Source organism: Cornus florida, unplaced genomic scaffold (genome assembly GCF_030987335.1).
Source record: "Cornus florida cultivar Cherokee Brave unplaced genomic scaffold, ASM3098733v1 CherokeeBrave_3.0.0_Hap2_Chr04, whole genome shotgun sequence".
NCBI lineage: Eukaryota > Viridiplantae > Streptophyta > Magnoliopsida > Cornales > Cornaceae > Cornus > Cornus florida.
The window spans coordinates 2,539,350-2,648,340 of NW_026775574.1; the positions used below are offsets into that span (position 1 = coordinate 2,539,350).

General features: G+C 34.7%; 8 protein-coding genes across 11 annotated transcripts; 6 read left to right on the top strand and 2 right to left on the bottom strand.

The window, feature by feature from the left end:
* Nucleotides 1-9,577: 9,577 nt before the first annotated feature.
* On the top strand, nt 9,578-13,486 carry LOC132302475 (receptor-like protein EIX2). Of its 2 annotated transcripts, XM_059799357.1 has the most exons (3): nt 9,579-10,050; nt 10,123-12,653; nt 13,244-13,486. In XM_059799357.1, exon 2 carries the CDS (start codon nt 10,988-10,990, stop codon nt 12,611-12,613), a length of 1,626 nt encoding a protein of 541 aa, XP_059655340.1. In that variant the 5' UTR covers nt 9,579-10,050; nt 10,123-10,987; the 3' UTR covers nt 12,614-12,653; nt 13,244-13,486. The 2 variants fall into 2 exon arrangements, with proteins under 2 accessions (XP_059655339.1, XP_059655340.1); XM_059799356.1 differs by having other exon boundaries at nt 9,578-12,653; nt 13,200-13,486.
* LOC132304611 (receptor-like protein 43) lies at nt 9,750-10,859 on the top strand. Its single transcript, XM_059802362.1, has one exon. It carries the CDS (start codon nt 9,750-9,752, stop codon nt 10,857-10,859), a length of 1,110 nt encoding a protein of 369 aa, XP_059658345.1.
* Nucleotides 13,487-14,196: 710 nt separating the features above from the next.
* Nucleotides 14,197-21,458, bottom strand: LOC132302474 (microtubule-associated protein 70-1-like). Of its 2 annotated transcripts, XM_059799355.1 has the most exons (12): nt 20,821-21,458; nt 20,650-20,735; nt 18,955-19,020; nt 18,678-18,848; nt 18,391-18,561; nt 18,118-18,273; nt 17,841-17,987; nt 17,640-17,711; nt 17,024-17,554; nt 16,704-16,891; nt 14,629-14,696; nt 14,197-14,521 (listed from the first exon to the last, which is right to left on the bottom strand). In XM_059799355.1, exons 1-11 carry the CDS (start codon nt 21,101-21,103, stop codon nt 14,657-14,659), a joined length of 1,911 nt encoding a protein of 636 aa, XP_059655338.1. In that variant the 5' UTR covers nt 21,104-21,458; the 3' UTR covers nt 14,197-14,521; nt 14,629-14,656. The 2 variants fall into 2 exon arrangements, with proteins under 2 accessions (XP_059655338.1, XP_059655337.1); XM_059799354.1 differs by having other exon boundaries at nt 14,197-14,696; nt 20,821-21,457.
* Nucleotides 21,459-26,013: 4,555 nt separating this feature from the next.
* LOC132304612 (E3 ubiquitin protein ligase RIE1-like) lies at nt 26,014-40,940 on the top strand. The gene is made up of 7 exons (XM_059802363.1): nt 26,014-26,040; nt 26,698-26,754; nt 30,935-31,440; nt 35,653-35,772; nt 38,316-38,448; nt 38,595-38,753; nt 40,194-40,940. Exons 1-7 carry the CDS (start codon nt 26,014-26,016, stop codon nt 40,353-40,355), a joined length of 1,164 nt encoding a protein of 387 aa, XP_059658346.1. The 3' UTR covers nt 40,356-40,940.
* A 3,953-nt stretch (nt 40,941-44,893) lies between these two features.
* Nucleotides 44,894-62,487, top strand: LOC132302476 (protein VAC14 homolog). Of its 2 annotated transcripts, XM_059799358.1 has the most exons (20): nt 44,894-45,373; nt 45,521-45,634; nt 45,787-45,852; nt 47,864-47,953; nt 48,040-48,159; nt 48,250-48,278; nt 48,401-48,543; nt 48,644-48,738; nt 49,014-49,100; nt 49,309-49,416; nt 49,530-49,621; nt 49,819-49,900; nt 51,721-51,786; nt 52,352-52,467; nt 52,605-52,725; nt 52,854-53,015; nt 53,159-53,287; nt 55,345-55,413; nt 61,128-61,421; nt 62,040-62,487. In XM_059799358.1, the coding sequence occupies exons 1-20, from the start codon at nt 45,284-45,286 to the stop codon at nt 62,142-62,144; spliced, it is 2,178 nt and encodes a 725-aa protein (XP_059655341.1). In that variant the 5' UTR covers nt 44,894-45,283; the 3' UTR covers nt 62,145-62,487. The 2 variants fall into 2 exon arrangements, with proteins under 2 accessions (XP_059655341.1, XP_059655342.1); XM_059799359.1 differs by lacking the exons at nt 44,894-45,373; nt 45,521-45,634 and adding an exon at nt 46,303-47,724.
* A 279-nt stretch (nt 62,488-62,766) lies between these two features.
* On the bottom strand, nt 62,767-67,802 carry LOC132302477 (ankyrin repeat-containing protein At2g01680). Its single transcript, XM_059799360.1, has 3 exons — nt 67,275-67,802; nt 65,976-66,385; nt 62,767-63,862 (listed from the first exon to the last, which is right to left on the bottom strand). Exons 1-3 carry the CDS (start codon nt 67,573-67,575, stop codon nt 62,987-62,989), a joined length of 1,587 nt encoding a protein of 528 aa, XP_059655343.1. The 5' UTR covers nt 67,576-67,802; the 3' UTR covers nt 62,767-62,986.
* A 10,772-nt stretch (nt 67,803-78,574) lies between these two features.
* Nucleotides 78,575-96,571, top strand: LOC132304614 (uncharacterized). Its single transcript, XM_059802364.1, has 6 exons — nt 78,575-79,018; nt 94,672-95,378; nt 95,504-95,781; nt 95,893-96,011; nt 96,099-96,294; nt 96,459-96,571. Exons 1-6 carry the CDS (start codon nt 78,575-78,577, stop codon nt 96,569-96,571), a joined length of 1,857 nt encoding a protein of 618 aa, XP_059658347.1.
* A 3,350-nt stretch (nt 96,572-99,921) lies between these two features.
* Nucleotides 99,922-107,206, top strand: LOC132302478 (uncharacterized). The gene is made up of 5 exons (XM_059799362.1): nt 99,922-100,495; nt 103,721-103,887; nt 104,271-104,570; nt 104,657-104,920; nt 106,513-107,206. Exons 1-5 carry the CDS (start codon nt 100,096-100,098, stop codon nt 106,888-106,890), a joined length of 1,509 nt encoding a protein of 502 aa, XP_059655345.1. The 5' UTR covers nt 99,922-100,095; the 3' UTR covers nt 106,891-107,206.
* The last annotated feature ends 1,785 nt before the right edge of the window (nt 107,207-108,991 follow it).

Genomic DNA, 108,991 nt, shown 5'->3' on the forward strand with positions numbered 1-108,991 from the left:
TAGAAATAGAAAAGAAATGCGGTTCATATATGCGTGGTCCACAACATTTGGTTGCCAAGAAGGGAGTATCAGTGGAGGCAGGTCTCTAAAGTCAACACTTGGAAAACTTCACAGCCACTGTTACTCGCTTTCTTAGCCTTCTATCATTTTTGAGTCCTCGGCCTCATGATAAGTGGTTTGAGGAAAAATATAAAACAAACCTCCCCTCAGGCTCAGCGCCGGGGGGTAATTCATTCGCCTCGGACATTAAGTGCCCGGTTCGGCACAACCTCCCCTCAGGCTCAGCGCCGGGGAGTAATTCATTCGCCTCGGACCTTAAGTGTCCGGTTCGGCACAACCTCCCCTCAGGCTCAGCGCCGGGGAGTAATTCATTCGCCTCGGACCTTAAGTGTCCGGTTCGGCACGACCTCCCCTCAGGCTCAGCGCCGGGGAATAATTCATTCGCCTCGGACCTTAAGTGTCCGGCTCGGCAAAACCTCCCCTCAGGCTCAGCGCCGGGGAGTAATTCATTCGCCTCGGACCTTAAGTGTCCGGTTCGGCACGACCTCCCCTCAGGCTCAGCGCCGGGGAGTAATTCATTCGCCTCAGACCTTAAGTGTCCGGCTCGGCAAAACCTCCCCTCAGGCTCAGCGCCGGGGAGTAATTCATTCGCCTCGGACCTTAAGTGTCCGGTTCGACACAACCTCCCCTCAGGCTCAGCGCCGGGGAGTAATTCATTCGCCTCGGACCTTAAGTGTCCGGTTCGGCACAACCTCCCCTCAGGCTCAGCGCCGGGGAGTAGTTCTCTCGCCTCGGACCCTAAGTGTCCGGCTCGGCAAAACCTCCCCTCTGGCTCAGCGCCGGGGAGTGATTCATTTAAACCTCCCCTCAGGCTCAGCGCCGGAGAGTAGGTCATTCGCTTCAGACCCTGTGTATTTGGCTCAGCAAAAATCTCGCCTCGGACCCGAAGTGTTCGACTCGGCGAAAATTTCACATCAGACCCTAAGTGTTCGGCTCGGCGAAACCCCCCCTCCGGCTCCACGCTAGGGAATGGATAATTCGCCTCGAATCTTAAGTATCCGAGACAGCTTCGGACCCTAAGTGTCCTATTCAGTACTAGTCCTCCGCACTCAGTGCCGAGGAGTAATTCGCTTTAGACCTCTGGTACCCGGATCAGAACTCTTTCCACCAGACTCCAAGTGTTTAAAACCCTGTGGATGCGGATATATCATAAGTTCATCATACTCCACCTCACATCAGGAACACATGAGAAGGAAAGAGTATGTATACGTCTACCACAGGCAAGTAAAAGGCAAGGAGGGTTCATTTAACAGTTAAATCATTGTCCATATGAATCATCCTGCGATATCAACTAAACTATTTAAAGGATCTCCTTCTTCCCACAATCCTTGCGTTTTCACGGATAGCATAAATCCGAAGCATAAGGACAATGTTTAGTGTTTAAACACATTACCAGACAGAGAAATATGAACAGTATCAAGAGCATACAGCAAAAACAAGTCAGGCAAAGCCTAAAACGAAAAATTATATTCATTATCCCAAAACAGGTTGTTCATAAAAACAAAATACATGGCTCTACTTCCTCTTCGGATCGAAGGGAGTAGATTCAAAAGCATCCACTACATTAGGGCTTGAGGTAGGAGGAGTTGAAGCCGCAGGAGCAGGGGAGCTAGGAGTACCCTTCAGGTGCGCCTTCACCATCTCGGCAAAGCGGATTTCAGCTTCCAAAGCCTCTGGCCCTTCATCGTATGGGAAGTGCACCCCCACTTTCTTGTCAAAAGCGTCCGGATCCATCGTCTTAGGGCCTGAGCCCTGATTGTAGCCAGACCGGAACGCTTTAGCACTAGCCAGGTGCGCCAGACAAGAGTAGCGCCCCTGCATTTGCTTCCCCGCCTTGAAGCAAGTAGTAAGAGCCTCGGTCAGGCGTTGAACCTCGGCCTAAAGAGAATCCACCTTAGCCTCAGAGGCCGACAACTGCCTCTTGTACGCATCCTTGGCTTCAGAAGCTATCTTCGGATTGGTAGAGGCAATAGTGGCTCTCTTCTCTGCATTGTCAAGATCCTTCTCCAACTTCTTGATGGAGAGGGATTGAGCTTCAGTAGTGGCGCAGAGGGCCATGGTGTGGTATAGACTCTGTTTAACAGGGAAGCAAATATAAGCATAAAGAGAAACATAAGCAAGCAAGAGTAACTTAATGCCGAAGGAGCAATGCGACCCTCTATGGCCCGGACTGGGGCAGAGGGGAGTAGTTGCTCCAACCCCATTTGGCTGATGGCTTCCTCGTCCTTTGGGAGCCACATTCCTCGAGCCACCGCCAGTGCAGCTGAAGGTTTTGTAATTACAGAATCCCCTGAGTGCAGGACTGACCTGTCAGCCCTGGTGAAGGAATGAGTCTAAGGAGCCCCAGTCTCAGCCAAGACAAAGGCCCTGACTTCATCTTCAGGTTCGGCCTCTCCAGCCTTTTTCCCTCTGCTTTTAGAAGGGACCTTGCCCTTGCCAGAGGATGAGGGGTTGAGGCGAGATTTCTTCAATGGTGGTTCCTCAATCTCCACTTCATCCTCAGTTGATCCAATGACGACCAAGGGTTGGGCATCTTCGGCTTTCTTTTTTAAAGCCTCAGCCCTCTGTATCTCCTCCTCAGTCATGGGGAAACTGTCAAATGATGGTAGAGACAGATCCATGAGGTCTGCAGCAACGGCACTGGAGGCAATGTCCTTGAGGTTTGAAGAAGTTAGCAGGTCCTCGATAGGCGAGGGGTCACTCCAGACTCGTTCCTCAAAAAAAGAAAGTCTGTTCCTTGCTGCGGAGGATGGGAATGTAGCTGAAAAAACACCAAGAAACTCATAAATACGACGAAATATTAAAACTTGGCAAGGAAAACAGCCAGAACACTTGGTATGAAGGGAGGTTAAATATTCTATACCTAATTTCCCGAATTTGCGCGGGATAGGGAGCGCAATTGATTGGGACACGAACCATTTTCCTTTAACTACAACCATCATTTCTTTCCATTTCTTTTCGGATGAAGGGAGGTTCGTGCATATCCTCTGATGAAGGGGAGAAGTAAAAAAGAAGCGACCAGGCTCGGTCCCATGCTTAGATATATTGTAAGTAAGCAGAAGGTCGGCCATGGTTAAATCTAGAGCCTCTAATTTTCGGCGCACCAACAGTGCCGAAAGGATGCGAAAGAAATTAGGATTTACCTGAAGAGGGACGAGACCTAACTTATTGAAAACTAAATGATAGAAGGGATGAAGAGGGAATCGGAGGGCGTTAAGGTGCCCTACAGAAAGAAGCAACTCATCCTCCTCAATTCCCTCGCCGGAGGTGAAATCGGCACCCTCGGGATATTCTGCAATTTCTACTCCCTCAGGAATATCAAATTCTTTCATTACCGAAGCAATAGAGAACTTGATGCGGCGAATAGAGATGATTGCTTTCTTCTCTTCATGGGTAAGAACATAATCAGAGCCTGAGGTAGATATTTCGGTTGGGAGAGGGGAAGTACCTAATGGATTCAACGAAGGGCGATCTGTAGAAACCCTAGGAGGGGGAGCCCTAATGCGAACGGGGGAAGATGAAGGTGTGGATTCAGAATCCCCAAGGTTTGCACGTTCGGGAGTAGATGAAGTACTCATAATGAAAGATTGAAGAGAAAGATGCGAGACTAACCTGACAAAGCGAAGGAAGCGATGGAATGAAGGACGCAGAAGTGCAGCAAGGGCAAATGTAACTCTTGCAAAATCTTGTGTGACGGAGTAATAACGAAAGACCACGAACCGTTTCTGAAGCGAAGTAAAAACCGGTTTCAATTCCCTCTTTAATAGGAGCCGTCACTCAATTAAAAATGGAATTTGGGGCAAAGTGTGGAGGGGAAAAAACTCCCTCCAATAAAAAGCGCACACGTCACCCATATCTACATTCCAAGGACATATAAGGCCCATCATGCTCAAGCCCAAATTGAGGGTATTTACAGCCCAAGACCATTGTTATTTATCCTCCAACTTCCATCAAGGCCGAATCAAGAAGTCATCAGCCTAGCTTGTCGTCAGCCCAGCATATGAGTATTTAACATCCGGCCTGTTACCCAAGCCCAGCCGGATCAAAATATATTCAGCCCAAGAATGCACAAATCCTACCATTTGAAGGATTTACTGTAGAAGGAAAATTCGGATAGGAAGTTCTGTACAAGGCAATTTCTATGTATGGAAGATTCGACAATGGAAAGAACTCTATTAGAAAAGAATGGTTATATAGAAAGAATTGGAGGGCAAGCAACGCGAGTCCTACCATAATTTTGCAATCTTTTGTATATAAATAGAGGCTAAGACCTCCAATAAAGGATCAAGCAATTCTACGTTTCTCTACACACTGTTCTTATTTATTTTTATTGTTTTTGAGTGAGTTGTTTTATTTTTCTCAATCATTATTGGTTGGGCGAAATTTTGCACCTACAGTCACCAAAAGAGTTTGTTGTGAATATGAATCGTATAAAGGCTTGTTTGGGTTTAGAACTAATTTTCCTCCTTATTCTTGAGCTCAAGTTTGGGCACTAACTTAGCTAAACGTGACCAATGATAAGTGGTACATATTTGAGCACCTGTTTGATTGGATTGTTCAAATTCATATTCGTTTTGACTTCGGGATGAATCTTTTCACAAAGATTTGTCTTCGATCCTATTTATATATAGATAAATAATTTGGATTCGAAATTAAAAATCAAACTCGTTAAGACGGACATCAGATTGGATCGGATACTCAACATAACCAATTCCCAAAATAAACCTAAATTGCTCCTCAGTACTATTATCAGTCTTAAGAAGACACTAGATTTATCAAAGTTCACCAATTGCCTAAACAAAGCTTCATATCTCACCAGAATTTACTTCAGTTGGGCAGCTTGGTTGATTGTTACTTCATAGAATAAAAGGCTCCGTTTGGTTTAGATGGAACTAGCGAAAAAAAAAAAAAAAAAAAAAAAAAAAAAAAAGAAGAAGAAGAAGAAGAGAAGTAAAATTAATGAAAACAAAATTAATTTTCTTAGATACATTTGATTTGTTTGAAAATTTATTCAAGAAAATTATAGAAAAATATCATATTATAATTTGAATAGTATGAAAGTTACTAAAAATATTTGTACTCATCTAAACCGTCCTTATTTTATTAAAAAATTAATAATAAAATAAATAGTAGGATAATAATATATATACATATAATATGATGGAGTTTTCAATTAATTCAGACCTTGAAAACTATTACTATTCATTTGATTACCATATAGAATGGAAAACAACAATTAGGAGTAGAAGTCAAGTTAATTCAATCTCTACCACTAATCAAGTTATTGTTGCAAACGACAAGTTATTGTTGGTTTGAAAGTATGAATGGAATTGTTGGATAAGGATAAAATAGGAATGTAAAATAAAAAGAAGTGAAAATTTTATTTTCTCATGTTTTGTGAATAAAAAGATTTGGAGAAAATAACGAGTTGCGAGAATCTTAATTTTTGAGAATTTTTTCTTTTCATTCTATCCCACTCCAATTTTTTTTTTTAAAGTTCTCTTACTTTTATTTTCCCATTAATTCTACCGAACAAAACGGAGCCAAAGGGAATCATCAGCATAGAATAAGTGCATTATTGGACTGCAACCCCTTCCCAAAGAGAGACTATAGTTAAGTTAGTCCAATGACTTTGATGAGATGAGTGTTTATTTAATTTTTAGGCCCATTTTATTATAGATATGATCATGAATCAGCTTTGTAAATCTATATAATTAAGTAGAGATGTACACACATTATATATGATTTTTAGGCCCAATTTATCTTAACTTTAAGTTTTTAACGTATCAACGCTTAAATATAGCAACCCAACCCAAATAGCTTCATTCACTTTAAAAGCCCAATAGTTCAAGCCCATCCTTCATATCATCTAACATTTTCATCCCTTGCAACAAAAATTAGCCGTATCCAAGCGATCAAGCTTCCATCCGACGGTCGGAGAACTACCCGGGGACTACACTCCGTCAATGCTGAAGCCTGAAAATTAGCTCTCTGTCTCTCACTCGGCTGATTTCAAATATCTGAACTCATCCTCTCTCATTTCTCTCATATTGTGTTGATGGTTGACCAAAAACTCTGCAAGTGCCTTATAATGGAAACAAATAAGGGAAATCGGAAATCGATAGTGATGATCGAGATCACAACTCAGTGAAACGATTAGGTACGAGCATGTATATAAATATGCTTAGATATTTAATTTGTTTCTAAATTTATATATGTAAATGTGCGATTCTAAAGAGTTTCGAGCGAAGTTGGAAATGCTAGTGGACGGTACCAAATCGAGTTCGTAGGATCTCAGGTCGAGTTCGACCACTTGCTATACTACTGAGGCAAGCTCGAACAGGCCTTTACTTTACTCGGCTCAACTAGTTTCGTTTGTACTTTATAACCTATTTGATGCGTATAAGGGACGAAAGAGTTCATCATGCATCCACGGTAGATTATGAAGCATGTTAATAAATCCCAAACCACAATTGTCCGTGGAAAAATAAATAAATCATTTAAGACTAGAAAAATCAAGTCCCTAACAAGGCACCTTCCTAGAAAGGTAGTGGCACGCTCCCAAAGTCTACAGCATTTTGGAGCAAAGAAGACATGATGACCCTTCATGACTTGACTAATACTTCATAAAGCCAATGCTGACAAATATGTCAGTCATATTTACTATTGAAAAAGCGAAAGCGATGTTGGTGCGAACCTTGGCTTCGAATGTTACAATCTGATTAGTTGATACCAGGGGCTTTAGAAATCAATGAGTCTTTGCCCTATAGGTTTATAAATTCTAGTTTGGAGTACACTTACATTTCAATCTTCAAATAATCAACTATTTTTATCTATAAATAAATAAAAATTTATTTATTTCCCCATCTTTTCTTGATAACTTATAAATGCATAAGTATAATTTATTAAAATTAAAATTTTAAATTAAATTAGTCTAAAATATCACATAATGCATTTATAGACATAGTTAAATCCCAAAAGTGTTCTCGACTCGTTTTATCACTAAATGGTGTATAAACTCTCTCTTTTTTTTCCGTTAAATCAAATGTCTATAAACTTCAAAATAAAATAAATATCTATAAATATTCATCATTACAAACAAAATTTAAAAGATCTTAAAAAAAAAAAACATCCACAAAAATCTATAAGAATCTATATCTCACAAATTGTGTGTATATATATATTTCATTACTTAATTAGGATGACTTCATTCAGAAGAGAAAGACGAATCTATTCTTTCACCGAAGAGAAAAGAAGAATCTTCCAAATAGAAAGATATTGAATTTAGTAAAAAAAAATTATATTTAAAAAAAATATAGAATTAAAATTGTATTAGAAAACCAAAACGGTTGAGTTGGTGACGACACATGTCAAAACATTTAAAATCAATTCATTTGTGTTGATAGGTTGATGACCCACAACGTATTAACATATCATAATATTTAAAATCGTTTAATTTGTGTGGTGGTAAAATTGACATATTTTATTGTATTATTAAAATTTGAACAACAAACAAAAATATTTCACAAAAATAAAAATTTCTACGTACGCATATCATTAGCGGAGTTACTATCTAGATACGGATAATACGTAGGCATGTAGGCTTTCATGAAATTGACAAGCTACATGACTTTGTGGCACTAAAAGCCTCATGTCATAATCCAGTAATTTCTTGGTATGTCTGAAATAAATGTAAAGCCATAACTTCAAAAATAAATAAATGGTTGCTTCAATAATCTTATAAGACAACATATCCAATTCCATTCAAAACATATTGGTCATGTTTGGCTAATAGTTTTGTTTCATGTTTTTGTGTTTTGTTAATATATTGTAGCAAAATAAAACATAAAAATATTTTGTTGTCATTTGAATAGTATCAAGTGCTTGCAAATTTGAGGTCAAAATTGAAAACATAAAAATAATATTTTTGTTTGTTTCTGCACGGTAGCAAAGCACTGTTAATTTTTTCTTTTCTTTTCTAGAATAACATTCTTAACTAGTCATTTAATTTTTTCAAACGTGCGACACTTTTTATCAAACATATTTTCATATTTTTACTTTTCAAAATTTTATAACAAATTTACATTATCAAATAAACTTTAAAATAGTATTAAACACACTAATATTATTTCAGTTTTGGATCAAAACACTTTCGTAGTTGCAGACCCATTAACACGAAACGGTCATCGACCTCAGAGCACGCAACGAAACTAATGTGGCTCTTAATTAAGAAGGAAAAAATGGCTACGTAGCTAGAGAGAAGAATCAGAGTTGACAAGTCATCATGACTTGACTCAGTTGACAATGCCGTGTCACAGTGGGTTGAAGAATCTTTAAGACAAATTGATGTGTACTGCATATGCAGTAGCGACTCTCAATCGATAATTGCAGATGTGATTTGTTAAAAATATAATTATAATTAATATTTTATTTTTAATTTTATGAAGTATTAAATTTTTTATTTTATAAAATAATAATATTCTCTTTTATTTATTGACTAATATTCTCTATTCTCTTTTGTGTTTATATATAAAATATATATTGTATATAGCTAAATTTTTTTCTTTTTCTTTTTTTGGTTTGAATTGTCTTTAAACAGGCGGATTCATTCTTTTGTTTTTCGTTTATTTCGTAGTTTTTTTATTGATGATAAATTTTGCATATATTAAATATTATTTATTTATACTTTAGATGTGAATTTTTATAACTGTAAATTTTAATTGAAGTAAATTATAAAATTAAATTTTTTTTAACGTAAAATTGTATAATTGAGTTTTAGTTTATAAGTGAATGATTTAATAAAGAGAGAAAGGAAGAGAGAAGTAGAGTGGTTGAATTTTAGTTGAAGTAAAATTGTATAATTGAGTTTTTGTTATTTTTAAATTATTGAAATGAATGATTTAATAAAAAATAAAAATAAAAAGAAATAATACATTGACATAATATTAACTATATACATATATATGTTATATATATAGACACATGATTGAAGGAGAAGAGAAAATAATAATTAATAAACTAAAGAGGATAATATTGTCTTATAAAATTAAGATTTTAATATTTAATAAAAGTAATAGAATGTATTAATTATACCTACTTTTTCAACCAATCACATCTGCAACTGAATTGCATTCTTCAAAAAGAATATTAAAAGTTAATAATAATAACTTACTCATTGATGGACTCCACCTGAATAACTTAAACCTTTACCAAACACTATAAAAAAAAAAAATCGACCAAACGGATTATTAATATAAGATAATTCCTTAAAAATGAATGAGTTAGTTATTTTTATTATATTTTTTTAAAAAAAATTATAAATATTTTACGACAATTAAATATTAAAAAATAAAAAAATATCATTTGGATTGGTTACTCTGATATGATGCTGAATCCCACAAATGAAAGTTTTAAAAGACTCTTCCAAACAGGGCCAACATAATTAAGCTATATACTAGCTAGCTAGCAATAGAGTAGAATAGTTGCACGCAATGGAATTAATGTTGCTCTTAATTAAGCAGAAGAAATGGGCATTTCATGACTTGACTCAAAAGACCTCACAAGTCAATGCCGTGTGTACAGGTGAAGAATCACAAAGACGAATTGATGCGAACCTCTCTCTATCCGCTTTTAATTAAGTTGACAATCATTGTGTGAAACTGCATTTCTATGCTTGCTTGCAAGAAGCAATGGAAACACAAGTTAGAAGTGTTGTTGTGATATTGTTCGTATTTGCTCTTATTTTCATAGAATTGGGAGTTGGTGTTGGGTTGCAAATCAGTAGAGATGATCATCAATCAAATGTAAGCTGCACAGAGGTTGAGCTTAAAGCTCTTCTCGAGTTGAGGGAATCTCTCATTGATCATTCAAATCGTTTGTCGTCATGGGTTGGAGAATACTGTTGTACGTGGACGGGAGTGGGCTGCAGCAAGAGGACACGCAGAGTCGTCAAGCTTGATCTACCCAATTATGATGGAGCCATGTTGCAAGGTGAGATAAGTCCTTCTATTCTCAATCTGAGGCATTTGCATTACATCAACTTGAGCTTTAATAATTTTTCAGGAACCCAAATTCCAGAATTCCTAGGCTCCCTTAAGAACCTAAGATATCTTGACCTCTCTGATTCACATTTTGAGGGGCAAATTCCCCCCCAATTTGGAAACCTCTCCAACTTGCAACATCTCAATCTTGGCTTCAACAATTTACGAGGTCCAATTCCTGATACTCTTGGAAGCCTGTTATCTCTCACTTTTCTTGATCTCTCGTTGAATAGTTTTGACTCCCAAATTATGCCTAGTTGGTTGTGTAAAATGAGCAGCCTTGTTCATTTGGGACTCTCTGATGTAAGTTACGGAGGTCCAATTCTTCCTTGCCTTTGCAACTTGACTTCTCTCACAGTCCTTGATCTCTCTTGGAATAGTTTTCAAGGTTCAGTCCCAAGTGAGATAGGCAATCTTACACAACTTACTGTCCTTGACCTCTCTCACAACAAGTTAGAAGGTGAAATACCAAACACCATAAGGAATCTCTGCAGCTTGCACAGTTTCAATTTGTCTTCTAACGAGTTCACCGGAGAGGTACCATTTTTTCAGGGAAATAAATCTACTTGCCTCCAAAAAAGTTTAAAGGAGTTATATCTTTATTCAAACAAGTTTAGTGGTTTTCTGCCAAATCAGTTGGGAGAGTTTAAGATGCTAGAGGAGTTAGATGTCTCTAATAATTTATTTAGTGGTCCAATCCCAGCATCAATTGGAAGACTGTCATCATTAAGGTTTTATATGCATCTGGTAATCAGTTGAATGGGAGCATTCCTTCGAGTCTTGGACAACTTTCAAGGCTAGAGTCGTTAGATGTCTCTAACAATTCTTTGGATGGTATCATTTCAGAACTTCACTTTGCCAAACTCACAAGGTTAGTATGGTTGGACATGTCCTCAAACTTGTTAATTATGAATGTGAGCATCCAATGGGTTCCTCCTTTTCAACTCCAATCTATTCAATTGTCTTCCTGCATATTGGGACCCCAATTTCCTCCATGGCTTCAAACCCAGAAACATGTTGAATGGTTGCGAATTTCCAATGCATATATCTCAGATACCATCCCCGACTGGTTTGAGAATGTGTATTCTCGTATCAACTACTTAGATATATCTCACAACCAGATTTGTGGAAAGTTGCCCAAGTTTCAAGAATCTAATGCTACTACCCATAGCCGGTATCTATATTTGAATTCCAACAAGTTTGAGGGCCCCTTAACACCATTTCTGTCAGGTGTCGAGGAATTAGATTTGTCCGACAACTTACTTTCAGGAAATTTTCCTCTCGTTGATGATAATATTGATATCACTTTTGTAGTTCTTCGTCTCTCAAATAACAATTTGACTGGTGATATTCCAAAGTACATATGCAAGATGATGGCTCTGCGAGTACTTGATCTCTCGAAAAATAAAATATCAGGAACACTCCCTTGGTGCATGGGGGACTTGGATCGACTGATAGTGCTTGATATGACGAATAACAATCTCAATGGTCATATTCCAAGTTCTTTGGGTTCTTTACAATATCTCTATTCTTTACATTTGCGGAACAACATGTTTCACGGGAAGATCCCTTCAACTTTGCAGAATTTGGCATCTCTTAATATTCTCGATCTAAGTGATAATGAATTAACTGATATTATCCCTTCATGGATTGGAGAAATGTCTTCTCTACAATTTCTCACTCTTCGATCGAATAAGTTCCATGGTTATATTTCTCCACAACTCTGCCACCTCTCTACTCTTCAAGTGTTAGACCTGTCACATAACTATATAAGTGGAAGTATTCCTCGCTGCTTTGCCAACTTCACTGCCATGGTCGCGAATCTCAATGCGGAACTTACAGAGATTCGGTATCCACAATACACAGAGAAAATGTTAAATATCATTAAAGGAGTTGAACTTGAATACACTAGCACACTCCGATTTCTCACATCTATAGATGTTTCAAACAATCACATAGTTGGAGAGATTCCTGAAGAGTTGATGGATCTTATTGGGTTGCTGAGTTTCAATGCATCCAAAAATCATCTAAATGGAAGCATCCCAGAGAAGATTGGAAATATGAAAGCTTTGGAATCACTTGATTTGTCAAGAAACAAACTTTCTGGTTCAATCCCTCCAAGCTTGTCCGATATGAACTTTTTAAGCTACTTGAACTTGTCGTTCAACAACTTGTCAGGACGAATACCAACAGGAAATCAACTTCAAACACTCAATGATCCATCCGTCTATATGGGCAACAATCAACTTTGTGGACCACAAATCTCCAAGAGTTGCCCTAGTGATACTTCGTCTGATGGTCATCATCATGATCAACATGTTCTTGAGTCGGAAGAACGTCTAGCATTCTATACTGCCCTTGGACCGGGTTTCTTGGTTGGCTTCTTGGGAATTTGTGGCATTCTGCATTTCAAAAAGTCTTGGAGGTATGCATGGTTTCAGTTTGTGGAGAATACTTGCAACAACCTACTGGTGGCAGTTGCACTGAAGGCAGCTTGGGTGCAGAGAAAGTAACACAAAGATGAAATGGGAGGATAATTTCCTCTCTAAAATGGTTAGTCTCTCTCTCTATATCTCTCCAAACACATATAGAGACACGCACCCACACGCATATATGTCTATATATATATTTATATATTTATCACACGAATACACCCACGCACATATCTAGTTTAAACAATGAACTATGTATTTTCTTTGGTTTTTGTCTATATGAAACTTTTGAGATATTCTCTTATTTCAAATTGGAAATGGAAATTTATTATACCAATATTCTTAAGCGTAGTGCTTGACCTATGCATCGTTTTCTCAATTATAATCAGATCATCGAGAATATATAACCAATTACCATTCATTCTTAGCATAATTTGATAATAACAAATAATTTAATTATTTCTTCTTTATGTCAGTTTTAATGTTTTTTTTTTATTTTTAAATGAAGCTACCCAAGGAAGTAACATATATGAACTAAAAGATATCAAATGTGTATAGATGACCTTAATTAAGTAACTTTATTGCATTTTAATGTACGTAAAAAAACCAATATTGCATCTACTAGCATTTTCTGCCATATAATTGTTTGTAGTTCTCTTCATCACAGGGGCTCAAATTCATTTTTTTTCTCCTTTTCCTTTTCGCCACAAGGTTTTAAATTCAGTTGAAGTAGATGAGATTCAGATGGAAGCAGACAAGTGAGCAGTGGGGTTTTCGTAAGATGGAAAAGGATCGCTACTACAATAAAGTTCAGAAAAATAAAGTTAGACAATGATATATTTTTGGTAATTTGTTATAATGTTAGTGTGATAATTGTGTACTCTCCTAAAACATATATTGTCTTGATTCAATATCTATATTCTGCCATTATTAGACTCCTTGGAGGCTTATACACATGTATATGTATGTATATGTACAAGATAGCTATGGTATATGATACATCATGTCAGTTTCCAAGTCCGTCCAGGATTATAATATTGTTGAAAGTCTAAGAATTTAGCAAGTCTCAAACCATGCATGGTGGATATATTTTATATTTGCTTAAATCAAGGCTTGAACTCAAAACCTCAACAATGAATTATGATTGGTTTTCTTTTATTATATATGCTACCAAATATAAACTATTTTGTCTCTCTTTATAAATCTAGTTTAATCATTCTCATGTGACCATTTAGAAGAATTAATCTTATTATTTTCTATTTACCCTATATCATTAGAAAATTTCCTCCCGTTATCTTTAAAAACGGAAGAGACGCACCATGTCAAAGTGGATTGTGTTGTTTGCTTCATATAATAGATTTAAAGGAGCGCCTCTATAACGCTCGTCTCAAATTCTTCATTTGAGTCGAAAAAGAAAGGCAACAACAATAAAAAGGCCGAGATTTAAAGGACAGATGCCCAAATTACTTGTAAGAGACGACATTGATGCAGTCACAGTACCACAGGCACAAGCTATGAGAATGATGGGGAGTGAAGCTTCACCAAGGTTAAACATGTTGGCCAACTGCGAGCACAAGCTCCTTTTTCGAATCACTTCATTTTCAAGCATGGTGATGCATACGAATTCCACTACAAAGCATTGATGTGTAGAGAATAGGGCACAATCATGAGAACTATGATCTTTATATGATTACAAGAATATTGACAAACCTGAACAAATGACAATCAAACTAGCTGCAGATTACAAATATAGACTGTAAAATGACCAACACAAGGGAATGCCAACAAGCTACCTATACAACACAACCACTGCCACTCCAATAAATTCTGCCAAAAAAAGGTTAGCTCAACTTCATTTATCCTCCATTTTCTTTCTTGCTGATTCGAAGCAGAGGGCTAAAGGACAGTCTAAGTCAGAAGCATGACAATTCATCCACAAGCTTTCTTCCTCACTTTTTTACTTTCTTGACAAACTCAGTGAAGAATATTCTGTCATCAGCATGCGAGTTACAATCTTATACTCAACCACAAAAGTGTAAAAGAAGGAATAGATGGGAGGAAGAAAAAGAACTGAAGTCCAGGCCAAGGCAGATTACTCATTACTGCTGTAACTGAGGCATCTTGTTACTGGGTGCTGCGCGTCATCCCACTTCGTGCTACATTCCTGCACAAAGAATTCACGTTTTAAATTTAAGGAGTTTGAATGCAAGCAGTAAAAATAATAATAAAAGCAGTAATCCATGTAATGGAGTTATATGGATCAGTAATTTAGTACATGAGCTTTGAGAATGAATAGAGTCATTCTAAATGAATACATTAATTCAGAGAGTGTTTCTACAAGTAATAACCAACTTAAACAACATCCTGAACTTTGGCACTCAAAATTGTTTCAGCAACATATTACTATTCCAAGACAAATGGTACACATACCTCAATAATAATAATAATAATAATAAAACAGAAACTCAGAAGAACAAAATGCAAATGACCCTGATTCACCAGCTCAGCCTCAGCCTGAGGGTTGCTGTTTGGTGTGCCTCCTATCCAATAAAAACAAACAGCAAATGGATAACCCATCAAGCTGTGTAATGAAAATTGCAAACAAAAGCCTGGCAAAGGCACTTGTGTAAGGGCATGATCTCATTTTCCTTGGAAAATATTTTTTGACCATGGCTCTGGATTTAAAGTTTTTGCTTGCAGTTATCGCTCAACAGTCGAGTAAGAAAATAAAAATTCTAAAATGGATTTCTCAGCTAATATTATAGATTTTCAACAAACCACACCCAATTAAATACTATTATTCACTACTGGTCCCACCTACACAAGGTTGCTAGAGAGCTGAACTGGACACAGATCTAATCTTTAGGTCTATTTTGCACGAAGCGTCAGCTCTCAAAGTCAAACCAGTGTGAGGACGCGCAGACACGAAAATTTATTATAAAAATAAAAATAACAACAACAAAGACTTGTCAACATATCCACAAATTAGCCTGCTCCTTTGGGAGTACCCCCTTTCAAGTCTCACCGAAGGTAAGGACCATGCACGTGGTTTACGGGAGATTGCGTGCATCTGGAGTTTGCAAACCATCCAAAAGTCCAAAGTGGCTACCAGATGGGTTGATTCTTTGTTATCCAAAATATATGTGTGTGTATATATATATATTTATATCCACAAATTCATGTACCTAAAGTCATCTTAGAAATTGCACAACTTAGAAAATGAAGTTCACAAACTTCTTCTAGACTTCTACATAATTATACAATGAATGCTGTACCATTAACTTATTATGATCTTAACATGTGAAGAGCATGTGACGCATAATACTCTAATAAGTATGTTGCCATATTGCATCTAGTTTGTCGTAAACATGCATTTTAGTCTTTATATAGTGTATTTAAAAATGATAGCAGCAATATGTCCTCAACATACAAGGATAATTCTCCATAAATTAATTGTTTGCATAAACTTGATGGCTGCATTTGGACTTGCATGAACAAGGTGGCATACATTTTCCTTGTATATATACACACTTACATTTTCCATAGAGAAACTTGTTTTATAAAAAGCCAAAGACATGCACAAGAGATCATCAAAGTACAGCAAGCATATGTTTTTAAAACCAAAAGTGGAAGAAATTTTCAACATATGGCGATGAAAATAAAAAGGAGCATATTTGATGCAAGTATTAAGGGTCAAGGAAACATAGATATCATGTCAGCAAATTGGAAACCAAAGAGAACCCCGATGCATAGACTAAAATTGGAAAAAAAAAAAAAAAGAGAGAGAGGAGGTAAAAAGGGAGGCATATTTGATGCAAGTATTAAGGGTCAAGGAAACATAGATATCATGTCAGCAAATTGGAAACCAAAGAGAACCCCGATGCATAGACTAAAATTGAAAAAAAAAATTAAAATTAAAAAAAAAAAAATAAAAGAGAGAGAGGAGGTAAAAAGGGAGGGGTGGGGGGGGGAGGACTTAAAACAATAAACAAAATGCATCATTCAAGATGAAAAATTAAATAATAATACTAATAAAGCAAATTTGCAACAAAATTGATATCCTGAAGGGTCAATATAAGACAAATCATTGCAGTACAAGTGATACAGGTACAAGTATGCATGTATGCACTACTGCTTCTATATAATATATACAGGATAAAAGAAGACAAACCTTCCTATGAGTAGCTGAGAACTGTTTGTGGGACCCTTGGTATTCCCAAATCGCTTGGCCCTGTTTTCATGTTCTTTCTCCACGCGCATCGCAGCTACCTCCTTCTCCATGGCAGCTACTTCCCTTCTCATCTTCTTGGCCTCAACCTCCATTGCCTTTGTCAAAGTATCTACTTTCTTCGCTAACATCTTAAAAACAAGATTCATAATCAAACATTTAATTTTTTTTTTTTTTTTTGATAAGTCAAAACATTTAATATTTATAATCAAACATTTAAGATTCACAATCAAACATTTAACCAAATAAGCCAAGAAATCAACCTCAATAGCATCATCCTTGTCTTTGAGGCTTTGATCCTTCTCATGACCAGCTTTCCTCAGCAAGATCACCTCTTTTTGTAGCAAGTCATATATTAACACTGGAACAGTATCTTCTGCATCCACTGTTGAAAATTCATTGGGTTTTTCATCTGGACTACCTTTCCAGGTAGTATTTACCTCACTGTCCTTCATTCCCTCACATGACAGGCTGTCATTGAAATTAGAAGCCACCCCATTTAAGAGAACTTTACCCGTGTCTAATGAGCGTGTGCCGCCATCAAATGACTTTGACGTCCCTTTCGCATGCTTCAATACTGAATTAGTGCCAGAAGACGGAGAAGATCTCAACTGGAAGGATGGTGATCTCTTAGGTAAAAAGCCATTGGAGGTCAATTTGGAGATGTTATCAGCTCCACCCAGGGATTGGCGACGACCATTGCTTACACTTCTTCCTTCTAACATACTCCGGCCGTTATTGCTCGATGATCTCAAAGTCTCTTCTAGTACTTTGAGCCGCAGTTGGTATTTTTCCTGGAAGGTGAAACAGAAAAATTATTACATTAAACCAGGCTAGAAGATATCATTATACAGCTCAGCTATAGAACCAAATAATTACTTTCAATTGTGCTTCGGATTTCGCAGTTCGCTCAGCTACAGAGAGCTTGTCCCGGAGTTGCTGCATCTCTCCCTGCAACAGCAGGTATTGGTTACATTTAATAACTTCTGAAGTAAGAGAACCCAAACCTAAACAGTTTTGCCGAAAAACAAAACAAATTCAAAAGTTTCAAATGAGAATTGATTAGAAACTAGCATATACCTGCAAGAACCTTCTTTCTTCAAGCCATTGTTTTACAGGCATCACTTTATCATTAGCATCTTTCCATTCATTAGCTACCACTACCGCTACCCTGTTTGCTGTTACTTTTGCACGAGCCAGCTCCCTGTCAAGAGTTTTTCTTTCCTCCTAAAAATATAAAGAAACAAATGCTTCCAACTTTGAGGATTGTCTTATATCTACAAACCATATCAAGTAAAGGACGATACAGGTAAGAAGAAAACAACTCTCAAGGCTTCAAATGTGTAGGGCACATTACATTCATCTCTTGAACTTTCCGCTGGTAATCCCTCACAGCATTTGCAGCTGCACCACCAGCAAGTACAGCCTCTTCAAGCTCACGTACAGTTTGGGTAAGCTTCTCAACCTCGGCAACCTTTTGGCGATGCATTTTATCCAAAATTTTATTTTCTTCCTGATACATGCATATGTTAGATGTACAAGTCCAGGCTAATAAGACAATAACCAGAAACGTATACAGCTAAAGCTTTAATGGTGTTGAAAAGAGAAATTGCAACCATTATCATAGTACCTGGCAAATTTCTATCTGCTTCATCAACTCTTGGTTCTTATTCTGGAGATCATCAACCATAGAAGCCTTAGCCAGGGCAACCTGAACTGTCCTCTCAGCTTCAATTAAAGCAGCCTCTTTTGATTTTGTGAGGCGATCTAATGCTTTGTTGTCATCTTGCAGCTTTGCAATCTGGAGGCAACCAAGACATTAGAGCAATGATAGAATAAATGGTCCTGATCAATTATAAGGAATTTTGTTTAGCTACAGGATCATCATTATGTCCAAAGACGGGAAAGAAAGAATACCTCTTGCCGAGCAAGCTTGAGCTCAGCCTCCAGTGGTGCAAGGATGGCTTCAATTGGTGGCATATCATCATCTTTTTGAGCAGCATGAACCCTTCGAAGAGTGGCTTCCGCTGCAAACTGAGCTGCCATTGAGGCCTTCTTCTCATCATTGATTTTCTTAATCTCAAGATTCTGCAAAAAGAAAAAAGAATAAAAAAATAATTTTACCACATTAAATAAAGCTCTGTTACAGCATGAGAAAAAATAAATTGAGGTAGAAAAGAGTTTTGTGCAATACTTTGCTTTCTAGAAGAGATTCTGTTAGCTTGAGCTTCTCGTCCATCTTTGTCAACTCTTCAGTGAGCTATAGATAATACGACAGGGAAAAAATAAATAAATAAATAAAAATTTGTCAGGTTTGTTAAAAAGTTCTATCCACATGAATCCAGAAACGTGGTCTTAGAAATACATAAATAAACATAAATGAAGAAAACAAAAGGTGCTCCAGACCCGCCAACAAAGCTATTGCTCAGCTTAAAAATCAAACAGTAATATATTTAGGCAATCCCAAATACCCAGATTAATTAACCTAGATTTCCCAATTGCTTTTAAGGTATCTTCTAAGAAGTCACCAATGGAATCCCAAAATCTTCTTTACAGAAGATTGGGGATCAATATAGTTATCAAAATTTGAAAAATAAAAAATATAAATTGCACAAAAAAAAAGTCACAACATCTTTAAACAGCATTGTAAAATTGCCCAAATCATAACATTAGTATCCAAAGCAGCAAAGTATGACAAGATAAATTTTAGAATTCCCTGCAACCAAGAAGATTTCATAGGCATTTTAAATTATAACAGTGACTTTTATTAAAGAAAATACCAAAAATCATATCATTGCATGAACATTTAGTCTTAACAAGTAAAATAATGCAACCTCAGAACCCCCTAAGGAAATTCCAGAAAAAAATGAATGTCATAAACTTAAAGGGAAAATCCCCAGCTGCTTCAGAGGAATTTAAACAAGCATCAAGAAGCAATATAAATTTCATATTGAAATAATGTGATATTAATTGTGAAAAGTAATACAAAATCAAAAAGATGAAGAAAGTTGACTATCTATGTAGGTAACCTAAATCATACATAAAAAATATTATGCTGCCTCTGTTATAAATCCACCATCGGCAAGAAATTCTGGTGATCTACATAAAAATTAGATACATTCCATCGTGACAGGGTTGCCAAACAAGCTCCATCCTTCTAATTCCGCAACAAACCCATTTTATTGCCTGATATAGTGGTAAAAGCTCAAACTTCCAAAAGAGTTTTGAGTTAAGAGGACATGGACTAGTACAGATAACGCAAATGCTAGGTTTGCAACTAGCCCAGCCATTCCCACAGTCTCGATCAACAATGACAACAAAGTTGATGAGATTCATTGCTTTGATAGTGACACCACATAACATCAACTAATGGGATTCACAATGGTGAATGGAATAAATCTGACACTAGAAGTGACTGCAATGATAAAACAGACGAAACAGAACCAAGTGAAGTAGAAATGGAAGTTCAAGAGAAAAATCTTTGATAAAATAAATCGCTATTAAACATGGACCAAACAAAACTTAAATTCATTCAAAATTTCATAAGATAGCACCAAATTAGGGGAAAGATGAAGACAAATCATCACCATCAAATCCAAACAGATCATATCTAATATCTCACAAGTATCTGGTGTTTGGCAATTTCATATAATAAAATAAAATAAAATAAAATAAAGAATACCCAACCAAAATGCATAGAGTTTGGAAATGCAACAATTAACTGTTTTGTATGTAGGAGAGAACTCTGAAAACTGAATTAATTTTTTAAAAAAATTATACAAATCAGTTCAATTACAAACATTAAGCTATAACACAAACACATAAAATTCCACCAAAAAATATAAACATAGATATATATATTCTCAACATAGATAGATAAAGAAAGAACCTCTTCGACGGCCTTTTCTCTGAGGCGTTCTGACAACTTCAATGCCTTGATCTCAGCTTGCGCCTCTCCTAATTCTCGATCCTTATCTGCAAAAAACGACACCAGCAACCAAATCAACCCAAAATTATATCCAAACAGTATCTGAATCCGCGGATCGAATCGCATTCTCACCTCTGACTTCATTCTCCAACCGATTGAGCTCCACCTTCACCGGATCCGAACCGTGCAGCAAATTTAAGAACTCATCGGCGTCCAAACTCGGCCGAACCGAAGCTCGCCTCCGCGAACTCTTACTCTCCTTAAACGATCCTGACACCATCAATGGCGTCGCCGTCGCAAACATCGCCTCATTAGCCAACGTCTGCCGGACATTTCCCCCGTTCTCTCTGGTACTCAGCTCCGTCGTCCAACTAGCCGGAGACAAACACTCTCCGTCGCCGGAAATATCGGCCATGTCGGATCTGACACACTATCTCACATCAAATAACTATAACTTCCTCGTAGACAATCACAGTTGCTAGGGTTTCGATTTAGAGATATATAGATAAAATAGATACTTTCTAGGGAAAGAAAGTGATAAAGAGTTTTGGGAGAAATGTGGAAACGTATTCGTCTCTCCTCACTTCAAATAAACGGAGGACAATGCTTTTGTTTCTCTCTCTAGACAATGGTTTTAAATCTGCATCATCTCGCTAGGATAATGAGTTTCTCTTTCTAGAAATGTGTTAGAGAAAGAATGCGCGTGTCAGCTACTTGGCTGTTTTTTATTATGAATATAAAAATCTCTGTTATCAGAGACGCTTTGCTGTTAAGCAGAGACACTACTGCAGTACTACTGCGTGTGAGGCGAGTGTATTAGTAAACTACACTCTTTTGTTTGACAGGAAAGCTCTCTATAATGAGCTGTGTGCGTAATGCACATACTGCCTGTGAAAGCTAAAGCTTAGGGTGCGTAATGCGCATACAGCCCCCGAAAGGAAATATTGGGCGTGCACAGTACGCACACTTGCGCGTTTTTAACCCATCCGATGTTTCATGTCGTGTCGCGTTGGAAGCTAATTTTAATTACCCCTTTTCCTCAAAAATAAAAATTGTAAATTTGTTTTTAATACGGAAAGCCGAATTGTGCAACTGTAATTACCCTTTTTCTCAAAAAGTAATATTGTAAATTTGTTTTTGAATACTTTAACTGTAATGATGTTTCCGAAAAATAAAAAATAAAAAGCTGTAATGATGTGAATATTTTATGTGTATGTATAAATTTTCAAGAGATGCACATAAGCGTCTTCAAATTCCATTTAAACCGAACATTTAGACTTGTCGGGACTTATTGGGCGATGTTGTTTTCGTAAAAATATTTTTAAGAAAATTTTTTTGGGTTGATTTGATGTCGAAATCTCCTTTGACCCATTAATCTCTCTTTATGGATAGAACTATTTTTTGAAGATATAAAGGAGAAGAATATTTAGATTTTCAGGGCAAAAGATTCACAACATAGTCATATGGACCAATAATAAATGAACATGTCATAGTTTAATAATCAAATCATAAATGATAATCAAATCACCATCTCTAATTTGCTAAATAAATACATATCCTATCATCTTTTATTTGGTAATTAAATATCACATGTCTATTTATTATTGATTCACAGTGAGTATATTGTAAATTCTCGCTAAAGAGGACCTAAGTATTATCCTATTTGAATTATGTTAACGAGGTCTTCATCAAAGCAACAGAACTAGTTAAGAAAATAGGTTTGAGACTTAGATACAAATGGAACTAGTTAAGCAAATGCTTCACATACACACACTAGTAAAAGAAATTATCAAACTCTTTATATTTTTTTTCAAAATTATTTAAAAAAAACCTTTTACAAATAATTAATTAGTAACTTGTTTTGAGTAATTGAAATTTTATATATTTATGAAGTCAGGTGTATTGTCTTTTTACACATTTATTAATTACAAACAAAATTTTAAGAGTTAAGATTAAAGTTTAAGGAGTTTTTCTAATTTATATAATTCTTACCAATAAGAAATAAATATTACTTTTAAATAAATATTAAAATTCATATTTTAAGCAATTAGACATAATTGTAAATTACAACAAGTCAACAACGTAAGATTTTAAAAGAAAAAAACGTAAAATCTAAATTAATTGAGTTTCTTACGGAATTGAGAAAGATAAATTATTCAAATATATAAAAAGTGACTAAATACAATAAATTAAGGACCACTGTGCCCAAATACAACCCTTTTTCGGACCAGTGATTACTAATTGAATTAGACAAAAAATTCACTCATAACTGTATTTGGGCAACTTGAATTTGGTGTTTAAAGCAAAAATGTTACATATTACTCGAGGAGCTTAAATAGGTAGTACTGCAACACATAGAAGTAATAAGATGTCTAGAAAGAATGTTTTTGAAATTTGGAGACATAAAACTGTAATTTTTTTTTGTTACGCGAGTGATTGAAAAAGGACAGTGCTATAAAACTTTTGGGTTTGGGTTCAATCATGATCATGAATATACTGTTGGAAACAGGGGCATTAAAAACATAAATTTTGAATGAGATTTGAAATAGATTCCGCTAATAATTTTTTACGAATCTCTAGACAAGCGCGTTTCTCTCCGCAAGGAGATGAACGTGGTATATTTACTTTCTGAAATCCATTTCCGGATGAATGAGAAATTAGCTCCAAAGTGTGGTGTTTTGATAAGCCTAAATGGGTATGTAAAATGTGGGAAGTGTTTGTCCCACATGGAAAAAATGTTGAAACAAATTGAAATTTAAATAAGCTGAGTTTAGGATTTGGGCTTGGGCTTGGGCCTAATTGTAAAGTCCAGATTATTCTTTTTTTTGGAATTTTGGATTGGGCCTAATTTTGGGCTGGACTTATTTAAATGGGTTTCACAAATGAGTAGGGTTTTTGGGTGGGTGGTTTTTTGAATTAAAAAAACTACTTTTTAGTTTTTCTAAAAGGTTACACCTTTTAAATTAAAAAAACCATATTTTAGTTTTTTCTAAAGGGTTACACCTTTTAAATTAAAAAACCACTTTTAGTTTTTTCAAAGGGTTACACCTTTTTCCGAACCATCATAACCCATAGTTGCACCCACTCGAAAAGGCACATTGTAACCTATTGGAATGAATGTGTCTATTGGTGAACAGACACCATGTGAACCATTGCAACCTATTGGAATGGATGTGTCTATTGGTGAACAAACACCATGTGAACCATTGCAACCTATTGCAATGGTTGTGTCCAATGATGAAAAGACGCACCCCATCCGAAAAGGCATTTCTATTTCTATAAATACCCCCCTTTGGATCATTTGCAAGTCATTCATTTTCATTTTCTTCTATCTCCCTCTCTAGACTGGAACCCAACCCAAGAAGGTTCAAACCATAGGTTAAGTGGTTCGAGCCACTTCGACCCTAATCCAATTTCATCGAGCCATATTAAGATTGGTCCGAACCATTTGGTTCGGATTACACCCAATTCAGCATTTATATAGTATATAGATGCATTTTTGAGTCAGAGAGAGTATTACACGGAGGAGGTTCGCCGTATCCACGAGTTTGTAGTGCTGCTACTGGTGGATGTAGACCGTTGTATCCTGGGAGATAGACGCCACTGAGTCCGTTAGCACCATAGCGGGGCGAATCTGTCTTAAGGACATAGTATTCAATACTAGCCTCGGTCCAGGTTCTTTATTGATTATTATGATTTTATTAATTTATTTTGCATATTTAATTAAATATAGAGTTGAATATTTAATTAATGATTTCTTAACATATTGTTAATTATCTAATGACATATTAGTATAAGATTTGTTATATCTTAAATATCACATGAAGCATATATTTTTCCAACATATACCTATAAGAAAAAGAACAAAAATAATAATAATAATAACAATGAATTCTTGAATACTAATTATATTAATCTCTGAGTTGCTTAAAAACCTTTATCAAATTCCAAAATAAAAAAATAAATATAATCATAGTCAAATAGAATATAAGAAAGAACTAAAATTCTTTTTAAATTGAAACCTCAAGAAATAACGGCAAAAGTAAAATCAATAAATCATAATCAAATAGGATAGGAAAAAAAAAAGAGACAACTTAATCAAAAACCCCAAACTGGACGAACCTAATTCATTGAATTCTACAAGGAAAAAAAAAAGAAAAGAATTAAGAACAAAGGTAAAATCATATAATATACATAATAATGACAATTTCCATTAAGAATTTTCAAACATGCAAAAAAAAAAAAACTATAACTATCTGACAATAAGGTTTAGTAAACAAGACTAAACAACTTAATAAATTTATATTCATACTCAAATAGAATAGAACAAATAATTTAAAAAATAAAAAAAAAAATTGAAATCTCAAAAAATAATAGTAAATGTAACATCAATAGAACCGCAATCAAATAGAATAAAGAAAAAAGAATGGAAAAAAATTAAAAAAAGAACTTAATAAAAAATCCTAAATTGGACAAACCTAATCCATCAAATTCTACAAGAAAAAAAAAATCAAGAAATAAGGATGAAGGTAAAATCAATAAAATCTTACATATACATAATAGTTGTAATTCCCATTAAGAATTTTCAAACATGCAAAAAAAAACTATAAATAACTAACTATAAGATTTACTAAGTAAAACCAAACAACTCAGAGAAATTGTAAAAAAAATTGAATGCACGAGGATTACTCTAAACTGGACGAATCTAATCCTATCAAATTTTGCAAGGAAAAAAAATCAAAAAATAAGGACAAATGTAAAATCAATAATAATAAAATAATAATTTTAATTAATTATAAAACATAAAGCATTTCAAAAGTTAATTTTTTAAAAAAGTTTTAAATAGAGTTAAAAAAAAAAAATTCTAATTTTATAAAAATGTACAGTAATCACCATTCTTCTATATGCAAATTTGCAATAATTTACATTTTATACAGAATTATTGATGTTATGTCGAGTAACATAGAATTTTTTTTTTTTTCTAGGAGTTTACTTTAAACTAATTTTTACCCACAAAATTTTCTTTTGTTTTCTTTCTCCTTATGTTAATAGAGGCAACTAACGATAGGTAAATAGACTACAACTTTTTTACCTCAATAAATATTAAAGTTATTTTCGTCATTAAAATCTCAGTCATTCCTGCCCCATACATGTTCAAGAAGATTTGAAATTGATAAAAACTTTGAATAAAAGTTACCATCTATTGTCAAAGTCATCCTAATATACATAATAATTGAAATTCCCATTAAGAATTTCAAACCTGCGAAGAAAATTGTAAATAACTAACGAAAAGATTTATTAAATAAAATGAAATAACTTAGAGAAATGGTAAAAATTATTGACATGTACAAGGTTACATTATACATGATAACTGTAATTCCCATTAAGAATTTTCAAACACAATAAAAAAACTTAAAATAACTAATGATAAGATTTATTAAATAAAATGGAACAAATTAGAGAAATTGTAAAAAAATTGACATGCACAAGGATTCAAATAGGGAAAAAAAAACATTGATATTTAGGAAGATTAAAAAAATAAACCTTTTTTGTGGAGATCCACTCTCTCTTCTGCCACCAAACAGTGCTCCTGCTTGGCTACGCTCTTAGTTTCGCCTTCTCTTCTCTCTTCTAGTTTCAATCAATAAAAATTGTAAACCATATATGTACGTTTCTACTTGGAAAAGAATTTTAATTCAAAAAGGAAATCTAAAGGGTGAAAAAGGAGTAGAAACTTATTTATAATATATATTTAAAAATAATAAAGTATTTTTTTTTTTTGTTCCCCAACAACCTCAATTATGCTTTTGTTTTCTTCAAATCTAAACAGATTCCCGTGATAAATGCAAACACATATAGACAGCATACCTAATTCCAGAACCATTTGTTAAATCAAATTGGGACTATTTCACTCACATTTTCTTCCCCCTCCTCGTTTTTGGGCTCAACTGGGTCAAGGAAAGAGGCATTCTGGCTGTTTTCTTGTGATTTTTGGCTCTGTTTTTACAGGTTGATTGTCGGATTAATGTTATTAGACAGGCGGAAAATTCTAATCGGAGTGGTTTTGTATTAATTACCAAATAAATACAACTGATTTTATATTGGTCCAAATGGTAGAAGAGGCTCATACAAGTAATCTCATTATATTAATTACATATTTCTTTTATTAATGTATTGATTATTCTTTGTTTATCGTATTAATTACCAAATAAATACAAGATCAATACAAGTTTCTAAACAGTTTTATCTTATCATTATTTCTTTTCTTTTTTTTTCTCTCAACAATTTCACATCTACCGGATTTCTTCTAATTTTTAAATTCTCTTACATATCAATAGTTCAATACTTATTCTAACATTATATTTCTTTTGGATTTTGTAATTTGTTTACTTAGACTTCGTAAATTATTGACTTTCCTACCCATCAATTACCTGCACAATTAATTCACAAAAAAATTTTGATAAATTAAACAAGTAAATACACTGCTAGGTACACTTAACAGCTACACTAATAGCCACTAGACATGATTGGGCCGCTTTTTTTATTATTTTTTATTTTATATATTTTAAGAGTTGGTCGAATATAAATTTTTCCCACCTAAATTGGATTTTAGTAGCAAATTCAAAAGACAAATGATAAAATTCATTTGTCCTTGATATTGTTTTGAAGTTAATCTTGACTTTTTCTCCTTAGAAATTTCTTAGAAATTTCTAATATTTCTTGAATATGAAGATTAGAATTTAGAACTTGAACCTAGAAAAATATTAATATCATGAAATCATTCAAACTGTGACAAAGTGACTAGAGTCATTGAAGCTTTCGAACTAGTACAATATCTAAAAACATTTTTATTTTATAGAATCTCAATTAAATTAACTAAATGGCAAACGGATTAAATAAGTAATAATCCTTCAAATTATATATATATATATATATATATATATATATATATATATATTTGTTCACAATAGTGGTGTTGGACCTCTTAAAGTACCTCATAAATTATCACCGTCCCACATCTATCGAGCAATTATCGAAAAAATTTCCTACAAGTGACCTCAAGGTGATTCTAATAATGTTTAGTGGCTTAAGTGGCAGAATTGAAGCATTAAGTAAGGTAGAATTTGGAATAGCTCAAAAAAATATATAAAAAAAAGAAAAAAAAATCTAAAACTTTGGAATTAATTTATACTATACAGGAAGATAAAGTGTTGAACACATCTTTCCATTTAGGACTAATTTTGGTTTTTGAATTTGTTTTGCAGCCTGCCGCCAAAACACTAATTACCTACCAGACCTATTGATTGAGACTTAAATCTAAATTGATATGATTATTGATTTTGATATTAGATTAGCAAAAAAATTGTTCAATTTTCAAATGATTGAAATTCAAACTGGTGCAATATGCTCTTCTCTCTTGAGCCGACGTGACAATGGCACTGTTCATTTATGAAAAATACATGATATCAGCATATGACTTTTATAATCTAATTGGATAAGGATAAAAATAATCAATTTAATTTATTGAGGCAAAATAATCAAGTCCTCACTAGTATGAGCAGTATTCTGGTCCCATGACGAGTTTCAATTCACTGTAACTTTAATCGCTTGACTAAAAACATTTTGTTTAAAAAGTGATTTTAGGGTGTGTTCGGCCGCATGAAATTTGAGAAAAATTAATTAAGAAAATTAAATTATTATTATTTTTTTTAAATTTCACCAATTTTAATTTTAAGATTTCAATTTTATGCAGCCAAACACACCTTGGTGCTATTGTTTTGTGCTCTATTCTCTTCCACGCCTTGTGGACATATTTTACTGCATGTCTTTTTAGAGGTTTTGTGAGGCATTGTAAATGATCTTATTATAAATTGAAAATTTAGGGACACATTCCTGTTTTGATGTTTCGTGGAGGAATTTTTTTTGGCACTTCTTAACCATGTAGACGTGTTTTGAGGATAATCGTAAGTATCAAAAGAAGAGTGTGCAAAACGGATAATATCTACACGATGTAATTAGTATATATGGGTTAATCATTTGTTCAATTTATGAGCAGTAAGAATAGTTTCCACAATGTGAGATAGATATACATACATACATATATACATAATGGTGCATCCCCATTGTGTGTATTTAACTAATCAACTTTTCTGTGGCCTCCCCTGTCTGCTGTTTAGGAGCAGTAAGGCATGAAGGTTGAAGCCATGTGATAAACATGAGATTGGCTGGGTTTCTTTTATTGATTGTGACATAGTAATGGACTAGAAGCCAACAAATTATCAATCCACTGATATTATGTAAAGATTGCTGGTAAATCTGATATATATTTTTGACTGAAAGGTTGGATTTTATCAATTAAGAAAGCATATATATATATATATATATAGGTGGGGACACTTAGTTTATGCTCCATCCAATTATTTGAGTTAGGGTTTGAAGTTTGGACTGATGGGAGCTAAGCACTTTTGTTTTCCCTGTTTGTCTCATTACTTTTTAAAAATCAGTTTTGGGATATATGCAGCTTTACACCATTGAGATCTTGTTAAAGAACATGACTTGAACAAAAATATAGAGAGAGGTTCTGTAGCTGAGGCATGTGTAGAGAGCAATAATGTGTAGTGGCTTCATGGCATACATATTACTTGGACTGGCCTGCATTTGTCAAAATCTATGGACCTGTTTATGGGCTTATTCTTGTACCTTATTTTGTTGTTCTAATGGTTTCTGGTTCAATACAGTTTTGCAATGCAGTGTCTACTATAAAGGTACATACTGGTCATGAAAGCTTTCACGCAGTTGTACAGAAATGTATAGCGTATTTAGTTGTGAGAAAAACTCTCCCTCAAATAAGAGATTGAGTGTTCGGCCCCACGTTTTTTTTTTCCAGGTTCGAAAACTCTTCCCCTCCTCTTTGAAGATTAAAAGGTTATACAAATAGGCAAAGACCCATTTCCATTTAAAAAAATGATATCGATTTTCATAATTTATCACTAATGAGACGTGGCATAATAAGCTTTCTTTTGCCGAAGAAAGAAACCCTCACTCAGATTTCCTTTTGGAAGCTAATTTTTTTTTTTCTTATATTATTCTTGGATTTCGTTTTGGAAGTTGCCAGCCGACAATCACACGACTTAGTTCTAAATTTTTACTTGAACACAATGCGTGTATATATATATTGAAGTTATGAAAAATTAACTAAGGAGAGAAGGATATGTAAATAATTTTTATGTGTTGGTCTAAAACTATGACTTCAAAATTTATGATTATGTTTATATCTCTTCTGCACAGTTAGAGTTTGGAATTATGAATGATTATTCAAAAAAAAAATTAAGTTATTATTTTGTGCTTGTAATTACCAAAAAGGAAAATTGCACGGAACAGAAGTGCTAAAAATTGCTTGTTCTAGTAGTACTCCAATATTTTCATCATCTATCACCACAATTTTGTTGACTCATATACTTAAAACATAAATATTTTTATTATTTATTTTTTCTTCTTCTTGGTGTTTTATTTATTTATTTATTTTATTTTATTTTTTATTTTTAAGTTTTTACCAAAGAGAAATCTAATGGAAGAGGACACATTTCTTATATGCGACAAACGACGAATTGATAAAACAACAGAGTATTCTTTAATCTAAATTTGATTATTTTAAGAGAATTTTATAATATATATCAAATGCATTTAAATTAAATTTCATTTTAAAATGCCATATTCCAAATAATATTTTTATTTTTATTTATTTATTTTTTGTCATTCATTTCGTTACAAACAAAAAGAAGTTGGATAAAATTTTAAAGTAACATTTAACTCCATTTGTTTGGAAGTAAAATATTTTTTAAAAATATTTTTTTATTTTTTAATATTTAATTATAGTAAAATATTTACAAAAAAAAAATATATTAATAAATTATTTTGTATGTATCGCACAGTGAATTTGACTTTAATCTCTCACGTAAACTTTTACCAAACAAAAGTAAAAAAGTATATATATATATTTTACGAAAAAAAAAAAAAAAAAAAAAGAAGCTGAGCCTAAAAATAAAAAAATCTGTAGAGAGTTTCTCAACCTAATTGGTATAATATCGTCCAACGACAATCTACCATTCAACGCACCAAAACGTGAGTAGCCGAGGGTGAGTGTGGACTCTTGGAAGCTCGATAATTCAGATAGTGTAACTGCCAACTTTCTTTCTCTACTCACCATTTCCAATTGCCTTATCATCTCTTCAGTTTCTCTCTCTAGAGCTCACTGGAGGAGACATCTACCACGGAGGCGGCGGCGGGGACCAGCGCGCCGTTGCTCCAACCGCGGCAGGCCACTACCGGAGTGGCGGTGACGCAGCCAACGACGCTGGCGCTGCTGCTCGGGCGGGCCACCGGCCGTCGGGGTTCGTCGATGCTGGTCCGCGAGACGGCGGCGCGTGAGCTTGAGGAGCGACGCGTCGACTGGGGTTACTCGAGGCCGGTGGTGGCTTTGGACATGATGTGGAATTTGGCGTTTGTGATTATATCTGTGGTGATGTTGATTTGCACTACGAATGAACGGCCAAATGTGCCGATTAGGGTTTGGATCTGCGGCTACGCGCTCCAGTGTTCGATGCATGTGGTTTTGGTTTGGTTAGAGCACAAGAGGAGGAACCCAAGACGAGTTCGGGGTGTTGAGACAGCCCGGTCCGAATTGAATTCGGATGAAAATGTTAGCGAGGATGAAGATGGGGCTTCAAGAAATTTGGGAATTGCAAGGTCGAGGTGAGCTGAATTGAACTTGAATTTAGCTTTAGTTTTAAGTACTTACATTTGATTTCGTTTAATTTGTTGTGCTTCGGTTGCAATTTAAGTTTGTTTTTTTAAAATGTGGATACTTTGCAGTGGTTTTTGGGCGATTCTGTTCATTTTGTTCAAATTGGTATATTCAATTGGATATCATTAAAAACGAGGACACTAGGCTTGTTATGTGAATTTAAATCAACCTAATTAGTAGATCAATTTAAATCAAATTAAACTCAGCAAGTATACGAATCATATGTAGACATTGTTTGTATTACGAGATAGTTCCCACGGGGTTGCTTAGGACAACCTAATTCTAAAATTATTAGGTAACTAATTTAACCAAAAATTGAGTGATTCAAGCTAAAAGAACAATAAAATTAATAAAAAAGACCATGGAAATAAGTACCCAGGCTTGGATTCCACCACTAATCATATTAATTCTAATTTTAATTGCAAATTTACCAAATGTTCTTTTAAATTCATAGATTGTCCATCCTTGGTTAGGCATAGATTCAATTAAATATTTAATATCTTGGTCATGAATCATAAGTAATTAATTGTACGAAAACACATTTATTTATTATATTGGTGATGAATCAAGTAATTAATTGAAGGAAAACACATAAATTATAACTATTCATCAATGGGTAGGCATAAATTGTCATAATCAGTGTTATTAAAGGCTCAAGGCGTACCAAGACGCTAGAGGTCCTTTGGAGCCTAGGCGTGAGCCGCACGCCTTAGTGAAGTGAGGCGCACAATTGAAATTTGAATTATCATAATAGCATTCATATCTCACAAGTCATATCAATATTCTAAAAATTAATATCAAATATAAAAAAGTAAATCCATAAACTATATAAGCATTCAAGAACAATAAAACAGAGCACAAATTTATTTTCTTGAAAGACAAAACAGAGTACAAAAACAAATATATCTATTAAAAAAATATTAATAAGAAAAGAAAAAAAAACAGAGACAAAAAAAAAAAAAAAAACGCAGAGACAAAAGAAGTAGATGAAGAGAGGAGTAGATGAGAAAAAAGAGAAAATGTTAAAGAAGGAAAATGAGAAAAAAAATAGAGCCCAAATAAAAAGATAGAGAGAAGAGAATTAGACGGAGAGAAAGAAATGAACAACGATGAGAAAAGAGGATTAGAGGAGAAAAGAGGATAGAGAAGTAGAAAGAATTGACATGGCTTCGTGGTTTGTCTCTGGCATCTCTGCCACTAGGGCTTCGTGGTTCGTCTCACAATTTCACTCTCTCTATGTTCGGTCTTGGACTTTCTTATTTGTTTTTGAACAAAAGATCCTTCTCTCATATGCTTAGGCTTTCTAATTTGTTTATTAAGTTGCCAAAAGTACATTTTTTGGCTTAATAGATAGAATAATCATTTAAAAAAAGAAAGCAAGGCGCGCCTGACAAATTGGCCGAGGCGATATCGAGGTGCATGCCTAGTAAACATCAGTGAGCCTGGGATGACAACAGGCGCTAGACCTACGCCTTGAGCCTAGGCGCACCTTTAACAACACTGGTCATAATTTATTATCTTTTTCTCAAATAGCCTTATGAAGATTACAAGTTCATGGTCAGACACAAGTAACCTTTATGCTAGACTCCACATACAATGAATTTTAGTCTATGGTGAAGCACATAAAATTAATTGTATTGAAACACGCATTTAAAGATAGAGTGAGATTTTATTTATCAAATATAAACATCAAACAAATTCAACAATTGAAAACAAAGAGTTACAAGACTAGGGCCTCCTTTCAGCGTTGGCTACTAGATTAGAAACCTATGAATAATAAAATAACAACTACCAAACCTGTTTCGTATTTTCTCTGCCAGTTGCACAAGCCTCCCAGCTTTGTTCCTTAGCCACAGATCAATTTCTCTTTATTTATTCTCTGTATTTTTCTCTCTGCTGCTCATCTATCTCTTATATAGAGATCCCTTGGGGTTTTCATCTAGAAGAAGTAACTAGAAAATCGTAGAAATGGAAATCTGCCAAAATCTTCTTTCCATATTTGTGTTGACTTGTAACCCAATTTTGACCTACTATACATGCTTTTCGCAAAATTATTGTGAAATACAAAAATGACGGGCTTTAAGTCTTGTTTTCACAGCCGCTGGGTTTGCGACATTCGATATCCTAGTCAAAATTATGACCAATTTCCTGAGACAGTTTCAAAACTTTGCTTCTAGGTTTCTTTCCAAGATAGAATATGGAAATTGCCTTGCTTCAATATAAATTCCTAAATGACTTTACTAGCCAAAAAATCTTCTAGAAAACTTTTAGAATTCTCTACAAATCCCTGGATTCTCTTGGACGCTTGATTTCCACACGATAAGCTAACTGATTGTGCAAATAGAGACAATTTTCGCAAAATTCACCAATAACCTAAAAAGACACAAAAGCACATTTATTAAATAAAATAATCTAAAATAAGCTACTAACAAATATAATTTCGGAGATCAGTTGTGTACAAATTATGCACTTATCAGCTTGAAATTTATGGTTTTACAGTCTTGGATTTATTCAGAGATTTCTATGTAGATGTGAAATTTAAAGGCATAACTACATAATCAGACTGAGGGGAGAGAGTATCATTAGGACTTTATCACCTATCTTTTGGCGGCAGCATGGCAGCAGGATCATTGGTAGTAAATGAGTTAGATCATAATGAAGATGTTGAAGCCTAAGGAAATCTATCAAAATGTATAGAAGATTGATTGACTAGGTTGGGCCTAGGAGGATGAGGTTTTAAGACTGGGGGGGAGTGAGGTACTTTGCAATTTCTCATTTCATATATTCTTTCTTTCTAGTGACGTGAAGACCTTTTAATGTACAAATTTCTTTGATGTAATAAATGTTTTGATATAGTTTAAATACGCAATGTTATCAGGGAGATTCCTTGCGAAATGGAAAGTTCTGAAACCCGAGAGATTATTTGGAAAATAATCCACTGCCTTCAGTGATGTGATCAATGCTTACCTGGATTAGAAACCTCATGGGAGGGGGGTGGGGGGGTTCCTGCTTGAGTGGGGGAGGATATAACAGGTTGCTTGCCAAGCACGCTATCGCCTCATCGCAGTGCTGCCTGCAACAAAAATGCAGTGCCCAAGCTTGGTGCACATTGGCATTTTTCTAGGTAGTCAATTGCATTCTTGTAAGCAGTTTTCTTATGTTATGACTACTTGGATAGTATTGATGTTGATGTTCCTCGTAAACTTCAATGGGCTCTAGTTTTGCATATACAAGGGACATTCGGTCAGGTAGTGAGGAGACTTTAATAGTACCTTTGACGTTGTTACTTTAATTTGGTTTGGTTTAGTGCCAATAGCCTTGTTCCATCATCATATGTTTGCTATTGATAAAATGAATATTGTGCCACTTTTGTGTAGTTTGTTGGTTGGTAATTTGCATGAATGTGCTTTTGAGGTAAACCAGCATAAATGGACTTGCTTGCTAAGTTCTTGTCAAGTGCCACACATGTCCTTTTGGTGCCTGTGAGTGAAGATTGTGACACATAGCTCGGACTTGTTAGTCTAGCTGAGATTTTTGGAACAAATTTTAAAACATTACCCTTCCTTGAGTAACCAAAGACTTGGAAGATGCCAATCTCTGGTCTCTTTCACTTCAAAGTTTGAGTTTGAGTTTGGGACCCAAGGGATAAAAACTTCGTTATATTTTGTTGGTGAACCATAACCTCAATTAGTAGCAGCGGCACCTCACTCGGCTCCTCAGCCTCTAGACTGGTGGAAAAGATGATTGTTGGGCTTTAAATCATCTCTAATGGAATACCGAGCTTTTTCAATGTTCAGGTGCTACTGTTACCTGATTAGGCACTCTCTTCTTATAATGTGCCCTCAACACAGTTGTTACTATTGCCATCATGGAGTTAAATTCCTTCTTAAGGTGCAAAATCATTGGTACAATGATCACACACATGATTATTGGAAAAAGACACTCCTTAACACAACCTTTTTGTATACTGTGACAACTGACGAGTGACCACTCTCTAAATCCAATTTAAAACCTTCTGTAAATGTCTATTGTTAACCAAGTTTGATGTTAGTTTTGCTTTTACTTTATTTCCTGTGTTACTTGCAGTTTCCTGAGTGACAATATATGTTGTTGTGTTCTTTAGTATCCTTGACCACTTCCTTATTTAATGGATGGTTCAGAGCCCCTAAACGTTGTGACTATTTGAATACGGTGGCATCATTTATCTGGTGGATGGTTGGTTTCTACTGGATAGTCTCTGGTGGTAAAATTCTTCTGCAAGGTGCCCCACATCTATACTGGTATGTCTTAAACGCCTGATTTCGTTATCCTTTTATTTATGTATACGTGTGACCAAGCAGACTGCTTATGGTTGTTCAAGTAATTTAGTGTGGGAATATGTTTCTGTCAAAAATCTGTCAACTGTTTACTAGTTTGTGCAATGAAAAAATATACTTGGGCAAAATGCATCAGATCTCTTAGAAAGATGAAAAATTCCCTAATCCTGCATGACAGATTCATCATCCAGCCTTTATACCAAAAAAAGAAAAGAAAAGCTGATACTAATATGGCCTTTGCAAACTGGTTACGTTTTGAAATTATTTGCCAATTTAGCTTGCTATTTATAATAATAATAATAAAAACAATTACTTCACCATTACAAAAATAAGAATTTAATATATTAAAAATGAAAGAATTTCCTAACAAATAGATTTCTCTCTCCAAATATGTACCTCATGGTCCCATCTTCAATCTTCCTTTCACTTGCAAACACTCACCTGTTCTCTCTATTCCTCCCATTCTCTGGGAGCTTCCAGCCACTAAGGGGCAAGGAAGCATAAAATGTTAGCTTCTCCCCAAGAGCAAGTTTAGAACTAAAATAAATCAGTTGAAGTCGATAGAGAAAGCTTACGAGTCGCATATGGAAGACATCAAGGGACAAAATCTTGTGTTGTGTTGCAAAGAAATCCGCCTAAGGTTTCTACCAGTTTGATTCTATTGGATCACTGGATCTAGCAATCTGATGGTTTTGGTGATGTGATTTCTTGAGGGAAAAAAAAAAAAAAAAATTCACCTGATATGTTAAAGGTAAACGATTATATGGGAAAATTATGGCATATCTAAAGCTCAATGGACTTCATTAAGTTTTTCCTTATTTATACTTAACGGTTAACACATAATTCCAAAGGTAATAACAGTTGATCAATTGCTCATATTGTAAGTGTTAAGTAGGTCTGGATCGAGACCTGGATGCTTACCTTATTATTAGTAATAACAGTTGATCAATTGCTCCTGTTGTAACTTTCCACCTGGAATGAACAAAGCATAAGGCTGAAACCACAGGAATATGTTGAAATTTGAAGCAAAAAACATACACTTGATGTGCTATGTTTTCCTTCTCCAGTGGTACATTCTGGTTGGTTCTAGTCTGTTCAGAATGGATTTTGTATTCAATCAAATAAATACAGTAGTCAGTAGAAGAGTTCTTCAACCAGAATTCAATTGAAAATTCACACATTAGATATTAAAAGCCACCAATTGGAACTATAAAAATAATGAACTCTACAGTTAATTATTACTGTTTATGTTATAATTTCAAATTATTACTGTTTATGTTATCATTTCTTCCTTACAGGGAAGTAGGCTTTCTTTTCTTCTTATTGCACCTCCCCCCACTCTGCACCACATTACTCAAAAAAAACGATGTAGAGAAGGAGATAAAATTAAAGGAAATAAGCATCTATGATTTTATTCATTAATTGCTATGAGCTTTAAAGTCTGAGTAATTTTTTTTTCCCCTGAATAAAGTATGAGTAATTTTTTTTTTCATAGTTGGTACTCACACACGCATGCCTCCACTGAGACTTGAACCCTTGACCTCCCTTTGGGAAGTAAGGGCCTGATACCGCTAGGCCACCGACCTGTTGGTAGTAATTTCATTATATTAACATGAGGATCAAGATAATAGAGAGAATAATGGCCATAAAATTACAGTATGATAGGTTAAAAGGAGGAGTGCTTTTGGTATATTGTGTGATCAATGTAAACAACTACAATTGAAAGTTTATAAAATAGTTGTTAGACCAGGCTTACTTAATGGAAAGTGATTAAAAAAAAGCATATTCATAAAATAAACATGATTGACATGTGAATGTTAAGATGGATGTATGGTAAGACAGGAAAGGATAAAATTAGAAATAATTACATTTGTAAAATGGTTAAAGTAACACCCTTGGAGATTAATTGAGAGAAAATCACTAAAGAAAATTTTGCCTTGTTCAATGAAAAACAATAACTGTAACAGTGTGGAAGAGTGTTGTGGTTCACGTTAATGGTAACTTATTTTTGAAGGAGAAAATAAAAAAACATAGAATGGCGTAATAAAGGAAGATATGATCACGTGTGGTTTGATTGCAATTATACGTTAGATAGTGTAAAGTGGTTGAAATGTGATCTATGTAACCGATTTCATATAATTGGCCAATGTTCTGTAAAGTTGAGTTTCAACCTAATATTTGATTAGGCTGAGCATGTGACTGCATTGACTGTTAATTAGCAAGCTTTCTCTATGATTTTATTTTATTTTATTTTATTTATATATATATTTTTTCTCTCTCTCTCTACGATTTCAATGATAACATTGTTGTTCCAATTGTCCAAGGCTTCATAAGTGAGAACAAATTTTTAGAAGCTGAGGACATCTTTGCTTCATACTAATCATTAGCTCAGTTGACCCATGAATTCTTGTATGGTTGGTGATAAATGTATATGTTTTTCGAATCAAAGCATGAAATATTGGTTGCAGAGGGAGTCTCCAAGGTTCTCTGATTATGAAGTGTTACAGGTTGGCTGTGATATTCCTGGCATTCGATGTGTTCTTTGCCATTTTCTGCGTTGTTTTGGCATGCTTGATAGGAATTGCTCTGTGTTGCTGCTTGCCTTGCATTATTGCAATTCTTTATGCAGTTATTGGCCAGGTATGACAAAGAACAATTAACTGTGATAATCACAAGGATCTTGAATGATGGCAGACTGTTTAATAGCTTATATTTTGTCATTTCTGGTGTGAATAAACAGGAAGGTGAATAGTTTATATTTTGTCATTTCTGGTGTGAATAAACAGGAAGGTGCATCAGAGGCAGATCTCTGTATGCTTCCAAAATACAGATTTCAAATTTCTAACAATGAGGAAAAGCCTAGTGTTGGAGCAGGTAGAATGGTTCCTATCGAACTGAGCAGTGCATACCTGGCTTATGAACGGATTCTTTTACCGGAGGATGCAGTAAGTTATTGACTTACCATAGAAATCCTTTGTTTTAACTTCACGAGGGACAGGACTTATTTTTGTGGAATTTCAATATATTTTCATTTTTTATTTTATTAGATACTCTTACCTTTTTACCAAGTCAAAATATTTCACCAAAAAGGGGCAATCTTTGAATATACAAATATATAGCTATACACCAGAACAAAGAACCTAACATATTGTCTAGAAATTGAAAGAAGTATCAAAAGAGGAATTGCATCTCCAATTACCCATCCTTTCAAGAGACTGAAATAATTATACTTTAACTTGAAAAAAGGTTCTTCCTAACCTTCAAATGACCCGATAGCTTGAAGTGAACATGACCAGCACGTACTACAGGAGATGGGGAAAAGACAAATAGAATTATGGATTTTTGCAGTTAGGGTTTACTTATTTTTTTAATTATTATTTTGGTAATGTTTTTAGGGATATTTTTGTAATTTAATATTTTTGGGTTTTATTTTTGATAGTAATAGTCTGATTAGGGTTCTATTTTGATGCTTTTAGATATGTTGGTTGTGACATTGAGAAAACATTTTTGATGAGTATTGATTACACTTCCCCTCAATTTCATCTTCTTCTCCCTTCTCTTCTCTCTCCCATCCTGCATCAATTTTGGTTTCAGAGCATACTCGTCCTGCCTCACATATATACCACATTAGGCAGAGGGGAGCCATATCCTCCTGTAGCTCCTCTATATAGAAAATACTGCAGTCACGATCTAGGGAAGATCCAATCCACTTCAAAAAGCATCAATAGCAGGGCCCTAATTTGCCTGGTCACCCAACAATGCACCAATAGATGGTCTGTTGAATATGCCGCCTCCTTATGCATATAATACTCATTAGAGATGATTCATTGACTGTTGGCTGTGAGATCTTTATTTAGTAGTATGTTCATTTTAGAGATTCAGTCAGTCATTGTCTCTTGGGATTGGAGAAAACAGAAGTTTTCTAGCATCTGGAGCAAGTGCATAAGCTCTCTCTCACACACACACAGTTAGAGCAGCTGCATGAATTTCATGGCTTCTAGGTTGATGCCAAGCAAATTGGTACTGTGCTTGTGATAAAGTGCTGGCAGAAACAGTTGTGCTTGCAAAAAGAATGGTGCTTGAAAGTACAACAATACTGTAATCTATTGCTTTTCAAAAATAACAATTAGTTATAAATCCAACAGTATTATTATAAATGGTGACTGCTCAACACCATTTTAGTATTTTCCATTTTTCTGTTTATCTGTAGCTTGAGAATGATTATTATTATTTTTTCCTTGGTAGGAAAATCACACACAACCATTTGTTCCATTGCGACCTCGAACCCTCAAACTTCCATTTGGAAGGAGGAGATACCACTTGGGTTAAACCTTTCATTGCACCTTGAGAATTTTGGTCTGATCTTTCTCCTTTGTTTTTCCTAGGAATGCTCTATATGTCTCTGTCAATATGAAGATGGAGAAGAACTTCATGCTCTACCCTGCAACCATCATTTTCATTCTACATGCATTGCAAAGTGGCTTAAGATGAATGCGACATGTCCCCTTTGCAAGTACAACATCCTCAAGGGAATTGAACGGGTTTGAAAGAAAGTAAGAACTCACAAGGTCGCTGGTTCATTTGTACACTTGTGTGGAATGTATAGAAGAAATCGAGAAAAACTTAAATGCTCCTGGTGTAGTGATGACATGATATCACGCGCTAATTAAACGCGGAGACACAGGTAAGAATGCATCTACTTTGGTGGGTCATGTCACTGTGTCCGTGTTTAATTAGTGCGTGATACCATGTCATCACTACACCAGGAGCATTTAAGTTTTTCTCGAGTAAATCAAGGCAGGAAACGCAACGATTAAGATTCAGCGTTCTTTTAATTGAGCTTCACCTTTGTGTTGTTTTGGGTTTTGGAATTATCTACGATTGCTCTTGCCTCCGTATGAGTCGCTTCATGCATCAAGGTGCCAAGACGAGCGAGCAATTTCCAGCCCTTGTGTGTTTGGCTTTACTATGTTGCAATTGATTAGAAGAAAAGGTGACTCAACAGATATATATGTACATGTGTATATATACCGTAGTAGCAGTAGGGCATTGTAATTCTAGTGAAAAATCTGGTTGGATTATGTGGATGTACATTCTCTTATATTGCTTTCTGAGTCTTGTGTGAAATACAATATTAATACTGATATCTTTCATCCATGCTAGGGGTGCACAAAAGAACCGTGGAACCGTGTGGAACCGTGAGAACCGGTGAAAAAAAAGCATGAAAAACAATAAAACTTACTTTTTAAAAAAAAATTTGCCCTAAATCTCTCTCTGTCCTTGTCTCCTCTCAAATTCTCAATCTCTCTTCGTTCTGGAAAAAAAAAAAAAATTCTCAATCTCTCTTCTAAACAGACGAACCCTAAGCTAACGCTTGCCTCCTCTGACCTTTCATCGCCCTCGCATGAGTTGCCTCCACTCATCTCCTCAGTCCTCATCGCCCTCGCCTCCTCTCAAGTCTCATCTCAAGCTTCCTCGTCGATTCAGTCCTCATCGCCCTTGCCATCTTAGATTTCATCATTAATCATCTCCGATCTCAGATTACTCGATAAGTCCGTAATTGATCTGTCACATATGTTGGTTTCTAAATTATTATTTCTATCTATTGGTTTCTAAATTATTATTTCTATCTATTCCTTTTTAATATCACTCCCATCTTAGATTTCTCATCAGTCATTCATCTTCACTTCCATCTCAGATTTCTCATTCATCTTCACTCCCATTTCAGATTTCTGAGTCAAGTGACTCCTCCAAACTTCTCAGACAGCAACACGGTCACACGGTTTCTCCGATCTACACCCATGCACTATCTTAGATTTTCTGTATTTATTTATATTTATATTTTTGATATTGTCTTCTTAAAATCTGTTAAGTGTTAAGTAATGGAAGTCAGGGAACATTTCAATGTTAAAGTGTTGTATTTTGTTAAGTGTTGTATACGGGGAACATTTATGTAACAAAAAAACGAAACAATTAACGGTTCTCATGGAATCGAATTGGGTTCCGGTTTGGTTCCATACTATATGGTTCCGGTTCCAACCGGAACTGAAAGGAACCGAACCGTGCACCCTAATCCAATATGTGAATGATGCATTAATTTCATAATAAGCACTCAAATTGGTTTGATGAGGATGCTTGTGTGAGTGAAAAAACAAAGAAAGGTTCAAACTTTTGTATGATTATGTCATCCCAGCCGTCCATTGTGTAGATCTAGAAGGTCTTCTCCTTGGTAAAGAGAAAACACCAATAATCTTGGGGCCTCTATTAGTCAAGTTTTGATTTGAAACCAGCTGAATTTTGTGTGAATGAAACCAGTAGTGGATTGTAGTATTCGTTGTGGATTCAATAGAAAAAAAAACCAATTACTTTTGACGCGGAAAGAGTGAAGTACATGCACGTAAAGTGCTTGCTTTAATGTCAGTCCCCAGCCAATTTATATTGACCTGTGCCAAGCCATCAATGGCAAGATCAAGAATTTCAAGGCTGCTTCTGTGACTCTTTCGGTGGGGGTGGCAGCTTTCAACATTTCGTTCACAAGAAGTATGCCAAAAAGTCCAGATAAAAGTTCTTTGCCCTTTTTTGTTTTTGGGTATCGCAAGAAAGAGGAGGTAATGGAATGGAAGAGAGACTACTTTTTTAGGATAAATTGCAGTAATACCTTTTGAGTTTTCGGTCAACGTTATTTAGCACTCTTGATTATTTAATTCAGTTAATTCACAATCTATCAAACATGTTAATTGATAAAAATAACCCTCACTCACCTTTTTTTAAAAAAATAATAATAAAAAAAGGAGGAGGAGGAGGAAAAAGAAAAAGAAGATTGGGTGTGTTTGTTTATGAATGTTGCGGTGGTAATGGTGGTCCTACATATTGGTGGTGAGGATAGAGAGAATGAAAAATGAAGGTTATTTTGGTCCTTTAAATTTTAGTTTATAGGGTTATATTGGTAATTTATACTTTTTATGTATTTATTGACCAAGTCAAAGGGTTAAATGGTTATTTTTTCGGGTGTCAAAGGTCTAAAGGGTGTGTATATAAACTTTTTAAATCTTAGAAGGTGTTAATGTAAACAAATGCATTGGCTAATCGCTGAATGGCGTTAAGGTATGACTGTAATATTCCCCTTTTCTATTAGGTTCTTTTCTTCTCGTGTGTAAGTAACTCTCCATCTTTTCAATTTTTTTATTTATTTTTATTTTATTTTATTTTTTTCTCTTATAAATGAGTTCAGAAAGCATCCTTCATTCCTTCCTCAAGATTACGTATTTAAAAAAATTAATAAAAATAAAACATTTACTTTGTATGTAAAAAAACATTCTTCTTCAAAAAATTTAATAAAAATTATATATTTACATACATGTAAACTAACCATTGATGCGGTAATAGTTATTCATAGAAGGGCATAAGATAGTGGATTGACCAAAATATCCCATACAAAATATTTCTATATATATAGTCAAGGATAAACGAATTACAACACCACGTGTCAATATGACAGTGGCTTCAACTATAGAGACAAAATAAAGCCTTGACTTTTGGTAGATTCCTCAATGTTTACTGGGAAGTATATATATATATATATATATATATATATATATATATGTATGTATGTATACACAATTAATAAATATTGTGTTTGCGAATGCTTATCCTTCAACAAGAATGTGACCATTTCAAGAAAAAAATAAAGAAAAAGAGAGTACGAACAAAAGATTTTCCGGATTTAATATCACTATCATAAGAACAGGGTCGCAGTCACAAAATTGAAATTTGTGTCCTGTAGTTGAGAATTTAAAGATCTTAATCACCTAAATCTAGATAGTTGATGTTAAATATAGTTTATAAAATTTGTAAATATAGTTTTCTTGAGCAAAAGAAACCGTAAATGGCACACAATACAACTTTTTCTCCGAAAAAACAGAGAGAGAAAAAGGAAGATAAGGTTGGGACATGTCTTTTCAACCAAACATTTTAGATTAGACATTATATAAAAAGGCTACCTATTAAACAATTTAATTAGACATTAATCTTGTTTGAGCCTGATTAAAAGACTATTTAATACGAACCCATTAAAAAAAAAAAAAAAAAAACAATTATAAGTTTAATAAAAGTGGTCAAGACAAAAAATAATTAAACAAAAGGTTTTATTGAAATAATAACCATCAAGGTTTGTGAGTTGTGGGTGTACCTTTTATTTATTTATGTTAAAAGTGGAGGATTCAAAATTTTCAAAAGTAATATAGTTATTGGTCTAGAAAAAATTAGGTCTTTTGATTTGTAATTTTGAAAATAATTTTTAAGAATTTAGAAAATAAAAAATTATTTTCAAATAATTATAAAAGATGGTTCTTAACATTTTTATAACTGAATTTTCAGAAAATTGAACCAAATAGAAAGTCTTTATACAACTTTTTAATTTTGAGTTCTCTAAAAATATAAAAGTGTTTTCAGACTTACAATAACTATGTTATATTCATAAAAGTGTTTTTTCTTATTAAATCAACTTGGAGGATAAAAAGTGTTTATATATTATAAGGCCAATATATATATATATATATTCTTATTTTCTTTGGAATAGTTTGTGTGGAGAAAATAAGAGGGAGGGTTCACTCCTTTTTCTTTTAAAAATTAAATGTACTTCACTTTTTAAAAATAAGATAATATTAGTCTCTCCAATTCAATACTATGAATCTATTTATATTATGAAAAAAAAGAAGTAATTGCACTTTAAATAAATAAGTGCCACATCTAAATTTGGCTTTTATTTTTTTTTAAAATGTAATGTGTTTTAATAATAATAAAGTACTTCTAAATGATATAGATTATAGTTTATAAGTAGTTTGACAATATCTCATCTTCAAGGAAAAAGGAAAAGCAAAAGAAAAGAAAAGAAAAATGTAATGTGTTTTAATAATAATAAAGAAGTACTTTTAAATGATATAGATTATAGTTTATAAGTAGTTTGACAATATCTCACCAAGGAAAAAGGAAAAACAAAAAATAAAAGAAAAGAAAAGAAAGCGTCTTACCAATAACCAACTAAACAGAAGAAAAGAATCTATAAAGTAAACAAATTGAAAAATGTTTGGGTTATTTGAGTCATTTCAATACTCAACCCCCTCGGTGCCAAGTTCTTTTAATCAACTCGAATGGTTGAGCACACGGTGGTGAATGCAATCTAACCGTTAAACCCCGCGACGGCGACACTCCGCAAACAAGTCTGATCACAAAACCCAACCTAACACCCACAAAATTTCTACCGAGAAAATTTTATTTTTTCGTCAATTCATCAGATATTCAAGCTTACAAGTTCAACTAGATCCATTGTTTCTTAGGACAAATGTGAAAACTTGTATTTATCGATAAATTTATGAACATGTATATATCCATTACAGATGTTCCGGTTTGAGCTAGAAAAGACCAGAAAGCGACCCCTTTTGATATTTTATCGATTCAGAGAAATTTAGGGTTTGCTATGGCCGACGCTCTCTCCGTGATTCCTGCTTTCGTTCTTCGAAACCTCTCCGACAAGCTTTACGAGAAGCGGAAGAATGCAGCCCTTGAGGTGTTTATTTCTCTCACTATAAATTTCCCTCTCTACTAACTTCTAAGTTTTAGATTGAATTTTCAGCTGTGTCTTGAGTGTTATATGTGTGTATATGTACATGTTTGAATGAATTATGGATCTTGATATTGGACAAGTGCATTACAGATTGAAGGAATCGTGAAGCAGCTATCGGCGGCCGGAGATCACGATAAGATTATCGCTGTGGTCAATTTGTTAACTAATGAGTTCACGTACTCGCCGCAGTCGAATCACCGGAAGGTGAGTTGAGATGCCTTACTGTTTTGATAGTTTCATTATTGTTGATGTTATTGATGATGATTATGAAAAGGTGGGACCTTTTGAGTTGGATCTTCTATAATCTTTATGTTGATGTCTTGAATTTTGGTTGGTCTTGTTACACTTTTGTTTAGGGCGGATTGATAGGATTGGCTGCGGCAACTGTTGGTTTGAGTGCTGAAGCAGCACAGCATCTCGAGGTAGGGAATTGAATGCAAAATATGGAACTACTTGTTAGGTTTATGAAGTCGTCAAGTTTTAATTTTTAGCAGTTGCTTTAGACACTTTACATTTCTTAGTAGTAAAATCTTCAGCTTTGGTGATGGGTCAGTGGGGACGTGTGAGAATTTTGGTGCATTGTTTGAATAACATAAGCTAAGTGGAACCTTTTGTTTGTGCAACATGATCAGACTTCTGTACTAAAATCCAATACAAAGATTTACATGGACCCTACATCTCAAGAGCTAGCTCTTCATGAATGATGCACTGACATCATAATTATGAACATTGGTGTATATTGTCATGTAGTAGTTGCTTCTACAAGTGTAATCATGATAATCTATTTCAACAAGTGTAGAAAAAAAAAAAACTTTTGACGTTTGTTATATATCATTTCGAATTTGCTGATGTAGTTATGTAATTTTGTGTAGGGTTCTTCAAAATAAGAAAATAGATGACTCCTCTGTTTGCAAATAAGGAAGATAGTGTCAGAATTGAAGATGGAGTATAAAGTGGACTGTTAAAGATATAAGGAAAAAACTATAAGAGAAGAAAAGAAAGGATGGAAGACACAGATACAGGAATGAGAGAGAGAGAGAGAGAGAGAGAGAGTTTTATTTTTCTTTCAGTCTTAATTCATTAGTGGGGCCTAATTTCGTTTGACACCCATGAGGCTCCATAAAACGACTAGAGACCTCTTGAAACTTTTCCTATTGATTTGAGTAACAAATTAGGAATCAAATTCCTTCCTAGAATTCTTCAAGCTTTCCAAAATAAAAGAAAAAGGATACAGCAATAACAAATACGACTATATTAAAAACATAAATAAAAAGCTTCAGTCAATGAATTATAACTCCTAATATTAGTAAGACTACTGAATTAAGTCTAAGATCCATGTTTCCTTATCATGAATCCCAGGGTTTGCATAGCTAGTCTTTTGATCAAATGTCTGTAATACCAAGATAAACTTACCTCTTGCTTTGACCAGACTTTCCAACTACAGTGGTAGTTTCCTTGTGTCTTCAAACTTGAGGTGATCTTCCTTGAATTTTTAATGTGGTGTCATCAATGTTAATTTGTTCTCAGGGAGAATAAAATGCAATAATGGTGTAGAATTCTAGATAACAAACTGTTTCTCTTCCTGCAAATTTCGTGCTAAAAAAGAGTAACTCCTAATTTTCTCCCATGGCTGACAAGCTCATGAATCCCCACCCCCTCCCTCTTGGCTGATAATCTCATGAATCCCTAAGAAAGACTTTGATATCAATTTGATGGTTTCTTATAAGATTCTTCAAAATAAGGAATAGTTATTTATTTGGAAACAAGGAAGAAAGAGAATTGAAGGAGGAGGGATATTATAGAGAGTACTATAGAGAGGGAAAGTAAATCTTTCCTATGAGACTTGAGACTTTTGGATTTTGCAGAAAATTTCGATTTTCGGTTTCTTTATAGGGATATATATATTTTCAGTATATGCCGTGTGTAAATTGTTATGCCTCTTCAATCTTTAATGATATCCTTTTACTTATAAAAAATATGTGTGATATATATACAGACAAGCACATCGAGAGGGAAATAAGAGTTTAAATGATATAAAAAAAGTAAAAAATGTGGCTTTGTACAATTTCTTTTTTCCTCCTGGGTTGGGTGATCAACTCAGCTTGCCACGATGTTGCCATATATTCTCATTATAGTTGAGATATGGTCTACGTAACTATTTTAGTATTTCAGAGCTGTTAAATTGTTCGTACTAACTCTTTGGTCCCTTCTGCACTGATAAAGAGCTACCATCTTTTATGGTATTTAAAGTTGTTAAACCATTCCCTTGACTGGAGTGCCAATGCATGTTCCAGGTTCTTATATATGATGTTCTTTTTCTTTTTTCGTTTCTGAATATATTTATACAGTTTATTTTTTGCTGAAAATTTTCCTTTTTTTAATTGTGTTGCATATTTATTGAAAACATTTCCCCTATGTGATGCAATCTGCCAGCGAATTGTTCCGCCTGTGATTCATTCTTTCTCTGACCAAGATAGCAGAGTTCGTTACTATGCTTGTGAAGCTCTATATAACATTGCAAAGGTGAGAATGGATTGGGGACTTATATTATATGACTCATTTTCATATATATTATAATAAAAACTCTCTCTATTTTTTTCCCTTTGTAGGTTGTGAGAGGAGACTTTATTGTGTTTTTCAATCAGATATTTGACGCCTTGTGTAAGCTTTCAGCAGATTCTGATGCCAATGTACAAAGTGCTGCTCATCTTTTAGATAGACTTGTAAAGGTGAAAATACTTTTCCTCCCTCTATGCTCTTGTTCCTATTATATTCTAATAATATAAAAATTAATATAATGGTTTAATTATTGGAAACAGGACATTGTTACAGACTGTGATCAGTTCAGGTGCTCCATTATTTCATTCTTGTTCCAGATCTCTGTTATGGTATCAGAATTAAAAAAGATAATCAAAAGTGTTCTTTTTTTTTTTTTTTCTTGTATAATATTTTTCATGGTTTTTTTCTCAGCATTGAAGAATTTATACCATTGCTGAGAGAGCGTATGAATGTTCTTAATCCATATGTCCGCCAGTTTTTGGTAGGATGGATCACTGTATTAGACAGTGTTCCAGAAATTGATATGCTGGGTTTTCTTCCTGATTTCCTTGATGGTAACTATACGTAATTTGAAAAAAGTTCATACTCTATTATGTGGTTGAATTTCTTTTGTGGAAACTACATATGAACTGACATAATGTGATCTAATTTCAGGTTTGTTTAATATGTTAAGTGATTCTAGCCATGAAATTCGGCAACAAGCTGATTCAGCGCTTTCAGAGTTTCTTCAAGAGATCAAGAACTCCCCAGTAAGACTTCTGCTGATATGGAATGTGCAAAATTTCTTGTATCCATAGCAATATGCTGCCTGGACTCTCGTTTGTTAGGAATAACATTTTTTTGCTATCTTTCAAGGAATTTGATGATGGATATGTGACTTATATGTCTAAGCTTATGGCTTGGACTTTGAATTTTGAACACAAAATATCATTATTCTTTAACATGGATCTGAAGTATCTTAACAACAAAACAAATTTTATTGTTCATTTGTAATTTTCTGACTCTACCAGTGCTACTATTGAAGTCTGTAGATTATGGTCGAATGGCAGAAATACTGGTACAGAGGGCAGCTTCTCCGGATGAATTTACTCGGTTGACTGCTATCACTTGGGTAAGGTCATTGATGTGTGAAATCACGAGCACATGAAGTTTTCTCTTCCAAATTGTTATTGGTGATAGTTTCTTGCTTGTCTTTACCTTTTGAATTATTGGTTCCCTTCTGGCCAATAGTTTTACATGGACAGTTTATGTTATGTTATTTATTTAGAATAGCTTTCTACTGGGGTTAGTTTCAGTGCATTATGTCTACTGTTTTGCAGATAAATGAATTTGTAAAACTTGGTGGGGATCAGCTTGTTCCTTATTATGCTGATATCCTGGGAGCCATTTTACCCTGCATATCTGATAAAGAAGAGAAAATAAGAGTTGTAAGTTGAGTTGCTATTTCTTCTTGGTCATCGTCACAGACCATCTCAGAATTGCAGTAATAATGCCTTTTAGTTTATATATGCATATTTTATTTTTTGTTAATAACTATCAGGTTGCTCGTGAAGCAAATGAAGAACTTCGTGCAATCAAGGCTGATCCAGGTGAAGGATTTGATGTAGGAGCAATCCTCTCTATTGCAAGGAGGTGTAGTTCTTGTAACCTGGGAAAAAAGATAGGCTTCATTGTTTCTGACATTTTGCAATCTTATGAATTGATAACTTTTTTGCCACTTAAGGAGTCACAGAAAAGGATGCATAAAACAGTTCTTTCTTTACTTTATTTTACAAATTGTTTTACAATATCTGCGCTGAAATTAATTGCTGGTTTTTCTTGTCAATTAGGCAGTTGGCTAGTGAATGGGAGCCCACTCGAATCGAAGCATTGCACTGGATTTTAGCTCTTTTAAACAGACATCGTTCTGCGGTAATCAGCGAATAATAGAATATTTATCTTTCTGATTATATGCACACTTTTCTGACATATTTCGCAATTGAGGAATCTAAATATGATTTCTACTTTCATTTTTCTTATAATTAGTCAACCGTTATGTTTATTATATATGTATTGCAGATTGGGGGGAGGCTGTTATTATGGGCATGATATATATATATTTGTGTATATTTGGTTTTCCTACCCCTCCTGTCATTTTCAGCCTATCTTGGGTCTGTGCATGCACTATTTTTTTTTGGGGGGGGGTTTGCATATTTAGAGGGAACATAATTATATAAGGGAAGAAGGAAAAACATTAAATTGAAATCTATTGCAAAGCTAGAAATTTTGATATGGAAGGATCCGAGGAACCCCAGCATTTACCCCCAAGTACTGCAAAAGACGGCACAAGTACTGGAAAAAGGCATTGACCCGCCAAATTACTGGTCAATGGAGATACTGCCATGACATAGGCGAGAATATCCACTAGTGTAGTAGGGCGTATGGAACGGGACATGAGGTGAACTTGTTGTGTCCTGGAAGTCAAATGGCATCTCTGTTTTAAGACAACTCAAGGTCTAAATGGTGAAGTAAAAACACCTCAAAAAACCTTTCAGATTCAGCCACCAAGCCACAAACCTCTAGATCCCAAGTGGACCATAACTGGTCCAGAGATTACACTGTAGTTGCATATGAGTTTGAGGAGTTTTCAGGGATCTTGCTTCCAACTTAAGTAAGCATAAGATGCGTCAGGATGCATTCGCGTTAATAGAGATCTCATTTTGGAGAGCCAATTGCATAGTTGGATCATGCTGCGTGGCAATATTACACTGTGCATCAGGGACTGCATGTGTAGATCATATAAGGCGGAAATATGACACCATGCAGCTGGAGATTGCATGACGTAAACTAATCCTAGAGACTAGTAGTTCAAACTTGAGATTGCACAGTTTAGGAGATATATCTTGTTGGTGGTGAGCTTTGTATGGAGAAACCTTGTTTTGGCAAATTTGTCAAGTGTTGAGGGCAAGTTACTGCCTGGATTGAGAGATCCTCATATATGTAGAACACTACTGAAGTTAAACATGTGTTGTGATCCCGAAGGATCACGCATTTGTGGAGATGTAAAGTGTGAGGAAAAGAATGGAAAATCATCCTCTTCAAGGTGTTGTCAGTTGTGTAGTGGTATTGTATGTGGCATGCGGATCTTCATGGTGGTGCCATGTGGCGAGGAGGGTGCTATTCAAGTTGCCATGTTGGTGACATGGCAAGTTGAAGATGTGCCATGAGAGTTGCCATGTGTTGGGAGTTGAGACACATTAATAGGTAGGGTCAGTTGTCCATGATGAACAAAATTTTGTTTTTTAATGATCCTACATCATAATATTTTGGCATGGGCTGTGTTGACAAATTTACATTGCATTGTGTTTGCCTATGCTTCATAGATCATGAGCTACACTCCAGGCGGGAGCTTGTATAAAACCTATAGAATGTACTTCATACACAAATCAACCTAGAAAGATTTGAAAGAAAGTGGTTGTGGTTGATATATTGATATGGTATTTCATATATGGAATTGGAAGTTCATTGGATACTGAAATATGATCAGTATGAAAATTGATATCATTTATTTTTCCCCAAGTCATTATGCTCTAGATTGGTTAATTTTAGTATGTTCAAATATGTAGTTCCTGGCAAATGTGGGTGTTTCAATTGCTGGTCTTTGTTTTATGTTTCTTGTGAATCCATATTTGTTGCTCATCACATATTTTAACGAGGCAAGGTCTCAGAATTCACATTTATACTTGAAACAGGTCTTGTCATTGTTGAACGATATTTTTGACACTCTTCTGAAGACACTATCAGATTCCTCCGATGAGGTAATCTTCTCTTCCTCATAATCCTTTATCACTTCTGATTGTTCTGTCAAGTTGCATTTTTATTGGTTTATTTCCATCTTGCTCATTATAAACATTTCAGTTGTTTTGTTGTTCCTTTTTATTTATTATTTTTTTTAATATTTATTTGGCAGTAAATTATTTGGTAGCCTTATTGTTCTTCATCTTCATCTTCTTCTTCTTTTCTTTTTGTTTCACCGCTGCCGCTGGCTGTTTATTTATTTTCTTTTATGGCTTATGGATTATCGTAGTAGCCACTAGAGTTCTAAGTCCATAAGCAACTCTAGTTAAGATGTCGACATACAACATCAATTCCAGTTTTATTTGCTTGTTACGAATCTGCATAAATACTGATGGCCTTTTTGTCAATGAATCATGTGAAAATAAGGTGAAGGTTTATTAATTATTATCAGTTTGTTTAGATTTTTATAAATTGATTAATGTTTTGCATTACCTTGCTTTCATACCATACAGAGGATAATTAATTCATACAAAGCTGTATTTTATTTAACAATGTAATTTATGGTGGTGGATTTTCTTTTTCCAGGTAGTGCTCCTGGTGCTTGAGGTGCATGCATGCATAGCAAAAGACCCTCAGCACTTTCACCAGCTTCTTGTTTTCTTAGTGCATAACTTCCGGGTTGATAACTCTCTCCTGGAGAAGTGAGTCCCCCCTTCTACTTTTTTTAAGCATTCATTTTATTTTTCTTATTCTGGATGTTTAATTGGTATATTTGGATTGTTCTGTTTCTGTGATCGATCATCTTTATTTAAAATGTATCTTATTTTTCTTTTTTCAGGCGTGGGGCTCTGATAATCCGCCGACTTTGTGTGCTTTTAGATGCTGAAAGAGTATACCGAGAACTCTCCACAATACTTGAGGCAGAAGCTGACCTGGATTTTGCATCGATTATGGTTCTGGTATAAACTTATTGGGACATTATAGGAAAAACAATTTCTGTATTCATTTTTATCCATAAGCCATTGCACTTTTACAGTTTTAACTCATTTTTGCATGTTTCTCGTTTCTGTTTCTGTTTCTGTTTCAGGCTTTGAATTTGATTTTGCTTACTTCTTCTGAGTTGTCTGAGCTTCGAGGTCTTCTGAAACAATCATTGGTTAATGCTGCTGGGGAAGACCTGTTTCTTTCTTTGTATGCTTCATGGTGCCATTCACCAATGGCAATAATAAGTCTTTGCTTATTAGCTCAGGCAAGACTCAGGCCAATTCCCCACCCCACCCCCCCAACACATACACACACCTCTCTCTAGTTTCTGAGTGAGTGAGTTTTATAGTACTTCGTGTTCATTTTCCCAATCCTTATAAGTTGTTTTATTGTGGTATTGCGTGACAGACTTACCAACATGCAAGTTCCGTCATTCAATCTTTGGTCGAGGAAGATATCAATGTCAAATTCTTAGTCCAGCTGGACAAATTGGTCCATCTCCTGGAGACTCCGATTTTCGCTTATCTTAGGTTGCAGGTGCTTTAACTTGCCTGTTTGTTCTACGCAGTCGAGCTTCAATTTTATATGCTTTATGTTTTCATCTTCTATTGTTTTTAAGATTAGTTGTCTATGGGAAGAGTTATACATTGTATCTTTATTTATTTATTTATTTATATGTTGATGAATAATTGCTACAGCTTCCAAAAAGTTATGCCTACTTGATGGAGATGCCAATATTTCCTTGTCTGCTGTTTTCACGTTCTGAACCTGTCAGAAGTTATGTTTGCTCAATACTCAAATGTTTATGCTTTTATTATGCGTGACATTTCCCTATTTGAACTATTTTGGGTTATTGGATATGTTAGTTCTATGTTCTTGAATGCTATGAGAAGTGGGGGTTGGTCCTTAAAATGGATATGATGACCCTGGTTCATAACTTGCCCCTGACAAATTCTACATGTAACTTGCCCAAGGTACTTTCATCTGTTGTCTTACTGAAGCCTTGGTCTTTTTTTTTTGCATATTGGAACTTGCAAACTTTGTTCGATCTGACGTAAAAGAAATGCATATAGGAGTCACTAACCAAGCTGCAATTTTTAAATAAAAAGTGATGATATACAAGTGGTTAGAGAATTCCATGGTGCATTATCAGAGTTGCAACTTCCATCTGCTAGAGACACTATAGGTGTGAAGTGGAGCTCAGCCTGTTATACTATATCTCTATAAGAATTACTCTGATAAAACTGTTTTCTCTCTGGGAAGCTTATGTAGGGTTCACAAGAATTAAAATAAAATACACCGTGGTTGAGGTTGATTGGAGATTGATTGTTAATTTCTTTTGGGCATGGTAGTCTTAATATATTTTATCCTATCAAGTGAGCAACCTACTTTATCTCACAAGCAGTTTTGATCTAACAAGATGACTGTTGGCACAAGGAAAGAGTATCTGGACGGTAACCATAAAATAGTGGAGAATAGCTATGATGTGTAAAAAGAAAAGAAAAACGAAAAAATAGGGTAAGGAACACCTGCATTGCATGTTCCCCCCCTGCTTTCATTTTAGAAACAAAGTCCTACATTTCCTCCACGCTCTCCTCTTTTATTTTTTTCCTCCAATAGTTTTGAAATCTCCCCGAGTCCCAAGTCCTAAGACCTAACTTGGCTTCCTTTCCTATCATTTCTCACTACGAATCTCAGGAGTGTAAGTGAAAATAAAATTTGACCATTAGTGTTTCATAATGGCTGTTATAATGGTTTTTGATTACATCCTCCTGGTCTATGGGTTCATTTGATTTGTGTTAAAAAACAGAAGCATGATTAGTAATAATAACTGTACCAAGTGAGACACCACATCCAACCACCTGAAAGAAGGGCACAAATGGAAACAAAAAGTACATGCAAGTATCCAAACAACTACCAAGTACTTTCTTTGCCTTTATAGTTTATATATCTTTTGTTTTTGCGTTATTTTCAATTACCAATTGCAATTTTCAACATGCCTTGGATTACAGAATAAAGGAGTTATTCAATTATGGATGCCGCAACAAAGTATTGAAGCAATGATAACTTCTTTTGTCTTGGCATGGAAACTTTGCTTGTCTATAGGCTATATGGATCCAGAGAAAAGACTTCCCATTAGAGTGCAGACCATTTGTGGCAGTGGTCCTCTGTTATTGCAACAACTGATTTTTTTTCCGGGAGTCTGGAGAGTTAGCTGATACTTAGCCTCGAGGAAAACATAATTTTTCCAAAAATGTTCCAATTTTTCAGTTGAATTTTTTCATGGCTTCAAACCATTTTGAGAAGCTGTCTGTCTACACTTCAGATTCACTTTCTGTTTGTTCGTAAATGGGGATTTTGGATGTACCAAACATGACTTTATCCTGCAAAGATTAAACACTTGTCCAGGCTATGATCATTTTGTTTTCACGGTTGTGTGTATATGGTGGGCAAAAGGGTGGTTGGTGGCTATGCCAATATGTTCATACTATCTGATTGACTGATTGATAATTATTCCGGTCTGCATTGAATTTTATATTTCTTCTCAATCTGGATTTGTATTGAGTAATTCAGCCATTTTGTGTTTCTTGCAGCTTCTTGAACCTGGGAGATATATATGGTTGTTAAAAGCCTTGTATGGTCTTCAGATGTTGCTTCCGCAGGTATATCTGGGTTCATTTTGTATTTCGGTCTGGTTAATAGATACTTTTATGTTACAATCAAGCTAGGGAGAAAAATGTCTCCTGGTTTAAAACATCATTTTAAAAATAAGACCTGTAATCTCTCAGTAATGGGATACCCTCATACTTGTCAGATGCAACTTATGGATTTCTATTTTTTTTTGATAAATTAGATGCAACTTATGGATTTCGAACTCTAAACAAGTTTGTGACCTGTTGAGGGGTTGATTTCTGGTGGTTATTCATTGTTGGGTTGAATTAGCAATGTGGTTAGCCGAGTATAAGTATCCGTATTAGACTCATGTTTCCAAATTAGTAAGGTTATGGTCGGCTACTTACTGAAAAGAAAAGGTTATGGTCAGCCAGTAATTACTTGTTTAATCAATTAATTAACAGTGATTAATAGCCACTGTTGGGATTTGTGTCTCAAATTGCTACTCTAATTATGTTTATATTTTAGAGTTGTATTCTATTGGGTAATTTCTTGTATGGTAAGTCTTGGCCTCTAAGAAATTGTAATCCTTGTCCAATAAGGAATTGGGTTTGGAATTCTATAAATAGATATATAGGCTTTGGGTTTGGGTTGAGACTTATGAGATTGAGAGAGATGTAGTCTCATGAGGGAGTTGATGGGTAGAGGTAGTATGCGAGTTGGTAGAGTAGGAAAAACACCGGTGACACTATTAGCGAAGAGATAGGCTTGTGGAGTGGTACATGGTGAAAAGACATGTATGTGGTGTTGGTTTTCTATTGTTGTAATATCTTTACGAATCACAATGGAATCTCTTCTCATCCATGGATGTAGCCCGAGTTTGGGTGAACCATGTAAATATCTTGTGTTTTATGTGTGATTGATTTGTTGGCTTTCATTAGATCTTTGTGTTCGCGCGCTTCCGTTGCCCCAACAAATTGGTATCAGAGCCAAAGGTGAAGCAGATGCGGGCTTCAGTTGTAAGTGGAGTCAATCGGTTTAGTTACATGGCATTGAGCTCGAGTAGTCAAGGTGGAGCCTTGGAGGTTTGACTGATCGAGGAACGTACAATGGGAACAATCAGAGTTTTGCAGGAGTATCGTCAAGATTGAAGCTCTGATCAATGCCATGAGAAGCGATGATTGGCCGGTTGAAATTTGAGCCAGGATGGAGATTGTTGGGATTTGTGTCTCAAATTCCTACTCTAATTATGTTTCTATTTTAGAGTTGTATTATGTTTGGTAATTTCTTGTATGGCAAGTCTTGGCCTCTAAGAAATTGTAATCCTTGTCCAACAAGGAATTGGGCTTGGAACTCTATAAATTGATACATAGGCTTTGGGTTTGGGTTGAGACTTATAAGATTAAAAGAGATGTAGTCTCATGAGGGAGTTGATGGGTATAGGTAGTATGCGGGTTGATGGAGTAGGAAAAATATCGGTGATACTGTTAGCGAGGAGATATGCTCGTGGAGTAGTACATGGTGAAAAGACATGTACGTGGTGTTGGTACTCTATTTTTGTAATATCTCTACGAATCATAGTGAAATCCCTTCTCATAAGTCTTAACCCAAACCCAAAGCCTATGTATCTATTTATAGAGTTCCAAATCTAATTGTTAGACAGGGATTACAATTTCTTAAAGGCCAAGACTTGCCATACAAGAAATTACGAAACGTAATACAACTCTAAAATAGAAACATAATTAGAGTCGAAATTTGAGACACAAGAAGTCTCAACATGTGCTACAACGGGTTTCAGTTATAGGTGGAGTCAATCAGCTTGGTTACATGGCATAGAGCTTAAGTAGTCAAGGTGGAGCCTTGAAGGTTTGATTGATCGAGCAACGTACAATGGGAACAATCAGAGTTTTGCAGGGTCGTCAATATTGAAGCTGCAAAAGAATTGTCTTGATCAATGCTGGGAAGCGATGATTGGCTGGATGAAATTTGAGCCAAGGTGGAGATTGTCAGGACTTGTGTCTCAAATTCCTACTCTAATTATGTTTATATTTTAGAGTTGTATCATGTTTGGTAATTTCTTGTATGGCAAGTCTTGGCCTCTAAGAAATTGTAATCCTTGTTCAACAAGGAATTGGGTTTGGAACTCTATAAATAGATACATAGGCTTTGGGTTTGGGTTGAGACTTATGAGATTGAGAGAGATGTAGTCTCATGAGTGAGTTGATAGGTAGAGTATGCGGGTTGGTAGAGTAGGAAAAACATCGGTGATACTATTAGTAAGGAGATAGGCTTGTGGAGTGGTACATGGTGAAATGACATGTACGTGGTGTTGGTACTCTATTGTTGTAATATCTCTACGAATCATAGTGGAATCTCTTCTTATCCATGGATGTAGCCCAAGTTTGGGTGAACCATGTAAATATCTTGTGTTTATGTGTGATTGATTTGTTGGCTTTCATTAGATCTTTGTCTTCGCGTGCTTCCGCTACCCCAACAAATTGGTATCAGAGCCAAAGGTGAAGGAGATCCAGAAAACACAAGAAGTCTCAACATGTGTTGCTGCGGGCTTCAGTTGTAGGTGGAGTCAATCGGCTTAGTTACATGGCATGGAGCTCAAGCAGTCAAGTGGAGCTTTAGAGGTTTGACTGATCGAGCAATATACAATGGGAACAATCAGAGTTTTGTAGGAGTATCGTTAAGATTGAAGCTGTATAAGAATTGTCCTGATCAATGCTATGGGAAGCGATAATTGGCCGGATGAAATTTGAGCCAAGGTGGAGATTGTTGAGATTTGTGTCTCAAATTCCTACTCTAATTATGTTTTTATTTTAGAGTTGTATTGTGTTTGGTAATTTCTTGTATGGCAAGTCTTGGCTTCTAAGAAATTGTAATCCTTGTCCAACAAGGAATTGGGTTTGGAACTCTATAAATAGATACATAGGCTTTGGGTTTGGGTTGAGACTTATGAGATTGACAGAGATGTAGTCTCATGAGGGAGTTGATGGATTGAGGTAGCATGCGGATTAGTAGGGTAGGAAAAGCACCGGTGACACTGTTAGCGAGGAGATAGGCTCGTGGAGTAATACATGGTGAAAAGACATGTACGTGGTGTTGGTACTTTGTTGTTGTAATATCTTTACGAATCATAGTTGAATCTCTTCTCATAAGTCTCAATCCAAACCCAAAGCCTATGTATCTATTTATAGAGTTCTAAACCCAATTCTTAGAGGCCAAGACTTGCTATACGAGAATTTCTTAAAGCCTACAATTTCTTAGAGGCCAAGACTTGCTATACGAGAAATTACGAAACAGAGTACAACTCTAAAATAGAAACATAATTAGAGTAGGAATTTAAGACATAAGAAGTCTCAACATGTGCTACAACGGGCTTCAGTTGTAGGTGGAGTCATCGGCTTGGTTACATGGCATGGAGCTTAAGTAGTCAAGGTGGAGCCTTGAAGTTTGACTGATCGAGCAACATACAATGGGAATAATCAGAGGTTTGCAGCAGTATTGTCAAGATTGAAGCTGCAATTGTCCTGATCAATTCTGGGAAACGATGATTGGCTGGATGAAATTTGAGCCAAGGTGAAGATTGTTGGGATTTGTGTCTCAAATTCCTACTCTAATTATGTTTCTATTTTAGAGTTATATTATGTTTGGTAATTTCTTGTATGGCAAGTTTTGACCTCTAAGAAATTGTAATCCTTATCCAACAAAGAATTGGGTTTAAAACTCTATAAATAGATACATAGGCTTTGGGTTTGGGTTGAGACTTATGAGATTGAGAGAGATGTAGTCTCATGAGAGAGTTGATGGGTAGAGGTAGTATGCGGGTTGGTAGAGTAAGAAAAACGCAGGTGATACTGCTAGTGAGGAGATAGGCTCGTGGAGTGGTACATGGTGAAAAGACATGTACGCGTGTTGGTACTCTATTGTTGTAATATCTCTACGAATCATAGTGAAATCTCTTCTCATGCATGGATGTAGCCCGAGTTTGGGTCAACCATGTAAATATCTTGTGTTTGTGTGTGATTGATTTGTTGGCTTTCATTGGATCTTTGTGTTTGCGCGCTTCTGCTGACCCAGAAGCCACCTTTACTGGGTTGACAGAGGAACCTTTCTTTGATACTTACAACTGCTTTTCATCTAGTTAAAGCATGAAATTTCAAATATTTCTTGCTAATTCAGTTCATTTTATTTTTGACCTTGTTCTGTATCTAGTACCTCAGTTCATGCTAATATTTGCACTACTGCTTTCAATCATCATGCGAAACATGTTAAATCAAACTAATACTTTTGAACTATAACCATTATGGGAGTACAAGTGATTGTTTTAAACCATAGGAATATTACCTTCCCAGTCTAAGTGTTTTGTTCTGATTGTTTGACCCTTCTACATGCAGCAATTGTGATTGGTGGGGTTTTAAAACTTTTTCCAATATAAGGAGCTGTTAACACTTAACAGTGTTGAATATGCCAGTGAGTTTAAGAGGGCTTGAAGATTTCTTTTTTTATTTTCTAATAAGAAAACTAGGCAGTGAGGTATTAGGAATCATTGAAATTGAGTTGTTCGGATGAAATTGTTTGCAAATGGATCCAATTGATCCATTACTTTGAGCTTTACCTTTGTAGTGCTTCTATATAGAGGGAGTCAAAAGGAAAGAAGAGGAAAGGAAAAAGAAGAATTGCCTATCTCGTGTTTGGTTTGAAATGAGAGGAAAGAGAAGAGAAGGAAAGGAATGAGGGGTCAGTGTCTTTACTATCATTTCATAAGTGGAGATTTGGAAGGAAAGAACGAGGGAGTTGGTGTTCATCCGTTGGTCCATATATCTTATGAAAAGAGATTCCTGTTCTGTTTTTTTCTGATTACGTTATAAAACATTTCTTTCTTTTTTTAGTCTCCACTATTTTTCATAAATAATGATGAGTTACCACTATTTTTTCCTTTATTCTCCACCCCTTGTTAGTCAAACTTGACAAAGGCTTAACACTGTTATTTCCTTCTTATATTATAGCTCTGTCATTCTGTTTCCTTTCTCTGTTGGTTATCCAAACACACTGTTGGAGTTCTTTAAAGATTTGGAGCGTACCAGTTTCTTTAATTTCTAGGATAGTATTTTTCTTTGATTTTGGGGCTTTTGTCCTGTATATCCTCCTTGCATATGGGCTCTCTCTCTCTCTGTTATCTTTTCAATAAAATCTTCGCAACAAAGATGTCGCAATAGACAAACCAATGTCTACTTGGTGAAACTTCATGCAAATGGATTTTGGAATATTTTTCCTCAATAGAGAGTTTAAAAAAAAATTTGTTGAAAACTTAGGTGCTGTTTGATAAAACTGAAAATAAAGTACTGAAATTTTTAAGAGCTGAATTTTAAGTGGTAACTAAAAGTAAAGAATTTTTTATATCTTTTTTAGCATTCAGCATTTAGTGATAAGTGAAGTCTCTGTCACTTAAATTTTTACCCTATTTTAAGTGACACTTACTTTTTAATTGAGATTCAAATTGCGTTATCAAACGCACTTAGTTGAATAAGCACTTAATTTGTTTAGAATTAAGTGCTGCTGAATTGAGTTATAGTCTACCACACACATAACCCAGGCTTCAAAGTGTTTGGTTATTCTTTCAAGGCTTTGAAAATTATTTTGAATGGATTGTAAGCTTATACAAGTTAATATAAAAATTTAAGTTACCGTTGATGCTTTTAGTGTATTAATTTCCTTTCATCATTATATCTGGTTTTTTTACCCTTTAATGCAGCAAAGTAAGGCCTTCAAGATTCTACGGACGAGATTGAAAACCGTACCTTCGTACTCCTTCAATGGCGATCAGTTGAAGCGAACATTGTCAAGCAACCTTTACTCACAAAATCATTACATGCCGAGTAGATCACAAGTTTCTGAGGATAGTGACATAGACGAAGATTCACAGGATGTCCATAATGGAATAAACTTCTCTTCCAGGCTGCAGCAGTTTGAGTACATTCAGCAGCAGCATCGTATGCATTCAAAATCACAGGCACAGTTGCGCTACAGTTCTACTTCTTCAACAAAGGTTCGTTGATCTTCTATGTGGCTACTCATTTTAATATTCTCTAGTGAACTGTACTGTTTATTTTTAATGGTTTCACAATCCGTATGAATCTTTAGGATTGTGTTGTTGGAGTTCAAATAGTACAACTGAGGACTTTGAGGTGCATGTGCAATAACTTGGAAGAGCTTGTTTTACTTGGGAGGCTAGGAATGAGCCATGAGTCCTATTGAGATGCCTCCTGGCCAAGGAAAGGTGAAAGGGGTTTGGGATTAGGCAGGTCTTATGCTCGTATCTACAACAAAATGAGAGAAAAGGATGAAGGGAGGGGGTCTGGGATCTTCCGAGATTCTTAGGTCAAACTTTAGAAGGGCCTTGATATTTCTTGCGAGATTTCTGTCAGTCTGATACTTGGGGGTTGCCATTTGCAAACCAAAAGAAGTTGGAATGGATCTGTATGGAAATTCTGTAATGTTCGTAGGTTTGAATTGGCAAACGTGGCCAAGTACAAAAGTAATATTATTCACTGATATACCATGGATAATGTTGTCTTGCACTTTATAATTTTTTTCCGCTGCTTATAAACATTTATTATTTCTTTCTGCCACTACTTGAAATATTTTTGAACTGACATCCATGCAGGAGGTTCGAAGACCAGATGAATCCTGGCGACCTTTGCCTGTGGTAGACATGAGCAGGACTCCCTCAATATCATCACGTAGAGGTCCAGGACAGTTGCAGCTTTAATTATTTTGCTCCTTCCCCCTAATTAAATGGGGGGATTATACACCAATATCAGTGTTTCCAACACCAGGATGAGATCTGGTACAATTTGTAAATTGTATATTAATGGTAGTGTGATGAACTCATAAAGAATGGTGGGAATTGGTTGGGTTTTGAATTGAGCTTGGGTGCTACCCAGCTATTAATGCCTTTTTAAGGCATTGCTCATGTGGTTGTTATTTTTTATTGAAAACCATATGGGCCCTAGGTAGATATTTATTTTAGAAAATGCAATTTCTTTTTACGGTTCATCTGTTGCAACAATTAAATAAATGAAGCATCTAATTTATGTACATATTATGGATTATGCCTCTTGTCTCTTTGATGATGTTGTTTCACTATCTGTGCAGTGCAAATATGGTCTTTGTGATCTCTGTTTGGATTGTCAATGAAGAGGGCACTTATGCTTCTAGGGTTATACCACCACGCTTTTATCACAAATATTTTCATTAGCACCTACTATTTATCAAAAAAAAAATTATTATATTTTTGATCAAAATTATATGTTACATTCTATCCATTAGGTGGTATACAATCAACTCAGCCGGATCCAAATCTTTCCTGATACCAAAAACACAGCAAACCATTAACCAAAACCTAAAATGTTTACAATGCATATACAAAAATCTACAGCTTTTTGTTTGTGCCTGTTATAATAGCCGCAACAAACCAGACCCCCCCTCTTACAACATTGACAAACAAAAGTACGTGTAGTGCTGAAACCATGGAGACTACAACAATCGTATACACAGGGATTGACAACAACCACCAACACAGCAAAAAACTGAATCCTTTTTACGTACATGTCACAGTGCATAGATCTTCTCATGGTCTGAGTTATAGTCATCCAAGTCCGAAATATGTGCAGAGTAGGTCCAGGAAAAAGATTTGCTTCCACTTGCCCTCCTGACGCGTCTCTGAGAATCATTGCCGAAAATTCCAAAGTGTTGCCGGAAAACAAAGTAACACAAGCTAGCAAGAGTCCCCACAAGGATTGGTAGTCCCACTAAGGTAATAGTAGTAGCCATCCATGAGTTCTTCTTTCCCACAACCACAAAAGCAATTGACAGGAAAGCCCCACAAGTGCTGATGCAGGCAGCCCACATTAGCTTGTTGATTACTGAAACCACCTGTTTCTGTGCCCTCGTATCCCAGGCAACCAAAGTAATCTGAACCACAACAACAGCTAAAGAAATGAAGAGGGATGTAGCATTCAAGAGGCAGAACATCCGGAATGCAACAGTGTCAGCTATGTTAGCTTTCCCCGCTTCGGGTCCAACCTTTAGATATTGGCCGGGCAAGTTGAATATAGCCAAGAAAGCAATGGAGGCAAAGAGAACAGCAACTACTGTCACTGAATTAATGGTATTCTGGACAGCTTCCCTGTGAATTTTCTTAAGTTCTTTGGCAATACCAGAAACTCGTCGGTTGGTTTTCTCATTTTGTATAAGTTGGGAGTGCACCTCATGCTTTATATCACTCACAGTCCTTTTGAGTTCCATTGCTTCATCCACTCGGCCAACATGCCTTGCATGCTTGGCGCCAGCTTCTGTTAGAGCTTCCTTAATTTCCAATGCAGATTGTCCATACTGGAGTTTATCTGCCAAATCCATTGCGGTTTCATGCTGATTATTAATGGCATTTACATCCATAGATGTATAGCTCAGCAAGAGGCTTACTATCTGAAAGAAAGATACAGATTATCAGAACAGAAAAACAATCAAAAACATCGTTAGGGAATCAAATTCCTCATAGCGGTTGCGCAGGGTAATACAAACTGTAAACAATAAGGGAAAACATGTCTATGCACACTCATATGTACTTACCTCTGGTATAATAAACTGAACAAAGAATCCTTACCATGGAATATCTCAAGTGTATAACATGTCTTATCATTTCATTTTGGCCAAGCAAATTTGATAATATGATTTACATGACTAAAAACCACTCTTTTCATCAAATCTTTCTCTCATCCCAAAGCATGTGAAAAAATGGTTTAAACAAATAATCAAGAAAGGAAACTCGGAAAGAATATGTTTAGATTTTAGAGTAAAATATTCCAAATAGGTAGAGACTGCAATAAATTTTTTACCGTATTACATGCAACAAAATCTACATTATTATTATTATTATTATTGTTGCTGTTGTTGTTGTTTATGATTTTGATTGCAATATTTTTTACCATATTATATGCTACAAAATCTACATTATTATTATTATTATTTATGGTCTCGATGCACTATTGGCTTGTTCCAAAGTTGACCACATTCTATGAAATATGTTACAAGGATTATATGGCTTGTTTGAAATGCATGCTTGGTTGCTGACAAAGCGGAATCATGGTAGGTTTGCGTGTGTGAAGTTTTGCTGCTGGACAAAAAAGGAAAAGAGAGTGCATTTCTGGAGATTGAAAACCCGGGAAGTACAGAATCTGTAAGAGAAGCCCTTCAAGGTGGGAAACTATTTCTAAAGTAGAGTGCTGGGTTTTTCTGCCTCGTTGATTAATGAAAACAGTCGATCTGATTGTCTCAATCTAGGCATTAAAACACAGTTCTCCCTCTCCTCATGGCAATTCTATTTACCTATTTCTCTCTCAAACGAATCGGCCATTTTCGGTTTTTCACAGTCCCCATTCCCCAATATATTTATGTCTCTTAGAAGGCTTGCGATTGCCTGCAGAGTTTTGCATTATCACCTGGGGATGACACAGGATTAAAAAATTTATGCCGAAAGGTCATTATTCAATATGGATGTATGTTGCAAGGTTGAGGTCACAGAGGGTAGTGTATAATAACCTTGTACAAAGGACTAGCAAACCATCTAACTCCCCTGATTTTGTGCTGAAGCAGAACTGAAGGCCACGGCTCTGAGTGTATGTGAATTGTCATAAAAAGAAAAGTTCTCAGAAGAATGTGACTGCTTTATACAATGTTGCATGAGTTTTCACAGTCGAAATGAACAGCAATAGTATTTTCCCTAGGCAGACTTAGGGGAAGATCATATGTTGTCTTGAAGACTAAGTAAAGGGGTATAATATAATTATTGCCAACATTTAAGATTAATCAACAAATGTTGCAATAAATGGATGGTTAGTGCCAAGTTTTTAATGTATGACACAATTAAATGGATAGAAGGCTAAGCAAACATGTATCCTCTATGTGAAGATTGGAGACAACCAACAAATGTTCCAGTTATGTGGACAGTTAGTACCCACATTTTCTATGTATGCGTATGACTCAATCAAGGAATTATAACAAATCTATGACAGCTAAAGGCAGAGCAATGATAAAAATGTTGAGCTGTTCCTTAGCATCATGAATTTTCTGTTTGAATCTCCATAATGCTATGAGATTGAGAGACGATTACTCTACTTCATATCTTTTTCAATTTACAATCATGTGATCTATTTTCTTACATCTGGAAATGATAATATAATTATTCTTCAGTAGCACGAGCAGGTCATCATGTCCCAAACTCACTATCAAATGAACTGCCTTCAGCCTACCACAAGTAGGCTGCTTATTTGTCGTAATTTTCCAGAAGACTATAAAAAGCATCGAGTAGTGGGAGATGGACCCGCCAGAAGGGGTAAGAGCAAAGACAAGAAAGTAACTCCTTGGCAAGTAACATGGAGTCATCCTATAAGACTGTTCAACAAATGGGAGAAAAACAAAGAAAGAAACCAAAAAAAAAAAACAAAAACAACAAAATATAATAATAAAAGAAAGAAAAACTCAAAACAATCAGGTGACATTATGCAGACCCACCTTACAAATAACATCAATAAAAGAATACCTGTGAACGGCATTTCCTTGTAGCTATGTGCACAGCTGTGTTACCCTTCTTGTCACGTTCATTCAGTATTGAATAATCAGCAAGTAATAAATCCTCTACAGCTGCAGTATCCTGACCTTTTACGGCCATATGGAGTGCAGTCTGGCCCTTCTTATCTTTGATGGAAACTATTCCTGGATCTCTGCCTATAAGTGCTTTTACTATTCGAAGAAGGCCATATCTGGCAGCCGTGTGCAACGAAGTTTTCCCATTTTTCCTCACTATCCGTATCAAACCGGCATCTGCATCTAATATGGTATTCACTACATCCAAGTGGTCCTGCACTGCAGCTGAATAAAGGGGGCTAGTGTTTGAGGAGTCGCATGACCTACAAAGCTCAGGCCACAAGCCCAAAAGTTCCTTCACAATACCTAATATAAAAGTCAATGTCATATCCAAGTCAAAAACTACCTCAATCATGTAAAGAATAATAAACGGGTGAATTAGCACTTTGGCATTTACTACTCAAATGCACTTGAAGGTGTAGTGGAGTACTACATGCACAACTCTCAACTTCAACAATCGAGCATGGATATGTTAAACTTACAGATTCAACACCCTTAAAAACTGGTGAAATATAATTCAAATCAATAATAACCCATACCTTAAAAACAGAAAAGGTCTGTGTAAATCGACTTCTTAAGTATAGAAAAGGCAGCCCAAGTATGATTCAGTGAGTAGCTGTTATTCAAAATTCAAAACATTTCATATGGAGTCTTATATATAGCCATGAAGGTGATATTTCACATCCTGGCATAATTCAAGAGCAAATAACATGGTTGGTTTGTTAAAGTTCATAATTTTGAGCATGTTTATCAGACATTAATTGGGTAAATCATATCGAGTTAGTAAGATCAAAGAGTACATAGCCAACTCATAATAATGAAATCAAACACATTTCAAATTCAAAGCGCAATTCACTGACTATATAGACATATATACATACACGTAAACAAATATATAAATATGTATATATCAAAATTGTAAAGGCATAATTTTGGGCAATTCTATCAATACATAAATTGGGTAAATCATAAGTTTGTAACTTGTAAGCCCAAATGGTAGATTGCGAATTTTCATCATGAAATCAAACACATGTCAAATTCATAAGCAGTCGAATATGTATAAACGTTCAAAGAACATATATATATAAATATGTATAATGTCAAAATTGAAACTTTCACAATAATTATGTAAATTATAAGCAAATAATAGTCAGAAATATTACACACACACACACACATATATACATATATATACCTAAGTGACCGCGTTTGGCTGCGATGTGAAACGGATTCATATCGGATTTGGACCTGATCATTACAGTCTGGAGATCACAGAACTGGAGTAAGTAGGTGAAGATCTCTTGGAAGTTATTCTCTGCGGCGATGTACAGAGCCGTCTCGCCAGCATCGTTCTGCAAGGCCATTAGAGCTGAGACCGCAGCTCGATCAGACCCTTCATTCTTGATGAGGGATTTCAGCGATTCAAGGTCGCCGGATTGGACGGCGGAGAAGAAGGATTGGTGGGTGATGAATCTCAGAGATTTGGAGGAGTCCATGTAGAGTTGAAAAATATAAGATGTTCAGGATTAAAAGTATTCTCTCTCTAAAAGTCTCTCTCTATATGAAAGGGGACAGAAGAGGAAGAAGGGATGTGAGCTTCAGTCAGTGAATCTTCTGTTGTTTCTCTCTCTAGTTTGACACCAATTTTATGGAAAGAGAAGACCAGGTGGAAAGGAAATGAAAATAGCTGTCCCTTTCTTTATTTTGGTGATTGTTTTGATTTGCTGACTTCGATTTTAGATCGTTTTATTGATGGATGGTACTCGCCTTAAATTGTGCTGCAACTTGGGCGGTTTGGCATGTATTTTTTTTTTTTTTTTTTTATTTTATACGAGTACAGTATTAATTTTGGCAATAAAAACATATTTGGTGCAACTTTATTTTATTTTACAAAGTACTAAAAACCTTCGTGAACAATGACCTAAAACCAAAATACTAAAAATATATTTTTTCTTATTTTAACAACTGTTTATGGCCCAAAACTATAACTGTGCATATTTCTGTTTCCGATATTTTTATACAAAACATCATTCCCCAACGTGCTTTCGAATTTTTTTCAAAACACTCTTACAGCAAAAATATTGTTTCTGCTTTAGCCAAAAACAAAATGACTAAAACAAAGCGCATGTCAAACGGGCATGTTACTCTGTACGCGTGAATTATTATTTTTCTTTTTTAATCATCATGAAAGTTTTCCTTGTATGTGTATAGGTGGGCGCTTGCTCATTTATCCAAAAGTTTAAATTATTGAATAGTGTTCTATACCTACTCATTTATATCCATTTTATTTTTAATCCGAATCCGATGTGGAGATACTAATTTCATTTCCCATCCGTGTGAGACAAGTCTTCCCTTGTAATATTCTCCCAAACTTGCAATGCCCTCTTGCGGTTAGGTCACCCTGCCTACTCAGGTGACTCATTCGAACGCCTTTCGGACCGGGTGCTTGACGTGGTACCAAATCAAGGTCTGGGTCTGACTTTGATACCAACTATAACGGATGAGCAAACGTTCATTTATTTCAAAACTTAAACTATTAGGTAGTGTTGTATACATACCCATTTATATCTATTTCACTTTCCATCCGAATTCGATATGAAACAAGTCTTTCCTTGTAACATTAAATCACTTGGATCTAGTGTCTCAAGAAATATTAGATATAAGATTCGACTCTACTTCAATGCAAAAAAATTCTTTGAGAAGGAGTATGTGAATATTGACTAAGAAATAATAATAATAATAATAATAATAATAATATTCCTAATTAAATTTATTTTTTAAAGTAAAACAATTAAGGCATTGATGACTTAGAGTAGAGTTCATTTTAGACTATCTCACTTTGACAAATAAACTTAACCCGAATATCATTTTCCTTCTGCATGTACACCACTTGTTGCCTACAAGAAATTCAAATAAAGGAAGTAAATTAAAATTTGGTCTTTGAAGCTCTTATGGTGCATTTGAATAAACATGAAGGAACCAAAAAGGAAGTGATATGATTAGCCGTGGAATTTGATCAAATTGAATCATCATCATGTTTGACCAACAAATATTGTACTGTATCATTTTATAAAGCATTTTGAACATATTTTATTTTCAATAATTGAACCATTTTTATGGTGGGACTCTTGCAATATTTTATAACAATAAAAAATAAAAGTTTATTTATAACCAAAAAAAAAAAAAAAAATTGAAAAAACTTATATCACAACTTTTCCCTTTCTCTTTCAAACTTTGTGTCTTAATTTAATTATTATTTTCTCAAAGAAGCGTTCTTGGTTTTACTCTGTTTCGAGGAGTTCTTAAGGTAATTAATATCAAGAATATTATTAATGGATATAAATTAATCACGTGTTATTTGTCTCCTTGTTCTTCCCTCTTCTTTCATGCACGAGTTTAATTCTTTGAAGAAATTAATTAAGGTCTTTTATTTATTTCTTTGTCTTATAATTTTTTTTTTTTTTTTGAAAGTTTAATGGTTTTATTAATTGGGATTCGAGTTGGATGCAGGGATCGATTTGACAATTTGTATATTCGTACATTATCAAGTCTGGCCAATAATATTTTTTAAGTTTGATGTTTTGTTTGTATTCTTGAACTTCGTTTATTTCAATGGAATTTGATACTATAAAATTCTTTTTAGACTTTTGGCATATATATATATATATATTCCATGAATCTATGATTTATGGTCCATTTTAATTTAGTGGGTTTAATGTGTTTTTTATTCTGAACTTTTGATCTTAAGTTTCAATATGCGGATATTAAATCCCATCTCTCTTTTTCCCTTTTATTCCCTTCTGTTTCGAATTTTTCAATCAAATAAAAAAAAAATGTCCTTTGTTTTGATAACTTTTTTAAAACTATTAAAGAATTTTTAGCCCAACGCTATAACCTCGTTTTTAAAGTTGGTCTGTCCCTTCTCAAAGATGCAATGTATTGAAAGAAACATATTGATCTAAGGGAGCAAATCCTTTGAAGTGGGTTACCCAGCAATTTTCTGGGGTGCACAATATAAGACTTTTTATTTAATTACGTCATTTGATAATTTATAAGTTGCGTGTAAGTTATTCACGTAATAAAAATAATTTTTTTGGTCAGTTAACTTCCTTCTCCCCCTTAAGTGATTAACTTATTACAGAAAAATAATAATAAAAAAACATAAAAAATTTGAATTCCACACTAGATCCTTATTTTAATAATATAAAAAATAAAAATAATAAGGAAGTAAGTGTGCTAGAGAGAGAATATTTTACAACATTGAATAATTTATTAAAAAATTGATAGATTTTATGTAGGTATTTAGGTAGATAGTTTACAAACAAAATCTTAACAAGATTTAGTGTATCGTGTTAAGAAGAATGCTATATATACAATAGAAGTCTCATTTGTGACAATAAGCTCTAAATGAGACGGACATTATTTTTTTATCTATTGGGATTTATATGTCTTAGCATAGCAAATTCTTATTTGGATTATAATGACATATGTTCTTCACGTTTCTGAAATATTTATACTTTATACAATTGGTGAATTAAATGTATTATGTTTCGATTCATTATAGAATTGATAGTGTCCACTTCATTACAATAAATATTTATATATGTATGTGATGGCGATCAATACATGAATATAAATAGTAATCATAAATTGTTCATAGTCGGTAATTATGGATGGACTCATAATTAATTAAGATTTGAACTGGATCCGCGTTAGGCTGAGATATATTGCGAGAGCCGTCATATGTAATTGTTCCTTATCACTGTCATGACATTTGACTCTTATAAATTCTTTTATTAATTAATAATTACTTTGATTTGTTCGGCGGATACTTCGGGATCCTTCGGGATCCTTCGATCGACACTTTGGGTACTTATGTAATTAATAGTTAGAGGGTTATATTTTCAATATTTGCATCATTGTTACTTGTATTTATTTTGTATTGATTATGGTTGATCACAAAGTAAATTCGAAGGCCTTCGTGTATTTTTAGACAAAATAATTTATTTATTTAAATTATTATTTTTGTCAAACAAATGTTTTATTATGATCGAGTCAGAAATAATCAAACGTACCAAAATAAATATATTAATTAAATAGTCGGATTGATGACTTTATTTATCCGATAACTAATTATGCATAGAGGGGTCAAAGTGCAACATTGACTTAGAGATTATTTATTATTTAATTGGAATTCAATTAATTTCTTTTAGTGGAGTAGAAATTAATTTATGAATTAATTGAATTGGGTTTATGGACCGGGCCAATTATTAATTCATTGTAGCCAATAAAATAATAAGTCCAAAGGATTTTCGCTCATAGCCCAACTTGATATTGAAATCCTATTAGATTTGAGACATGTGAATTAGAAATTGAGAAGGATTTATTATTTCCTTTTCTTTATCTTTATGTTGCCTATATATATACATGGTCTATGTATATTTTAGGGTAACTTTTGGAAGAAGGAAAAAGGAATATATTTTATCTCTCCAGAGAATTAAGGTTAATGTTCTCATCTAATGGAGGCTCTCACAAGCCTAGTTTTCCAAGGTCATTCATGGAGGCTTATGAGTCATTCCTAAAGGCAAAACAATTACCAAGAAGATGGAGATCCAACGAGAAGGCATCTTGTTAAGGGATCTACAATAAGTGAGAACATTCACTTTAGAGAAAAGATTTAAGGGTTTACTCAGACCTTTGATGTAAGTATTTAATCTGTTAATTGAATGATACATCATATTTTATTTTTGCATAAAACTTGTCTCTATGTGATGAATCAAGATCTGTGAATGAAAATTCCTCAAAAAGTTTTAAAAACTAGCACGTTTCCCAACAGTGGTATCAGAGCATGATTTGCTAGAGATCATGATTTTATCAAAATCATTATTCATGGATCCAAAATTATATACATATATATTTTTATTGATGTATGTTGATGTATGATTTAATATGTTGATATTTATTGATACATGATGATGTATGTATAATTGTGAATGAATGATGATGTATGTTTGGGTCATGGATGAAGTTTACAGGTATATTGAATGTAATTTTATCTTTGGATGAATATAATTAAGGTTTTGATTTAGTCATTTGAAAGTTCAATGATGTAATTTAATTTTTTCCATTGTATTTCAAATTGTAAATATTTTTAAAGCCATGTAATCTTTATCAAATGATGCTATGAACCTTTAAGAAGGTCCAAGATGGTTAAATTAGGCTTCAGGAATTTTTTGGGATTTTTTAGAAATTTTTCAGAATATTTCTGAAATTTTTAGGGCCTAAGTTTAATTTTTCTATGATTTTTTATTATTTTCGGCGACTTTCCGGCGACCGAAGCGCCGCCGGCAGCAACTGCAGCGCCGGAAGGATCAAGGAAGATCCAATGCAGCGAGGTACACCTTAGTACCATGCGCACAGATCCACAACAGTTGGATCGGAGAGAGGAATCAGGTGCCGCGCACCTTTCATGCAACTGGCGCGTGAGGAGGTCAGCTGTTTGCTGGTGCGTGAGGAGCACGCGCCAGGCTAAGCAAGAATCTTCCATGCGCGCGTGGAAGCACGTCCATGCTCGTGCCACGCGCTGCAGCGCCTTTCAGGCGCGTGTGAGCTCGTGGAGGCGCGTGCCACGGGCTGCTGCACCTCCGAGGCCCGTGCCAGCGCGTGTAAGGTCTTCCGGTCGCATCCAAAGCGCTGTTTTGCTTCTCCTAGCTCGATCAAGCTCCCTACAGGTGTATACAAGCCGTTGGTGGTCGCCAGTACAACTAGAATAGTATTTAAATGTTAAAAGCTGATTCCATTGGCCATTTAATTAGTTTTTGTCTGTCATTTATTGATATATGTGATGCATGTAATAATTAATTGCTTATTATAATTGTTCATGCATTGGATCTATAATTTTTATTTAAATGACTTGATTTATATTAATTAAATTATGAAAATAATTTGGATTTGATTACTAATTAATGAGAGGGCACTTTGTGGGAAACGAAAAATTATTTTTTTGTAAATTATTTTTAATGTGTGCCACAAATTAAATACTAGTGAATCATTTAAAAGTCCAGTTATTTTCTAAATTTAATTGGATTAAAATCAAGGCGTTTTGCATGCATTATATCATGGATATGAATAAATTAAAAACCCTAATTATGAATAATTAAAAATTGAGTGGGAGCGGAGATTTTTATGCATTGCCCCATGGCTTTTGTTATTAAAACCATTGTAATTAGATTTTCAAAAATAAGGCCCACGTATGATTTGAAGAGTCTTAATATTACAAGAATGGTTGTCTCATGAAAATAAAAATATTAAATGTTCATTGTAATTAGATCTTTAAAAATAAGGCCCTACGCATGATTTAAAGAGTCTAGATTATAATAACAAGATGTTTAATATTTTATTTTTTCATTAAAGCATTAATAACGTTATACACTCAATCTAAAATCAATAGTGTTAGCTCCCCAACGGAGTGGTCTACACTAGGTGATTTTAGAAAGGCTAAATAAAATCGGAAATCATTTCATATGATAGACAATGTATTGTCTTAAAAGATATGGAGATGATGGGATTTGCCCGCTAATAGCAATAATGAACTTCGCCAACTGAATAAGTTATTGGCGTATTGGTTATCCGATTTTTCGTGCAGTGGTTAAGGGACCCACATATTATTTTAATGGAAGTGTTCATCTAATAGCAAATGAATCCCAACAATAGTAATAATGAACTCCTCCATCAGGATAAGTTATTGACGTATTGATTGTGTGATTTATAATGCTATGGAGTTGAGGGACCCACATTAATTAAAAGGGAATGTTCACCAATAGTGATAATGAAATCTTATTCTATTGAGATTTATTATATTATGTGGTTAACAAACTCATTTTAATTTTAAATATGCATGATAGTATTAATAATTCACCTTGCATATTATATGAATATATTTATATTAAGATAAAGTATGTCTAATCCATTTTATTTGCTTACTTACATATTCAATGTTTTTGGACCTCATTTATATTGACTGAAAAAGGAACTTAGATATTTTATTCATAACGTAAGGGTACAAAATTTATTTTCTACTCATAAACCTAATCCTTTTACTTTAAGATACCCAAGAGAATATTAATGCTTTTAATAAGTGAAATAAGGCAAATTGTATGAATTGGTGCAATATTCTAGAGTTTATCTCGAATACGTTCCAAGGCTAACATTTACATTATTTTATTTTCTTTAAGCATTATGTAATATGTCATTGAAATGTTTTGGTGAGATTAGATAGAGTATATGCCTAAGTACTATGTCAAATTTAAATACCATCAAGATAACCTAAGGAACTCCAGTATGATATCGGATTTTGAAAAATGATTGTTTATTGTTTAAAAATTGAACTGGAGGTCAATAGGGCTAACTTGGGTGATAAGTTTAAAATTGACATGATTATTGCCTTATTACCAAACTCGTTCGGCTTTTTCAGAGTAAACTAAATAAGGAATCAATTTGAGTTCACACTCGCTGATATTCTTATAAAATTGGTAACTTATGAAGGGATAATCAAAAGTATGGGCGTTCCTATCAATCTAACTTAGTCTATACCATCTTCTTCTAGGCCCAAGTGGAAGGGCAAAGGAAAGAAGAAGGATGATAATAGGACTAAGCTAGCACAAAACATGGGTATCCAAAAGATTAAAGGGAATAAGGCAGTGTATATTGAGGGCGAAAGAAACTGTTTCTTTTGTCGCTAACTAAGACACTGAAGGACGAACTGTCTAAGCAATGACGTGGCATAGGAAAATGTATATTTAATCATTGAGCCATGTTATGTGGTTGTATCTATTAATTCCTGATGGATAGATTCTGGAGCCACTAAACATGTTTGCAATTCGTTGCAAGGATTTCAGGAATCTAGAAGCCTCGATGATATGGATATATATTTGTACTTGACCTGATGCCAAGGTAGTAGCTAAGTTAATGGGAGTATTACATCTGAAATTAGAGAGTAAGAGAATATAAGTATTAGAGAACTATCTTTATGCACAGATGTTGGACGCAATCTAATTCTTGTTTCACTTTTGGTTTATAAAAATTGTGTTGTTATTTTATAAAACTGGTTTTATAAAATTGATTAGATGTGCGATTGCTTCCGATGCATTGAAAGATGGTTAATATATTATAACCACAAGCTCTTAATATTTACAAGATGTAGAAATTAATATTGCATCTTCTAGATTGAATGTTAAGAGAAAATTTGTTATTCCTGACTCATTGTATTTTTAGTGTCTATTTTTGGATTATAATCAGTCAAAATGAGATTCAAAGATTGGTTAAAGAAGCCTAAACCAAACTTGTGAATCCTAGTGAGGCAGAGGAGCCTAAACCAAACTTGTGAATCCTGTTTTAAAGGATAGATAACTCTAAGGGCTTAATCAGCCAAATGAAATAGACATAAAGAACAATTGGAGTCGGTACACACAGACACATATGGTCTTATGAACATCTAAGCAAGTTTACTCACGTTTTGGATAAATTTACCTGATGCGACACAATTCTTAAACTGTTGGTATATTCTGAAAGTGTCAAGACTGATGTGAAGCACAGATTAGATAAACTTATCAAAATACTTCGATCTGATAGTGGATATGAGTATTTCTTGAGATAGTGCAAAGACTATATGGTCAATGAGGGTGTTGTGTACCAGTTTTTCGCAATTGACGCTAAAATGGATTGAGGTGTCAAATAGAAATAACAAAATTCTGCTTAACATGATTAGATCTATGATCAGTTATGCTACATTATCTCTTTCATTTAAGAGTTTAGCGTTGGCGATATCGATGCACATTATGAATTGCATTCCATCTTAATCTGTCTCAAGGATACCATTTGAGCTGTGTTTTTTACTAAATTTTAGTTTAAATCACATGCACATATGGGGTAGTCTTGCACATATATGCTTGATATGGACAAGTAAGTTAAAAGCAGATCATATGCATGATAGATTTGAAAGCTACTCTAAAGTCACTAGGTTGGATTATTTTATGATCTCAATGATAAAAGTTGATTGTTTACACTCACTGTTTATCTATAGGAGAATCATATTATGAATCACATACCTAATAACATAATGTTAGAGAATATGGTATTAGTACCAGTTGTACCACATATGAACACACTTATTATAGAGATTAAGAATTGTATATGAATTCCCTATTAATGCGTCAGCATCATCTAGTACATAGATTCCTGTAACGGTACATTTATTGTAGTGGGAGGATTATCATCCAATTTGACAGAATCATGTTTTAGGTGAGACCTTTACGGACATTCCTGTTAAACATGAGTTGGACCCAGTAAGCTACACGGAAGCGTGAACCGATATGAATATAGATAATTTTGGCAAGTTGCTATGAAATCAGAGTTGGAATCTATGTGTTCTAATAAAATCTGGTATCTTATAGAACTTTCTAGTAGGGTGATACCTATGGAAGGCAAGTTAATCTACAAAAGGATACCAGAAGATTTCTTAGTAAATAAATCAAGAATGTACAAGGGAATGTCATTATTTTTCTAATTCTATATATATTGACGACATCCTGCTCATTTAGAATGATATGGAAAGTTTTGTCATCAGTCAAAAGGTAGTTGTTCAATAATTTTGAAATGAAGGATTTTCAAGATGTAAGTTATATTCCTAGGATCAAGCTTTTGTAAGATCAGGTTAAAAGAAAAATAGACTTATTTTAATAATCCTACATTGATAAAGTTTTGACCAGGTTTGGTATGCAAAACTCAAAGACTAAGTTCTTACGTTATTGGCATGGTTTGCTCTCTCTAGCATGGTTGTTAAAATCGCGATTCTGAGTCGTAGAATCGCACGATTCTACGACTCAGCTCTTAAAATCGACTCAAATCGGATCAGAATCGCCCAATTGGTAGAATCGGGGGTAAAATCGGTAGAATCGTTGGTAGAATCGTAGAATCGAACGATTCTACACGATTCTACCAATATGTGTGTTTGGGCGGGCCTTTATACTATTTGGTCTTTGGGCCTTTATTCTTTTAGTTGTTTGGGCCAAAGCCTGGCCCAAATTTTGTATAGAAAGTTATTTACCAAATTATATATTTAATTATTTATTCTATAAATCATAAAATACAAAACCTACTCTATTATACTATTATAGAATTAGAAACGGGAACCCTATCTCAGAGAGGAGTGAGGACTGAGAGGAGGCGGTAGTGCAGATGCTCATAGCGAGCAAATCGGAATCATCGGATCCATACAGCAGCTTATAGGTTCGGCCAGGTATGTTCTATATTTATTTTCTTCCTTGATCAAGAAATTTCAAGAGTTTTCTCTAATCTCTATAACCCTTCGTAGCGTGATTATTCTAAGATTGTTCTAACCTTGATTATTCTTTGATTATTCTAACCTTTTATCTACTTGTTCTTAGAAATTATTCATCATGTTCTGATAATCTTTTGCATTAATGGTTTAATTTTACTTTTAATTTTAAGTTCTGACTATCTTTTTCGATTTCTGTAGTTTTTGTTTTAAGTTTACCTGGCCATTTAAATTTTGATCACTATTTTTTAGAGCTTTTACTATGGCTAATTGAGCTCTAGCTGAACTGCTGTGACCACTTCTTTTGAAATTTATGCAATAGTTAGAGTATGAACATTATCTTTAAGTTCTGGTAGATGTACTCTTATCAGTTGAATCCATATAAATGAAGACGAGTTTGCTATGTTTTAATATGTTGTCCATAAGATATGGTTTAGCAGTTGGCATGGTAATATTTTTTACTGCAAGAATTTCTTTGATGGCATCTCGCTCTCTCTCATTTTCTGGTTCAGTAAGTTTGTTCGTGTTATGTTTTATCTTTATCTACAGTTCATGCTTTGTTTTCTGTTGCTCCGTTTGTCTTTCACACTTGGAATTCCAAAAGTCCATTTCCTCTCTCTCTCAGATTTACTTTGATACTGTATCATAGAGGAATGGTAGATCTTTCCCTGGTTCTTATCTGGTTAAGAGTCACACACATGGGAGTGTTGTCACAGACTATTGATTTGATGTGGTGTGGGATGAGTAGGTCTTCTATTTTACTCATAGTTAATAAAACGTAAGCAATTTCCAACATTAGTTTTTGTCTAATTAAGCATGCAATCAATCATGAAAACAAATAAACAAACCACACATTATTAAAATAGAGAGATTGATTTTTATGCAGAAAATAAAAATAGCCCTTTCTATCCCAATTATACATTTTACATACCCTGTTTAGACTAGAATTTTGTAATGGTAAGTCTTATCAAAGTCTTGACTTATGGCATATTAATAGCTTCCTTTTGTAGATAATGTATCAATTCTAGGGGTGTCCTTGTTGCCTGAAGTTCTCAATTTTTTCTCCTTTGTCAGAATGCTTAAACACTAGTTATATGAATTATATGAATGCAAAACTTTTGATTGGTTGAATAAATTGAATTATATGAATATTGAAATAGATGTCCTCAGCTGGTAGTTCTGGTAAAACTACAAGAAAAAATGCTCTGGGACAAATATTAGATCCGGGATGTGAACATGGGGTTGAGGATGGGACTTCAAAAAAAGTGAAGTGTCGATATTGCAACACTTCCCATTCTGGGGGTATTTATCGGCATAAACATCACTTGGCTGGCACTCATTTAAATGTTGAGCTGTATCCACAAGTGCCCGAAGAAGTGAGAACACAATTTCAAAAAATTCTTCAAGCTCATACAGAGGAAAGTCAAAAGAAGAAGAAACAAAACTTATATGATGTTGATATCGATGATGATGATAGTGAATGTATAGCCTTAGAACAATCAAAGAAGCGGAAACAAGGTGGTGCACTGGATGAATTTGTAACAAAGAATTCGTCACGGCAAACAACATTGAATGAGAAATTTAAAAAGGAAGAGAGAGATGTAGTATGTCAAATCATAGCCCGATTTTTTTTATACCAGTGCTATACCATTCAATTGTGTGAACAATCCCATATTTTCTCTTATGATTAAAAGGATTGGAGAGTATGGGAGGGGGCTCAATCCTCTTTCTTATCATGAAATTAGAGAGACATTCTTGAAGAAGGAAGTGAGTGAAGCATTGAATATACTCGAGAATTTTAGAGGAGAATGGGTGAAGACTGGATGTACTATTATGTTAGATGGGTGGTCTGACAGGAGGAGACATTCAATATGTAATTTTCTTGTCAATAGCTGTGATACCCCCGGATTTCCAGATGCGGGTTGGACAGGCCCACGCCCGATAACCCAAGGATATCAAATCAATTAGTAATTTAACGAACACAGTATACAATATAGGAAACAGGAATAAATAAAATTTTGCTGAAAAGAACAAAAATGAAAATCCTTTAATGGAAAAAAAACCTCCGAATAAACTTTATATGCAAGAACTAGTTTGAATACACCAACTTCTCCTTTACTTCTAATATAACTCGGGAATCCATCTCGTGGACCCCTACTAAAAATATTCCAATACTGAACATGAACAACTGCAAAGACAACCAACGATCATAATGAGAAGAAAATACTCCTACGTCGTCGGTGGAGTGAATAACTGTATCTGCTCAGCACGAACAAGCTCTAAGCCTGGAACTGACGAACACCTGTAAAAATAAGAGTAGGTCAGGCCCACATGCAAGTTCTATCCTAACTGCAATCTAGACAGTGACCCGATACGCAGATACACCCTAGACATCTCAGCAATAGCTATCTAGTCCATACATATATAAATATCCACACAAAGGGACATTCACTGGACTATGTAGGGGGTCTCAACCTGAATAGAAGGCAACATGCAACAATGTACCCAAAGGTGGGTATGTGTGCCTAGACCTAACAGGGTACAGCTCAACATATTATAGCCAGCTACGCATCCACTGCATATACGCACCCTAACCAACGAGTCTGAGACTCAAGCTCAACTCGTGGTACCATAAACATATATATAAAGTCTGTCCAAATCCAGGGTATGCAGTTCAACTATTTATTAAACTGACATACAATAAACCAACTAGTTAGTCATTCAACTTATTCAGTTAATATGACTTAACTACCATCCGTTAATCCAGGAAGTCATCCAACTTGGTTACAGCTGATCTGACTTAGTCACAATTAGGATTCGATATCTTTCAATCCATTCCATTAACACATTAGGTTAGGTTTATGTGTTTTGAGCTAAACCGTCCCTAGTATGTCACCGTCCCATACCGGTACATACAATCCTCCATATCCATGTAAATTACAACATATATAACAGTTCAATAATTTACAGACCCAAAAACTACCATCCAAATAATTGCAGAAAAATATTTAAAGCTTCAGCAATTTAAATCCAAGCATTTAACCATATAGTTGCAGGAGACGATTTAATAAATCAACAACTAACCTCCTAAGCATACATAGATCAAAATTAATAATTAAATGACCTTATCATGCATTTGAATGCATTCTAAAACAAGTTTTATAAACACATTATATTCCATCAAATTGCTGAAATTTAATTCAATAATTAATTTATCTTCCATTTGTTAGCAACATAGGGAGTGTCTTAATTTTTACACTGTTTGTCCCGACAATTTAGAATTAAACCCTAATCAATTTAAGGTCCTAATAACACCCAAATTCAGCCTTCTAAACTCTCTGTGGAACCCCAGACCCAACAGATTTAAAACCCATGCTCCAATAGTAAGCACAGTACGTAGAAAATTAAGAAAAAATTAAAACAAATCGTAAAATAAAAAGGGAGCCTGCTCCAAATTTTGGAGCAGGCTCTTTTTCAGCCTAGAGCCGGCTCTAGGACTCCTTAGAGCCGGCTCTACTTGTTGTGGGAGCCGGCTCCCACTTCTATGGAGCCGGCTCTCACCTCCTTTGAGAGCCTTCAGTCCCCGGTGCTTCGTTTCAGTCTGTTTGCTCTGTCTCTGGACCATCCCTACCACTCTGTTGATTTCTAAAACTCATCTTAAGAGTCTTATAACACCCTAGTAACACTCCCATGATTCATTTACAGAAGTTGAAATCAAATTAAAACTAAATTTGTTACCGAAACGAAACATGCTTTAGGAATAAAACTGAAACTATTTTGCAATATCAATTCCATTCCAATCCCCTCTGTTCCTCTTCACTACTGAACTTAGGAGTCTTATCTAATCCCAGTAGCATCCCAATCATTCGTTTACAGTAGTTGAAAGAAAATACAGTAACCAAAATTCTAATATAATTTACATGCTTTAAGAAAACAAAACTAAACAGACTTGCACGAATTGTAACAGATTTAATTTCAACAACGAACAGCCATCAATATAGCATATATTAACCATGTAAATTCCAGTTCCTGATTAATTAAACCCTAGAGACTATCTAGGTGCACAGAGCACAAGCCAAAGGGAAGGAGGAAGAAAAGAACTTGCCTGTGATTTCAGTAATGAAATCTCGGCGTCGTCTCTAAGTTTCCGGCAACTGCTAACTTCCTTCAAGCCTCCTATGGGTTTGACTTAATCCACCACAACCCTCCCTTGATCCTCTCTATTCTTCTCCTTGGTAGCTCTTATGATTTCCTCTGTTCTCTCAACTCTCTCTTTGTTCTGTTTTATTTCCACTGTGCCGTGAATAAGGTTCTCCCAACCCTCAGTAAAAACTCATACACGTACATATATAGGCACTTAGAAAACCCTAATTAAACTAGAGTTAAGACAGAAACCCTAATCAAACTAGAGTCAGCCGATAAAATCCTAATCATATACATATATAACAGATACCTATATGACGTCCCAATAAAACCCTAATCTTAAATAAAGAAATGAAAACAAATAATTAAATTAAAATAGTAAATCAAAGAATTAAAACTATATCATTTAAATCAACTTACCAAATAAACCAATTCAATTAAATCAAATAACCAATTAAATTACACAATTAAATCAAATAATGAAAGAAAACAATTAAACACCCAAGCAACTAGTCACATAAAAATGAAATAAAAATAATTAAATTACAATTTTATCCTTTTTAAAACTAGGGGTATTACATTCTTCTCCCCTAACAAACGGAATTTCGTCCTCTGAATTCACGAAACCTTGAATTATTTTAAAATTCATTTCCGTTTCGTTGTGGACTCTGCCTCTGTGTATAGGCTCCCCCACATTCTAAATCTTCCAAGAACAATTTATGGGTCCAATATAAAGGAAACACAAAAATTATTCAACACTTAAATTGTATGTAGCAACTACGCATTCTGACCCAAATTTTGATATAGGGTAAATATCCATATTCCTCCAAATTCCATAGCATAGATGTGTAAAATTTCTCCCAATGTTTGAAAACACTAATCAATAGGCTACCGCCTAAATGAAGAAAAACCATCCATGAGAAGTCAATTTAATTAATACATAAGAACTGACCTTCCTTAATAACGCTCCTTGCTTTCGATATGGAAGACATTCCAAATCAATTATTTCCTGATAGGAAAAACTATAGTGTACAAGCGGAACTAGTTACCACATCCTACTATCGCCTCCAAACTGCGCGCAATCCAACATAAAGAAGCCTATATCTCTCAAATGTATCATTAAATGAAGTTAGGGTCTAATTGTATAACCCCCGCTTCCATGTCAAACCGACAGGTAAGAGGTCTGCACCATATAAAATACAAAACCTTCTACGTTGTCATACCATCCTCCTTGTGCCAACAATATGAGAAGTGAAATAAGCACTTCCAACTTCCCATAAAAACCTAGGATACCTATCCCAAGTATCTCCTCCATGATCAAATATACATTCCTGATTCAATCCCTCGTCGAGAGATATGAAGCACAGCTATACCTCCGTCATAAATGCAATGTAGAACTAATGCGAAATACCAAAGTGAACATTACGAGAATTAGGTCTAGCAGCAAACTTGCTCAATCCACCACTCTTAATCCGTATGGAATTAACATTCCAATAGATATCAACAAGTTCTACCAACCTTCCACTTCTGATTAGTCCTACTCTCATTTTAATTTAGGCAATGGCAAAAATCACTAATGAGATTTGGTTATCCATTTACTAGAACCGACATTTGATGTCTTGATGTTCCTTATAACCGTCCGTGTGCATCGAGAAAATTTCTACGAATTTTACACCTCAGTCACTCCCGATAACACTCACTGAATCAACGAATCCTCCCCTAGTACCTTAAGTTCTTTTCTGAATAAGGTAACACTGCCTCCAGGGTCAGTTCCGACATTGGAGGTTGACCCCCCCTTAATTTCCTTGATAAAAGCAAGTGTCATTAGTTCACAAACTAAGACCCCCAACTCCTAATGTAACAACTAACGAAAAACTCCTATCGGTTGTTACAAGCTTCCTCATCCATGTTCCCTTCCACCAGACAGAACTTAACGCAAAGTGCGAATCACCACGTTGATACATCTAAGTCATCTTGTAATCCCCTCTATTCATATGAACTGATAGTTCACTAGTTCGAAATAAACAAGATCTGAGCTGATTTAATTTATAACTCAACCCTCAACTAAATTTGTAATGATGTTCTATCATTTCCACCTCGGTACAGAAAATAACTGCAAGAATTTTGTGATCTCTGATGATCCATCTCGACCATCTAATTTTGTTAGACTAGAAGAAAACCACTTTGTCCCTCCTCCTGACCCTTAAAAATTGCTTCAGACCGTGAGTGCATCATATTATCCGCCAGAATGAAGAAAGAACTAAGTGTTGTAACCCTCAATCCTTGCATCCTCCTCCTATCCTGCCTACCGAAAGTAACATTGGTTTGGTACCACCAGTTTCCGTCTACACCCATTGTATAAATCGGAGCATCTACCAAACTAACTCCGCAAACAAACATGTAGATGCGGATCCGTGATAACCTTACTGATATAGAAAATCAATCGATAATTTTGTTCACTGATAGTCAACTAACTATGACTTTTTCACGCACATCGTGTACCGCTCCCTTATGATAGGTGACCGGTCTCACCATCCTATCTTCGACACACCCTACCTTGGTACCATAAGTAGTGTCAATTTGACTCCTTGTCTCGCTTCTAAAACTTATGAAACTTTTTCCATCCTCCATATAGTCATCAATGTCCTAGCAACAACTAATTGTTGCCAATTATGACCCTAAAAATTTCTACATTTTATATAGTGTAGAAACTTTGGTTCCTCCTCCAAGTGCAACACCAACAACTCCTCCAAATAACGCCCTCATGAATAGTGTCATAACTACGAATAGGCTGATGAAGATTTAATCAATCCACTATCCTTTCTCGGCGTCATTCTAATAAGTACCTACCAGTACAAAATCCTCCATCCGAACCATAATGGCATTACAGTGATCTTCACCTACCACATCCTCACGAATCCCCAAAGCATTAACAATCACCATTATTATAGCGTTGTAAAAACGAATCCCTACCTAGCATAGAGCATATCAAACTAATCATTGTAGATTATTTAACTCATATTAGTAGTGTAACCATCCCTTCCTAAGTAGCATATCATATTAATGCATATCCAGGTCTAATAGATGGGCTAGAAGTTTGTATCTCTACCCAATCCTATGACCTTATATCCACCAATCCCAGTGCATATAGCGCTATTACTCCATGCTATTATAATAATAGTTGGCTGACATACTTGTGCCCCAACTAAATCCTATTCCAAATCCTGAACCAATTAACAAAAATGAAACACGTAACAACAAAATGCAACATAAAATAACAAAATGCAACATAAAATAACAAAATTAAACACATAGATACACACAATACAACAAAACAACCAAAATGTAATTCTACTTAAGACATACTCCATTCCAGAGAAGAAAACCTCCTTTGACATCAAGTTGCCAAACTAGGTCACAAAAGGTCATTTCGTAGTTGTAATACCCCGATAATTTTAAAAGATTTATTAATTAGGATTAATTATTTTATTTTATTTTTCAATGATTTATTTTATTTTATTGAGTGCTAGATTAATTATCTTATTTTAATTAAGTTATATTTCGTGATTATGTATGATGATTGATTGTTTGTGTGGTTGATTATTGATTGAATTATTGGTGTGTTGATTTTATTGGTATTATATGACTTAGTTGTAAATTCTTGTTTGTTTATGTGCTTCATGTAATTAGTTATTTTAATTTCTGTATTTAATTAATTATCTTATTTATTTAAATTAATTGGATTGGACTTAAGGAAAGTTGGACCAAAAGATGTGGTCTTGGGCTTGTATGAAACCTTATTGGGTTAATTAATGAAGGTCCGTGGTTATTTAATTATTTAAATGATCACTTTTGTATCAATTATATATATATATATATATATATATATATATAATTATATATAAATATAATTAATTAATAATTGTTATGGAAAGATATATATATAGATATATATTTATTGATATTTATAAGTATATATGATTTAATTAACTAATGAGTTAATTATGGAAGGAATATATATTTATATATATATATATATATATATGTTTATAGATATAAATTATTTAAAGATTATTATTTTAATTCATAATACTAGTTGGAATAGGATTTGGAATTTAAGGTGTATAAAAATACACATAAGGCTTTAGGGTTAAAGGTTTTACACGTTAGAAAAATAAAACAGACAGAGAGAGAGGAAGAAGAAGGGCTGACAAGGAGGAGGTCGGATCTGAAAAGGAGGACGTCGGAATTGGAAGAGATAATTAAAGCTTAAAGCGTCGGTTTCGCTTCGAAACCTTCAGGCGAGTTTTCTCTAACTTTCCTCTTAGAACTCATAAGGATTTCACCTTGAGTATCAAGGCTTCAATTAAATTTATTTGTTTAAAAATTATGGTTAGATCGGAATAATTAAAAAGTATAAACTATTATATTTGATTTTTAGATTATTGGATTTTAATTGATATATATAGGTGTTATGTATATTTTAAAATCAATCTATAGGTGGATTTGTGACCCAAGAGAGTTAATTATGGTTTCTTTATTTTCTAGAATTGTTCTGTAATTTTCTGGAATTTTTCTGATATTTTTAGGAATTTATTAGGATTTATTTTCCTATTATTTGTTAGGAAAATAATTATATATATATATACTAGGTAACTGGCGCATGTGGAGCGGCGGCACAATAAAGAATTGATCCAGTGCGACGCGGTGTAGGATAATAGGGTGTATACGCCAATTAGGGCCATTTGATTAATTAAACTTATGTGAATTGATATGGTGCATCGCGGCGCATAAAACTTTGGTACGCATGTGTATCTGGACCATAGAAGTGGTCTGGTCAACTATGGGATTATTTGGTGTATTGCAGACCATGAGAAGATGGTGCACTCGCTGATCTGGATCTTAGATCTATTATAGTTAATAGAAAATAATCTAGTGTGAGCGTGTTCATTTGCGCACTCATTTATGACCATTGGATGCGGCATAAAGGAAGTGATGGATTCAGTGTGGTGAGCTCACGGTAGCTGAAAGAGCTTAGCCAATACCAGCACACAAGGAGGCTTGAATCCAGCGTGTGCAAGTGCATAGTAAGCACGTGGGCGCGCGTGGGAAACTATGTTGGCCTAATTCGACACTAGAAATTAAAACGGTCATAACTTAGTCATTTTAAATCGAAATTGGGTCATTCTTGAGCTCAAATTCAAGGATTTTTCGTCTTCTTTCCAATGGTACCAATTTCATTATCAGATTCCCATCCTACTAGGAGATATTTATGTTTTAGTGAGAAAGTGTCGGAAAACTATTTAAACCAATATGGAGTATTTAAAGGAAATTATTTCTCACATATTTAGTTGCACTAATTTGTGTAAATATAATAAATTAATAATTTGTTATGGAAGGAAGTGTATATATATATATATATATATATATATATATATATATATATATATAATTATTATATATATGTGTATATATATATATATATATATATGTATGTATGTATATATGTATATTGATTTTAAATAATCAAGGATTATTAAAGAAGGTGTTAAACACATATATACATTAAATAACATATGTGTAGGTATATATATATATAAATCATTTAAGATGATTAATATTATCATTCTTATTTGGCATATCTTAATAGGCTGGTTGTTAAATTAATGATATGCGTATAATATGCATGTGATGGCTATGTATGATTTAGCGTATTGTTAATTTTAAAGTTAATTCATGGTTAAAGTGTGGGCATGGATGAATTGTCAAATGATTAAATATATTACCTAAATATTTGTATGAATAGAATACATATATGGAAAGTATGGATGAATTGTTAATTAAATGTATGAATAAATATACCTGTGGAGGCATGGTTGAATTGCCAATGTATAAATATACATACAAGGAGGCATGGTTGAATTGCCAATGTATAAATAAATATACTTATGGAGGCATGGTTGAATTGCCAATAGATAAATAAAAATATTTACAATGGCATGGTTGATTTGCCAAAGCATAATTACGTTGTTATGTGTTAGATGATTAAAATATCATCTATGGTTGTTGTATGTATGGATTGGATTAGGGTTAGATATTCTTAAATGAGAATAGTTTAGTACTTACTGGTTAGTGTATTATTTTACATTAATAAAATAATATTGGGGAAGACGTGGATGATTTGTCAAAACTTGGATTTTGGATATGTGATTTAAACAATTAAAATCATTATCGGGTTGGGATTAAATAGAGTATTTCTTTTATTATAATTTGTTGTTTAAATGATTAAACAACTGACTAGGATGGGATTAAGGTCAAAGGAGTTTTTATAAAATGAAATGGTAGATTGGTCTAGGTATGAATATTATTTTAATAATTATTTAATAGGTATGGAAATTTAATAAACCTATTAATGGATGTGATTAATATAGTATATAAAATTATATATAGACATGTATATCGTGCTTTATTAAAGTTAAAACTTTATTAGGTTTGGTTTTGATCAGAGATGATCTGCTTATTGGTTTTCAGAGGCCTGGTAGAGTGAACTTGCTCGTAGGGTTTAACCCACGATTTATTTTTCAGGTTATTAGAGGTTCCAGTCTCGAGGTTGAGGATCCGCAGCTGGGAGACTGTCATTCGTCTATTCATCTTGTGTACTTTTAAATAGTATTGGATTATTGGATAATGTTTTAAGGGGTCCTTGAGTTATGGGATTTCCGAATTGTAATTGTTGGAGAATCATTAAGTAATATTTATTTATTAGTTTTCTTCAGCGGTTTATTTATTCTTTATTATTCTTCTTTGTATTCTGTGCTTATTAAATACTTAAATTGTTTTGATATCCCTTGATTTTGTGCGCGGACTTGATCAATTCGTGTTCCAAAATTAGGGGGTATCACAGTAGTTTCGTTTGTAATCATCCAACCTTGAAACCTATCCATTAACCATAGCTTAACAGCAACATTCTTTTGCCTAAGCAAATACCAAAGGCTTACCCCTTATCCTCCTTATACTCGGAATGCCAACCATCTATCGTGGCTTTACAATGCAACGTAGAACGTCATAACCTAATCCCCATTTGCTCCAAAATATGATATAAAATCACATCTTTGTTCTGATAAGAACTCCATTCGATTCCCAAACGCCTAAAGAGTACTTTTCAATTAACTCTCTAATAGACGACACGAAAATTCATCCATATGTAGCTTGGGTCACACTAACGCTACCAGTATCATTCACTATACTGCTGGTGAATGAGAGCACCCTCGTGCGATCCTTCATCTTCAAGCTTCAATATCCCCTTTCTTGAGGACGCTGATATCTCCCCTCTTAGGATCCTCTTCAGAATCCCACTATTCACTTGTCTCCTTTTTTAGAACAACTGAAGTTATGTTGGTCCCGATAAGCGGTGACCTAACACCTACACCGTAATCCTTCCATGGTGTATACTTTCTAAGTAATACCAACCTTGGAACTAAACCTTCGATCCCAAGTTCTGCTTCTCGCAAAGAACTTGACAACCTACTCCTTTACTCCTTTAGGTCCGTATCGCTTTCGCCTGGAACCCCATCCTCCTCTTAGTGTCAACCATTTATGGAAATTGACATCAACTCCTTCGAACGATCCGTAAAGAGAGTACAACGAATCCTAACATGGCTCTAAGTTTTAAGAGACACAACGCGGAAGTCTTATAAAGAAAACACTCCTAAGGACACTAGAACCTGGAGTGCTCTGATACCAACTGTGATACCCCCGGATTTCCGGATGCGGGTTGGCCAAGCCCACGCCCGATAACCCAAGGATATCATATCAATTAGCAATTTAACGAATACATAATACAATATAGGAAACAGGAATAAATAAAATTTTGCTGAAAAGAACTAAAATGAAAATCCTTTAATGGAAAAAAAACCTCCGAATAAACTTTATATGCAAGAACTAGTTTGAATACACCAACTTCTCCTTTACTTCTAATACAACTCGGGAATCCATCTCGTGGACCCCTACTAAAAATATTCCAATACTGAACATGAACAACTGCAAAGACAACCAACGATCATAATGAGAATAAAATACTCCTATGTCGTCGGTGGAGTGACTAACTGTATCTGCTCAGCACGATCAAGCTCTAAGCCTGGAACTGATGAATACCTGTAAAAATAAGAGTGGGTCAGGCCCACATGCAAGTTCTATCCTAACTGCAATCTAGACAGTGACCCGATACGCAGATACACCCTAGACATCTCAGCAATAGCTATCTAGTCCATACACATATAAATATCCACACTAAGGGACATTCACTGGACTATGTAGGGGGTCTCAACCTAAATAGAAGGCAACATGCAAAAACGCACCCAAAGGTGGGCATAAGTACCTAGACCTAACGGGGTACACCTCAACCTATTATAGCCAGCTACGCATCCACTGTATATACGCACCCTAACCAACGAGTCTGAGACTCAAGCTCAACTTGTGGTACCATAAACATATATATAAAGTCCGTCCAAATCCAGGGTATGCAGTTCAACTATTTATTAAACTGACATACAATAAACCAACTAGTTAGTCACTCAACATATTCAGTTAATATGACTTAACTACCATCCGTTAATCCAGGAAGTCATCCAACTTGGTTACAGCTGATCTGACTTAGTCACAATTAGGATTTGATATATTTCAATCCATTCCATTAATCCATTAGGTTAGGTTTATGCGTTTTGAGCTAAACTGTCCCTAGTATGTCACCGTCCCATACCGGTACATACAATCCTCCATATCCATGTAAATTACAACATATATAACAGTTCAATAATTTACAGACCCAAAAACCACCATCCAAATAATTGCAGAAAAATATTTAAAACTTCAGCAATTTAAATCCAAGCATTTAACCATATAGTTGCAGGAGACGATTTAATAAATCAACAACTAACCTCCTAAGCATGCATAGATCAAAATTAATAATTAAATGACCTTATCATGCACTTGAATGCATTCTAAAACAAGTTTTATAAACACATTATATTCCATCAAATTGCTGAAATTTAATTCAACAATTAATTTATCTTCCATTTGTTAGCAACATAGGGAGTGTCTTAATTTTTACACTGTTTGTCCCGACAATTTAGAATTAAACCCTAATCAATTTAAGGTCCTAATAACATCCAAATTCAGCCTTCTAAACTCTCTGTGGAACCCCAGACCCAACAGATTAAAAACCCATGCTCCAATAGTAAGCACAGTACGTAGAAAATTAAGAAAAAATTAAAACAAATCGTAAAATAAAAAGGGAGCCTGCTCCAAATTTTGGAGCAGGCTCTTTTTCAGCCTAGAGCCGGCTCTAGGACTCCTTAGAGCCGGCTCTACTTGTTGTGGGAGCCGGCTCCCACTTCTATGGAGCCGGCTCTCACCTTCTTTGAGAGCCTTCAGTCCCCGGTGCTTCGTTTCAGTCTGTTTGCTCTGTCTTTAGACCATCCCTACCACTCTGTTGATTTCTAAAACTCATCTTAAGAGTCTTATAACACCTTAGTAACACTCCCATGATTCGTTTACAGAAGTTGAAATCAAATTAAAACTAAATTTGTTACCGAAACGAAACATGCTTTAGGAATAAAACTGAAACTATTTTGCAATATCAATTCCATTCCAATCCCCTTTGTTCCTCTTCACTATTGAACTTAGGAGTTGTGATACCCCCCGGATTTTCGAATGTGGGTTGGCCAGGCCCACGCTCGAATACCCGAGGATATCAAAATAAATTGATAATAAACGAACACAGAGTACAAAAGACTAAAGAAGAATAAATAAAATGCTGACAAGAAACTAAAATGATAATCTAATAATAAACCTCAGAATATATTTCCATTAAATAATAAACTCTTCTGATACAACTGATCCTCTAAAATACAACTCGGGAATCCATACTGTGTGGACCCCTAGAAAATCCAAACTAAACAAATGACAGCAATAACTGTCTAAATCAGGAAACTGAATCATAAAGGAACTCCTATGTAGCATCGGAAGAATGAAGTAGACTGATCCCCGCTCAGCACGAACAACCTCTACTCGTGATGAACACCTGAAAAATAATGGTGGGTCAGGCCCACAAACAAGTTCTACTCTATTACAGTCCAAGCAGAGATCCGATACACGTATACATCCTAGTCAATCCAATAGTAACTAGTAGTCCGTATATATATATATATATACACACACTAAAGGAACCTCACTAGACTATAGGATTGTCTCAACTTGAATAGTAGGCAACATGCAAAACGCACATATAGTGGGCATGAGTACCTAGACCTACCAGGGTACACAACTATACTATATCTAGCTACACATCCCTGACGATATACGCGCCCTAACCATTGATCCTGAGACTCAAGCTCATATCATGGCACCATACTTATATATATATAATCTAGTAACCATCCTATCTAGTATAAATTAATTCTCCATAAGTCATTCAACTTGTTCAGCTGACCTGACTTGAATATAAGTAGGACTTAACATTTTAGTTAATCCATTCCCTTATATAATAAATTAATCCTCCATAAGTCATTCAACTTGTTCAGCTGACCTGACTTAAATATAAGTAGGACTTAACATTTTAGTTAATCCATTCCCTTATATAAAATAGGTAGGACTTAACTGATAAGTTAATCCATCTCTAGAATGCCACCATTCCATACCAGTGCATTAAACCACATAATCCAACAATTGATGTAACAATTAAGGAAATACATCAAACATTCCATAAATAATTATGATAAATATGATATCAATTTATCACATAATAGGAATGACTTGTTATTTCTTTAAACTTCTTATATCATATGTCCTATACAACCTAAATCTTATACATGATGATATTTTATTATACCGTTAAATAAGGATTCTCTATATTCAATTCATCCTACACATTTAATCTCAATTGCTAAAATATTTTAAAAGATTAAATCCATTCGTTTGTTTAAAACATTCAAATAGCAAGCATCATTATGATTGAGTCTATTTAAATTTATTAAAACCCAAACCTAGTCCCTATTTAATGTTCAGGAATCCTAGGCATGTTTCTACGTTCCATCATTCCATAGATATGAAAAATACATAATTTAAACATGTAAAAATTCACATTAGAAATCAAATCAAAATTATGCATTTTATCAATTCATAACACAAGAACAGATATGAAACAATTTCATAAAACCTATGTTCTAACCCAATTAAACATGCATAATTATTTAATTTTATGTGTTTAATAAATTCTGAAATTTCCTAGGCATGTACAGAAACACGAATCAAAGGGAAAGAGATAGAAGAAGAACTTGCCTTAAACTTTCGGATCGAAAGTTAAACTTCTTCTTCCTTGATCTTCTCTCTAAAGGGTTTTTCTCCTCATTCCTTCATTTTCCTCCTTCCCTCTCTAACACTATCTCTCTAGTATATATCACGTGAATATTTCTAACCCCCTTTTTCAACCTATAGCTATATATTTATAGACTAAATAAAATAACCCTAACCCTTTTCCTAATCCAAGTCAACTTAAAAAAAAATGAAAATAAAAATATTAAAAAGGTAAGCAAAATATGTTACGTATATAATTTATGTATATGATTATTAAATAAATAAATTATACACATTCCATTATTTATTAATTGATTATCCAATAATATTTAAGTTACCATAATATTATAAAGTAACTTAAAACAAAACACGTATCAAATCTATGTATATTTTTATTATTTAAATATAAAACATATACATCAGATTAAATATTACTACCCAAGTTACCATAAAAATAATTAATAAATTACTTTCCTTTTTATATATGTATATAATATATATCTATATATATACATATATTATCCATGGGTAATAATCCATACACATCCAACCTCCTATCCAAGTAGTCCATGGGACCCAATTGGTTGGCCCATTACTACTAACCATAACCATAAAAGAAAAATAAAATAAAATAATAAAAGAAAAGAAAATATTTAATTTACAATTAATCAAAACACCATTTAAGCACATAATCTAATTAAACAATTAACACATAGACAAATACAAATAATACATAGACACATAATCAAATAATCAAGTAATACCTAATTCAACTAAACACATAAGGAATTAGTCAAATAATTAATTAAATAATTAAAAAATACAATTAAAACAAATAAATAAATACCGAGACTATCCTTTTAAAATTAGGGGTATTACGGGAGTCTTATCTAATCCCAGTAGCATCCCAATCATTCGTTTACAGTTGTTCAAAGAAAATACAGTAACCAAAATTCTAATAGAATTTACATGCTTTAAGAAAACAAAACTAAACAGACTTGCACGAATTGTAACAGATTTAATTTCAACAACGAACAGCCATCAATATAGCATATATTAACCATGTAAATTCCAGTTCCTGATTAATTAAACCCTAGAGACTATCTAGGTGCACAGAACACAAGCCAAAGGGAAGGAGGAAGAAAAGAACTTGCCTGTGATTTCAGTAATGAAATCTCGGCGTCGTCTCTAAGTTTCCGGCAACTGCTAACTTCCTTCAAGCCTCCTATGGGTTTGACTTAATCTACCACATCCCTCTCTTGATCCTCTCTATTATTCTCCTTGGTAGCTCTTATGATTTCCTCTGTTCTCTCAACTCTCTCTTTGTTCTGTTTTATTTCCACTGTGCCGTGAATAAGGTTCTCCCAACCCTCAGTAAAAACTCATACACGTATATATATAGGCACTTAGAAAACCTTAATTAAACTAGAGTTAAGACAGAAACCCTAATCAAACTAGAGTCAGCCGATAAAATCCTAATCATATACATATATAACAGATACCTATATGACGTCCCAATAAAACCCTAATCTTAAATAAATAAATGAAAACAAATAATTAAATTAAAATAGTAAATCAAAGAATTAAAACTACATCATTTAAATCAACTTACCAAATAAACCAATTCAATTAAATCAAATAACCAATTAAATTACACAATTAAATCAAATAATGAAAGAAAACAATTAAACACCCAAGCAACTAGTCACATAAAAATGAAATAAAAATAATTAAATTCCAATTTTATCCTTTTTAAAACTAGGGGTATTACAATAGCCCATCGGGAACTATCTTTTTGTCATCCCGAGATACTTCTGATATTTCAAAAACTGGCCAAATGGTTTTTGAAATGTTAGATGAGATTGTGGAAAAAGTTAGAGAAGAAAATGTTGTACAAGTTGTGACTAATAATGCTTATAACTACAAATTGGCTGGAGAGATGTTGATGGAAAAGAGGAAAAAATTATTTTGGACACTTTGTGCCACTTATTGCATTGATTTGATGTTGGAGAATTTTGAGAAAAAAATTGATATGCATAGTGAGACAATTGAAGATGGAAGGATGATTGTTTCATACATTTATTTAAGGTGTATGCTTAACCATTGGATGAAGGAATTCAGAGATGGTAAGGAGCTTATTAGACCTGCAGTGACGCGATTTGCCATTTCTTACTTAACTTTGCAGCGTCTTAATCAACTAAAAGGAGAATTGATGAATCTTTTTACATCCTCTAAGTGGAAGTCTAGTAAGTTTGCAAGGACACGTCAAAGGAAAAGAGTTGAAGGCGTGGCTTTCGACAATCGTAACTTCTGGATAAATGTTGCCAATTGTCTAAAAGCTGCAATACCTCTTATTAAAATACTCCGATTGGTGGATTCTGATGAGAGACCGGCTATGGAATTCATTTATGGAGCAATGGATCGTGCCAAGGAGGAAATTAAGAAAAACTTCAATGGCATCAAAAAGTGGTAAAGTTTTAATTTATTTAAAAACTAAAAGAGTAATAGAGTTTTTTATTGTTTGGAATATAGTATTATTTATAAATAGTGAAACTGAAAATTATTAGACTTACATTAAATTAACGATTTTGCAGGTATGAACCTATTTGTACGATCATTGATGCAAGATGGGCATCTCAACTTCATCAACCCTTGCACGCGGCAGCATATTTTCTGAATCCCCAATTCCAATATAGTCCAAGTTTCCATTTAGATGCAGATGTGAAAATGGGAGTTTATAAATGTCTCCAAAGAATGGTTCCTGATTCTAATGAGAGACTAAAAATTGATTGCCAAATGGACACATTCAAAGCTGCAAGATGGCTCTTTGGCTTAGATAATGCAATATTGACAAGGAGCAAGAAGTCTCCAGGTTAGAAAATGCAATATTGATATTTGATAATTTATTTTATTTCGTAATTCAAATGCCAATTGAAAATTGAATAGTTTAAACTTTAATGTTATAATTTTTTTAATATAATAGCTGAATGGTGGGATTCATATGGTGATGAGTGCCCCGAGTTGAAGCGGTTTATAATTAGAATATTGAGTTTAACATATAGCTCTTTGGGATGTGAAAGGAATTGGAGTGCCTTTGAGATGGTAAATTACTGAATAATACATAGTTCTAAAATTTTAATAATGTTGTAGTTTAATTTTAAGTTTTAACCTTATTGGTAATATATTTAGGTGCATTCAAAAAGGAGAAACCAGTTGCAACAAAAGAAAATGAATGATTTGGTATTTGTTATGTATAACATAAAATTGAGGGAAAGGAACTTGAAAAGACAAGCCGTCATAGAACTAATTATTTTTGAAGATGTCTCTTCCGATGATGAATGGGTTACCGAAAAAGAGGATCCGATCTTCCAACAAAAACTAAATGGTTGAGTGTTCTTGATGGCAAAGTTCAAGAAGATGATTCCGATGAAAAAGATGAAGTAGAAAGGATGACTAGGACACGTAAGAACTTAAACTTTAAACTTTTATTATAATATTGTATAAATTATTACATTATATTAATTTTTGTTCTTTCTTTATGCTTTGTAGTTGAGGAAATTTATGCAATTGATGATAATGAAGATTTGAAACCATTAAATCCTATTGATGAAGCTAATGAGGAAGATGGTGAAGGGTTCAATGATGACTTTATGGATATGTAATTTTAGTTTCTAACTTTGGAGAGGGATGAGTTATGATTTGAGATTTGTGGACTATGTTATTTTGTGTTACATCCTCTTTTATTTATATTCAGACTTTGGAATATTTTCTTTTACTTTTATTTATATTCGGACTTTAGAATATTGTTAGGATTTGAGATTTGAAGTCATGGATATGTAATATGGTGTGTTTTGGCCTTATTTTGGTTATATTTTACATATCTTATTGTTTAGGAAGTTAGTTTCAATTAATTTTTCACAATTTGGTAGAATCTTACTATTCACGATCCGATTCTACGATTCCGATTCTACGGAGCCCAAAACAATTCTACGTAAAATCCCGATTTTAACAACCTTGCTCTCTAGTAAGTGGTTTTCCAAGACTAGCAGAGGAGATTGAGCAAATGAGACTGGAACAATATGCTTCGGCATATAGGAGTCTCATATATGCCATAGTCTATACCAAACAGGACATCCGCTACATAGTAGGGATAGTCAGTGGATATCAGTCTAATCCTGGACTTGATAATTGGTTTGTTGTGAAAAATATCATAAAGTACCTTACGAGAACCAATGATCTCATACTCATTTATGGATGTGATGATGTGGTTCTAGTCATGTATGATAGTTCTGATTTTAAATCAGTTATATAAGGTCCATGACTTAGTGTATGTTCACTTAATGAAAGGGAAATCAATTAGTAGATTGTTAAGCAGATTTCAACCGCTGACTCAAACCTACAGGGGAAGTACATTGCAGCCTTAAAGGCGGCAAAGGAAACCTTTTGGTTTGATCTAACTGATTTAGAGGTTGTGGAGCATACTAGCCTGCCTATCGAGCTTTATTGTGTTAGTAGTGCAGAAGTAGTCCAAACCTATGACCCAAGGTTCCATAGAAGAACAAGGTACATTGATAGGAAGTATCATGTCTTACAGGATATTGTTCGGCAATAAAATGTACTCATGGCTAGGACATTGCATTGGAACACAACTCTGTTGATCCATTTACAAAGGTGTCATCGATCAATAGTTTTGATCAACACCTGGATAACATTGGAGTTAGATGCAATTTGAATTGGCTATGAGGGCAAGTGGGAGCTGTTGGGATTTATATGCCCTGGCATAGCAAATTCTTATTTGGATTATAGTGACATATGTTCCTTACGTTTCTGAAATATTTATGTTTTATACAATTGGTGAATTAAATGTATTATGTTTCGATTCATTATAAAATTGATAGTGTCCACTTGATTACAAGAAATATTTATATATGTATGTGATGGCGATCAATACATGAATATAAATAGTAATCATAAATTGTTCATAGTCGGTAATTATGGATGGACTCATAATTAATTAAGACTTGAACTGGATCCGCGTTAGGTTGAGATATATTGCGAAAGCCGTCGTATGTAATTGCTCCCTATCACTGTCATGGTATTTTGACTCTTAAGCATGAGAAAAATATAAATTTTTTTATTAATTAATAATTACTTTGATTTGTTCGGCAGATACTTCGGGATCCTTAGATCGACACTTTGGGTATTTATGTAATTAATAGTTAGAGGGTTATATTTTCAATATTTGCATCATTGTTACTTGTATTTATTTTGTATTGATTATGGTTGATCACAAAGTAAATTCGAAAGCCTTCGTGTGTTTTTAGACAAAATGATTTATTATATATATATTTATTTAAATTATTATTTTTGTCAAACAAATATTTTATTGTGATCGAGTCAGAAATAATCAAACGTACCAAAATATATATATTAATTAAGTAGTCAGATTGATGGCTTTATTTATCCGATAACTAATTATGCATAGAGGGATCAAAGTGCAACATTGACTTAGAGGTTATTTATTATTTAATTGGAATTTAATTAATTTCTTTTAGTGGAGTAGAAATTAATTTATGAATTAATTGAATTGGGTCTATGGACCGGGCCAATTATTAATTCATTGTAACTAATAAAATAATAAACCCAAAGGATTCTCACTCATAACCCAACTTGATATTGGAATCCTATTAGATTTGAGACATGTGAATTAGATATTGAGAATGATTTATTGTTTCTTTTTCTTTATCTTTATGTTGCCTATATATATACATGGTCTATGTATATTTTAGGGTGACTTTTGGAAGGAGGAAAAATGAATATATTTTCTCCCTTTAGAGAATTAGGGTTAATATTCTTATCTAATGGAGGCTCCCACAAGCCTAGTTTTCCAAAGTCATTTATGGAGGCTTATGAGTGATTCCTAAAGGCAAAACAATTACCAAGAAGATAGAGATCCAAGGAGAAAGTATCTTACTAAGGGATCTACAAAAAGTGAGAACATTTACTTTAGAGGAAAGATTTAAAGGTTTACTCAGACCTTTTATGTAAGTATTCAATCTGCTAATTGAATGACACATCATATTTTATTTTTGCATAAAACTTGTCTCTATGTGATGAATCAAGATCTGTGAATGAAAATCCCTCAAAAAGTTTTTAAAACTAGCATGTTTCCCAACACTATCATCCTTGATAAGAAAGCAACTACTAATTGTTAGCCTTTATACTACAATTTATACCAAACAGAACAATATTATAGAGCCAAATGATAAAATAGTAGTCATAAAAACCTTGTTTCTTCTAGTTCACAAATTTGTTACTTCAACAGGTCAGTCATAGAAATCTTCTTTATCTTACCATTTGTGTTTACGTTTTAAAACATCAATCCCTTACGGTATCCAAGCACAATTGTCAGGGGTCACCTATCTTAGTACTACTTCAGGTTAAGTACGCTTAACTTTGAAATTCTGATTGGTTTATATCCATCGCGGCTTTAAAACGCATTGTTTCATAGGAGTGTTGAATCTACATATAACACTTGTCCCATCTGCACCCAGGTGATGTGTCGCCCACAAGGTCACCATAATCACTCCTTTTGGGGACCAACGTTCTCGTTGGCCATAACGCTCACCCTATCTAGACACAATATTTATCAGCTTTTTGCTCCCCCAGACCAGAGACTTCCCATGCGGTCACCTACAATATTGTTCGCTTTTGGCTTCCTGGACCAGAGACTTCTTTTAACTCTGAAATTCTGGTGGGTTCATGGTCATCACGGCTTTAAAACCCGTTATTTTATAGAAGGGTGTTGAATCTACATATAACACTTGTCTTATCTGCACTCAGGCGATGTGAGATTGTATACCTGTAGCTCTCCCAGTAAGGTAATATACTGGTGCCACCTATACGGCTATACACACTCACACACACCCACCCACCCACAAGGGCGACACAAATTGTCTGAATAGTTGTGTTGCTCCCGGTGTCTGTAGCCCTCCCTCTAACCACAAACCCTTAACAATCTTGCCATGAAAAGAAAGAAAAAAAAAAAGAAAAAAAATTCATTTTTTACACAAATAATACAAAAATACACACAAATTTTGGAGGAGAACAAAAAAAGAGAGGTTTGGGCTATCTTTAAACAATCGAGTGTTGTGTCTTCGCGGTTAGTCTACTCTGGAAGTAGAAAATGTCGAACTTGATAAGCTCAACTTCAAGTTCAACAAAGATGATGTTAATCGCGAGCAGAGACTACTGCTTCATAAGCTCCACAAAAGCCTCTCTCAACCATTTCCGTCGTCTAACGTGTGCCGCCTCTCCCTCTTCTGTTTATCCTGCGCGGTTGGCGCCACACCCACCTGACCTGATCAAATGGGTCCAGAGAGAAGGGGGTTTCGTCCACCAGGCAGTGAAGATAGCACAGATTGAAGAACCCTACGGTCTTGGGTTGGTGGCGTCTGATGAAATCCCAAAAGGGTCTGACCTAATTGCCCTTCCTCATCACATACCGTTGCGGTTTGAGTCTCTTGAATCGGATGGTGAAAGTGGTGCTTATTCTGCTTTGGTTAACTTGGCTCGTCAAGTTCCTGGTATGGGTTTCTCTCTTGCATTTGGTTTAGTTTGTTTGTGGGATTCATTACAATACATGTTTTCAAATAATTTGATTAATGGGTATTCTGAATTACAATAATTTTGATTTTACCATAAATTTTTTGTTTTGTGATGATTTAAGTAGTTTCTGGTCATCACTATATAAGAATTGGGTGTATCTATTTGTAGCGTATTATACTTATTTTTCAATATGTTAATGGGATTTTGCATTGCCAATAATAAGTATTGATATAGAACTTGTTTTGGGATAATTTAGTTGATGGGAACAGTGCATTCTTACTATCTCAGAATTGGGTGTCATTTAATTGGTAACGAAAGTTACATGTTTGGAGAGAATGTAAGTAACGCTTATGCTGCATTGTCACTTCAGAGGAATTTCTTAATTTATTTATATATAAGATTTTTTCTTTTGTTGAATAGTTTGATTTATAGGCATTGTTAATTGTCACCATTGGTTTGATTGATTAATTGTATATGATAGAATTTTTTTGTCTGCCGTGCAATTTTTGTTGATTTTTTTCAGTGCACTTTTGAAGGATACTCTATAATATAGTGAGTTCATCGATAGTAATTTTCTTTTTGTTAATTTTTCTTCATCAACACGAAGTATTTCAAGGAAAATTTTAACATAAGGCTCGGTTTCTTTAGACAAAAATAAAAATGTTCACGTGAATTTTTTATTTTTTAATTTTGTTTATCACAAAGTAAGAGACTTTGTTAATCTCCCGAGTCATCTTAATAAAATATGCTTTGACATAAATGGAGGGTTAATTTCCTGGATAAAATTACCAGCATCACTGGAGGCTTATCCGGTCGTCCTTGTGGGATTAGTCGAGGTGCGCGCAAGCTGGCCCGGACACCCACGATTAAAAAAAAAAACTGAAGCTGTGGATTTATTTTTTTTCTTCTATTTAGGTTAGCTGAAGAAACAAGATGAACCACGAGATATTGTGAGCTACATGGGCTGTTAGACAATATATAAATGTGAAAAAATACTTTTATCACAATGTGAAAAGTAGTGTTTGTTCACATTTTATGGTCAAACTAGAATAGTGGCTGTAATTTGATGTGATTGTTGGTAGAAGTTGGAATTACATGGATTCATGTAGTGCAGTAAAATAAATTTTCTTGTATATTTATGTCCTTATATGGATTCTTGATTTCTCCACTTGAAGGCTTCATGATTCTCTGGTTTGGGGAAGAGGTTAAAGCTGTGTTCTCTATTCTTCATTTAGGAAGCAGTGCTGGATGTCCATTAAAAGTTACCATAATTTGTTGTGTGTTACATAGCATATTAGCATCTGAATGCTCAGATTGCTACCGAGACGTCCTTGCATCCAACAAAAATTCATATAGTAAATTCTTAATTAGGCGTTATTTTGAACAAGTGAGGCGAAAACAGGATGATTCCTTACTGTTTGCAACACAATAGACTCATTCAAGTGCTATGTACAAGACTACAACACAATTGACTTTTTTTAACACTTGTGTCATCTTTACATTTGAAGGTGTCTCAGATACTTTAGTCCTTAAGATTCTCCTTCCATTTTTCCTGTCAAGGACGAAGATGCTACAATTACCACTTTCTCCTTCATGTTTAAGTTCTCAAATAATCAGAAAAGGCCTTTTTGAGTTGAGTTGAAACTTTTAAGATTGTGGTCTCTTTGACAACCAAAAAGCTACCACACTGTATAAGCTTGTTACACCTTATCAATTACAACTAAAACAATGCGAAAGTAAACATCAAACTATTTGAAATTAAGGCGTGTGTTTACTAAAATTAGACTTATCAAAAAAAAATTTATCGTTGTGTTAACTAAATTAGATATTGAACTTTGTGATGGACATAAAACCAAGTGCTATATATGTTGCCTCTAAGCTTAATGTAATGGAAAGAATCAATGTGCTACATAAGTGAACATAATTTTTTTCATTATTCAGAGAACATAGTCCCATAACAAAATGGGATCACCAAAAATTTATGTCTTCTTAATTCACACATAAGATTCGGAATCTATGTGATAGGCTTTCTTATTGCAGATTAGTTGGAAAATCCTTGAAGTCATGTTCACTACTTCCAGGAAAGTTGGATCCTACAGTAATTTATGTGTATTCTATAACAGCAAAATATGATATAGATGGAGTCACATGGTTGATCCAGATCTATTACATATCTGCACAAACTGGGAAAGTAAATGCATGAAGATTTTTTCATTAATCACCGATGGTTGGTTGGAACCGAGCCTATGGTGGTTGAGTCTTCATAACAATCTCGTTGACAACAGTCGACCGTGGTGTATCTTCACATGAAACCATGGTAATTGCCAAGTTTTTCTTTTCCTTTTAATTTGAATAAGTTAATTAACAGGATTTTCAAAATCAATGGAGCTGATCAATCAAACACCAACCAATTTCTGACTTGAAAAAATGTCCCTTACTGTTATAGAATAAACTGAGGCCATATAAGCCACCAACTGAAAGTAGCTCAAAAACCCTGGCAAGTAATGGCCCTCAAACCACACTAGGACACTAGGACGGGGAGTCGTCTTCAGATGGTGCTAATCCTTATCGTGATGATGTCAGCTTCTGTTCAGCAGCCCCCCTTCTGATTGAGTCATGATTTCAGGTCACTTGCTTTGATACAAAGTTTGTTAAGGTTTTTTAGCTAAGATTAACAGAAAAAGGATAAACGTGAAAATGGGATATTAAGTAAGGGAAGAGGAGGAAAAAGGAGAAAAAAGGAGAGAGTGAAGAGAATGAGAAAACATTAGGGTTCTATTTCTGCGATTAATATTTTGTATACTAAACTAGCTAGCAGAATTACTAATTGCCTCTTTGTAAGTTGATAGATCTTTCTGAGGAGTAATTTCCAGGATGATTTGGTTTTTTTTTAAAAATGTAGGATGGTACCCGGTCATGTTGGTCATTGTCATATAATGGTTTAGCGTGCTTATAGTGAAATGTTTTATCACTTATGGTGCATGGTTTCCAATTTTGTCATATCAGTGGTCATATTCAGGTTTTTTCTCTTCCCAAAATTTTACATCAATTCCTATGGTATGAAACCTTGGCTCCTGTATGTATGTAAGCTTCACTTAGATTTTCCTATTCTCATTATAGTTTGGCTACTATAATTTGCATAAAAAAGTAGGTTAGAAGTTTTAAATATGAGGAATAAACTGCACACTTGAAGCAATTTACAGAGGAGCTATGGGCTATGAGACTGGGTTTGAAGCTTCTGCAGGAAAGAGCAAAAATGGGTTCCTTCTGGTGGCCATACATCAGCAATCTCCCAGAAACTTACAGCATTCCCATTTTCTTTCCCGGGGATGATATAAAGAACTTGCAGTACGCTCCTCTTCTTTATCAGGTATATTTTCACTGACCAGCTTAAGGATGGCATTTTCTGCTGAACTGCATTTATTTCATTTTATTATCTCTCTTTATATATATCAAACTATTGAACTTTCTGCAATGCTGGTAAAGTCCAGCTGGCTGGATGCAAAGGCTGACAACATCCCTGAAGTTGTTTTGTAAAATGAGATAGGAGAGACATCTCTTTTTCATGGTTACTCTTTTAAATTTACGAAACAACTTTGTATATATTTTCCAGCATCTGTTTCTGTTCTTGCGCTGGGTTTTCTTTGAAGAGCTAATTCAAAACATGAATACTCTTGTGCTGAAGTTTGATTTCCAAGATTCTCTCTTAATTTTGCAGTGATATTTGAATATAGTACTATTTTTTCATACCAGGTAAACAAGAGATGTCGGTTTCTTATTGATTTTGAGAAAGAAGTCAAATGTGCACTTGAAAATCTGAAACCGGATGATCACCCTTTTGAAGGCCAAGATGTAGATGCTTCTTCGCTAGGATGGGCTATGTCAGCGGTTTCATCTCGAGCCTTCCGCTTGTATGGCAAAAAACTCCCTGATGGAACACACATTGATGCCCCCATGATGCTTCCACTTGTTGATATGTGCAACCACAGCTTCAATCCAAATGCTAAAATTGTTCAAGAACAAGATGCAGGGAGCCCAAAGATGCTAGTAAAGGTTGGTTTCTCTCTCTCTCTCTCCTCCTTCTTCTTCTTTTTTAATTTTTTGTCTCTATTTTAATATGTTTACTCTATGCTAACCAGGTAGTGGCAGGGACACAAATAAAAAAGGATGATCCTTTAGTACTTAACTATGGCTGTTTGAATAATGATCTTTTCCTTCTAGATTATGGATTTGTGATACCCTCAAATCCCTATGACTGTATTGAACTCAAGTACGATGGAGCTCTTCTGGATGCTGCAAGCATGGCTGCTGGAGTGTCATCCCCTAACTTCTCTTCACCAGCTACATGGCAGCAACAGATTTTGTCGCAGCTAGATTTAGATGGAGAAGCTCCTCTTCTCAAGGTTTTCTGCTTCCCTATATTGATTTTTTATTATAAATATTTTGATTTCATTTAGTTTCCTTTTTTATGCACACACCTTAGCTTAAAGTAAGCTTTTTCAAGCTCTCCAGTTTCCCAACCTCAGATTAGGGAACTATTATGCTTTAGATGCTGTGATTTTGATTGAGCTTATGAGCTTTTGCCTTAGCCACTTTAAAACACTTGTATAATTTTGTAACGACCCACTCCACCACATGGTATGATATTGTCCGCTTTGGGCCTGAGCCCGCACTGTTTTTACTCTTGGACTTCATCCCAAAAGGCCTCATACCAATTAGAGATGACACACTTACATATAAGTACTTCACCTTTCCTCTACCCAGGCGATGTGGGACTGTGCACCCGTAACTCGCCAGTGTGGTAGCCTGATAGTGTCTCTCGTACCTGCCCACGGCACACTCGCCCACAAGGTCATCACAATGCACCCCCCTTAGAGGCCCGACGTCCCCGTCGGCACACTTCCGACTGGGTCAGGCTCTGATACCATTTGTAACGACCCATTCCACCACATGGTATGATATTGTCCGCTTTGGCCTGAGTCCGCACGGTTTTACTCTTGAGCTTCACCCCAAAAGACCTCATACCAATTGAAGATGACACACTTACATATAAGCACTTCACCTTTCCTCTACCCAGGCGATGTGGGACTGTGCACCCGTAGCTCGCTAGTGTGGTAGCCTGACAGTGTCTCTCGCACCCTCCCACGGCACACCCGCCCACAAGGTCATCACAATCCACCCCCCTTGGAGGCCTGACGTCCCCTTCGGCACACTTCCGGCTGGGTCAGGCTCTGATACCATTTGTAACGACTCACTTTACCACATGGTATGATATTGTCCGTGTTGGGCCTGAGCCCGCACGGTTTTTTCTCTTAGGCTTCACCCCAAAAGGCCTCATACCAATTGGAGATGACACACTTACAAATAAGCACTTCACCTTTTCTCTATCCAGGCGATGTGGGACTGTGCACCCGTAGCTCGCCAGTGTGGTAGCCTGATAGTGTCTCTTGCACTCGCCCACGGCACACCCGCCCACAAGGTCATCACAAATTTCATAGCATGAGGCCTTTATGTGTGTGCTTTAACAATTAGCCAAAATAAAGAAACAGTCATAAGCCAGCACCATGCTTGTGGAATTTTGACAGGAACTTGAAAGCCTGTCTTGGTTTTTCCAAATTAATAGTACCACATGGCCCACGACTGGTGCTGGAATTTAAGCAAAATCCATTCCTCTGACATATTTAGTTTCTTAACAATCAAAAAGCCTGCTCACATACAGTATTTCAAATGACAAAAGCCCCCAGTGGCTTATAACTTGTGCAGAAAGTTTGCTACATTTTTCGGAAAAGGAATTGAGTCTCCCATAAATTTTTAGCCTAACCTTAAACACTGTAAGCTGATAAAGGCTTCCAATAAAGATGTATGTGGTTATGCAGTGAACAATTTGCCATGAATTTCACTGATGCAGTCTTTTTGTCAGATTGATCATCTTATTTTCAACAAGATGATAACTGCTCGTCTTGAATTCTTCTTCTTCTTCTCTCTCTCTCTACAGGTAAGCTTAGGAGGTCCTGAATTAGTAGAGGGCCGATTGTTGGCTGCTTTAAGAGTACTCCTTTCAAATGACATGGAAGAAGTACAGAAGCATGAATTGATTACACTCAAATCATTATCAGTTGAAGCCCCTCTTGGAATATCAAACGAAGTTACTGCTCTTCGCACAATTATTGCACTTTGTGTGATTGCACTTGGACACTTCCCCACTAAAATAATGGAGGACGAAACCCTATTAAAACATGGTGTCTCTGGTTCAACTCAGTTGGCTATACAGTTCAGAATCCAAAAGAAGTCCATGATTGTAGATGTGATGAGAGATCTCACAAGTAGGGTGAAGCTACTCCTGTCAAAGGAAACAACAACTGCTCAGGGTTAAGTTGCCCCTCATCATGACAGGAATCATTTAATTGCGCTGGCTCATTCTTGGATGCCACATTCTTCATGACATGTATGTTTTTTACTGACACCATTTTTCGTTTTTATTCTTACTTGTCAAATTTGATCTTAATGTTTTCACATGCTTTTCTACTTCTTAGTAATTTATTTAGTCTCTTGGAAATTTTGGCTGGTTGTCCTCGTTGGTGAGTACCCCTGTTCAACTGTGTTCCCCGTTTATGCTTATTTCACCATTTGTAAATTTTTTCATTAGTTATTCAACTAGAATTTAATGGAAGATCTCTTGAACTCGTCTATTCTTGCTTCTGAAAGTGCTCTTACATTTTTATATTATACTATATTTTATTATTATTGTTTTTTGTGTGCATGTCCATGTTAAGATAACTTTAGATTATGGATTTAGAAATTGGCAGTTTATGTCGAAGTCCTATGCCTAACTAAGATGGATTGCCTGAAAATTAGATTAACACCGATCAGCTTTCTACGTTAAGTCTGAAGAACATGGGCTCAAAACTCTACTTTTGACTTTGGTAAAGGGATCCTATAATACGGATAGCTTCTCCATTACGAAAAATGGGGTTAATTGAGTCCTACTCCCAATGGTCAGGTCGAGTTCCTTCATATCAATCGTGTGACTAACTAGGAATGTAATATGTACACATGATGTGTATTGTTCTTAAAGAAAAAACTGTGCTTTAATAATAGTTACAGGAACTTTTACTGATTAAGCTTTACACTTAGACAAAGTAAAAGAATTCTCAATGCTGTATTTACTTTACTTTCATAAAGAAAGAGTGAAAACACCTTCCCTCTGTCTTTTCCTTGCTTTTCCTGTTTTCCATCATATGGTAACGGTAAAGAGAACACAATATTTATTTGTTATGATGCTGGATACCAGATCATGGCTCACAAATATGGCATGACTATACATGTATCTATTGTTTTCCATGTATACAAAATATTTTCCCAATATTGATATAAATATTAAATACTCAGTAAACAGCACAGATTGAAATATTGAATGTGAATGATTTTAGGAGATTCTAGTGCTTCATGCAGTAAAATTAATAGTAATAATGATGGTTAGGATGATATCAAGTGTTTTTTTGTGTGTGTGTGTGTGAAAGTTAAAGCGCACACACACACCATTCAGAATATGTCCCTAGTAGAACTCAAACTCTCAACCTCCCCCCTTTTGAGAAGGAGAGATCCTACCATTGAACCAGAGACCCTTTACTAAGAGAGGTATAGTTGATACACCGAGAATATATTGAAATTTTGAATAATTAAAATACATGCTAATAACCATATGATATTATATTACTCAAGTAATCCTTCTCATGTCTCAAAGTGAAAACACACAAACTATTGCAAAATCAGAACTGGTCAGAGAATAGTAACAAAACAGAATTTTAAGATATTTTCTTTGACTGCACAGAGGGGGTGGGGAAAAGGATGAACAAATAGAAGAAAATTAGTTGTTTCTTTTTTAAGGTTTCAACTGAAGATGATCATAGTGGTAGACCGCCTAAAGTTTAGGAGTTGATTTTTTCTCTTGATTTCCTTGTTAGCCACAATTTCTGGAAATTGTGTTTTTAGTTGCTTTGGCTTAGAGAGGTGCTCCTCTCTATTTCTTGTATGATAGCGTTGCTTTTAATAAAAACTTTCTTAGGAAAAAAAAAAGAAAAAGAAAAAAGATTACGAATTCAACAGTTAAATTGATGAAAATGAAAAAGGACCCTTGTTTCTTGAATTTTTTTTTTTTTTTTGATAGGTGAAAAGGTTAAAGTTCTAATATTTGATCCGTATCTGCAAAATTTGAAGCTCTGAAACCAGGAAACAGAGCAACTGTCATAAGACCATCAAAACTGATGGGAGTAGAAGTTACCAATCAAGAAACTCCTCATCTTCTTCTAAATGAAAATATGTACAACTAAAGATGAAATCCAGAACACAAACTGTGGTGAAGAGGGAGCAGAAAAACAAAAGAGAACTGCTAATCCTAGAGAGACAACTGTGGCCCGAACCATCCTCTATGATGATTCTATATTTCTATAATACGGATAGCTCCTCCATTACGA

Coding starts and splice junctions, on each gene's coding strand:
- LOC132302476 (XM_059799358.1), top strand. CDS start 45,284: ATGGCCGACGCTCTCTCCGTGATTCCTGCTTTCGTTCTTCGAAACCTC. Junction 47,954..48,039: donor CTCTATATAACATTGCAAAG/GTGAGAATGGAT, acceptor TTCCCTTTGTAG/GTTGTGAGAGGAGACTTTAT. Junction 53,016..53,158: donor GTCTTTGCTTATTAGCTCAG/GCAAGACTCAGG, acceptor ATTGCGTGACAG/ACTTACCAACATGCAAGTTC.
- LOC132304614 (XM_059802364.1), top strand. CDS start 78,575: ATGTCCTCAGCTGGTAGTTCTGGTAAAACTACAAGAAAAAATGCTCTG. Junction 79,019..94,671: donor AAAAGGAAGAGAGAGATGTA/GTATGTCAAATC, acceptor TTTTAAAACTAG/GGGTATTACAATAGCCCATC. Junction 95,782..95,892: donor AAGGAGCAAGAAGTCTCCAG/GTTAGAAAATGC, acceptor TTAATATAATAG/CTGAATGGTGGGATTCATAT.
- LOC132304612 (XM_059802363.1), top strand. CDS start 26,014: ATGGTAAAAATTATTGACATGTACAAG. Junction 26,041..26,697: donor AAATTATTGACATGTACAAG/GTTACATTATAC, acceptor CTGTTTTTACAG/GTTGATTGTCGGATTAATGT. Junction 38,754..40,193: donor TTCTTTTACCGGAGGATGCA/GTAAGTTATTGA, acceptor TGTTTTTCCTAG/GAATGCTCTATATGTCTCTG.
- LOC132302478 (XM_059799362.1), top strand. CDS start 100,096: ATGTCGAACTTGATAAGCTCAACTTCAAGTTCAACAAAGATGATGTTA. Junction 103,888..104,270: donor ACGCTCCTCTTCTTTATCAG/GTATATTTTCAC, acceptor TTTTCATACCAG/GTAAACAAGAGATGTCGGTT. Junction 104,571..104,656: donor GCCCAAAGATGCTAGTAAAG/GTTGGTTTCTCT, acceptor TATGCTAACCAG/GTAGTGGCAGGGACACAAAT.
- LOC132304611 (XM_059802362.1), top strand. CDS start 9,750: ATGGAAACACAAGTTAGAAGTGTTGTTGTGATATTGTTCGTATTTGCT.
- LOC132302474 (XM_059799355.1), bottom strand. CDS start 21,103: ATGGCCGATATTTCCGGCGACGGAGAGTGTTTGTCTCCGGCTAGTTGG. Junction 20,736..20,820: donor GTTGGAGAATGAAGTCAGAG/GTGAGAATGCGA, acceptor CGTTTTTTGCAG/ATAAGGATCGAGAATTAGGA. Junction 17,988..18,117: donor GGAAAGTTCAAGAGATGAAT/GTAATGTGCCCT, acceptor TTATATTTTTAG/GAGGAAAGAAAAACTCTTGA.
- LOC132302475 (XM_059799356.1), top strand. CDS start 10,988: ATGTCCTCAAACTTGTTAATTATGAATGTGAGCATCCAATGGGTTCCT.
- LOC132302477 (XM_059799360.1), bottom strand. CDS start 67,575: ATGGACTCCTCCAAATCTCTGAGATTCATCACCCACCAATCCTTCTTC. Junction 66,386..67,274: donor AGCCAAACGCGGTCACTTAG/GTATATATATGT, acceptor CTTTTATATTAG/GTATTGTGAAGGAACTTTTG. Junction 63,863..65,975: donor CAAGGAAATGCCGTTCACAG/GTATTCTTTTAT, acceptor TCTTTCTTTCAG/ATAGTAAGCCTCTTGCTGAG.